The sequence below is a fragment of the Gopherus evgoodei genome, chromosome 4 (assembly GCF_007399415.2).
Source record: "Gopherus evgoodei ecotype Sinaloan lineage chromosome 4, rGopEvg1_v1.p, whole genome shotgun sequence".
NCBI classification, from domain to species: domain Eukaryota; kingdom Metazoa; phylum Chordata; order Testudines; family Testudinidae; genus Gopherus; species Gopherus evgoodei.
The window spans coordinates 31,114,644-31,236,539 of NC_044325.1; the positions used below are offsets into that span (position 1 = coordinate 31,114,644).

General features: G+C 42.0%; 1 protein-coding gene across 2 annotated transcripts; it reads left to right on the plus strand.

The window, feature by feature from the left end:
• The first annotated feature begins 25,509 nt into the window (after positions 1 to 25,509).
• Positions 25,510 to 105,762, plus strand: PRIMA1 (proline rich membrane anchor 1). Of its 2 annotated transcripts, none has more exons than XM_030558856.1 (5): positions 25,510 to 26,277; positions 26,616 to 26,744; positions 35,940 to 36,090; positions 72,903 to 73,032; positions 101,194 to 105,762. In XM_030558856.1, exons 2-5 carry the CDS (start codon positions 26,652 to 26,654, stop codon positions 101,288 to 101,290), a joined length of 471 nt encoding a protein of 156 aa, XP_030414716.1. In that variant the 5' UTR covers positions 25,510 to 26,277; positions 26,616 to 26,651; the 3' UTR covers positions 101,291 to 105,762. The 2 variants fall into 2 exon arrangements, with proteins under 2 accessions (XP_030414716.1, XP_030414717.1); XM_030558857.1 differs by lacking the exon at positions 101,194 to 105,762 and adding an exon at positions 83,672 to 83,758.
• Positions 105,763 to 121,896: the final 16,134 nt, after the last annotated feature.

Genomic DNA, 121,896 nt, shown 5'->3' on the forward strand with positions numbered 1-121,896 from the left:
CCCTCTGCAGGTCGGTGATCCACCTGTCCTCTGGCCCCCGTGTCCCTCCCTGGACCTGGTGCCCTTTTACCTGGGTGCTGCCCTTGGCAGTAACCCCTCAGTCTTAGGATCTCCCCTCCCTGGGGGACTCCCCACCATCTATCCCCATCTTTCCTCAGTATATGGCTACTGCCAGTCATTGTCTAGCCCCTATGCCCTGGGGCAGATTGCAGTATCTGCCTACTCATCACTGGCAAGGAGGGTTTGGACCTGCTGCCTTGGCCTACCCTCTGCAAGCCCCAGTACCTATTAGCCCAACGCTAGGCCGCAGCCTGGGGCTTTCCAAGCTGGAGCTCCCCAGCTCCTCTGCTGCTCCCCAGCACTGCTTCACTCAGGTACCTTATGTCCAGCTCCCTGCAGCCAGGCCCATCTCCTTCTATAGCTAGAGAGAGACTGCTTGGGCTTCTGGCTCACAGCTTCTTATAGGGGCCAGTGGGGCCTGATTGGGGCATGGCCACAGCTAAGCCTACTTTCCCCAATCAGCCCAGGCTTCTTGCCCCAGCCACAGCCCTCTCCTGTGCTGTTTTAAGCCCTTCAGTGCAAGAGCCGGGGACCACCGTGCTACAAGGACATAAAGGATATCCTAAAAGAATGTTATGTAGGGTTTAATGAACTAAGATGCATGAAGGATAATACCTGACCTGATATAGGTCCCATTAGCTTCAATGAGACTACTCATAATGCATCAAATTAAGCATGTGTGTAAGTTTTTCAGGACTGGGGCCTTAAATATTACCTCTACATCAAGACATACATCCAGCAGTGGTGGTGGTGGAGTTTTACCACATCCATCCACATAGAACATGCAAAGAATCCTGTGGCACTGAACAAAGACTGTGAATGGCTTGCCAATTACAGAACCAGTTTCTCCTCTCTTGGTTTTCACACCTCAACTGCTAGAACAGGGCCTCATCCTCCCTGATTGAATTGACCTCGTTATCTCTAGCTTGCTTGCTAGCACACATATATATACCTGCCCCTGGATATTTCCATTACATGCATCTGAGGAAATGGGTATTCACCCACGAAAGCTCATGCTCCAAAACGTCTGTTAGTCTATAAGGTGCCACAGGATTCTTTGCTGCTTTTATAGACTAACAGACGTTTTGGAGCATGAGCTTTCGTGGGTGAATACCCACTTCGTCAGATGCATGGCATGGAAATTTTCAGGTGCAGGTATATATATGCAAGCAAGCTAGAGATAATGAGGTTAGTTCAATCAGGGAGGATGAGGCCCTGTTCTAGCAGTTGAGGTGTGAAAACCAAGGGAGGAGAAACTGGTTTTGTAATTGGCAAGCCATTCACAGTCTTTGTTTAATCCTGAGCTGATGGTGTCAAATTTGCAGATGAACTGAAGCTCAGCAGTTTCTATTTGAAATCTGGTCCTGAAGTTTTTTGCTGCAGGATGGCCAGCTTAAGATCTGCTATAATGTGGCCAGGGAGGTTGAAGTGTTTTCCTATGGGTTTTTGTATATTGCCATTCCTAATATCTGATTTGTGTCCATTTCCGTAGAGACTGTCCAGTTTGGCCGATGTACATAGCAGAGGGGCATTGCTGGCATATGATGGTGTATATTACATTGGTGGACGTGCAGGTGAATGAACCGGTGATGGTGTGGCTGATCTGGTTAGGTCCTGTGATGGTGTCGCTGGGGTAGATATGTGGGCAGAGTTGGCATCGAGGTTTGTTGCATAGATTGGTTCCTGAGCTAGAGTTACCATGGTGTGGTGTGCAGTTACTGGTGAAAATATGGTTTCAGGTTGGCAGGTTATCTGTAGGCGAGGACTGGCCTGCCACCCAAGCCCTGTGAAAGTGTGGGATCATTGTCCGGGATGGGTTGTAGATCCCTGATGATGCATTGGAGGGGTTTTAGCTGGGGACTGTATGTGATGACCAGTGGAGTCCTGTTGGTTTCTTTCTTGGGTTTGTCTTGCAGTAGGAGGCTTCTGGGTACACGTCTGGCTCTGTTGATCTGTTTCTTTATTTCCTCGTGCGGGTATTGTAGTTTTGAGAATGCTTGCTGGAAATTTTGTAGGTGTTGGTCTCTGTCTGAGGGGTTAGAGCAGATGCTGTTATACCTCAATGCTTGGCTGTAGACAATGGATCGTGTGATGTGCCCAGGAAGAAAGCTGGAGGCATGAAGGTAGGCATAGCGGTCGATAGGTTTTCGGTATACGGTGGTGTTAATGTGACCATCACTTATTTGCACCGTGGTGTCTAGGAAGTGGACCTCCCATGCAGATTGGTCCAGGCTGAGGTTGATAGTGGGGTGGAAGCTGTTGAAATCGTGGTGGAATTTTTCCAGAGACTCCTTCTCATGGGTCCAGATGATAAAGATGTCATCAATGTAGCATAGGTAGAGAAGGGGCATGAGCGGATGAGAGCTGAGGAAGCATTGTTCCAGGTTGGCCATAAAAATGTTGGCATATTGTGGGGCCATGCGGGTGCCCATAGAGGTGCCACTGATCTGGAGATATATACTGTCATCAAATTTGAAATAGTTGTGTGTGAGGATAAAGGCACAGAGCTCAGCAGCCAGTTGTGCTGTGGCATCATCAGGGATACTGTTCCTGACAGCTTGTATTCCATCTGTGTGTGGAATGTTTGTGTAGAGAGCCTCTACACCCATGGTGGCTAGGATGGTGTTTTCTGGAAGGTCACCAATGCATTGTAGTTTCCTCAGGAAATCAGTGGTGTCACAGAGATAGCTGGGACAGCTGGTGGCAGATGGTCTGAGTAGAGAGTCCACATATCCAGACAGTCCTTCAGTGAGAGTGCTAATGCTCGAGATGATGGGGCATCCAGGTTTTCCGGGTTTGTGGATCTTGGGTAGTAGATAGAATAACCCTGGATGGGGCTCTAAGGGTATGTTGATTTGTTCCGGTGTTAGTGTAGGGAGTGTCCTGAGTAGATGGTGAAGTTTCTTAGTGTATTCCTCAGTGGGATCTGAGGGAAGTGGCCTGTAGAATTTGGTATTGGAGAGTTGTCTGGCGGCCTCCTTTTGGTAGTCAGACCTGTTCATGATGACAACAGCACCTCCTTTATCAGCCTCTTTGATGATAATGTCAGGGTGGTTTCCTGAGGCTGTGGATGGCATTGCATTCTGCACGACTTAGGTTATGAGACAAGCGATGTTGTTTTTCCACAATTTCTGCCTGTGCACGTCGGCGGAAGCATTCAATGTATAGGTCCAGACTGTCATTTTGACTCTCGGGAGGAGTCCATGTGGAGTTCTTCTTCTTGTGCTGTTGGTAGGAGGGTACCTGTGTATCAATGTGCTGTTCAGTGTTGTCCTGAAAGTATTCTTTGAGTTGGAGACTGCGAAAGTAGGCTTCCAGATCACCGGAGAACTGTATCATGTTGGCTACCCCTCTGATACCTGACACATAGAACATGAGTGCCTGAGCATCTCTCATACTGTAAAGTTGAAGTGAATCATTTATTAACTTAAAAATAAGGGCTTGTCTACATTTACCAGGGGATCAATGTGCAGCGATCGATGCATCAGCGGTTGATTTAGCAGGTCTAGTGAAGACCTGCTAAATCGACCGCAGATCATGTCAACTCCTGTACTCCACCTGAACGAGAAGGGCAAGGGGAGTCGACAGGAGATGCTCCCATCGACATAGCATAGTGTGGACCCCGTGGTAAGTAGATTAAGTACATCAACTTCTGCTATATTATTCACATAGCTGAAGTTATGTAACTTAGATTGATCTCCCCCATAGTGTAGACAAGGCCTAAGTATTTGTATTAAAGTCTTTTATAAAACTACATACTCCAAGAGCTTGTGTTTTGTGAGAACACAGTGGCATAAGGTAAAATTGCAGGAGCTTCAGAACAAATATATTATTACTAATGAAAAACAAAGGTAGTCCTAAATATTTGCATGCCATAGAGCATCCATTCACCTACTTATAAGTACCTCTGACTAGCCTGTTCTTGTGGTCTCCTAGGCACGAACACACACAGGCCATTTCCCTTTCATCCTGTGTGCTTTTAATCTTCATTTTCCAAGCACAAAAGAAAGAACCACACCCACACTTTTCTCTCTAATATCCTGGGACCAACAGAGCTACAAGACTGCAAAGAAGGAACCCTAGGTATACAGCAGACAGAGGCTTCCACACAACTCTCTCTCCTCTTCCCAGCTCACTCTCTAAGACCACTCTTTACCTCCCTGTTCCTCCCAGTTATTGAGCCAATTGCCTCATTAGCCCAGCAATCGACACCCAAGGATCACTGATCCCAACAGAAACTGATTATTTGACTTCTTTTAAACCTACAAACTTCCCAGTGCTGCAGCAACCATAGATAGCCCCCTGTCACATGGCATTTTGAAACTGTCATAACTGTGCTATAGGTCTAGTTATGTGTTCAGAATTATATTTTCTAGCTTCAACTATGCAGATTACACACAGGACATAAAATGTCAAGTAAAATTCTATACAGATAGGCTAAGATTTTCCCAAGTGACTACTGTTTTTGGGTTCCTCCATTTTTGGGTTCTCAAACTGAGCCTAATTTTCAAAGGGCAGGTTCTCCACGCTTTCTGAAAATCAGGCATTTTTAAGTTGTCTCAGGTTGGGCACTCAAAAATTGAGGAACCCCAAATCACTAGTTGCTTTTGAAAAAATTGGCCGTAATGTATCACACACAGACATGTGAAAGATCAGTCTTAGAGCAGTGTGACCAGTATTCCAAATTTCTTACAGTAGAGAACTGTAGCCATTCTGTGTTTACCCTGTTGATCCTGCTCGGAAAGGCTTAAGTTGTTTCTGCTGACTCACTGGCATAAGTGATTTATTACCATATCTTGATATAGGGGAGGTGAAGTGGCTTTCTGTGGAGAGAAGATTTTAGGTGTGGGGTGAGCAGTCCTAAAGGAGGACCTGAAGGAGCAAGCAGGCTTGGGGAGAACTTTAAACTGTTTCTTATATTATCTTATTGTTGTTCTCCTTTGTAGTGATGCCAAACCTCAGGAAAATAACCTCAGTGATTTTGAACTTGACATATTGTGACAGTGGTTGCAGAGCATGTTGGGCAAGGTACCTGCTTACACATACCTACCCTTCCACTTAAAATGTTGGTGACGTTGAATGAAAATGTGCACAAGACCGAGCACAGATATAAGCTTCATTTGTTAATAATGGCCTTGGATTCTGAAATGAAAATCAGTAGGTGAGGAGACTGCATGACCATGATTCTGGGGATATCACATCTCTACACACTGTGCTCAATGCACTTTACTTTTTAAGTCCTAGCTTTACAGGAATTGATGCTAGGCAGAGACTAAAAGTTAACTTCTTAAGTGTTTAGACAAACTTAATGAACCCAGAGCAAGCAGTAGGACATTTTGTTTCAAAAAGATTTATCTCTGCTGCGTTGCTAGAGCAATAAATATCCTGCAAATGAACTTCATATTCACTTATAAAATAAAATCCACATTAATCTCAACTACTGGAGACAACAATAAATTGAACAAAAGTGAATCAAGCTGAGAGATTTTGAAAACAACCACTCCATCACAAAGGACATGCACCTGGCCAACTGTCACAACAATGTTGTTCATGTTCAGAAATTAAAAAGCCCTGGAGAATATTCACAGTTAGGTCACATTTATCTGGTAGCATAAAAACTTCAGGGTTCTTGCTGGCAGTGCTTGCCTGGAAGCAACTGTGGAGAACAACTATCACCATCTTCCACTTTGAGGAGATTTGTAGCAAAACTCAACCCTTTTGTCACCATGGGGCAAAAAAGTATGTCACTGCAGGGAGGGGAGTGGAACATGGAGAAAGGAGCAGCAGATTTATCGTAAGGTCTTACAGTTCAATAAAATCCAGTGCGTTCATCCACTGTCTGCTGTATGAGTCATAGATATGTTTATGGTATGTGTGAGTTATGCTAGCTCTAGCTTTATGCATCCAGCCTTTTTGGAGAATTACATTATTTAAGTCTTCTATAAATAACAGGCACTAAGTCTCCTTTGTTGGGTAAAAGGTCAATATTGTTCAGCTGACAATGAATCTTCAGTTTAGTCCGAAGAACCTCCAGCATAGCTAGATGGGTAGGGCTTAATTTGAATTTCTTTAAAACAGGCACAGCCCCAATGTAGTTGATAGATTTGCATTAGTATAAGCAAAAGCTGAATATAGCTCTAAGATTTAGGGAGGCAGTGGGGCAAAAGCAGGAAGGAGAAGGAACGGAGAATACACTGATATTTTAGAGCTCTTTAGTAATTATTTTTATATTAGATTATAAAACATGGTGACATCACTTTGCGGTTCTTAACACAAAAGTATTTATTGAAAGAGTCCCTATTTCAGCAAAGTACATAAGCACGTTGTGACCCTAAGAGCATCCCTATGCCAGAAGACAAGGGGGTCCCTGGTATGTAGCAATGAGTTTGGGCTGGCCTGACCCACTCAGTGTACCCCAACTCACTATTGTTGTAATATGTTGTCATGGAGTGTGTGGGAGTCAGGGCACTGCAGCCACCACTTCCTGCGATTCACTGTCACTCTCAGCCAGCCAGTAAAACAGAAAGTTTATTAGACAACAGGAGCACACTCTAAAACAGAGCTTGTAGGTACAGAAAACAGGACCACTCAAGTCAGGTCCCTCCTGGGGGGAGAAGAGCCCAGACCCAGGTTCTGGACCTCCCCCACATATCCCCAGTCAGCTCCAAACTAAAACTCCCTCCAGCAGCCTCACCCAGCCACACACCCCTGCTCTTCCTCCAGCCTTTGTCCAGTTTCCCAAGGCAGAAGGTGTCACCTGGCCCCAACCTCCTCCTGGGCTCAAGTTACAAAGGGCAGCCGCCACCCTTTACGTGCTGGCCGTCAAATGTCATCCCTCAGTGAAGACATACTCTTATTTTCCATCACCATCTAGACAGTAAACTAGTAAAACTCCCATGTAACATTACCAGGTTAAAACTCCCTATTCCCTACTCTGTCACTTATGTGTCTAAAATGTGTCATATAATGTGTCATTGGAAAAATTATGGTGTGATGGATGTACAGTCAACCCACAAAGGAGTATGCAGTTGTGCTGAAATTATAACTAAAATGGAAACGTTGATAAACAGATTTTCTCCAGACAAAAGAAAGAGGCCAACACAATCAAATCAAGTGTGGCCAAATCCAGTGGGCTATTCATTTTTATTGGTGGTTGTGGGAAGCAACCCTTTGCACCCCCCAAGTGACATAAATTGCACTGACACTTACACTGTGTGGATAGCACCATGTTGGCAGGAGAGCTTCTCCTGCCACTATAGCTACCGCCCCTCGTTGGGGTGGATTAATTATGTTGATGGGAGAACGCTCTCCCCATTGACATAGAGCAGCTACACAACAGATCTTAAAGTGGTGGAGGTTGACATAAGAAATGTGCATTAAAGCATATTATTACAGAGGAATGAGATATAAGTTTTAAACACAAAAATTCCCCGTTTGGGAGATTGTATGAAATTCAAATTACTGACAGAAAAGATCTCTGCTATACAAATGATAGAGTGTAGGACCTCATGTCACAATGATAGAGATCTCCTTACACATTGGTGTAAATCTAGAGCAACTTAATTGAAGTCAGTGAAGTCATATAAGTGTAAAACTGGTGTAAGTTAGATGAGTAGGTTGAGTCCATTTTTAGGTGGTTATAGAAATGAGTTTAAAATGTGATGAACTGCTTAAATTAATCATTAAGGGAATGCAAAAACACCAGTCCTGCAAACACCTATACATAAATGTAACCTATCACACATGAATTACCTTATTGAAACCAGTGAATCATGATAATTAAAATACTTTTGAAGACTGGTGAGGGTTGAGGACTCTAGTGGCTAAATTTATCTCATCTGTAATCATGGTCCAAAAGCATAAAATGAAAGAACAAGATCTTTATACACAGAAATCAGTGCATCTCTCTCTCTGTCTATTCACCTCTCTTCCAGGACAAATAGGAAAGTGTAGTATTAACATGATATGGTTGGGCAGGAATAACATTCCTTCTGAACATTAGCGTCCTCTGAGTTTCTGAGCATATTTAGTGTGAAGTTGTGCCAACTCAAAACAACATAAAAATAGCATTTACAGAATTCAAGTGCGGGATGAGGGTACAGTAAAGACATTGGTGTTCTGGTAAGGACATCTCTGAGTTACTGTGATTATTTTATTCAGTTATATGCTCTGAAAGTAATCATCCACAAAGCAGGATATTAACCACTCTTTGACTGACTAAGGTCTCCCACAATGAAAATGAAGCACAGGGAATACTATGCATTAGAATGGCTGCTAGTCTGAGATACCAACCCAAAGGGAAGAGACCCTGAAAACAGCTCCACATGGCAGACCCAAGTATTTCCATGGAGTCCCACTGAAGGCAATGGGACTCTGCATGGGTGCAGGGGTCTGCCTTGGGAGAGTTCATCGAAAGATCAGGTCCCAGCTATGGTCAGGTTCACAGCTCTAGCTTAGAAAGGCATTCAGGGCATTTGTCTCCACTCCGTTATGCCAGATTTACAACAGTGGATTCATCCTATTGAAAAACTGGTGCAACAGTGGAGAATCAAGCCCAGGATTTCTAATATACTCAATAAAGTTTCTATAGGCATAAAGAAATACATTTATGTCAGTCATTTCAAAACCTAGATGCTGTGTTGCTGTCATTATCATCCTATTTACTTAATATGAACTGTAAAATAATTGCTAAGGTGATGGCTAGACAAGCAGCATAATCTCCGAGCCAAATTAGACTGATTTTTCCAAGGAAAGCTATTCTGACATGAGATTACTTATAGATCTTATTAATACTAATTACAGCTGGTATGTTATATGTCCTCCCCTATTGTCTGTCTTGTCTGTTTAGACCGTAGGCTCTTGGGGCAAAGGCTGTCTATTATTCTCTGTTTGTACAGTGCCAAGCAGAATGAGGCTCCAGTCTTGGTTGGTCCCTCAGTGCTACTGTAATAAACTCGGTTAACAATGTTAGAAGGGCACATAAAGTTCCCATGTTAACTCTGGATTCAGAGAGAGCAAATTGGAAGCATCTGTTTGCAAATGGGGAAAAATTAGCTTTGGTGAACATTTCCGTGCCTGCTTGCTAAAAATGACTAGGTGCCGTCCATGTCTATAGATGCCTCCATGTATATCCCAAAGATTCCTCCTCGCCAAGTACTCTTTAAACTAGTCCATAACGACTTCTATAATTTAGTTTTAGATTCCACTGCAGCAGCAAAAGTCAAAAGGATTAAACCAGAAGGAAGGTGTGTTGACTACAGAGAAATATTATATGCAAATATAGATTATTCATGGCTGAGTGTCATAACATTTCTTCCCAGATCTAGACCTTAGTGTCCAAAATATGGGTTTTAGCATGAAAACCTCCAAGCTTAGTTACCAGCTTGGACCTGGTAATTGCTGCCACCAGCCAGCAATTATACAGTGCCTAGCTCACTGTGGTCTCCCCAAAACCTTCCCAGGGGACCCCAAGACCCGGATTCCTTGAGTCTCACCACAAAGGGAAATAATCCACTTCCCTTCTCCCTCTTCCCCTACAGGTGTTCCCTCCCTGGGTTCCTGGAGAGATATACAGATTCAAGCTCTGTGAATCTAAACAAAGGGATTCCACCCTCCCTGCTTCAAGTCCTTGAAACACAAGTACCGAGAGATCTAACCTCTCTCCCCCCCTCACCCAGAGGGTATGCAAAGTAAGGCTTAGTAAATCTAACACAAAGAGACTCCCCCCCCCCTTCGTTTCTTAGCCTTAACCAGTGAAAAACACTCAAACAGGTCTGAAAAAGAAAGCTTTATATAAAAAAAAAGAAAAAGGACATAAAATGGTCTCTGTATTAAGGTGACAATATACAGGGTCAATTGCTTAAAAGAAAAAAATGAATAAACAGCCTTATCCAAAAAGAATACAATTTAACACATTCCAGCAACTACACACATGTAAATACAAAAAAACAATATAAACCTATTGTCTTATTATCCTTGTACTTACAACTTGGAAACAGAAGATTAGAAAACCTGGAGATAGAAAAATCACTCTCAGAGCCGAGAGGGCATAGACACAAGACAAAGAACAACGAACCCACACCCAAAACTTCCCTCCACCCAGATTTGAAAAAATCTTGTTTCCTGATTTGTCCTCTGGTCAGGTGTTTCAGGTTACTGTTTGTTAACCCTTTTATAGGTAAAAGAGACATTAACCCTTAGCTATCTGTTTATGACACTGAATCACAAAAACATGTATTCATGTTCCAAACCTGACAAATCTGTCATGATTTAAAGTGCTGATAATATCATGCTTTGCGTTTATTTAACACCTTTTCATCAGAGGCTCTCCAACTGCTTAGGATATACTGGGATGAATTCAGAATAATGGCAGTCTCAGAAGGGTGCGTCAAGGTGTATTGTACAGCATCAAACCTCAGATCAGCAGCTGAGGAGTGGGTAATACATCTGGGAATTAAAAGAAGAAATAATCTAAGGGGCATGATAAAAGAAAAGCTAGGTCTGGTGATCAATAAAATAAGATTGGTTTTTGAAAGATGGGAACAGATTAAACTCTCTGTGAGGGAAAGTCAGCAATATAACGATGAGCACTCTGCTAGATCATTATCTCTCTGCTAGAGAACATTCCAAAACTACACTTCAAAGTTTGTGTGCATTTGGGTGGCATATGTAAAATATAATGGATTGTCTTTAGTAAGGACCAGATTCTGCTGCTTTTACTCTCATTAAGTAGCACCTTAATCCCTGGGTAATTATAGGACCAGATTCTGCTACCTTTACCCTTCTTCTTCTTCTTCTTCTTCTTCTTCTATGTATTCATATCACAGTAACCTCTAGAGCTAGGCATTGTACAAACACATTGAGCTGGACTGTGAACTCTTTATGTTGATAAACAGTTATTCCTATGGGTAGTCCTGCTGACCTCAATGCAACTATTTCTGTCATGCTCAGCCCTGTGAACAAGGGGTCACAATCTGGCCCCGAGTAAAAGACAATCTTTGCCCAAAGAGCTTACAGTGTAAGCGCTAGATTCTGGCTCCTTCACTCACACTGAGTGAGCACCTTACTCCACAGGTAACCCGGTTGCTCTGCCTACCCACATCTTCAGTCTGAGTCTATAGCAAAGCGCAGCCCTGGCTCTCTGGATACTCCTCACTCTGAGCAAGTGGGCAGGTAGGTGTTAAAGTGGGTGAAGATGCCCATGTGTGAGGAGGGAAGGAAGCTGCAGCCTTTTAAGAGCTACAGTATTTGCCTTCCTCTCTTTCCCATAGTGTATAAGGAGGAACTGTGATTCTCTGAGGTGTCTGGCCCTGGGGTGGAGCAGTTACACACAACCACTTATTCGGGGCTGATCCAAAAAGCTCAGTCTGTCCCTATCTACGTTGTTACTCTCTTCTACCAAACATACTAGTTTGTTAAGATAGCACTGAGAAACGAACAGAGCAGGATCTGAACTTTTAAAAAATTAGTAACACAATAGGGAGCAGATTGAACTGCTTTAAAACGCTGAAGATGGGAGGCTTAGCTTCTTCAAGCAGAAGATATACTTTTAACATGCAAAAGACTCCAATGGCTGGTGTATGGATCAAAGCCAATGGTGTGTCAAAACTGTAGGACAGTGAATTCTCATTAATGGAGAGAGACTTGAAGTGGGAAGGTCCTAGTATTTACATACCTACTTCTCTGAGGTACAGCCCTGAAAGTGATTTTGAGCTACTGTGACAATGTGTGATACGAGTGATGTTTCAGTCTCTGTAATTTATGTCTTGGTGCATGAGAACATCCAAAGCAGGGACTCGTGTAAAGCATTTCAGTGTCTTTGCTTTTTTTCTTACACTTCTACTTTTCCAAACACACTGTTGTCAAGCCTTGTCGAGAATGTAATTGGTGATGGGCACACTGTATCCTGTGTACATGCACTGGGAAGTGCAAGTGCAATTGATCTGAAGGGTGAAAGATGAACCTAGATTCACTGAAAACTCCCTTAAAACTATATGAAACATCTGGCTTGAACAACAATAACAAAAGCAATGGAATCTTTATATAAGGTTGGCTGTTTGTCTTAACTTTCAGCCTCTGTGCCCATCTGTGAGCGTTAGCATAGAACTCACATATACGGCACTCACACACTATGAGCCTAATCCAAAGCAAGGTGAGTCTTTCCATTGAATTCAATGGGCTCTGGATCAGGCCCACTATGTGCTGGTTTATAAAACCAGTCTGGGGACCCAGATTGCTCAGGCATTTGGCAGTGGGAGAAAGAACCTTTCACTTCTCCACCACTAGTTAAATATTTATAGTATTTTATAACATAACAATGCTTTGAACTTCTGTAGCACATTTCATCCAGGGACCTCAATGTGCTTTACAAACACTGATGAAGGAAGTCACACCTGAGGTAGGTAATTATTTAGATCTATGTCACAGACAGTGAAATAGGGAAAAAGAGGTTAGGTGGCTCTGTGTGTGTGTGTGTGTGTCTGTGTCTGTGTCTGTGTGTGTGCACGCACATCATTTTACAGAAGTCATATTAGTCCATAAAGAATCTTATTCTGAAATGCTACTGGCATGACTTCCCCGAGTGAAGAAATAGAGATGGGGTTCTCACTACTAACAGAAATGTAATGGATTAGACAGCCAGGAAAGATAGTTTATGTACTGAGAGAAGGGGCAGGACAAGAGGGAAACACTGAGATATGGCCAAATATAGCCTTCTGTATGCTGGAAAATCTTTGGTATCTTTCTCCTTTCTCTTGAGATAAACACACAGACTCTGAGAAAATACCCTTGAAATGTTGATAATGGCCAATTGGATTGAAAAACATTCTGTTGTGTTGACATTGGCACTTTCAAACATATATCATGCAGTGACTTATAGAGAGGTAACACCTTGTGACAGCTTCCATTACTAGCAGCTGGAAAACAGATGGGTCTCCCTTCCCGAATGCAGACAGAACTCTGTAATATATTTTCTGAATGGAACAGAAGTGCTAGATATTTCTGAGACAAAAGAAATGCCAGCTTTAATGACCAATTCAGCCCGGCTGCAGCAAGTTGGCACAATTGCTGCTGAAATCAGTGAAAGTTGTGTCTGGTTACATGGGGCTGAATTTGATGCTAAGAGTTTGATAATGTCCGATTATAGAGAAATATCATCCCCTTCCACGCCAAAACTTGTGGAAGGGGAAAAAGTGACTCCGTAAACTCAGTGTGGTTCCAGATGCATTTATCTCCTTGAGGAAGGAACTAGCAGCTATGTGGATGAAGGAAGCAGAGCCGTAGGTAGGTTTATGGCTTTGGCCAGGGCCACCCAGAGGATTCAGGGAGTCTGGGGCAAAGCAATTTCGGGGGCCCCTTCAATAAAAAAGAAGTTGCAATACTACAGAATACTATATTCCCGTGGAGCGGGGCCTGGGGCAAATTGCCCCACTTGCCCCCCCCCCGCCCCCCCGTGCGGCCCTGGCTTTGGCCTGCTAACCACATACAGACCAAAAATACACAGGACAATCCCTTAGGATCTTGAGAGTTCCAAATATTGTGCTGGTCTCCTCCACATTACTCCCACCTCTACCACCTTACAGCACGGCTTGGTACTGAGCTGTGCTGCCAACAGTGGCCTAGCATTAGTTTTGTAATATCTTCCTGTTAGATATGCAGTAATAACAGATCAATAGTCTGTTATAAGCTTGTAATTACATATGACCCCAGCTATTTGGATATGTGGCTCTTAACTCTCACCCTGGGTCTATGTAAAGTATTAACCATAGTTCTAGCTGAGCGACAAGATCAAATTTGTATTTATTTTTCTGCCATTAACTAACATCAAGCTACAACACTATATATAATGTCACTGCTGACTACAACAGATGTAATTTTGGTTGCTCATGTTGTAATGGAAGCAACATAATGGGAGCTGATGCCACTGTCTAAACAAAAATACACTGTGGATTCTATGGCTATATGAAGAGAGACTAACTTAGGACTTGATTCTGCCACCCTTCCTCACAATGAATAGTACCTTACTCCGTGAGTAGTCCCATTGGAATCAGTGAGGATAGTTACAAAGTAAGATACTACTTGATATGGGTAAAAGTGGCAGAATTTGGCCTTTGATGTGTACATCTGGGCTAAGTGACAAATAAGGAAGTGATGGAGATGTGATAGTTGCCTACAGTAGTGTAGACACAAAGACTGTGTCTACTGTAGGCCGGTATTAACAACGGAAGGAACTATTTGATAACATTCCCTGTAAAGACAGGGCTACAGGCTCAATCTTCCTGCATAGCACCTTCCTCCATATTCAGTTCTAGTGAAGTCAGTGGGAATAATTGTTTCATAAGATACTTTTTAATAGGAGGAAGGATGGTAAAACTGAGTCTTAAGATGGAAGAGTCAGACTTGGGTAGTAACAGGAATGCGGTAATGGGATGAGAGTCAGTAAAGTAAAAACTAGAGTTAATGGCAGGACAAACATCTTGGCTGTGAGCTCTAATAGCCAGAATCCTTCACTTGAGACATTTAGAACTAAATGGGACACCGCACACAAGAATGCATTCGAGGAAACAACACTGCATTGGCAGGGGACGGACTTGATCCAATGGGTCTTTTCCATCCCTGGCTTCTAGGATTTATGAAAACAAAGTGTTTGTGTTGTTCTTAGTTCTCTCGTGCCTAACTTGGCAATTCTCTGAGGGTGATGTACGCCCTTCTCCCCCGCCATGTCCGCAATGTATTGTTATTTATATTGTAGTCATGCCTAGGGGCCCCATTCAAGGATCGGGGTCCCACTGGACTAGGAACAGTACACATACATAGTGCAATAATAGCTCCTGTCCCAAAGCACTTACACTAGAAGTATCAGATGAGAGACAACAGCTGGATACGACAAACTGGCAGAGGAGCACAAGGTAACAGAGATGGCCTTAGGACAGGGTTTGGGGTGAGAGAATCTGCATACAGCACAATTTAGCAGCAGGCCACAGGGCGTTAGCCCAGCACCTCCGCAACTGTCCCAGCCACTGTCCCTACCTGGAAAAGCAGCCTCTGCCCTCAGGCAAATCAAACAGCTCAGCTGGAGATTGTCTTAATCAGACACAGAGCACAGCCTAGCTCTCTGGTGCACAGGTGTGCAGCTCTCCTCTTCCTCCCTGCATCTGGCCATTTCTCTTGCAGCCCCACCACACTGGGTAGTTGTGGCAATTTTGCAGCATGGTGGCTTTTGTGCAGATCACCCAGAGATAAATGTCTCAGGCGCATGAGCTCTGGAAGAACTGCAGAAGACAGTGTACATACAATTGCAAGATGGGTGCAAAGCAATTTTGTACTCTTTTCTTTAATGGTAGTTAATATAGCGACACATTATTGCTCAGCAAATCTTAGGCCAGAGGTCCCCAAACTGTGGGGCACGACCCCCAGGGGGGCACGGAGGAACGTGCAGGGGGTTGTAGCATGGCCCAGGCCTTTCCCCACTGGGGGCAGGGTGGGAGCACCTCCCAGTTACACCCCACCCCCAGCTCTGCTCCAGTCAGTACCCCCAGCCCTGGCCCAAGCTCCCGGGCCAAGCCCCAGCCTCAGCCCCTGACTGCGGCCTGGCAGCAGCTTCTGCTCCTGACCCCAGCCCCACTCCCAGCCTCAGCCCTCAGCTGTGGCTCCGCTCCTGGCCCAGCCCCAGCTCAGGCCTACTCACCCCTGCCTGCACCCCCCTTTTTCCCCCCATGGGAGCCGTGACCCTGCTCCAGGCCCCAATTCCCATGGGAGAGGGGCACGGACAGGGGTAAGGGGGTCGTGATCGTGAAAAGTTTGGGGACCACTGTCTTAGGCTATGGCTACACTACAGCTTGAGTTGACATATGTCCCTCAGGGGTGTAAATTAGCCACCACCTTGCACCACATAACTTATGCCCCAATTTAAGTGCACCAATGCAGCTGTGCCGCTGTAAGCTCTCTAGTGCAGCCAGACTCAGAGCCTTACTGAACGCAACAGTCCTCACTTTCTTCCATCCTGTAGCAAATTACTTCCTCTTGAAGCAGTCCGCTTGGTTTGCCGGAAAAGATTTCAGTCGCTTTCTGCACACCTGTAACAGAAGTAACAATTCCCCAGCAATAAGTGGAGCCTTCCCATCTCGTCTCTAACACAGAGACACACAGAACTAGGCATCAAAATGGACGGATTGAAATTGTTCATTTCAAGCATGTGCTGTGAAATGAAACGAACGAAGAATGGTGAGAAATAATTTGCAAAGCTGCCTTTCAATCGAGTGTTTCTGATTACTTTTATTAATTATTGAATAATTTCATACATTATTCAAGCTTTTCCTGTAGTTTATAGTATCATCAAAAAAAACCTTACACAGTAGAATCAATCAGCCACCACAATGTGTTCCTGCCTCCTGTATAAATGGTGTGGATGTACGTACAAAGAAAGGGAGTCTTTTTGTGTGTTGAACCTCTATTCCACTGGCTATTATTTTTCTTGTTTATTTGTGTCTCGACCAGCTCTCTTTGAACAACTCTTCCTGGGTTATTCCCAGTAATTCTTCTAACTTTGCTTAGCAGGAGTATGGTATATAATTAAAAGCAGTATAAATCAGACATATATAGATACAAACCAGACCCCCTCCTCACTCTTTTACTGTGTATCTTTACAGGATTTTATTCCAGGACCCTCATCATTTTATCTGAGCACCCAGAGCCAAAGATCCCCCCACAGTTTGGAATCTGGCTATGAATCCAGATGTTTGGTTGGCCCCAATCACAATGATGGGCTGAACTATTTATCTCTAAACTTTGCAGAAGGGGAAGAGGGTATTTAAAATCTGGGTTCTAACCTTACAGGTTGGGCCCCTTCTCTAATAAAAATAGAAGTAACATGTAAAGAAGACATGGACAGAAAGGGAAAGAAATGAATTATGAAATAGATTGTCTTTAAAACATAGTAATGAGGAAATGTTATTCTGTTTCCTGGACATATATGACTGTGCAAGGGACAGATGAGATTAACATATTCTCCTTTTGCTTCCTCCATTGTCTTTAGAGGCAGCTCACCATGGAAGCTGCTACTCCTACTTTTACAGTGGCCATGGCCATTATTTCTGCAATACATCTGAAAAGTGATCAAGCCAAGTAATCTCCCCTCTAGCTAATGGCAAGAATATAAAGTACCAGGTAATTTGCTGTCTTTTGAGAGGACAGGGCATTACTTTCACTCTTTTCATCCAATGCATGTTGAGTTCCAGATGAGAGAGTCGGATCCTAAGGATCCTTAGGGCCTAAGCCACATTCCTTCAATAAGATTGGATTAGGCCCTCAGTGCTGCTGTCATGTCACATTAACAGGCTTTAGACCAAATTCTCCACTAGATTCTAGAACAATCACTCATAGCGATATGAAAGGAACCATCTCAAATAGCTCAATCATATACATGCTGGTGATAGAAATCCCCCTGGCTTGTTTTGGAGAGGATTCTGACTCCTAGGGGTTCACTGAAGAGACAGCCAGGAAAAGGATTTTATTGAAAAGTAAAACTAGAGACTTTCATTTCCTTTTAATGAGTTCTACACCTGTGGCATCCGCAATCAAATGTGCAGAGCTTCATGCGTGATGCGTGCAGGTGAAACTGAACAAAAAGGAGCCAGTGTTGCTGGGTCGTGTCGATCCTCAGAGAGACAAGGTGGGGGAGGTAATATCTTTTATTGGACCAACTTCTGTTGGTGAGAGAGAGAAGCTTTTGAGCTACACAGAGCCTCTTCCTCGGGTCTGGGAAAAGTACTCAGAGCATCACAGCTAAATACAAGGTCGAACCTTTCCCAGACCTGAGGAAGAGCTCAGTGTAGCTCAAAAGCTTCTCTCTCTCACCAACAGAAGTTGGTCCAATAAAAGATATTACCTCACCCACCTCGTGTCTCAAAAAGGAGCCACATAGATCATTATCTATTCCTTGGGGAAAGGTGATTCCCTGTTCATGCTCAATGTCTGGACAGTTCTATTTGCACTGTCACGTGATTAAGCTTACTCAGTCTTAGCCTTATCAGTTTCAATAATAATATAGCCAAGGACCATCCTGCTTTTATTTTTCATTTACAACAGCCTTAAATATAATAGACAAATGAAAGCTTTAACAGAGTGATGCAAAATAAGCAAATAGGTATTTCTACTTAGGGTTGGGAAAGATTTAACTAACTGATGTTTAGTAAGTTATATTAGCTAATTACGGCATGTTCATAGACGGAGGAATAAGTACAGGCCATTATGTACTATCAATTTTTAAAGCAGAAGTCTGCAATGTAATTAATTAGGAGTTCTGCCTGAAAATTAATTACATAATCAAGCCCTATGTTACTTTTATCTGATGTCAGATCTTAGAAAGGGAACTGCAGATAGAGTGTGGTGAGTGCAAGCAGTGTATATGTACAATCATTTACAAGTGCAAACGGTGGGTATTCAATCCTAGAAAGTAAAAAGAGGCGAAAGTTGGGCAAGAACTAACACACAGAAAAGAAAGACAGTATCACACTATACATGATCTGCTGGTTTGGAAGTAATTCAAGATATTGGGACTTCTTTGGGTGCTTTTAATAATTAATGGCACAATATTTTCCCTTTAATAAATAAAGAACAATGATGCTCTAATCGGATCCATTTGCTGAAGACAACAAATCGTGACAAACTACTGAAGGTGGACAAGCAGGATGCGTGTTTTTGCACTTAACCAAGCAACATTTCATAACAACAAATTGGAAAATGCAAGACCACACTAATTACATGCACTGTAGTCATAGCACAGTACATTTTTCACCATGAACATACACTTGCAGTGTCTTGTGATTTAACATGCACACAGAGAAAAGAACACACATATGAACACGAGCTATAGATTATGTCATGTAGCTTCATACATAGGTCTTGTTTTTATTCTCACTCAAACCAGTATAGTTTCATTGACTTTGATTTCTATTAACATCATGATGCTCCAGGACTTATGTAGGGGGAAACCCAAGAGAGGTTTAATTGAAACCCCTCATGTTAAAAATCACACTCCAGTTCAAATATTTTAATCAAGATCCTTACAACTTTGGGGATCTTATCCCTATATATTTGAACCAAGGGGAGCTACTGAATGCTCAGAACTTTTGAAAAAAACAGGCCATTTATTTAGCTGCCTAAATATGACTCAGGAGTCTCACTTTAGGCATCCTTTTTTATATATATATTTTGGACACAGGCAGTAAAATACTTTGAGATCCTCTAGGTGAAAGCCCAAAAGAACTACGATATTGTGGAGTTTGGAGACCTATAAATACCAAAGATAATTAGAATGATCGATCGATAGATAGATAGATCAAAAGAAATTTTTAAAAAGAATAGTAAGACCTTGTCTACACTAGACCTTACTTCGGTATAACTTATGTCGCTTAGGGATGTGAATAATCTACACCCCCGAATGATGTAAGTTATACTGACTTAAGCACTGGTGTAGACAGGGTTATGTCGGCAGGAGGCAGAGTGGTGTTATTAAGCTGAGGGGAGGGCTCTCTCACGTTAGCTTAACACGTCTTCACCAGAAGCACTACAGTGGCCCTCCTGTGCCACTGTAGTGCTTCTAGTGTCGATGTAGCCTAATGTGTTCCATATCATTGGAAAGTTAGAAATAACAAAGATAATGTTATATGTGAAGTTCTCCTGATAGCGTTGTTACGAGCTGGGTGAAACTGTGTTATGAGTTGAGTTAAAACCACATTGAGATTGGGTGTGAATGCACCCTTCAATTAACATAATGGTCATTATGAGTTAATCAGAAGGCCCGCATCTAAGATAAAAGAGGTTATGTATCCACACAGGAGTTTGGACAGAGAGAATGGAGGGCTTTTGCTGAGTATTAGGCAGGCGGGGGTGAGAGAGGTAGTGGTGCAAGTAGGGTGGTACAGTACGGTACATCGTACCACTACAATATTTATAGCCAGTACTCCATACCAGAAAGACACAGGAGGAGCAGAACGTGAGACCGCTGGGTGGCCCCACGCCGTCAGCTCCTCCGGTGCGGTTATACCACCCCTAGCCCCACCTCCAACTCTTCCACACAGCTGCACCTCCTGTCTGGGATCTGTACTGCAACCCCGCTGGAGGATGGGGTGAGGCTGGTGGCAGCACAGCTGTGCCAGGTGGCCCCACATTCTGCTCCTTTTGCCACCATGGTTCTAGAGAGAGCTGCAGTTCAGAAGTTTCCAGCACAGCAGGAGAAGGACAGGGCCTCTCCCCACCCAGGTAGTGTGGGATGGATCCTGGGGAGGGGACGGGGTGAGGGCAGGGTGGGGAGGAGTCACCGGGGGGGTCACGGGAGCGGTCACGTGCCCCCCCTTAGGTGGTGCCTCCCTTTGTGTACCTCCCATGAGTGCAGCATACCGGTAAGAAATGAATTCTACTTGCACCACTGGAGAGAGGGAAGACAGAACACCCAAATGCAAGCAACTGGAAGGAGCAGCTGACGGTATGGTGTCTGACTCTGGACAAAACTTGGGAAAAGGGTTTTGAGTCAGGGATTCAGGCTGCAAAAAATGAGAGTTCTTGGTGCTGTGAGCAAAGGAAGCTGTTCCTGCTATTTGATTCCATTGACTTTCAGAGACATGGGACTTTGTACATTCTTTGTAAATAAAATAAACTGTATCAAAGAAATGCCTGACTGTCCCCAATTTCTACTCCCAAATGGAACATCCCCAGGGCCCTAAACAGTGACTAGCTTCTTCGCTTGAAAGGGGGCGATGATATTCTTGAAAAAGGAGAGAGCTGTAAGACTGATGGAGAGACTATGCTATGGGGCATGACAAGGCTTTGAAATATCAATCATTATTTTCTTTGTTTGCTTGTGTATTCTTTAATTTTTTCCCCAGGTAGAAAATTAGGTATCTCAGTGGTTCAGGAAGAAGCTAACTAAATTCTTCTTGAGTTCACTGGCATATGTCCAGAAATATCATTAGCAAGCAGTAGAATGTTAAATGGCAGCTTCCAAGCCTTGACTGACCACGAAGCCCTTCCTTGGGATGTGGTAACCTTCATTTTCTTTGATTCAGTCTCCGCTCCAGCTAAAAGCCTGCTTGCTACATCAGAAGAGGTGGGGACAAAGTTACATGGGGGTAAATCCATAGTAACTTCATGATTTCCATTATATTACTCCAGATGTACAGCATTACAACTCTTGGCCCAGTCTCCAAAGCACTTTAATAATATCATAAAATCAGTCTATACTGAAAAAAATAAATTATTCTTATGGATCATCTTAACCAGGATGGCTACCTGGAATATAAGAATAACAATAATTATTCTGATTGCTAATCAGCGTTCCAGTTATTGTAATGTTCCCTGAATAGTCAGAAAAGCAGAATGTTACCATGACTGTATTGTTTATCACTAAATGTTTCTATAACCGAACAAAATAAACTAGTCTGATCAATGCTAATCAAACCAAGGACCTAAGTAAATATCCCACAAAACAGTCATTTGGGGTAACATTATTTTCTTACTCTGGTGTAAATCTGGAGTAACTGTCAGTTTACCTGAAGTTGTTGCCAATTTATTTGGGTATATCACAAGAGTAAAATATTGGTGTTGGTTTGTGGGTTACTTTTGCTAGATCATCTGAGTAATACAGTGCAAACAGCATTTTCCTGAAAGAGATTAAACTTTTTTCAAACAAATCTTGTTTAGAATTCAAACCACATTTCCATGACACTTTTCAGGCTCACTTTGCCAACACCGAGCCAGAATCTGGAGTGATGTTGATTTATAGGTTCATAATGCCCAACGTTGCATGGTGCTAAGCACACGTTGCAGGACAGGACTCATTAACTAATTCAACCTCAAACCACCACTTTCAGGTAGCTGCGTTTTACACTGCCATTTAACAGATAAGGAGACTGAGGCAGGGAGTTTAAGTTATTTGACCAAGGCCACAGAGGATGTTATTGTTAGACCAGAGATTACAATTCAAGAATTCTTGGTTACTGGTCCTGAGATCAAACCACTCAGCCTTGCCTGTCTCTCAGTGTACGCATAGTATCTCTATCACAGAAAATCACGCAGTCCTTAATTTTGGCTCTGATTCAACAAAACACTTAAATATGTGCTTAACATTAAACAAAAGGGTTTAATCATGTGCTTAAAATTAATTTAACTTAACTTTAAACCTGTGCTTTTGTCCTTTGATGAGGTCACAATTCAGAAAAGCACTTAAGCATGTACTTAACTTTACACACTTACAGTTAAACATTTTCTTAAGTTCTGCTAAATCAGGGTCTATAATTCTTTAATGACCCAATCATATCATTTATCTTTCTCACAGAGGTAAAATTCTGGGGTCCTATTCTCCCCATGCAGAAAACCACTAAGTCCCCCTGGAGTTAATGGAGGACACTGGTATCATATGTGGAGGAGAATAGGGTCCATACTCAGCACTTACACATGCTAAAATCCCATTTGCTTTAATGGGAGATTTGCCTGGGTAAAGAGTGCAGGATTTGACCCACAGTTCAACATCTGATTTAAAATATTTGCAGTCCAGTGGTTTCATTAATGCCAAATTACCACCCCAAAGCAGAAAATGTGCCAGTCAGGTAGGCCAAAATCAGCTCTTAAGGCCACGTCTACACTACCCACTGGATCGGCGGGTAGTAATCAATCTATCGGGGATCGATTTATCATGTCTCGTCTGGACGCGATAAATCAATCCGTGAATCAATGCCCGTACTCCACCTCGTCAGGAGGAGTAAGTGCAGCCGACGGGGGAGCCGCAGCAGTCGACTCGCCGCTGTGAGGATGGCCAGGTAAGTTGAACTAAGATACTTCGACTTCAGCTACGCGAATCAATCCCCGCCCCCCAGTGTGGACCAGCTCTTAGTTACACTAGTGCCGCAACACCAACTGTGGCTGCTCTCATGGAACTGGGAGTAGAGTTTGGTCCACTGTGCCCTTAGTTCCCTGGTGTGTCTTTGGGCCAAAGGAACAACACTTAGAGCTGGTATGGGGACAATTGCTAATGGCAGGAGAATCCACAGTTCTTTTGACATTAAGTCACTGTAAACATGGAAAGAAAAGAAATCTGTGTTGTATTTTTTGGTTTACAATGCCTTAAGCCTTATCTCTCATTCTGTCAGGAACCAAGAACTATGTATACAGATGGTGCAATTTATTATGTTCTGTATTGCTATCAAGTGCTGAAATACCTTCAGGAAATCACCAGAAAGCCTGAAAAGCTTGCAGTCTCTTGCGACTCCAGCTCGGAAAAACTATAATTGAACAAGGACAATATATTAAGTACTGTATGTTACGCAGTAGACCTACGGAAAAGGAGTGCAGCTTTTTCAGCATCATTACAGAAAATATATTTATTGTACAATTACTGACTGTATCCAAGGTCATCAGCTATGCATCGCTCTTTATTCTGCCCTCTCTCAAACACACATACACGCACGTTCATTTACAAATAAATGTGTAGTTCTATTGGGACAAATTCATCCTGGTCCATTAAGTTCAGCTGCATTGTGTACATTTATAAGACGTTGCTGAGCTTGATTCCCTAGTATAAATCAGGGTTAAGTTCACTGAAGTCAGTGGAGTTACACCAATGTAACAGTGGTGTAAGAGAAGAATTCTAGCCCTTATTTGCAATGGCGTTGACATATTTTTATTCTTGCTTCACAAAGTGGAGTTGTGAAACTGTAATTTTGCTTAACTATGCTGAATTTGTCCCAGAAACGTAGAGAGAAAAAATAATCTCGCATCCCTGCGCTCCCTCATTCAAACCTGTGTATAAAATACATAACTAGAGTTGGGCTTAAGACTTCACATCTGGAGCCCAAGCACTACAATATTTGAGATGTTCAGCTCCAGGATTTTGCTTTGGCCCATCATAAAGACAGCGACCAATTTGCAAAATTTGGATCTGGATCCACATTTGGATTTCAAACACCCCCACAGTCTGGGAGGTGTTCAGATGAGACATTTTGATTTAGGCCCATCTCTCTCCATAATTAGAAACAGAGTGTGACACTACAAATTGACTCAAGCTATCGACACAGCAAAAATGTTTATTAGCGTGTTGACATATGATAAATCTAACTTACGGAAACAGCCACTATTCACAGGCCCTCCCACAGCTCTGCTCATTATCAGGCTCACTAAAAAAACTAAACCCATTTTCATCTTTCCACTCCATTTCTTCTTTGTAAAGAGGCAAGACTGTGCCACCCTTACAATAAAGGATTCTTTATTCACTTCCCTGCACGCGCTCTTAAATGTTCCAATGTGCTTCATTATCACATAGAAACACAATAGAAACGAATGTCTCAAAGTGTCTTTCATTATTACATCTCACGAAACACCAAAAAAAAAAACACCATACAGCAAATAATTCCCTCACATGACAGGATAATCCCACACGCCAGGTTGAAAGAAATGTCGCTTCCCAGCAGAAGGCATCTGACTGACATTTGTACCCTTTGTGGCCCATCAAACCTTCAGGGCTTCAAGTCGCATGGCTGTCAGGGTGCTGACTATGTTTAAGGTTTGTGACTTTTTTGCTTGTTTTTGTTGCAATATTGGTTTTATTAATGTGCTTTAATCTCGGATAGGGAAGGCCCAGCCCTGGGAGTCAGGAAACTTGGGGGTCTACAACCACCATTGTCACACACTTGCTGTGGGACCATCAACATGCCACTTAAGACCTGACTTTCAGACGTGCTGAGCACCCAATCGCCCCCTTTGATTGCAATAGGAGCAGCAGGTGCTTAGCACCTTTGAAAATCCAGCCATTAACCACTCTCGTTCTGTTTCCCTCTCTTTAAAACGGGGATGATGATACTTTCCCGAACCTGCTGGGGCACACTGGGGCTAAATCCATTAATACTGTAAAGTGCTTTGGGATCCTCAAATGGCAGGTGCTGTAGAAACATTCATACTAATTGATTGTATTTTCTATAACTGTGTCTCCCACAGTAGCCACTTGTATAGAAATGAGTAAAACAACTAAACCTGCAAGCGTTCCTGGGCTTTACTTATTCCACTGAGGTGCCCCATGGGGGGGGGGTATTTTCAAAGTCACGCTCGCCTCCCAGAACGCTGCTAACTTGCCTCCAGCAGCAATGGGGGCGGGCGGGGGGGGAGGAGGAGGAGAGGGGAACCTTGTCAGTTTCCAACCTGCAATGATCTTGTAATGAGTGTGGGAGAAAACCCCTGAGCCTCCCAAGAAGAAATCCCCGATCGAGTGACATCAGCCGAGCCTAGGAGGGAAGAAAAAGCACCGAGCCAAGTGCCAAACCCACAATGGGCTCGCTAGATGGGTATGAAAAATCACTGCAGCAGCAGCAGGCAGGGGAGAGATTAAATTCACAGGCGAGCCAGGAGCCTCTGGCTTTGCTCTCATATTCCTCCCCCTTCCCTTTCCTTTTGCATGTGGAGCGCCTCTCCAGCCCTGTCGTCCGCTCTGCTCCCTCCCATGGGCTCTGCACAACCGACCTCTCTCTCTCTAGCCTGCTGTTTCTTGGGGCTCTGGTGATGGACAGCTGAGGATCTGGTACCCAAAGGAAGTGGCAAGGCACTAGACACCAACCCTACTACTTGCAGGAAGGGAGCTTTGTGCGGACGGGAGCAGTTGATCTCTTCGCTTTTGGAGAGGAGAGGGGCTAGAGGGAGCAGATTTCACAGCTGATTTCGCTTGGGCTCCTGGGCACCCTGTCTGGCACTTTTTCTTTGGGGAGCCTGCAGTTTTGTTGCAATTGCAGAGAGAGAAAGAGGTGGGGATTGCTCCGAGACTTGGACTATCCTCTGGGGCTTCGCATCCTACCTACAGCCATTGAGATCAAGTGGCGTTTTGCAGGCTGGAGCTCAGGTTCCTTTTCGGGCGGTGGGCTCCCTCCTCGGAGCCAGAGACACACACACAGGACTGGCCGGGCTGCTGCTGCTTCTTTTTGCTGGGCAAGCTCCTGTTCTGAGAAAGGAGCCCCTCACCTCCGCCCCTCCTCCCCCCGATGAGAGGCTGCTGGGCTCCAGGGATCCGGCTCAGCAGCGAGCGGAGGCAAAGCCAGGGGGGAACCAGGCGGCGCACCAGCTGCGACTGATCCTGCTGCAAACTTTTCTGCCTGCACCCAGTGCCCCGCCACAGCATGTAAAGGAAGCGCCAGCAGCGTCCTGCTTCACCTGAGACCCAGAGCCCAGCCCCCGGCCGCCCCCAGGGTAAGAAGGAAAACAGCAGCGATCTGGGTGCTTGCCCTGCGCGGCAGGAGCTGCGCTACGAGCATCACCAACACCCATTCTCTTGGGGAGAGGGTCCCCGCCGCTCGCATGCCCGAAGGGGAGGAGAGAGGGGGAAGCTGGGGCGTGGGGTGCACGTCTTGTTGACCCGGGAAGCCAGACTTGCTTGTAGCTGCGAAGCTTTCCAAAGGCCCCTCCCGCCCCCGCACCCCTTTAGAACTAAAGTTGGGAAGATCTCGGGGAGGGAGGCACAGTCCTCTGCGGGTGGGAGTGCGATCGGAAACGCCTTTGCTGTGCGCTCTCCCTGTTCGGTTACACAGGTCGTGAGCTGTCGAGCCCCTTTGCCCAGAGGAGTGATGCTGATCAGAGAGCTGCTGCTGCTCCTCCACTGCTACTGGCCTTCCCTGCTGCTGCACTGTGCCCTCCACCCCCTCTGGGGCTTCATTCAGGTAACTCCAACCTTGCCCCAGCCCCGGGCACCTTTAACTCAGAAGTTGGGTCGGAGGGGGCAGGCAGCACAGATGAACCTCTGGCGTTATTTACTGATGGCCTGTGACCGTAGCCCGGAGTGGGAGAAGGGAGAGGACTCTCCTGAGCTGGAAATAATCACTGCTGGTTGGGGTCCTGGATCCTGGGGCTTCCTGCCCCAATACTCTCCTGGTGGGGTTTGGGAATAAGTGGTGTCTGATAGCTTCAACTCCTAGATTAGGAGAGTGTTTAGAGACTGATACATGTTCCTGTTCTGTTAAAAACGATGAAACTGGAGATCACTGTCACCCAGAGCTGGAGAAAGAGACTCTAAGACTTCCTGTAAAATCCAAACTGCCATTTAGATCTCTGAATGCTGCACTCCCCAAACCTTTAAAGTCTGTCTATCGTCACTGCTGAAGATGGTTTTCAGTTTACAGGTCAAAATGGTGCATTTAGAACAACAACTAATTGCTTGGGTTTGACTCAAAAGTGTGCGGTTTTAAATGGCTTTTTATATTTTTGGCATCTCAGATATACCCCACTTTTAAATTGTTTCCTTATTTTCATATTCTTCTGAATATTTGAATGTGCTACGGAGAACTTCAGTGACCTCTCAAACAATTCAGCATGCACGTGGTGATATATACGAATGTTAAACAACAATACTAGAGAGACAAGGTGGGTGACGTAATCTCTTTTATTGGACCAACTTCTGTTGATGAGAGAGACAAGCTTTTGAGCTTACACAGAGCTCTTCTTCAGCTCACCTCACCGAAAGAAGTTGGTCCAATAGAAGATATTACCCTCACTCACCTTGTCTCTCTAATACCCTGGGACCAACAGGGCTACAACAAAAGTTCGAAAAACAATACTGTCATTCATTACTTACAGCAATTTGTAAACTCATCCAGGGACATACTTTGTGTCCATCTCTGTCTGCAAAGAAACAATCACACTTGGTGCTGTCTTAATAATAAATATTAAAATTATATACACATATATATATATAGAGAGAGAGAGATGGAATGCACATGTGCGTGTATTTTATATGATGAGTGAAATCCTGCCCCCAGTGAAGTCAATATGGACAACTCACACTCATTTCCATGGGGCCAGGATTTCTGCATGTATAAAATAGACTATGTATGTACACACAGAAAATTGTTCAGATTTTAATTTTTGCAAATTGTTGACTTTGGAAACTGATAGTCGTCCATGTAGCAGGGAGGAATAGCCCAATATATGTAGCTGTTGCTTGCCTAGTTATAATTCCAATTTCTTTCGATTACTGCTAATTACAGAGAGACATAGAGGCTTTTCTAGGGAGTCTTAAGTGATCAACACCCTAGAGAGCCTGGTGTCTGTAGAACTCAAGTTGTTCTTTCTGAGCAAGATGTGGTTGACCTTTTTAAACATGTTGACAGTGAGAGGGTTTAGAGCGTAATTACTATAGGTGGCAATATGTACAAAACAAGGAACACATTGGGGAAGTGCTGAAAGCCTCATTCTGGTAATTTTTGGCATGGTGTCTGAAGTGCCTCTGAACTGAGAATTCACTGGATAAAAGCTGAATCAGCTTTGTCCATTCGCAGCCTCTGACGGTTATGTGGTGTGACCTTGATTGTAATGTGGGGTGACCAGTGACCTTTCTGCAGATGGACTCGGAGAAAAAAGCAGACTAAAATGGACAGTGATCATCCAATTCAGGCAACCAGGAAACCAGCAAAACTAACTAAAACACATCCCTTTGATATTTTAGACTTTATTTATAATATATGTCTTCAAAGCAGTAATTGATGAGCTAGTCGAGTACTGTTTCAGCACAGAGCAACTGCAGTTTCTTTTTTGGCGAAAACATAGCAAAGACTTAATGTCCTTTACTCTCTGTTCTAAACTTAGTGGACTCTAAAAGATTACACTGAAATTTTTTTATTTGTTTTAACATTTGTCTCTTATAAGATTTGTGAGCTCTCCAACTGCAATAAATAATTTATTCATTCTGTTGACTGTTCTGCTCTAGAATTCAGATGGCTAAACTAGTTTCTGTAACTGAAAGTGTGTACAGTTAAGGAAAATACAATGATGTGAAAAGAGCCGCATTTTGAAAACCATCTCCTTCAAAAGATCAGGCAGTCACCAAAATTTGCATGAGCACCCTTCAAACAAGTCACTCAGGCCATTTAATTAAAAATAAATCAATAATATTTTAAATAGGTTGTGAAACAGGCAAACCAGAGTTGCCCAGCCTTCCTCTGCAATAATTTAGAAAGTCTACTGCCTGATTCTTGATTGATAACTGCAACATTTTTAGTGTTTCGTATGAGTCCAGTCAATCAATCTGCTCATATTAAAGTTTTTACTTGCCCACCCCACCCAATGATAAAAGTATTAGGCTCACATATGCATATAGTAATGCAAAGGTCATGCAAGGAATAGCCAAGAGTGTCCTTAATGAGGCTTGAGGTTTGCACATTCTTTGTATTAAACCTTAAACTGAGCCATGTGTTCTCAATATATAATCCTAGCTCTTTTACCAATATGAATTCCCTTCCATCACAGATTAGACTCAAAGGGAAAATTATCCCAGGTACAAGTTCTTATAAGTAAATGGGCCAAGATTTTGGGTCATATTCAACCCTGGTGTAACTTCATTTACTAAGAAGGGATGAATTCGATCCATAATCTTTAGCTAAATAAGCCAAGCCTCATAACTTTGCCCAGACTAACCAGAATAATTCTGTAGCAACTTTTCTGTTTTTCAGGAAATTAATGAAACACTCTCAGGAAAAAAAAGTAGGACATACCCAGAGAGACTGGGTTCCATGAGCAGGTTGTCAATACTGTTCCAGTTAGGTTACCCACACCTGAGGGAAGTGGAAGAGTTGTCAGAAATAGTGAATTGCAGTGGTGCAGGTCCAGTCCAAGTCCAAATTTTCCTCTATAGCATGTTCCAGACTTAACCTTTCCATGTGGTGCACACAGCTAAAAGTCTTTTCCAGGACCTCACTGTTCTCTCATTGTAATGCCCCCTTACTCTCTCTCTCTTCTGTGAATGATACCCATCTGACTTTCTCATTTATCTTCTGTTCCCACCACTCTCTTCGTTCTTCCTTGCATGCTGCTCCTCACACATGGACTACTTTACCTGAACTAATCTGTCAGGGTATTACCTCTTCTCATTCCCTCCCCAAGACCTATTTCAAAACATCCGCAAGAAATCAGCCAGATAAGGGTGGCTAGGTGAGGAGCAGTTGATGTTAATTTATTTAAAAAAAACAAACAAAATAAAACAAAAACCACCAAACCTCACAATACTATTAAATGATTTGGAAGCATCAAGTTGTACACTTTGCTGGCCCATCTATTTGTATGAATTATTACTGCTGCCCTGGTCCTCTCGCCCTTTAGCTTCCTGTTGTTTGCTTTGCTCAATTGTTGGGACTTGTTTTAAATTAGGTTATAAGCATGTCAGGGCAGTGACCATGTTGTTCAATTTATTTGTATAGAACCTAGCACCATTGGGCCCCAATTCTGCTTGAGGCCTTTGAGGGCCACCATAATAGAAATAATTGAAAATAATAAACGGGCATCAGAAATTATTGGGGAAAAAATCTTATCTCACTGACGTAAAATCTAGAGCAACTCTGTTGTGGCTTCAGTGGAGTTATTTGGGATCTACACCAATGGAAATGATATCAGACTGCTAGACAACTGTCATGACAGAAAGTTATTGTCACATCAAGTAGGCAGTAAGGGTTCTTGATTCTCTATTATTCGATAGCACTTTTTTTTTGGTCAGACTATCATCCTTGCACTCGATTCAGAATGTCTCTAGAGACCATCAGTTGGGGACTGCATTGTAATCCTCTATTCTCAAAGGTGGAATCCATCCTGCGTTACGTAGCGTGCAGATGAATTGCTGTGATCACGTACTGTCCCACTGAAGTCAGTGGGGCTCTGCACAGGTGCACCTTTGCACCCACGTGCTATGCAATGCAGAACTGGGGACAGACTTTCTGTAGAAAATCCTTAATTAAAAAGAAACAACCTCACAGACATGGACTTTATATAACTGACTATACAAGCAAGCAATTGCTTTCCAATTTGAATGTATTTAAACCACTTTTTGTTTGCTTTTCCATGCTTTTCCATGCAAACAGATTTTTATTTACCTGAGTATTAGGAAATGTCTGACCTTTATGCAAAATACATTCACTTAAATTGTTCAAACAATTATGAATAATGAAAACATTAATAAAAATCAGCTCTGTCTATAGGTAATTTGACAATGGAGAAAGGAGTAAATTCTTTGCCACTGATAGTTCACCTAGTTCTAAGTCCAGGCAACCTGAGAGGCCGACCTGACAAATTACTGACTGTGTTGAGAAAACCAGATTCAAAACAAAGAATTAATTTTTTTAGACAGGCCAATGAGACAAAACTTGTCAGCCATGTCCACCAATAGGAAGTGTCACTGAAAGCTCAAAGGACAAGGAAACAAATCCTGGTAAAAAAATATCTACAGACACTCGTGACCCCTTGCAAAGACAATCTTTGGGCAATAAATTGAATGGAAGCCATACTGATATTTGTCTGATAATTCCTTGTTTATGAAGTGTTTCTGAAGTTTTTCTGTGGCTAAATTAACATTTGACAAAATGAACAAACAGTAAAGTTTGAGACAGGTCTGTAATTAGCAGAATCTTCCATAAAAGGTCTAGACTTTTTCAACATACCTTTCACTCCTGTCATCTTCTGTAAAGGCAGCTGACCTTGAATTATACAGAAAAAGATCTATTAGGTCATGTGTTTCATCAGTCTCTGCCAGTGCAGGATTGTTCCCTACAGTACATTTCCTACATTTAGGTTTAAAAGACTCAAGCAATGGCCTTTCATCAGAAGACTAATAGACACCATCAGAAGTAAAGATTTTCCTGAGAATGAGCCAACATTTTTCATATTCTTTTTCTTAATTCTATCTCATTACTCCTAGTTAATCCCCTTGTAATAAAATTTAACTAATCCTCTCCTATTATAAGGCTTTCACTCCTCTCTGGTTAGTCCTCTTTCAGCTAACCTATACATCTTTAGAGTTTTTAAAGATCTTTCCCTTTAAGACAACCCCTTGAGTAAGGGTGAAATCTACAATGTTCATCATAATTACTGAAAATTTCCAGATGCTCTGCTGTGTGACAAAACAGCCAAGGGAGTGAAAGCCCACCCCTTTGAATCTCAGCCATTTGCTGAGAATAAATCAGTGTGAGGAAACATAGCCAATATGGACTAAGGCATCAAAAAATACCCCAAAAACTAAACAGAAATAGGATGCTCCACTGCAGTATGGCTGGACACATATAGGGTTAATCTTGTCTGCAAAATAATTGAGAAAAATGTCCACTGGCTTCTGAGGACATGCTATTACCAGTCCACAGTAAGACAGCCTCTGGGGATTTAAAAGGCAGTCAATAGTTCTAAAAATAGACAGAGCCTTTTGGCCTTGGCTGATACTAAATTAGAGTAATAAGTCAATCTAGCCTTCCCATACCATCACTATTATCGTATGTTTATACACAGAGCTTCTTCTAGGCAGTAAATGAACAGTTTGCTCCAAATCCCTCCAGTGTTATTCCATCCCATCACTAGTCACCTCCATTTTCCCTGGCTCCCAAGTAATTTTAGTGACCTAAAGTAAGCACCAAATTGAATACCAGGACAAGAGACTATATTGTTATGAATTGATAGCCTCCTTAGTTAGCTGACAGTGCGCATTGGAATGATATTGCCCCACAACCTCCCTGATGAGTATAAATTTTATCACTATCAACCAAAGCCATGAAAGACCGCAGGTCACAGCCCAGCACAGGTCACTAGAGTTCAGCATTGTAGCAAGCTAGTGTTTTGGCTATTGCTGAAACTATCAATACAAAGATATTATATATAAGCAGTGTAAGAATAATGAACATGACATATAGATTCTTCTGAGGCTTGTGAACTCTGGAAGCTCAATTTAGAGAGAAAAAGAAGCCTGCTTAGCAATCAGATTTATCACCAGCTTTGGAGGATTATACAGTTGAGTCACTTTGATTCATTAGAGTGTTCAAAGAGTCCATGTAAGTTCCTGGAAACTTTTTGGGATGGTCTATAACTGTCTCTTTATTACTTCCTGATTGTAAGGAAGACAGCTGGAAAGGATTTGTGATTAAATCTGGTTTTTCCTATATTTGGTAATAGATTTTGATAAGTTGTTTAAGGTACTGAATCTTCTGAGGCCTGCTATTCAGAGTCTCTCTCCAACTCATCACTTTTTCTTTTCCCTTTTGCACTCACTGCTGTTTGAGCTACAAAATACTATTTCCAAATAACCAAAGCCACAGGGTGTATTTAGGTATACAGTGTGCGTGAACTGTACTGTGTGCACCAGTGATACATTTGTTAAAACTGCAGTTTTTGTATATGGCCAGAAATATGAGTACAATGTATGTAACTTTAATGTGGCCAGAAGATGGCATAAACCACACTTCCCTTTGCAAGGATCAATGCATTTTATTATAATCAAATGGCAGTTAATCAAAAATTATTCAATAGACCATTACTAATATTACTTCCACACAGTATTCTCTATAAAACCCTGGTTCAGTAAAGCACTCCTATTCAAGACTGCACTTATGTACCTGCTTAAATACTTCACAGGGACTTAAATGCTCTCCTAAATCAAGGTCTAAAAATGCATTTTAGACATTTTTTCTTAACTTCTGAGTCTTATCTCCACAAAATAGGATCTTGCATAGATTCTTATTTTAAATATGAGTTTACATTAATTTCAAAAGAAGTTGACTTCGAGACTTCTATAACATTGGAAGTTATTGGGATGCTTGCATAATTTCACTTTTACCAGAGGTTCACCTCTCTTTCTTAATCTTTCTACATTTTCTGTGGTCTCAGATGAGTTATTTTAGGGTTTGTCTATATTTTAAAAGTTGATAATTGTATAAATATTATATTACTATTGCAATGCATTACAACTAGTTGTCCTGACTGTATCAAGATGCTGAGTATATTTTATACCAGGGGTCACCAAATTAAAAACATGAGGCAACTGATGCCTACAGGATCCCAAAATGGTCCATCGCCCCCTTTATCATTAGCACAGAGTGCATGTCACACAGGCTATAGGTCACAGCATGTGGTATTCCATCTTGATTGAAATGAGTGTGTGATTCATGTGGTCCTCAGATAGACAAAGTTTGGGCTGTCTTGTCTTATGTTTACAATAGCCAGAAGTGAAAGGACTAACACAATAGATTCTGGACATAAAGAAAAGGTTGTTTTCATAGTATAGAAAAGAGATCTAATTTGGCCCTCAGTTCTGCCATAAATCACCATCATCACCATCCTTGCAAATCCCAACAGGACTTGGCCTCCTTGCAAACTGAGCACCATCTGGGTCAATCTCTGGCAAAGTTGCCTAAGGTGGTGTGGTTAGGGTTAGCAAGTGTGAAAAATCGGGACAGGGAGTGGAGGGTAATGGGAGCCTATATAAGAAAAAGACCCAAAAATCAGGACTATCCTTATAAAATCGGGACATCTGGTCACCCTAGGTGTGGTTGTATACTCAATCTATGTCCACCGCTGGCAACATCTTGTCATGCCACTGAAGCTTTTGATGCCCACATGATTGCAGGGCTGTCCAGAGGATTCAGGGGGCCTGGGGTCCGCTGCTGAATTGCCGTCGAAGACCTGGCACTTTGGCGGTGGGTCTCGGGGCGGAAAGACCCCCCATTGCAGGTCTTCGGGGCACTTCGGTGGCGGGTCCTGGAGCGGAAGGACCCCCCGCTGCCGAATTGCCTCCGAAGACCCGGCACTGCGGCGGGGAGGGGTCCTTCCACCCTGGGACCCGCCACCGCGGGTCTTCAGGGCACTTCGGCAGTGGGTCCCGGAGCAGAAGGACCCCCCACTGCCAAATTGCAGCAGAAGATGCTCCGGGGGCCTGGGCCCCACAAGAGTTTTCCGGGGCCTCCGGAGCCGGTGAAGGACCCTGCTCCAGGGGCCCTGAAAAACTCTCATTGGGGCCCCTACGGGGCCCAGGGCAAATTGCCCCACTTGCCCCCCCCCCCCCCTTTTGGGCGGCCCTGCTTGATTGCTGGCTGTGTAGCAGCGTTCCTTGATATACACACTTAGGAATTCTTTGGTTTTCCATTCTTATAATATGTCCATACAGAGAAAGCTGCCAAAACTGAAACAGTACTGATGGAGGCAGTTGCTGGGTTTGGCTTGGAATAGCCTCATTTCTGATCTTGCCCAGCAACTTGATATGATGCAGCTGACAAAGACCATGAGAATAGAAAACCTCAAAACAGTGTTCATCAGCCTTCTCAGCACCCATATTTCACTTCTCTACCACAGAGGTGGTTCTACAGGTCCGCGGCACCATAGCTAGCTTGCTATCACGATGTATCCAGAGAGAAAACAGAAGGGCCCAAAACATGGCAGCAGCTGCTGATATGCAAGTGTCCAAATATTTCAAGCATCCTCTAGCACTGTCTGTGATGCTGCCCAAATATTTGACAGTTGCCATCTGTTCAATGTCCCACCTGAACAGTTAATACCGAGATGGTTGTAATCTGGAGATAGAGGCTGATTGATGGTAACAGCCAGGGAATTAGTTTTATCTGGATTAATAACCAACCAGATCAGCCATCAGCTGCAGTGATCTCACCAAACTAAGACAACAAGACAACTGAAGCAGAATGGCGATCAGCTCAATGCCACAGACAGCTGTCACCTCAAGCTTTCCATCAATCACTCGATATAAATATTGAACAACAATGGTGACAGACCACAGCCTTGCCAAACTCCCGAGGAGATAGGAAACCACGCCATGTGCATGCCATTGACTTGAATGCAGCTTTCCATTCCATTACAGAGCTCTTCTATCAATAACATTCTCTTCCCAAAGACGCCAAGTCACCTCATCAGATCTCACAAATTTGCTTGTACTTTTTTTTACCTACTTCTGCCATAAGGAAAAGGAACCTGATTCTGCCCACAGAAGCTAATGGGGTTGTATGTGTGTGCCTGAGGGCAGAATTTGGCCCTAGGCATCTTATAATGTTTATTAACTCTCTTTAGCTTGAGATACGTTTCCAGGAAATAATTCATATTTTTCTTTACAGATCATTCAAGGTGAACCCCAGAAGTCATGTTCCAAGTCTGGAGCAGAGAAGGTTACAGAGAGTTGCCAGCAAATCTGCCAGTGTAGACCACCTCCTCCATTACCACCACCCCCACCACCTCCACCACCTCCTAGGTTGATTGTGGTCCCAAGTAAGTAAAGATTGGTACTGCTGCCGTATGTCAGAGGGAGGAGTGGACAATGGGGGGCATTTGGACAGATGGAAAGTGAAAAAATGCAAGAGAGAGCACAATTAAACTTGGTTGTAATTTTTCACTTAGTGAATGGGGAAAAAAGTTCTTGGTAAAAGTAGAAATGTATTTTCTGATTAATTAATAATGTTCTGTTTTTGTAGAGGAGCCAGAGAAAATCCTTCCCCTCATTAAGCTTTGTGTTCCCTTGCACTAAATGACTCACTAATGACCTAGCCTCAGGGAATGTATTCCCCACCTTGTTTTCTATATTTTCCCTTCATTTGCATGATCATTTAAAAATATTTTATGACTCACTTGTTACTGGGTGTGCAGCTTAGAGATCTTTATGTAGCTTCCCTTACATAAACCACAAACAAATCAGTCTCCATGAATAAGCTAAAAGCCAAACAATATGACTGGAGTCGGTTTTTGCTCAATTGAAGTCAATAGAGCTATGCCAGTTTAAACCAGCTGTCAGCCTGGCCTGTTGTTCGTAACTTGATTATTTAAAAGTACAGTAACGGTGAGAGACATGTCAAGAATGAAAAGCCCAGGCAAGCAGACTGTGCTCTCAGCCGTATATATATGAAGTGCGGAGACACAAAATGCATATTCCCAGCCCCACCCAACTGGTGCATTCAAACTCCAAGTAAATGGGAGGAAATGGGTACATTTTACCAGGCCCCGGTCACAAGGCCATCACTCATGAGGGAAAAAAATCAGGCTAAATTGTAGATGTTTAAATTCGACTAAATGTTATTTATATAATCTCATATGTTTGTACCTTTTTCTCTATCTGTGTGGGTTGGGATGGAGGCTTCTGTTATGAGTTTGTCCTAGGCCCAGTGAAATGTTGCTCATGCACACTCATTATGCCATAGCTGTTACAAGCTATAGGCAGGAGTAGTAGTTGGAGGCCACTTCTCCCATCACATACAGGTTTATGGACCACTGGACCCATCCATGAAAGGATACAGTAGCTCAGCCCACCCACACCACATTGCTTCTGAGCTCCCACAGAGATTTTTCTAGAGTATGCAGTGTGAATCTCTTGAATGGTCTCTACAGCTTGCACCATAGTACAGTAGAAATGTGCTGTTTCCACTGTTTTGGGAGTCTTACATTGCCAGGAATAGGGTGGTCAGGCAGAGGGAATGAAAGCAATGTGGATCTCCAGCCAGGAGGTGTAAAAATGGAGAGTGCTGCCTCTGTGAACTCCTGATCTCCAGACAACATGAGGTTGAGTGAGAGCATAGGGCAGGTGATGGCATACCTAAGGCTGGGGCACAACGGGCCCCTACTAACCGTGCAAAGGTTCCACAATAATATTTAATAGGAACTGAATCTAACTTTTAACTGAGTTTAATTTTTACATGAATCATTTCTGTGCTGTGGAACTCCCCTCATACACTCTCATGTAACGTGTCATCGCTCAGCCTGATTACCTGAGAGCTCCACATCAATCAGCCAGAGCTCAGCCAATAGATGAAGGTCTAACCAGATGATCTCAAGGCCAGGGATACAGGCTTCCAATGAGAGCAGCCATTCCAAGTCTGCTCAACGTCGCTACCATCGAGCAGCTGCTTGGTGGCTCTGACAGACTGCCCCAGTCCCAGCTTGTGACTGCTCCTGCTCTAGCCTTGTTCCAGCCCATCTCTTGGTTCTTGATTTCTGCTCTGACCCCTGGCTCCATTCCAGAGACTGACCACTAGGCCTGACAGCTGCTGCTCCAACCACTAGACCTGATCGCTGTTGCCTCAACTACTAGATATGACCATCCACTTCTCAGTTTCTGATAGTTTGTGCAGACGACCTCCTTTTGTGCTGGCTCCAGCAACTGAGATGGAGACCCCTGGAATGTCCATCACCGAGACAGAAACATAGAAAATTAGGGTTGGAAGAGACCTCAGGAGGTCATGTAGTCCAACCTGCTGCTCAGAGCAGGACCAACCCCAGCTAAATCATCCCAGCCAGGGCTTTGTCAAGCCGGGCCTTAAAAACCTCTAAGGATGGAGATTCCACCACCTCCCTAGGTAACCCATTCCAGTGCTTCACCACCCTCCTAGCAAAATAGTTTTTCCTAATATCCAACCTAGACCTTCCCCCTGCAACTTGAGACCATTGCTCCTTGTTCTGTCATCTGCCACCACTGAAAACAGCCAAACTACATCCTCTTTGGAACCCCCCTTCAGGTAGCTGAAGGCTGCTATCAAATCCCCTCTCACGCATCTCATAAGTCTGTCCTCATAAGTCATGTGCCCAGCCCTCTAATCATTTTCATTGCCCTCTGCTGGACTCTCTCCAATTTGTTCACATCCCTTCTGTAGTGAGGGCCCCAAAACTGGATGCAATACTCCAGATGTGGCCTCACCAGTGCCGAATAGAGGGGAATAATCACTTCCCTAGATCTGCTGGCAATGCTCCAGAGATGACAGAGTTGGTCCAGAGCCTTTGGGATCAAGTTGCCCAGTTGCATCTGGAGAATGTCTCCCTCTGCTCATAGATCCTGGCAGCCACAGTAACCCTAATACTGCCAGCTACAGAATCTGAAGGTTCCATTGCCAGAAAGATTTGATTGAAACCACCAATAGTTCTGTGGTTTTCATAACCAGTGCTGCCTTTTGTTCCTGATGCATCCTCAGATCTATCCCACTGATCACACCAAGCTGGGGCTTATTATCAGTTTATTGACTGCTGAAACCCTGTGGGAGCCTCACTGCTGCTGGAACAGACCAATCTAGTCAACAAGCTCATCCAGGCCTTCTTTGTAATATTTGAGGATCCAAATCACACCTGTACCACCAAGCCCACCCTGTAGTTTCTCCAGCATGGCCATCAGCCCGTCTCAGCCTATCTGCCTGTTTTTAGCATCTGGTCCCCAATACAGAGTGGAATGAGGCAGCACAGATTTACTATTTCTGCCATGCTCTGAACTATGACATGAAAAGATTAATTGGCACAGGTTGAATCTCCCATTAGTTTGGACTCATATATTGAGCAGTACCTCCAGACTGACAGTTATTTGTTCCAGTGATGCCAAAAATAGAAGCGGTAATACGCACAACTCCAGCCTCGTCCTGTTTTGTTCCAGCCATCCCATCAAGCTATCCCAGAACTGGAGCCTATGCAGATTGATGTGACACAAAGATATCTCACAGATCAGGAGAAGGCATATCGACAGCAGAACCATCGTTGCCTGTATTTTGGGAGGCAGGGCCACTTTTCCATGAGTGCCTCCTTAAATCTAGACCTTTGGCAGACCTGGGGAAACGATCATGTCCAGCACCATTCGAGGTGGACATAACCTCAGAGTTGAGTCCTCCATGCAAGTACCCTCTTGGCAGCCATGAATTCTCATCCTCTAAACCATCAGGTCTTGCTCTGTCTCTGGGTCCCAGCTACATCTGGGGTGAATTTCACTCAACTTGAACTAGTGGATTCTGATGCATCTAGTAATTTCGTAGATGTTGGATTCACTAAGGCAACACAACTTCTGGTGAAATGGAAGCCCACTCTGGATCTAAATTGAAATCTGAGATCAGAGATTCTGCAGTTCAGATTATGTCACCTTGCTTTCTGATCATGCTTGGTATTCCTTAGTTCTCAGTGCATGATCCACACATCTCATGGAAGAAGCTCAAGATATGATTTGAGTTGAGCTACTACTGACAATCATGTCTAGGTGAGTCGAGGGCCAAGGAAACAAGAACCAGTGCTGGAAGCCTACTGCCTTCTGTGACCAGCAGATTCAAGGAGCCAACAGCTCATTAATCCCTGTGAAATATCAAGAGTTTGCTGACATATTTGATTAAAGGAATGCTGATATTTTGGCCCTGCACAGACCCTACAATTGTCCCATCCATCTCCACCCAGGGGCTAAAATTCCATTTGGCTGGATTTACTCCTTATCAGAGCCAGAATTCAGGGCCCTACAAGAATACCTTGACAAGAATCCTGCAAAGAACTTCATCCATCCAACCACATCTCCTGCTGAGGCCCCAGTTTTATTTGTGAAAAAGAAGGATGGTGCCTTGTACCTTTATATGGACAAGTAGGATTTGCCACTGATCAAAGAGCTGTTGGAAAGGATCTGTTTTACAACCGCATCTGCTCTAACCCCTCAGACAGAGACCAACACCTACAAAATCTCCACCAAGCATTCTCAAAACTACAATACCCGCATGAGGAAATAAGGAAACAGATTAACAGAGCCAGACGTGTACCCAGAAGCCTCCTACTGCAAGACAAACCCAAGAGAGAAACCAACAGGACTCCACTGGCCATCACATACAGCCCCCAGCTAAAACCCCTCCAACGCATCATCAAGGATCTACAACCCATCCTGGACAATGATCCCACACTTTCACAGGCCTTGGGTGGCAGGCCAATCCTTGCCCACAGACAACCTGCCAACCTGAAACATATTCTCACCCGTAACTGCACACCACACCATAATAACTCTAGCTCAGGAACCAATCCATGCAACAAACCTCGATGCCAACTCTGCCCACATATCTACACCAGCGACACCATCACAGGACCTAACCAGATCAGCCACACCATCACTGGTTCATTCACCTGCACATCCACCAATGTAATATACGCCATCATATGCCAGCAATGCCCCTCTGCTATGTACATCGGCCAAACTGGACAGTCTCTACGGAAAAGGATAAATGGACACAAATCAGACATTAGGAATGGCAATATACAAAAACCTGTAGGAGAGCACTTCAACCTCTCTGGCCACACTATAGCAGACCTTAAGGTGGCCATCCTGCAGCAAAAAAACTTCAGGACCAGACTTCAAAGAGAAACTGCTGAGCTTCAGTTCATCTGCAAATTTGACACCATCAGCTCAGGATTGAACAAAGACTGTGAATGGCTTGCCAATTACAGAACCAGTTTCTCCTCTCTTGGTTTTCACACCTCAACTGCTAGAACAGGGCCTCATCCTCCCTGATTGAACTGACCTCGTTATCTCTAGCCTGCTTGCTAGCACACATATATATATACCTGCCCCTGGATATTTCCATTACATGCATCTGAGGAAGTGGGTATTCACCCACGAAAGCTCATGCTCCAAAAGGTCTGTTAGTCTATAAGGTGCCACAGGATTCTTTGCTGCTTTTACAGATCCAGACTAACATGGCTACCCTCTGATACTGTTTCACCAAGGTATTTACCAAACTCAGTCTTCACGGGTTTACAACCTAGTCCATATCTGGGAGAGCAACAAATGAAAAACAGCATTTCGCACCCATTATGGACATTTTGAATATCTGATTATGCCTTTTGGTCTCTCCAATGCCATAGCCACATTCCAGCACTTTGTCAATGATATTTTCAGGGATGTTTTAGACCAGCTCATGGGGATGTACCTAGATGACCTCCTCATCTTCTTGGAAAGTCAAACCCTTCATGATCACTTCCAGATGTAAACTCGAATGTCTCCAAGTGTACAGCCTGAATGGAAAACCTAAGAACTGTGAGTCTGACAGCTCTTCTCTTGACTTCTCAGGCTGTGTCATTTCCTCTAATGGATTAGGTATGGACCCCTGCAGCATGTACACAGTTGTGGACTGGGCAGCCTCAAGGAATGTCTGTGATGTCCTGTGCTTCCTGGGGCTTGCCAATTTTTACCAAAAAATTATCAAGGACTTTTTGAAGGCGGTGACCCCAATTACCCTGGTGCTCCAGAAGAATACCACATTTACTTGGATTCAGGAGGCCCAATTTGCCTTTAATAGATCAAAGGAAGCATTTATATCAGCACCCATCTTGGTACATCTGGACCTGGCAAAATCCTTCATTGTTGGAGGAGACACCTCCAATTATGTGATCAGAGCAGTTTTGTCACAACAGCACAGGCACCAGAATGTACTCCTCTCTTGTGCATTTTATTCCCAGAAACTCATGGCCACGGAAGAAAACTATGAATTCTGTGACAAAGAACTAGTGGCCATCAAGGCTGCTTTTGAGGAATGGCATCATCAAGATTCACATTTCCTTGTCCAGATATATACAGATCATAAGAACTTGGACTACCCATGAACTTCAAGGGCTCTCAACCAGCATCCAGTGGTCCCTTTTTTTAATTCAGGTTCAGATTATCACTAACCTGTCATCCATATACCCAGAATGGTAAATCAGATATACTGGACTGCAAGAGTGAGTACCTGGATAAGAAAAATAAGAGTTCTGAACTTACCAGAGTACTGAAACCCTGCCGTTTCACCCATGTGATGGTGAACAATGACTTCCTTTCTTTTGTGAAGCCCTTCCTACTCCACAATCCATTTGTAGTAAATGTCAAGCTTATGTCAACCTGTACAGACTTAGCTCCTGACTCAAAATTCTCTTCCAAGAATAGGCTTCTCATATGTAGGGACTGAATCTATGTCCCTAATAGTGAACCACATCCAGCAATACTCCAGGTCTGCTACAATTTGCCCCTGGCTGGTCACTGGAAAATATTGAGGCTGTTCTCTCGATATTTCTGGTGGCCAAAACTACATCTGTATGTTAAGTCCTATATTGACTCCCATGATGTTTGTGCTCAGATGAAGATTCCCCCACACTAACATCTTGGTGCTCTGATTCCACTGCTGATTCACTCCTTCCCTTCACCAAATTCACATACAATAATTCTGATCACTGATCAACCTGCCAGAGTCCTTTTTATGACAAATATGGTTTCCACTCTCGGTTTCACCCATCTGTGCCACAAGCCTCCTAGGTACTTGCAGTTTCCAACCTTCTCAAAGACCTTCACTGCATCCAGGAAGAACTGAAAACCCACCTAGAGTTAGCCAAACGAGATTAGAAGCATTACATTGACCTTCATCAGTGGGCAAACCCTCAAATCACAGTTGGAGATAAAGTATGGCTCCAACACAATACCTTGACTCTACCCAGCCTTCAAGGAAGTTAGATTACTGATATCTTGTCCAATTCTGGGTGATCCAGCTGATCAGCCCTGTGGCCTTCAAACTCCAACTGCCTAGGGCGATGAAAATGCACCCAGTATTTTACATCTATTTGCTGAAAAATTACACTGACTGCTCCTCCCTCGGATGAGTACAACTGCCATCTCCACCCATCGTAGTCCAGGGGCCTGAGGAATATCTAGTGAAGCAGATCTAGGCCTCCAAAATTCTCTCAAGGAAAACCCATGTACTCTGTTGATTGGGAGGGTTATGGGAGCCAGCCAAATATATACATGCACCTGACCTGCTTCAAGAATTCTATTGGTCACACCGTGATAAACTTGGTTCAAAGACACCTGGTAGGCATCTTTTGAAGAGGGGGTAATTTAATGAGTCATTTTTGAGCCTAATGAGTGCTCTCTGAGCCTTAGCCTGATGAACCATCCCTGACTATGATTGCCTCGGGGCTCCACATCAATCAACTAGGGCTCAGCCAATCCACAGGCAAAGCTCTATCCAGGTGATCCCAAGGCTAGGGATATAGGGTCCCCATAAGAGCAGCCACACCAGTCTGCTCAATGTTGCTACCTCACCAGGAGTATCCCCTGCCACTTGGTGGTTCTGACAGACTGCTCCTGTTCCAGCCCCAGCTGCTTCCTGCTCCAGCCTCGTTCCAACCCTACTCTTGGTTCCTGATTCCTGCTCTGCCCCTGGCTCTGGTCCCTGGCCGAACCACTAGGCCTGAGCATCCACTTCTCAGTTCTGACACCAAGAAGTTCTGAGGCAGCACCCAGAAGCAGACTCTCCTTGCAGTGTAGTTCCTTGAAAGGTGGAACCCCACAAAACAGACACTATGTTGACTGGGCTAGGTGAACAATGTGAAGGAAAATCTCTTGTGGCATCCCCAAGCTCCTTCATGGGTTTTCTCCATATAAGGGCTGTTTTAGGGCCTTTGCAGCAATGTTTAGATTCTTCTCCTAGATGCTTTTAGTTCCTTCAGAAAGGAGTTCCATATTCCAGAGTATCTATCTAATTTGTCTATATTTTTGCAAATTAGTCTCTCCAAAAAGGCAACCTACACTATTAATTCCTACCATTGCCTTTAATAAACTCCATGGGAGGTCAGTATTGCAATGTACATCTATTACCCTTCAAGTTATTACCTGAAGGGAAATGTAACCATTTTGTTGTGTCTCTTGACTATTTATCACTCAATTTATCAGTCCCCAAAGGTTCTACTGGTGCCTTACTTCCCAAATCCCTCTTCTAATGCAAAGAAGACCAACTCTTGCACTTGGGGGTGAGAAGGCATTCACTGAACATGTGAAGAAGAGTATTTCATAAGTTTATTACTGCAGAGGAGAAAAGGAGCAGAATTTTCCAGTGTATCTTCAGTTAGGAGAGTGTCTTGTATCTCTGCATGCCACAGGAGTCTAAGGCAACAAAATAATAGTGCTTTGAACCCTTGGAAAATATACTGTCTACTGACAACTTGAAAAAGGGAGATCAAGGTTTTAAATATCAGGAGGAATCTTTGTCAGCATTTGAGAAGACACTGTGTACATTTATACTGACCCTGTTTCCCTGAGCGACCTAACCCCATATGACTAATTTTTTTAACAAGTTATTGTGTTTTAAATGTATCAAAAAAATAAATTGCACATCCCATTCCCTAGTACATTTTAGACTAGCAAAAGACTAAACCAAAACCTTAAGTGCCATGAATTAACATAAGTGTCCAGCAATCCCTCTATTGCAACAGTGTGAAAATATTCTTGTTAAATATCAGTGTTATGGATGTTTCCTCTGAACAACTGTAGTGCCCCCTCTCCACCTGGTTACCTTTTTTAATGCCGATCTGCTTACAGGTGTTGATGGACATGTCTGGGTTTTTCTGGATCCCACCACCCACTTAGCAGGTGGTGGGATCCATCTTTATTTTTTCCTGTGAATTTATTTGGCCATGCCTTCACCCCTCTCGCTCTTTGCTGGCAGGGTTACCAGGGCAGCTTGGGAGGAAACTTTTAATTACAGGTTAATTCTCACTTACTCGCCAGATAGTTGGAGACTTCCAAGAAATAACACAAACACATACAATATATTCACCACAATAATTATATTAAACAAGAGACAAATATAACATAACAGGGTAAAACACTATTTTTAGGGTCACCAGTGCCCATGCTGATAATACCCATGACTTTCCCCAGTCACATGACCTGATATAGCAAATATAAGATTAGTGTCCCATTGGCACACATGCTTTGTTGGGGTCCTTATTGATTTATGGCCACAAAATTCTTCTCCACAGCGGTCTAGCAGTGTGCTGACTGGGTTCAGTACAGCCCAAAGGATTCACAATAGGAGAAGGTGTAAGTCCCTTTATAGGTTTAATATGCAGCAGGTTATAAAATCCCCAAACCCTCACTCCCTGGCTTGAGGACATAGTTCAGGGAGTAGGGGGTCCCCAAAACAAGTTCCCTGACTGACTAACTAAAAGATGGTGCACTCACAAACTCCATGAATGATCCTCAGGTTCAGAGATGACTCTGGACTCCTCAGTCACTGAAGAGGGGCTGATCTCTACTGACAGGGATCCTTTTCAGACAGGAGTCAGGCTGCTTCTGGTCCCAGGATTTCCCCTCACCACAAAGGGGTGCGGGGCTCAAGGTGCAGATTACACAACTATACTAAAATCCAAACTGTAGTTTTCTAGCTCAGCATCCAGACACACTCACAGCAGGCAGCAGCCCTGGAGCAGCAGCCAGAGCAGAGTTGACCATGTGGTGACTGATTTCACCTAGGGAGCTGGAGGGCTAACTCAGCCTGGCTGGGGAAGTTTCCCAGTAAAACTCTACAAACTGGGAGTCATCAGAGGGAAAAGCCCAGCTGAGGGAGCTTGCTATCAGGTCCCTAGAGGCCAGTTCTCAGGGGGAACCCTGCATGCAGGCCTGGGACTCACCTGCTCCCCACACAGCCAGTCCAGCCTTGCCCTAGCTGGCTCCAGACTGACTCAAAAATGTCTTCTCCCCTTTCCTAATCTCCCTGGGAAGGGCATCTCACTCCCTGTTGGTTGCCAGGCAGACTCTGAGTCTGCCTTGACTCCCCCTCCCTACCAGGGACAGGGTGCCTCTCCCTGAGCGGCCAGCAGACAGAGCCCCAGGAATCTAAGTAATCTCCTTGGGGGTTACACAACATTCAGGGAGAGACCGGGCTGGCTCCAGGCCCCAGCGCGCCAAGCGCGTGCTTGGGGCGGTATGCCGCGGGGGGCGCTCTTCCGGTTGCCAGGAGGGCGGCGGGCGGCTCTGGTGGACCTCCCGCAGGCGTCCCTGCGGAGGGTCCGCTGGTCCCGCGGCTCCAATGGAGCATCCGCAGGCATGCCTGTGGGAGGTCCACCGGAGCCGCAGGACCGGCGAGCGGCAGAGCACCCCCTGCGGCATGCCGCCGTGCTTGGTTTGGCGAAATGGCTAGAGCCGGCCCTGGGGAGAGAGGACAGTATAGGAACAGGACAAGCTATTATTAAATGGTTGATGCTAGAATTGCACAGTGTGCAATCACTGTGAAATCATTAAAGTTGAAAGACTAGAGAGGCCTCAGCAAGAAGCATCAGCCCAGGGAGATTACAAGATCTTTATGTTTACAAGATAACGAGTCTGAACCCTCAGGCACTTTGAAAAGATTTAGGTCCTGATTCTTAAAGCTCTTTATCAAGCTTCCCACGCAAAGGCCACAAACTACTAGATACAGTTCTTAAAAGCACTTTGCAGTAGAATTATTAGTTGCTAGAGGTTTCAGTAACTCCCAAATCATTCTAAAATTGCTATTGTGGTTGGAGACCACTTGTGAAAGTTCAGTAAGTACTAAGTTCTTTATACATTCAGTTATTGTGGGCCTTGAATGTCCTTATTATGGTTAATGGTAGGAGTGTTTGAGGGGATGATAAAAGCAGCAAAGAATCCTGTGGCACCTTAAAGATTAACAGACGTTTTGGAGCATGAGCTTTCGTGGGTGAATACCCACTTCCTCAGATGCATGTAGTGGAAATTTCCAGGGGCAGGTATATATATGCTAGCAAGCAAGCTAGAGATAACGAGGTCAGTTCAATCAGGGAGGATGAGGCCCTGTTCTAGCTGTTGAGGTGTGAAAACCAAGAGAGGAGAAACTGGTTCTGTAGTTGGCAAGCCATTCACAGTCTTTGTTCAATCCTGAGCTGATGGTGTCAAATTTGCAGATGAACTGAAGTTCAGCAGTTTCTCTTTGAAGTCTAGTCCTGAAGTTTTTTTGCTGCAGGATGGCCACCTTAAGGTCTGCTATAGTGTGGCCAGGGAGGTTGAAGTGTTCTCTTACAGGTTTTTGTATATTGCCATTCCTAATGTCTGATTTGTGTCCATTTATCCTTTTCCGTAGAGACTGTCCAGTTTGGCCGATGTACATAGCAGAGGGGCATTGCTGGCATATGATGGCGTATATTACATTGGTGGATGTGCAGGTGAATGAACCAGTGATGGTGTGGCTGATCTGGTTAAGTCCTGTGATGGTGTCGCTGATGTAGATATGTGGGCAGAGTTGGCATCGAGGTTTGTTGCATGGATTGGTTCCTGAGCTAGAGTTATTATGGTGCGGTTTGCAGTTACTGGTGAGAATATGTTTCAGGTTGGCAGGTTGTCTGTGGGCAAGGACTGGGCTGCCACCCAAGGCCTGTGAAAGTGTGGGATCATTGTCCAGGATGGGTTGTAGATCCCTGATGATGCGTTGGAGGGGTTTTAGCTGGGGGCTGTATGTGATGGCCAATGGAGTCCTGTTGGTTTCTTTCTTGGGTTTGTCTTGCAGTAGGAGGCTTCTGGATACACGTCTGGCTCTGTTGATCTGTTTCCTTATTTCCTCGTGTGGGTGTTGTAGTTTTGAGAATGCTTGGTGGAGATTTTGTAGGTGTTGGTCTCTGTCTGAGGGGTTAGAGCAGATGCGGTTGTACCTCAGTGCTTGGCTGTAGACAATGGATCGTGTGATGTGTCCAGGATGGAAGCTGGAGGCATGAAGGTAGGCATAGCAGTCGGTAGGTTTTCGATATAGGGTGGTGTTAATGTGACCATCACTTATTTGCACCGTGGTGTCAAGAAAGTGGACCTCCCGTGTAGATTGGTCCAGGCTGAGGTTGATGGTGGGGTGGAAGCTGTTGAAATCATGGTGGAATTTTTCCAGGGTCTCCTTCCCATGGGTCCAGATGATGAAGATGTCATCAATGTAGCGTAGGTAGAGAAGGGGCGTGAGTGGACGAGAGCTGAGGAAGCGTTGTTCCAGGTCGGCCATAAAGATATTGGCATATTGTGGGGCCATGCGGGTGCCCATAGCAGTGCCACTGATCTGGAGATATATATTGTCATCAAATTTGAAATAGTTGTGTGTAAGGGGATTGTTTAGACATTTGGGTATCAGGTCAATGTGGCAAATGTTAAGCTCCGCCTACCATTTTCTGATTGAATAATTACATTAATTATAAGTTTTGTGCAGTCAGTTTGTAAACGTAGTGACCCAATATCAGACAAATGTTGTATTTTCTCTGATGGAGTAATGATCGGCTAATTCCCTCCACAGAAAATCAGGGCAAGGTTTCTAGCACAGCTTTACAGACCCAAAGAGTTAAGATATTTCAGATAATGTTCACCGAGCAGAAACTAAAACACACCTTTCGGCAGTCCTTGAATATTGTGGAAGCATGGGAGATTCTCAGTGATGCATTGCTGTAAAGATAACACTTCATTTGAGATATTGGGGGAAGAATTCACAAATTGAGGACCAAGGCTTTAAGTCCCAGCTGCTACAAAATGCTCACTGAAGTCAATGGGAGTTTTTCTTGAGTAAAACTGACTGAAAAACAAGGTTGTTGTAGTAATCAGGATTGTCCCAGGATATTAGAGAGACAAGGTGGGTGAGGAAATATCTTTTATTGGACCAACTTCTGTTGGTGAGAGAGAGAAGCTTTTGAGCTTACACAGAGCTCATGTTCATGTTTGGAGAAGAGCTCTGTGTAGCTCAGAAGCTTGTTTCTCTCACAACAGAAGTTGGTCCCATAAAAGACATCACCTCACTCACCTTGTCTCTCTAAAAAGCAAGGTTCACATTGTGATTGACTCCTGCAAGAATGTGCAAGGAAGAGAAAGGGGGCAAAAAGGCTCTTTGTTCTGTTTGCACCCCTTATTCAGCATCCGCAACATCTGCTGTCCCTCATCTAGCTACCCCCAAAAGGAGTGGCAAGGTGTCACCACCACACGTGCCCCAGTAGTAGAGCCAGACAGCCCTATAAGGGAGTGTGAGTGCATTGGTTTGGCTGACGTTCAGTTAGTTAAACACCCACTGGTTAACAATTAGCTGAAATAATTGCTAATGTGTGAGCTGAAGCCATGTATGCCAGTGAGTGATTTGTTGACACTTGCATGTGCATAAATGGTTAGCTCTTTAAAGCTCATGAACTCAGCAAAAGTCTGTCCCAAGCTCTCAGATGAGATAACCATACTATCAATTCAGTGCCCAAAGCCAAAATGAATTACATCATTGCAGGGGACTCCACATCTCTAGGCTGTAATTGTACTATTTTGTTTTTCAACGGGAAATCTCTTTTCTCTCTGGAACCCCTGGAGTTGAATTTCCAGCCACAATAATGGGCCTAATTTACTAATGAGTTGAGCTAGTGAAAATCCTATTTAAAAAAACAACCAACCACAAACCCTTTTAGAAATGGAGCAGCTTTTTCGCATCTGTGTCAGCCCAAACATATAGTTCAGTTTGTGAAAGCTTGCACAGTTCATTCAGTGGGCCTTTAGGAAGGCTAAATAGATTTGGCCACATCAGTACAGATTGTCACAATAGGCATTTGTAGCCCAGGTGGATCTGAAAGGCAACTCTTAGGCTGAACCCCCTCCAGTGTCAGAGGAAGTTTCAATGCAGAGTTCCAGCTAAATATTGTAGTTTGGGCTGCTCAGTCATTTATAGCATAATCCTTCTTACTAGTCATTTCCTGTAGAGAAAAACTGCAAGATGAAATCTAAATTACTGTGAGGCAAAAGACTGAGGAACAGTTTGGTTTATACTTTTCCACCTTCCTAGGCCTCTGATGTGAGAGAGTCCTCTCAGGGGTGGGAGGACAAGTTCAATCTCCTCCCTGCTGGAGGACCCAATGGGGACTCCTGCATCTGCAAAAGCAGGAGGTGCTGTGGAGGGAAAAGGCCTGCTTAGGGCAGTCAAGTAAGTAATGATCCAGCATATGCCCTGAGCAGCCATCTGCAGAGCCTTGACTTTTAACTAAAGCTTCCTTTCCCCAGTGAAACACCAAGGTCCCAGTGTCTGTCATCTCTTAGGGAGAATCCCTCTGGGGTGCAGGGGAATTCACCTCCCTACACAGCTTGGGTGAATCTGACTCCATAGTTATTCTGACCATAACTATATTGTTTTCAATAGTGTCATTAAAATATTAAACCCAGCCCAGCAAAATTCTGATTTTAATGAACAGTTTTGAGCTAGAGGCTAATTTGATATAAGAGCACGTATCAGGGAAATCTCAGATTTACACTTTAGCAGAGACTGGCCTCCAAAAGAATTTCAAGCAAATACATTGTTACTTTAATAGAGGAACGATGTTATTCTTTCACCTTGCACCCGGCATTGCAGGGATGAACACATCTACCACCTGATAAGATTTCTGAAGTGAGACTTAATGGTGCAGAACTGTGGCATGGTAGGAATGATGGGTGGGTCAACATAAACTCATGCTACTAGAAAGTCCCGGTAGCGATAATTAAATTGAGAGAATATATTTTGCCAAAGGCTGGTCTAACAAAAAGACCTAAACAGTGATTTTTAAGTGCAAGCAGAATGCTAAACCAAAAAAAGCCATTTCACTTTGGGTAACACAGCTGTGAATTATAGACTTATGTTGATGAGCGGTGTTCGTATTTTACAAAACAAAATTAACATCCTATTTTCTCCAGAATATATTTCCTTTACTCTGGGGATTGACAGCTCCAAGAAGTGGTAACAGGATTCAGAGAGTTTAACATGTAGAGCTAAAACCCAACCCAGGAAACAGTACTCACAGGGTATGGTGCAATTAGCTTGGTGACCTTAAACCATGAATCAGGTTTCCACATGACAGAAACCACCATCTCCATTGGCACTAAATTCTGCCCTTGCTGGCAGATCCAACAGAGACAATAAAGACTGAATAGGCAAAAAGGCCAAACTCCTTGTAACCACGTGTGGTTCTTACCCTATTCTAAACAGAATCTACACCCTCAGTATTTAGCCCAGACTGACCCCTCTTCCTGATGTTTGATATTATTGGCAACTCAGATTACAACCAAACATAAGTTTCATGCTAAGATTTATCCCCGTGCTTGTTTTTTTCCCCTGTGGTTTTCTGTACAAGACCTCTCTGTTCCAGACCTTACTTTTCTCTTCTGGGGGGTGGGGGGGTGGGAGGAGGGACTCTAGGCCTGTTGATATTCTGGTTGGAGCAAATAAGAGCCACCTACTAGTATAATTCAGCAGTTATTTCACTGCACCATCATGAAGTGTTCAATCACCTGCCATTAGGATGCCACAACAGGGGAGCCTTACTCCCTGTGTAAGGTCCAAGGGCCAGATTTGTAAAGGTATTAGCTCCTGAAAGATGCAAATAGCATGCAGTGAGATTTTCCAAAGCACCTAAGCAGGTTAGGGGCATAACTCCCATGAAAGCTATGGGAATTAGGTGCCTAACCTGCTTAAGCAGTTTTGGGGACCCTACTGGGCACCTAACTGCATCTGTTGTTACCTAATTAACTTTGAAAATCTGGCCCCTAGTCTCTGACTTCCTAGAGATGATCTCTCCAGCACATATTGACAAGGCACTTTGTGAGGAAACTTGCCTGTTATATCTGTTATGAGTGTGGAATACTTTGGTCTCCAGAGCTTTCAACCTGTCCGCTTCCGCCAGCACTGAATTCACTTAACACTGAATATTTTCTTTTGCAAACTATACTTCTAGCGAGAGATGGTCCAAGGTGATTGCATTGGCATCTGGTTCAAGTTTAGGCTAGTGACTGAAGTTTGGTTGACACATTATGATTCAGCTTTAGATTCAGTTGTGAGTTTGTCTACATGAACAATTAGTGTGCAAAAAGCTGGGGTGTAAATCCACCTTGCACTAGCCTGTCACACACTAACTGCCTGTGTGGACCCTCCTGCAATGCACTGAAGGTTCCCTAGTGTGCCTTGATCTACTTCTGTTGCAAAGCAGGGTAGGTCAAAGCACACTAGGGGAATTTCTAGTGCGTGGCAGCAGGATCCACGTGGACAGTTAGTGTACAGTAGGCTAGCACAGGGTAGGTTTATACCCCAGCTTCCCATGTATTGTTCGTATAGACAAGCCCTGGGACAAAAACTTGTCAAATTTTTTACTTGGGTGGAAAAATACATCATTATTTATTGCATTATTGATCTTAAGTGCATGGCAGATGATAGAAAAAGCAGAGAGTACAACTACATAATTTGAAAAAATCCCAGGTGAACAGTATTAAAAATATGGAGTGTGCCTTTAAAACAGCAAAGGATAGTGGGAATTCTTTTTCCATACAAAAAGCCCTCAAAAGGTTCAGATTCAAATTCTTCTCTCACTTACAGGGATGTGAATGCAGAATATCTTGTACTGGAATACACTCAGAATCACATCACTGAAGTTGGAGTAGATTTGGTGTGGATTTACACTGGTATAAACAGAGTGGAAATTTTTGTCTTCAGGCTTTGCTTTGGGTTAAGCCTAGAACTGGAAACACTAGGCTGAAAGCTGCTCTATACTGCAAACAGGTAGTGATACAGATCAGCTTATAGAAAGTCTGGTACAGAGGCCTGAGACTGTCAAGCAAAAATGACATATTAAATAAAACCTGAGCACCACCACGTATTTGGGTCTCGTGTGGTATAGAAAAAAAACTATTTTACAAGTGTTTTAGAATTTAAAAAAATGTTTTTAGCATCAAACTTTGGTATCTTTCCACCTGTAAAGGCAGGTGTCTTAATTATTATGAGTCCAACTGTATAGGATACAGAAGAAGTTATAAATAACTCTAAAGTTGACCCATAATGGCTTTTTCATACATAAAAATGCCATGCATTCCAAGTCCTTTATCTGAGGATCTTTGAGGGCTAGAAGTTGGGTCTCATTTGGAAGATGCAAAGTTTTCTCCTAGGTAGCATAAGGCTCCCTTTCTATCCTTGCAGGGCTATAAGATATTAGACATTTTATGTATAGAACAGCTGTCTCAGGCCCAGGACAGAACAGAATGCTGCTAATCCTCACCTCAGCAGGAGGAAATTCTGTATTTGGTGGGAAAAGAGGAAAGATTTCTCAGGCAGGTGGATTCAGAATAAAACGCAGCAGCTTGAACTGTTCAGGCCTTTGGGATTTTCTGCTGAATCCTAGGGAGATGGATTAGTGGACAGGCAGCAGATGAGGCCATGAAAGGTACATGACAATACATTTATCATGTGGTTCTGCAATTGATCATGTGGCTAACGTCTCTACATTTATGGGGTTTGTGTAACACTATCTCTCTATCTAAAAGCCTTGTTAGTTCATGTTGTTCATCACCTTCCCTGTTCAGGATTGTTCGGTACAGTAGATTTTGAAGTGTTTTGTCCAGTCCAGTTTATAATTAGTCAAGTGATACGTCGCCGCCTCCTTTACAGCTATTAGGCTCTTACAGATGATTTTTTAAAAAATCTTTGGTAGCAGCTAAATCCATATTCATAAAACTTATTTTATCTTGAAAATGCAACTTTTTATAAATTTTACATTATTTTGGAAGTAGGAACATAGGGCCTAATTGTGCACCGCTAAAGTTATGGGAGTTCTGTTATCAATGGCAGAAGGTGCAGTCTTCAACCATTTTCAGATTGAATAACCCTGACTGAAGGTGTATCGAGCATTAAACTGATTCTATACTGGAACTATACTCTTTCTGCTTTGAGGTATATATTTCAGTGACTTGGATCAAATGTCTATCTTTTTACTAAAGTTACTTGGCTAAGATGAAGATGTTTCTTCCCCTGTGTGAATGACAGTCCATTTGTTCACGCATTTCACTCTACTGATTAAGAAGTTAAAACTCTTCAGTGAAGTTATTGATGAGTAATCCCTAGGCTGTCTAACAAGGCCAGCAATGGAGTGCCTCATTTCGACAATTCAGGACATATTTCTTAATTGGCACAAATCCCTGTGGAAAAAGAAAGGAAGCATCTGCTCTGTTCACAAGACCCCCACTCCTGGAAAGCATTATTTAAAAAAAAAAATTGTAAAAAGCCTGTATTTAAAATAACTATATAAGGGTAATTTTTAAGCAGCTATCATAGAGCAGGGAAGCTCTGATAATAATATCAACATAATCTCTCCAATAGCAATTTTTCAAATAACAATAAATTTATGACAGTTACAATTATTGCTGTCACTAATAACTTCATAGTTATACTAGTAAATATCATGCTATAATTAAATATATATTCTGGCAAGTAATAATGAGCCATTAAACAATGCAGTATTTTACATCTCTGAAGTGCAGCTTTAAAATGGACTAGTGTTTCATCATTCCATGGGTTAGAATTGCTTTACACTGAATCTCTTCCTTGGAAAACACCCCAGTTAAGCAGGGCGTTTACCAGGGAGTCGGTGGAGCATATTCTATTGTACTGCCACTGGGGTTACATTGCACACCTTCCTTTCAGACTGGAAGCAGTATTTAATCTTATTTTATAGCCCATATTTAAGGAAATGACTTTATCAATGGAGCAAAGCAAAGGTCAGACTCTTAGTTTATCTTGGCAGGCTTTGGACACTGTACAATAGCTCAGCCTCTTAGGGCCTGATCCTGCAATGTGCTGATTCTCTTCAATTCCTGTTGATTTCAGTGGGAGGTAAGGGTGACCAGCACCTTTACAAAAGCTCTCAGATGCTTGAAGATGCTCTGGTTTTTAGATAAGAATGGTTGGTGGGAATCCTGGGGGTGTGCAGAGGTAGAGCAGTCACTGCCTATATTCTTTCTTCCACAGTCCTGGGCCTATGCAGTATCCAGTTTCTCGACCTTAAAATGTTCATGGAGATAGCTACTTTTAAATGGAAAATAAAGACTTTATATCGGGGCTTTTGGCATGGTGCAATGGCTTGAAATTTTAATATGATTCAGTTGCTGTTTTAACTATACTAGGTTTTATGGACTTGCATATGAAACCATTAGTAGATAGGTGCCATGGAAATACAATGTAATGCTATTAGGATTAATTACAGCTCTGGTTCATTGAACATTTCAGGTTTCACGTCCATTTCACTGTAGCTGGTTTGTCATTTAGCTGTATTTCTCTTAGCTAAAATACAGAAAATTTACTTTAGATGGTACCTGAATGCACTTTGGAAAAGTATCTTGAATGTGCTATGCATTAGCATTGTTAACTGGCCACTTTTAGAGATACTTTAAAGATGACAGATGTAGGCCTTACTTTCAGCAAATATTGAGCTAGTCTATTTTCAGAAGGTAAAGATAAATACTATTTAAAAGGACTATTTTTATGTAGTTGCTGTAAACTAACAGAGATAGATGCTACACAATTAACTGGCAATACTGTGAATTAGAGACATATTTCCTGATATATTATGTGTCAATTCTTGCTAAGCAATTTTAAGTACACAGATTTCCAGGTTTTTCTTTCCAAAATTAACATTTTAAAATTGCCTGTGATTATCAATGTAATCTATCTGCTATTTTATACTAAACTCATCACCCATAGTCTCTAAATGCCCCATAATCTAAACAATGCCTTTGCTAGAGATGCACCCAAACCAAAATCCTAGATCCAAGTATTCCTGAACGTTAGAAAGTTATGAGCTTCATGGCTAGTTCTTAGTTTACAGTTGGCTGAACCAAGTCCCAGATCTGAACACCCCTAAGCCCCTGACTTTGAGAAAAATTATATTTCAAACTTTGAAGCTTGGCTCATCTTTGGTAATAGCTGGGGATTCTGCATATTCCTGAAACAAGCTGTTAAATATCTCAGAGGTAACATCTTAATCAGGTGAGTATCATTGAGAGCCCTGGAATCCTCGCATTAAGTAGTCCCAGTGACTTTGATGGGACAATATATGTGAGTGTTACTCAACCTGAGTAAGGTTTACAAAATTGAGCCCTCAGTGTTTTTTATATTGAAAACTATCCCAACAAAATACATAGATGTCTGATTCAACAAGGCTGAACTCCTTTTAGGAGGGGATAATTAACCATTCAGTGCCAAAAGCTCTGAACATCAGAGTAGGAGTTTAGGGGCTCAGTGTAATTTTTAGTTGTTTCCCTTTAAGCCTATGTCACCCCTCTTTTGAAAGGCTATTGACTTCTCTACAGTTCTTTGCCAGAGCCCAAAGACTGATAGGCTTTCTAAATAATTCACTGTGATTTATTATGACTCATATAAAGGAGAGGCAGTGTAGTACACTAGGAGTCCGGAGACTTGGGTCCTCTATTTGGTTCTGCCACTGTCTTGCTGTATGATACTGGGCAAGTTATTTAACCTGTCTGTGACTGCTTTTCTATCTGTAAAACAGGGATATTTATCCACTTTTGTAAGGTTTTGTTCTGAGGCATATGGATGACAAGGACTAAGGATTGCTATTATAGGGGTCAATCCAGCGCTTTTGTCAAAAACAAGGAGTAGCTGGCACACAATGCACTAATTATTCAGTGCAGTATTTAGTATCAAAATGCAGGTCACGTAGACATGTAGCAAGAAAGAGGATGTGGCATTTGGATTTCCTGGGGGAGAAGACCTTAAGCTTGTGGTAATGGTCAGTTTCTTCCACATACGATGCGGAGACAGCCAATCACCTGCTGGTAGTTTGTATAGGAACACTTTGTACAGACAATTGCCTCTAGCAATAATGCTGTGTAGTGCCAAGGCAACCAGAGGTCACATCTTCCCATAGCACCTCGCAGGGAGAGGAGCGGGCATCAGAGGGCCTGGGGATTAGAAGATTGGAAAGGATGTCCCTGTATTTATCTAAGGTACTTATATAGCCCCAATTACCATAGTATTTGAGCATCTCACAATCTTTAATGTATTTTCCTTACAACAAGCCTGTGAGGTAGGAAAGTGCTATTCTTCCCATTTTACAGATGGGGAATTGAGGCCCAGAGAGACTAAGGCCAACTTTTAAAGGTATTTAGACACCTAACGTGCAAATAGTGGGATTTTCAAAGGGATTTTGAAACCAATGGGAGTGAGGATCTCGGTGCTTTTGAAAATCACACTAAATGCCTAACGGAATCTTTAGGCAAATAATACATTTAAAAGTTGGCCCTACATAATCTGTTCAAGGTCATACAGGAGGTCTGTGGCAACAGAGGGACTTGAACCAGGGTTTTCAAAGTTCCAGGCTGGTATGTAAACCACAGAACCCAGCAATGTGTTTTGGAAGTTGTTCATTACTGAGCAATGCCTATTACTGCTATTCAGAGTCTGGAGTAAGTGTTCTGGGCTGGAGCAGCCATTGTGCACACCTGATTGCATGACACAGGGAGCATGAGGCCTACTATCTTCACCCATGCCTTTTGATATCTGCACAGCAAAGCTGAGTTGCACCTGAGGAGTGAGTACAGAGCACCACTTCAGACCTTTCTGCTGTTTTGTTACAGTAAATTGTACACAAAGCCCCAGCGTCTTGGTTATGCAATTGCTTTTGCCTCATAATTGGGCTGAATTGGGTCCGTAGTGTGGGGTGCTGATTTCTGATACCACTATACAGTGTAAGAAAAACAAAGACGTCATTGAACTACAGCAAACAATGCAGGTCTCTAAAAACTTCCAAATCTCTAGTCCAGGGGTCGGCAACCTTTCAGAAGTGCTGTGCCGAGTCTTCATTTATTCCCTCTAATTTAAGATTTTGCGTGCCAGTAATACATTTTAACATTTTTAGAAGGTGTCTTTCTATAAGTCTGTAATATATAACTAAACTATTGTTGTATGTAAAGTAAATAAAGTTTTTAAAATGTTTAAGAAGCTTCACTTAAAATTAAACTAAAATGCAGAGCCCCCTGAACCGGTGGCCAGGACCCAGGCAGTGTGAGTGCCACTGAAAATCAGCTCATGTGCTGCCTTTGGCACACGTGCCGTAGGTTGCCTAGCCCTGCTCTAGTCAATGTATAGATGCAACTGGATATGTGGGGGGTAATATGGATACATGCTGAAGTGGGAAAGATCTCTAGGAAAGCTCCGCTCCTGTCAGCAGTGATCTCTAATTTGGTGATGAACCTCTGTCTCTTCCATTATTGTTCTTATTCTTTCATATTTGTTAAGTGCCACGGTGTCTAGTGCTGTGCAGAAAACAGAGACGCTTCCCCAGGGAGCTTACCTGCAGTCTAAAAATATGTGTCCACACAATGATTTGTATCAAGAAGCCTACTTCTAAAAAGCCACTTCCTGTCTTAAAATTGTTCCTGTCTATAATGAGTCGTGTGAGGTCTCAGTCCAATTCACAGTGGACAGGTGGCATGCCATGGAAACCACCAAAACAGCTGGCACTCATTTTTACCCTTGTTAGCAATCTCATCAGAGCGGCCCAGGACTGAAAATAGCAGGGAGACTGAACTATCCTCTCACAGAGATGATCCCCAAGCAGAGCCTGGGCGCACTGTCAGGACAACGTAGGGAAACTTGAACTACAGTTACCCATGCAGTACTGGTTCTGTGAACAGTGAGGATCAGCCTCCAAGGCTGTCAGTCGGGCACCTTTCACATGCGTTTAATTTATCCTTTAAAAAATTGTGTGTGCACCTCCGTGTATCATTGTGTTTATTTTTAGATCCTGCCTAGGGGACTTGTGCTGACAAAAATAGAGCTGGGAAAATATATAAATACAACTGTTTGCTGAATAGTGACTTGTGGTAACACGTTAATACATTTTCAGGAAGCAGAGAACCAAAATTATAATTGCATGTTTAGTGAGAAGGTTTTAATGGCTCTTCTTCAGTATGCTCTTCTCACTTCTGTGGCGTGAACAATGCCCATAGTTCGATGGGATCACAGGATAATACCATCCATTGATTCTTAGTAGTGAAGAGGGGTATATGCATTTTCCTAGTATGTGACTTGCCATTTAAATGTGAGAATGTGTATACGTGCAATGGAGTGGATGGCACTGTATGTGCTACCTCATGTACTATATCTTAGTAGCTTTACTGTTCTAAAGCACTGAGAATTACTGTCCCTGGGTCAGCAATGTGTCACTGTTCTTTTGCATTAATACTGTTACCCAACTGTTGTGTTTATCTAATAGTTAAGTGCCAGGAACGTCAGAAAAATAAGGAAAAAAGAGTTTATTAAAAGTAATAATACTTAAACCAGGCAGGTACATAAATCAATAGAAAGCACTTACACAATGGGGTGAACATCATTTATCCTCATTTTACAAATGGGAAAAATAATAAGAATACCTACCTCTTTTATCGTGCCTTTGATCAGTAGCTCCATTGTGAAATTGCCGAAGATAAATGCCATAGCAGAATATAAACACAGAAGTACAATATTATGTGACCCTCCCTAAAAGTCACTTCTTCCATGAGGCCTATATTCCATAATACTTCCCCAAACAATTTGCTGGAAAATGGCCTTCACTCCACTCTCCCCACAAATCACCTCAAAACCAGCAAAATTACCCATCAAACCCCAGAACTGAAAACTAACAAGAGACGTGGTGCCATATTCAGCTACTCTTAAGTGCACTGAGTAACACCTTATTCCTCAACTAGTTCCCCTAATTTCAATCACTACCCAACATGAGTAAGGAAGGCAGAGTCTGACCCTTACATTGTAAGCTCCTCGGTACTATACTGTCCGTATTGTAATACATTCATAAGGACAAAAGATAATCTGAACGGAAATAAAATCTTACTCTCCAGTAATTCTAAAGCAGATTAAATAGTCACCATAATTGCCTAGCACCAGACCCACCGTACACCAGGCAAGGCAACACATTACTTCCTTCTGTCTGATCTAGGCATTTATATTGTGATCACTGTCATGCTATCAGAGTCCCTATTTGCATCTAAGCCCCAAGTCAGTAGAAGTTTTCTGCCTCCACGCCTGTAATGTAGTTATGAATAAATACAATGTTTGCATCTCAATGACAAGGGGAAGCCGTGAGGTTCAGAATATGGGACACTGGCTGTGAGTCAGAAGACATTGGATCTGTTTCTTTGTTTTGCTTCTAACCTGCTATATGACTTTGGGCAAGTCACTTCACCTCTCTGTGCCTCCGTTATCTCCTCTGTAAAATGGGGCTAATGATCCTTAACCTTTGTTTGTAGAGGGCTTTCAGATCTACAGATGAAAAGCGCTATACAACCATATATCACAACAATATGGGGGTTTACTGAAATGTGTGGTTAAACCTGAATTCAAACATCTTTGGGATTTGTCAACCTCTAGAATTCGGTTTTTACTAGTTTCCATGTCTCTCCACTCCCCCCGTTCAGGATACTACATGCATCTGCCACTCTTCACCCAACACTTACAGTCCCACTTCTTCCAATCTTATGCTGAACTATTCACCTCCTTCCTTGCTGTTTGCAATACTCCTGCAGAACCACTCCTTTCAGACCCCTCTTGCAAGCTCCACTTCCTGGAACTAAGCATGTTCCTCACTTGAAAATATTTTTAGAAAGAAAAAATAACAGCCAAAGAAAAAAGGGAAAACGGAGAGTGCAGAAAAACATCTACAGTTCAAAGTCATGGGGATAGGACTTTCTCAGGCATCATCCCCATGGGACAGGGGCAAGGCCCTTGGGGAAGAGGCGGGGAAAGGGTGGGGCATTGGGGGTCCAGTTACCAGCAATTAGAAAGGTGGCAACTCTAAGCACAGTGTAACAAACAGAAGTATCTTCTGCAAATTTCCCCCAGTTGTATTTAAACAAGCATTACCAGGACATTTCCTGGTCAAGAAATCAGGCTGTAAATCTCACCAGGATAGACTTTCTGGTGAACTTGTGACTATTTCCTGGCTATGGTTGGGTTGGATATATGGTATGAATAGTCTATCTCATGGGATTTCTGATTTGGCTTCAGTCCAAATCTACAGAAAGTTCCGAGGTGTGTGATAAAGTAAAGAGAGAAAAAAGAACTTTTTTGAATCTCACAAAAGTTTGGCTTTGGTTGGGTTCAAATTTTGAGATAAGTTTAGTCTGCTTCTTATTTTATCTGAACTTTGTTTGTTGCAAAGCTCACGCAGTAGCATCCATACCCCAGAAATGAGCACAGCTGGCAGGATGATGATGCATGGTGATATTTCCGATTTGCAGGATTCCTCTGGGCTTGCTGCTTCCCCAACTGCCATGTTCTTGATCATATAATCTTGGGGAGTGGGCTCAAGTGAAGCAGAGTTATGACACTATGATATTGAGGATTCACAATTGCCGAAATCCTTGCCATGATGTTTGGACATGGCTCAGTGGGTATGAACCTGTCTGGGTGAACTTCTATTTTATTGTCTTTTATTGACCCTTACATCCGAGCCTACTTTACATTCCTGTGCCAGGAGCATCAAATCAGTCCTTCATGTTAATGACAGACACTCTAGAATGGCTTTTTGTTTGAAATCTGTCTTTTGTCTGCACAACTTGCCCATCTCGCTGTATTGGGGATATTTTCTCATTTGATTCAGGGGAGCAGATTCTCTTGCAATCAAAGGTCTCAGAAATTTCATATTTTATTGAGCCCACTGACCTTGAGGCATCTCTTAATATTATTGTAGTGTTCAGAGCTCTCTTTTGCTGTGATTCTGTTTCTGTTACTGTTACTGTGAGAACAGTAATCTGAACACTAGGAACCGAAGAGATCAAATCCTGACTCTTGACACCCCATAGTTCTGACTTCCACTCACTCCCCTTTTGAACTTGGACTTTTTATTTAAATATCCCTTGCCTCAGTTTCCCCATCTGTAAAATGGGGATTGATAGTATCTGCCTCATACTGATACCATTAGGTTTAATTAGCTAGTGTTTTCAAAATGGTTTGAAGAGAAATACTATGGGTTATTATTGCCATTTGCAAGTTGTATCCAAGAGCAGTCGCCTGCCAGGCTGTGAAGAGGATTGGAATCTAAGAAACCTGACTGAGCACCTTGTGCCATTATTGGCATCACCTTTAGTATTCAGTCTGATGTGATTCTGCATGTCTCTCTTGGCAGATCAAGTGTCGCCTGATGTATTAGGGGGAAAGAACTGTGAAGTGAAGTTGATGAGGTGACACCCTGGACCTGCCAGAAAGACACTGAAGCACATCCATTAATATTGTATTACTCGTATCTTAAAAATGGATAATCTTAAACATACATTTAAATGCTTACATCTGAAATATTTTTCTTCAACTTTTCAGCCCACATAAAAACACTTCTGGCAAGAAAAGAAAAATAAAAAGGAGAAAGAGAAAGTACCTCTCAAATATACTGTAGGTAGGGGACACACACACACATACACACAAAATAGGGGAGGATTCCCCTCAATGAGCACACTTAACTCTAATATTAATAGACTTTTTATTTGTTTGTTGAGGGAACAATGGAGTCCACTCTGGTTGTGTGTGCTTGGAGGGGTTAGCCTTAAAACATATAGATATATATGTATATTTTGAAAAGTTTTAGCATTGTTTTCCATGGCTTGCTTTGGTTTGGAAGTGAATGTTTACCTGAGCTTTGATTTAGCCCAGTATAATCCTTTTTTGAAAGGACTGTGAGATATTATGAATTAAACAGTTTAGGCTCAGGGGTTCCAAAGCAAAACATGGGTAATATTCCTGCTGTCGCAAATTATTTTAAAAAGTAACACTTGTATTTGTAACAAATTTCATTCCAGTGCACTTTGCGAAAGGTTGTTTTCCCCTATGTTGGCTGTCTTTCTCTGGAAGAGCAAATTTGGATACATACTGCATGTTCTTATTACATGAATTTTCCAACCACATTTCTAAATGTTTCCATATAACGAAATACAATAAACAACTCAAGGACTCTTGAGCTAACATTGAGTCACAGAACGCATTATAACACTGCCATTATTACAAGAGGTTAAATAACCCCAAATAAAAAAACCTGAATCTGAACAGCCCAGATCTTTGAGGAGGTTCCGGTTTAGATCCAGAGCTGAATTTTGCAGCTTGGAACCAGTTCTGCAAATGTTTATACACCACCTATGGAAATATAAATTATTCTGGGCCTGATCCTCAGCTGATATAAGTCAGCATGGCTTAATGGAGCAATGCCAGTTTACATCAGCTGAGGATCAGGCCCTTTATTCTTAGACACTCAGGGCCTGACTCTCATTTATACCTAGGCCTACTTAAGGCTATTTTATACTGCTAGAGTGGTAGGCAGCAGTCTAAGACCTGGTCAACACTAGGAATTTACATCAGTATAATTACCTCTCTCAGGGAAGTGAGAGACATAGCTATACCAGCCTAACCCCAGTGTGGATAGTGCTAGCTGCCACCTTTCAGGGAGGTGGATTAGCAACACCAGCAGGAGAACCCCTCCTGTTGGCATAGGTAGTGTCTACAGGGAAGTACTACTGCAGCCAGAGATGACTGGTACCTGCCGATAGTGGCAGGGCACGCTTTAAAGGTTTGCCCCCCTCCCAACAGCTTGAGTCACACACTCCAGGCATAGAATATCAGGGTTGGAAGGGGCCTCAGGAGGTCATCTAGTCCAACCCCCTGCTCAATACAGGACCAATCCCCAGATAGATTTTTGCCCCATATCCCTAAATGGCCCCCTCAAGGATTGAACTCACAGCCCTGGGTTTAGTAGGCCAGTACTCAAACCACTGAGCTATCCCTCCCCTTACTCTCAGCAGTCCCTCCCTTTAGTTCCCAGCTGTTTGCTGTTGCCTCTCCCCGCCACCACAGCTTTCAGCTTGCCAGTTCCAGGAGCTGTCACACAGGGAAGGGGGCCACCCAGTAAACCTTGGCAGAAATCTGGGGAGGCACGTGACCCCTGCATGCCTCGCCCCACCTGTTGCCTCTGGAAGCAGTGTCTCTGTATTGCTTTATACTGTAAGTATAAATGAGAATCAGACTTGGTCCTGAATTTAGTTTTTTTAAGAGCCCTCGGGGAGTTCTTCTTCTCTTTTGTGCTTTCATACATCAACAAATTACACGTATAGGACCTAGATCCCAAAGGCCACTGAAGTCAATGGGAGTCTTTCCATTGTGCTCCATGGTTCAGGCTCTTACAATTTAATCCTGATCTCACCCCAGTTTTACTAAATATAACACCAAGACAAGTTATATTGTCGGTATTCATTCACACCAGCATACATCGGAGTAATCCCATTCATATAAACGGAATTGCAGCAGATGTGCAGTAAAAAAAACAAATTTAGCTCATGACTTCAGTAGAATTATTTCTGATTTACACCAGTATAACTGGGAGCAGAAATTTGGAAAGTGTGTCAGGAAACCATAGGATAAACACTATGGCTGACATTTTCCACTCTGGTTTCTGATTTCATGAGACCAGTTTTGTGTGTGCAACTATCATGCATGTCCTAACAGGACAGCGGGGCAGACAAATGAATAATTTGCATGCAAATATGTGAGATTTGCACACATGCAAAATGGTATGCACCCACTTGGTTGGTGCAGTCTGCTGCACATATACAAATGGGACCACCCAATCACCATGCAGCTGTTTGAGAGTGCAGCCCTATAAAATGATCAGCAATTGCACAGGTATAAACATTAGCAGATGTTGTTCCTTTAAACTAGTTTAAAATGTCAGCATGGCTTGAACATTTTGAAAGGTAATAGGAAGTGCAAATTAACAGAAAAGTGCAACACAGAGCAATTTAACAGAAAAGTATGGCATCCACTCATGAAATTATAAATAACCAATTGATTATAGTTTTATTGAGTATATAAGAGTGTATGATCAGAAGGCATAATTTATATGTGCTGGCCTGTATCAATTCAAGAATCTGAAAGTCAGTGTAAGTTCTTCCAGCCTGTTCAGGACTAAACTTTATAGGAAGCCAGCGTAAGAAGTTTAGAATGAGATTGATTCACTGAGCCAGCCTGGCATAGCTGTAAAGATACAGATTGCAGCATTCTAGGATAAACAGAATCCTTGAGCTAATTTGATCAGAAGACACACAAAGTAAAAAAATGACAGTAATTCAGACTTGAGAAGGTAAGGACACTCACTAGGGATTCTAAATCATTCTTACTGAGCAGCAGTGTCAGCCTGGCAATATTTTGTAAATTATGTAGAGAGCTGCATTAGTAATGGGACCACAATGCATATACATTAGTAAATCTGAGGTCAAGATGATACAGAGTTTAAGGCTTTGACCATGTACAGTATGGAATAAACTCATCATTGTATTTCAAGGGACAGGTATTGTATACACGTATACATATGGCTCATTTTGTCAGAATACAAGTTGTGCTATATAAATAACTCTCACAACTAGAGAGAAGTCTAAACTAGAACCCTGGACCCTTCATCCCTGACCACTTAAACTTCCCCAGACTTCAGATCTGAATGTTATGACTCTGTCATATCTTAAGTCCAAACACCCCTGTGGAGTAGGTGAATGCGGGTGGGGGGAAGCATGAGGAGCCTGAGCTAAATCTAAGGACACAAACTCCCTCCCCAAATTTTAGGTTGGGAAAGGGGGTTCTGAATTCAAACCAGGATTTCACTTTCATAGTTGTCCCCTTTCACTGTCATGAGATGAACCAACTCCCCTCCCCCTCCCAGAACAGTCTCGAATTTCAGTGTTCAAAATCCACCTTTCTGTACATCACTTCTCCTAGCATTCCTGTGATTTGACACAGGGCCATAGATTCTGATATGTCAGGATCTGTCAATTATATTTAACACTCCCTCAGTTATCACATTCATCAGTTATCTGACCTTCAGTCCATCACATTAAGACAATCCCTGTTGTAAGGTACTGTTTATCCCACGTCACAGACGGGATACCAAGAAACAGACAGATTATTTGAATTGATGAAGGCTATTTGAAAATACAGCAGTAAAACCAACAAGGGATTTCAAACTCCTGCTCTATATTGGCAATGAGGAAATACATAGCCTCCATCCCACAACAGATCCCTTTCAGTTCCAACCTGCCTAAGAAAACATTCCAGTTCCTTAGAGACAAATGAAAGTGCCTTTTAAACAAAATATACACAGTATAATTCAAAGCATATTAATTCAAAGCATATGGCCAAACCTGGCCATCCTTACTCAGATAATAGAAGTTCTGCAGGCATAAAGACCGCATGATTCAGCCCATAGTGAATGTACACTGCTAAAAACATGCACATTTTCCTTAGAGATGACTATTCTGGCATGCTTGACTTTTTTGTAAGAGCAAAATAAAAGCAAGAGTAAAACAACAATCAGTTCTGATTTATACTAAAAGCGTTCTTCCTCTTTAAGGCATGGAGTCATTTTTGTTGTAAAGAGGTGAGAGAGGCTACATTCGTCCTTTATACATCATGTCAGTGCACAACTGCCAGTTGTTTGGGTCTGATCCTGTAAAAAGACCCACATGCACGCACCTATAGTTCTGAGAGCTCATCTCATGAGACTCTGTGTGGGAATGATGTTAGTGCATGTGGATCTGTTTTCAGGATCAGACCCATCTTGTGTTTTATTGGGATAGCTGTGTCCTCAGAACATGAGCAATAGAACTGACAGGCAGAGAATAAGCAGTGTTCTGATTCATTGACTTCCTCCATTAGCCTTGCGTATGAGTAGACTGATGACAGTTGTACAGTGCTGGAATGTAGTACAGCTTCAAAGTCATATATTCCTCTGCATCACACTCACATGGAACATAGTATTCCTTCCTTCCTTAAAGTTTGATTACATTACATTCACATTTAGTGCACATTCCCACACTCAAACATAATTAGCTTACAGTCAGTGTTGTAACAGTGAATACAGTATAACCCTCATGCAAAACAAATAACAGGAGCATTAGAATTACAAAACCTAAGCATTATAAAGTAATAGTAATGACCAGTTAGGGTAATTTTTATAAATATTCAGTTAGCCTCACAACTACCTACATTCTATTAGGGACAGTATTAGCATGTGACAATTTAGTTTATACACAATGACTTTAACTCTGACCCAGAAGACAGGTCTAGAAACTGTTTCAATGCTGTGGTGGGATGTTCTGCTCCTAGCAGTTTAGCAAGGATTTGAGGATGTCATAAATCAGCTCTGAGATTTGTTAAGTGAAAATTGAAACTTCATTGTGATTCTGTGGAAATTTCCTTTCCTAAGATAACCTTCAACTTCTAATAATCACTGAAGAGTTTGAAACTGATCATTTACACTAACATTCTGTAGCTGGTTTAGTCTTCCATGGTGTGTTAATTTTTGATGGGAGCCAAATGAATACAAATACTCACTGGCTGGGAGTATAAAATTAGAACTGGAGCTGAGGCTTGGAACATTTCCTTGCAGTGTTCTACAAAAAGAGTTGCAAGGATAATTTGGTCAAGCAAAGAACTTGTGTGTGCTTTTTCTGACAGTGAACTATTTTGCGCAGTTCCTTTGATCTAATTGTACTTATTTTTATAAGCTTGTTTTCATGAGGCCAGATCCCGTTACACCAGTGTTAAATCTGAGGTAATACCACTGAGTCAGTGTGTTTACTTTGGATTTATGCTCCTGTAACTGAGAACAGAAGTTGGCCCAGGAAGAATAAACCTAATAATACTTTGTATTTCATATATTCATAGATTTAAAAGCCATAAGGGACCATTGTTATTGTGACGGGTTGGATCACAGACACCACCCTGGGAGCTGCCAACTGATGTGCCAAGACTATCTCTACTCCTGTCTTCCCTGCCAGCTGAGGACTTCAGCACCCTGTCTTGCTGAGCCAGACACACCCGTCAGCTTCAGCACAGACCCAGGGTCTGAATTACTTGCCCCAAAGCAGCAGGTTACCTAAAAGCAGCTAACAGAAGTGTGCTTGTCTTTAGCACTCAGATGCCCAACTCCTAATGGGGTCTAAACCCAAATAAATCAGTTTTACCCTGTATAAAGCTTATACAGGGTAAACTCATAAATTGTCTGCCCTCTATAACACTGATAGAGAGAGATGCACAGTTGTTTGCTCCCCCAGGTATTAATACATACTCTGAGTTAATTAATAAGTAAAAAGTGATTTTATTAAATACAGAAAGTAGGATTTAAGTGGTTCCAAGTAGTAACAGGTAGAACAAAGTAAGTCACCAAGCAAAATAAAATAAAAAGCTTAAATCTATGTCTAATCAAACTGAATACAGATAATCTCACCCTTAGAGATGCTTCAGTAAGTTTTTTCCTCAGACTGGACACCTTCCAGGCCTGGGCACAATTCTTCCAGGCCTGGGCTCTTGTTCCAGCTCAGGTGATAGCTAGGGGATTCTTCATGATGGCTCCTCTCTCTTCCCTTTCTTCTGTTCCACCCCTTTATATATCTTTTGCATAAGGCGGGAACCCTTTGTCCTTCTGGGTTTCTACCCCCCTTACTGGAAAAGCACCAGGTTAAAGATGGATTCCAGTTCAGGTGACATGATCACATGTCACTGCAAGACTTCATTACCCACTTTCCAGCACACACATATACAGGAAGACTTACAGGTAAAACAGAGCCATCTGCAGACAACGGTCCTGGTTAATGGGAGTCATCAAGATTCCAAACAACCATTAATGGCCCACACTTTGCATAATTACAATAGGCCCTCAGAGTTACATTTCATATTTCTGGTTTCAGATACAAGAGTGGTACATTTGTACAAATAGGACGATTACACTCAGTAGATTATAAGCTTTGTAATGATACCTTACAGGACACCTTTTGCATGAAGTATATCTCAGTTACATTATATTCACTTATTATAAAATTTTTATAAAACCATATAAACTGCACAATGTCACAGTTATCATCTACTGCAGAGGTGGCAAACTATGGCCCAGGTGCCACATCCGGCCCTTCAGATGTTTAAATCCGGCCCTTCAGCTCCCGCCAGGAAGCAGGGACTGGGGTTGGCCCTGCTCCAGCTGGGGAGCAGGATTGGGGTCTTGCCCCACTCCACACGTTTCCCGGAAGCAGTGGCACATCCTCTCCTCTGGCTCCTACACGTAGGGGTAGCCAGGGGGCTCTGCACACTTACCCCACCCCAAGTGCTGCCCTCGCAGCTCCCATTGGCTGGGAACTGCAGCCAATGGGAGCTGCAGGGGCAGTGCCTGCAGATAGGGCAGTGCGCAGAGCTGCCTGGCTGTGCCTCTGCATAGGAGCCAGAGGAGGGACATGCCACTGTTTCTGGGAGCTGCTTGAGGTAAGCACCACCTGGAGCCTGCCCTCTCCCTCCTTCCATGCCCCAGCCCCATGCCCAAGCCCTGATCCTCCTCTCACCCTCCGAACTCCTTGGTCCCAGCCCAGAGCATCCTCCTGCACCCCAACCCCTCATCCACAGCCCTACCCCAGAGCCCACACCCCCAGCCGGAGCCCTTCCACCCTCCCTCACCCCAACTCCCAAATTCATGAGCATTCATGGCCTGCCATACAATTTCCATACCCAGATGTGGTCCTCAGGCCAAAAAGTTTGCCCACCCTGGACTAGATGAACCGGTGGTCTTCTCCATTATGGCAGTTCCTATGGTTCTTATCATCAATAAATATATGAAGATGATGATTCACTCAGTGTTGGCAGTAATATTCACTATCTCATTTCATCTTCTGTATTTTTCCATATTAAAAAATAATACTATAGTGGAACCACTGAAATGTGTGGTGGATGGGCACTTGGCCAAGGCTTGTTGCCACATTTTCATATTTCATATTCCCTATTATTTGTTACCCTCACTCATCATGTCACGTCTAAAAGCCAAATCCTGCCCCTCTTTTTCATGTTGTGTAGCATTTACTGAGTTCTGTGGGACTACCCACATCAGCAAGTACTGCATAGTGGTGATAGAATGGGGCCCTTAGATTGTAAGCTCCTTCAGGCTGAGACCTTTCAATATCTTCTTTGAAATGCCCAGTTCCCTTTGGGGTGCAATAAAATAATAAATAATATTAAAAATAGTTTACAAATATTTGAAGTTGACTCCCGCCCCATCTCATGACACAACTCCCATGTTCACTGTTTAGTGAGAACTAGTTCCATAGAATTTATAGTAATAAAATAGAAATTCAGCTGCTGTGGATATGAGTTGAAAGATGCATGATATAGTAGACTCAGTGCAGGGCTGGCAGCTGGGAACCCTGGGCTCTTCAAGTTACTTAAACGGAGGAGAAAACTCTTGAGTTTTCTCTGCTGTTAAACAGAGTTGATATTTACCTATCTCACAGTTAATATTTGTGAAGTATTTTGAAGATGAAAGTGCTGTGCATTAATATTAATGGACAACTGTTGTCTGTGGTAAAGGTAGCACTTCCTCAATGGCACCAGTTGATGAACTGACCAGTAGAGTTACCAGCCGGCCAGAGGTGAAAGTAAGTTGGTACGGGCCAGTACGGCATACTGGTAAGAGCTGGTAGGCCGTGCTGGACTGGACTGGCTTCCCCAGGCTGGTGCTTTAAAGGGCTGCCCGAGCCCTGCTGCCTATGTGGGGGCTCAGGCAGCGGGGCTTGGGCAGCACTTTAAAGGGCCTGGGGTTCCTGCTGCTGCAGGGAGCCCCGGTCCCTTAAAGCACTGCCCACGCCCTGCCGCCGCTACCCCGGGGCTCAGGCAGTGGGGCTCGGGTGGCGCTTTAAAGGGCTGGTAGCTCCAGGGGTGATTTAAAGGCCTCAGGGCTCTCAGCCACATCCGGAGCCCTGGGGCCTTTAAATCTGGATTTAAAGGCCCCACCTCTTCCTGTTAAGGCCCCGCCTCTTCCAGGTGAGGCCACGCCCCTGCTCAGGACTGCGGCGTACTTGTAAGTCACTGTTACCCTTGCAGCCGGCTGACTTTATCATTTTGATTTCTTTGTTACACCTAGTGTCTTTTTTATGAATCTCTGTGCAGCCCTCTTAGGATGAATGTGCCCAGCTGTCCTACAGATCATGTCATTGCAAAAAATCTGATCACAACAATTTTGAGGGAAAGGTTTGATTCACATTTGTAAAATGTCAGTGACTGATATAATATTAGGCTCAGAGAGTGAAATGCACCAGATCAAATCAGCATGTTCAAAAGACATTAAGAAGTGTCTGGTGCTACGTTTTGTTGAGTTGTTTATTTAAATGAACAATGGAAGCCATTGCTAGTATTTATTTATGGAGACATGAATTATAATCTTGGTCAGATCACAAGTGCAATGGGTTCAATGGTCTTCCTAGTCCCAGCTGTGTTGGCACAGAGGATGTCATAGATACATAGCTTCCAAAGCTAGAAAGGACAATTGTCATCATCTTCTCTGACCTCCTGTATAGCACAGGCCATAGAACTTCCCCAAAATAATTTCTAACCCAGATCTTTTAGAAAACTATCCAATCCTGATTTCATAATTTGCTGCCCTATAGATAGTTGGAAGGATTACACTTTTATCAGTAGATGTCGGTAAACACAGATTTCACCATATCACCACCCGTTGGAAAAGTATTTCCATCGATAGTCAAAAATTTCAGATCAGAAAAATAAGGAAAAGGCTTTTTGGGAATTTAGAGTTTGTTTTAAGGATATTTACTTGCAATTTTGACATATGATGTTGACAATTTGTGTTTTAATGACCACAATGCTTTGATTTTTTGAATCTCAATGTCTACTATAATTAAACAGTTATTGTCTAACATGCCCATAATTTCCCACAACCGTGAACAACTGAAATTGATAAAAATCAGAAACAATGATTAAAACCCACAATTTTGTGCGATTGTGAAAATTTACATTGATAAAAATTGAAAAAAAATGCTTAAAAATAAACATTGATGCCTGTGAAAATCAATTAAAAAAAAATTCTGCCAAGCCTACCTATAGACCTTCAGCATATTTCTATCCTCTCAAGCCATAAGGGAAACAAATTTGCTGCAGAGGTTTATCTCTGAGTTAAATGTCTCCCATGATTACTTCTGGTCCAGTTTACTCCTTGCTGTGGGCAGTGCCTATGGGCACCATCTAGCCCTTAGAAATAAATACACTTTTCTTCTTTTAATTTATATTTTCATAAGCACTGCATAAATTAATGGATATTAATTAAATGCATTAAAAAAGTGACAGTACGGTAGAAAAAAGTTTTTTGAGTAAAGTCCTGTAAAAGCTATTAGTAACTGTAATACAATTCCTGCGTTCTTTTAAATTAATTCACCATCCTCCATCCAAGGTTATTATGATAGCAGCTCCATCCCTGATTGTAGGTACTGCTACTTCTCCCAGATAAACCTTTCCTAATTTTGTTTAAAAGCCTGAACTTATCAGCATGATGTTTCTCTGGAAAACTAAAACTGATCCTGCCGTAGATGGGCAATCACCAAGAGAAAAGACATTGCTCTCAGAAGCAGAGCTGTCTACCTTTCCCTTTGTATCTGAATGCAATGTGGTGGATGATGGAGCAACACAATGAACTGTGGCCAGCACTTGATGACTTGCTGCGTCACATGGTTCTCAAGCAATATCCATCCAGTACTCAGCAAGTAGAGTTTACTGCTCAGAAAACTGGTCCCAGATGTGAAATAACCTCTTTGTACATGTCTTAGGCCCTGGTGCAGTTCTATATTCAGGCTGAATGAAGCCTATCTGATTATAAACTACTTATCGGGAGGGACTCATGTATGTTTTTCACATTATCTTTTACAGCTCCCAAGTCTACCTTTTGCCCCACTGAAGAGACCTGGTGGCCAGGCCTGGTTATAATCATTGCGGTATGCTGCACCACACTAGTGTTCCTTTTTGTAGTTGTCATCATTTGCTACAAAGCCATAAAAAGGTAAGACTGGGGGCACCCTTATTGTGCCTAGGGCAGATCAACTCCTCAAAGTGCTTTTAGATATCTGGCTGCCATCTTGCATCCTGGTTTTCTTTCCCTAATGCAGCCTGTAACATCATTGCAGTTAATTGCCTGTCTGTGTTTTCATTATAAAGCCAGTTTTTATAACCTGACTCTCTTCCTGTGTAAAGGATGAATTTCAAAGCACAAATATTCAGTCCTGATGATGATTAAAATCTGTGAAATTCAGATTTGAATAGGTACTTCCTCCATAGTTTGGGTGCTGGGATATGTATCTAGGTTTTGGTCTGGCCCATCATAGAAGTAGGAGCCAGCTGTCATGTTCAGGTCTGGATCCAAGTCCAAGATTTTCCCCAGAATTCAAAGGTGTTCAGATTGGAGGTTACTGTCCACCACTAATAATAATAACAATCACTTAGACAGATACAGTACCCTGCAACCCAAACCCTAAGATACTTCATTTGGGGCTCTTAAACTATCCCTAATTCAGGGCTCCAAATTGTCACCCTGAAACCCAAATGCATAACTGGGTGTCCTCATTTAATTCCATGCACACACTGTGTGTAGCAGTCACTTCAGTTGCTACTAGTACAACCTGTCTCTGCCATGCCAGCTGCCACTGGTACAGACTAGATCTAGCTGGAAAACAAAAAAACCACCCCCTGCCCACTTGAAAAAAAATCACTTTTGTCTCATCTTCCAAGGAAAATGTGGAGTTTTTGGTGAAAAAATCAAAAGTTGAAAAATTTTGGCCAAAACCTTCTGGTTTAAAACCAAAAATTTAGATTCAGAAATGCCTTCATGGTGCCTCCCGCTCCTGCTTTTCTCTATGGGCTAGACTCCCAGGCTGGATTATGTTTCCCATGGTAAACCACAGTCTTCCCTCTTACTGAGCTATCACGGTGCCTCAGTGGAGTCACTGGCCGTGGACATATGATCTGGCTGGGAGACCCAGCCCATAGAGAAGAATGGGAGCATGAAGCATTACAGCAGCATTTCTGAATGGGATTTTTTTGTTTTTTTTGGCTGAAAACTGAACAAAAAGTTTTTATACTTTTTGACAAAAGTAGAAGTTTTCTGCAGAAAGAAAATACTTTTGTGAGATATTTCATTTAGTCAGAAACCCAATGTTCCACCAAAAACAGATGGAAAATCAGCCCAGGTACAGACATGTCAACGTTGGAACATTGTACATGTTTTAAGAGCATCCACAAAACCTATCCAGCGGATCAGGACAAGAAATGAAGAATAATGTAACCACTTGCAGCCAAAGGGAGGATGAGGATTCAGAGGGTGGAATGAAATGTTCTGTAGCTAACTTACTTTATTAGTGAGTAGACAGAAATCAACTTTTCTTTTTATAGTTTAGCCAAAACCTGTATTTTTATCAATTTCAAGGACTTTTAAAATTTCCAGCTTAAATAGCTGAACTGTTTTAAAATGAGAATTTGCAGAGGACTGGATGGCTAATGGAATTGATAATTGGTAAAAAGTTTTCCATCATTCTAAACCAACCTCAATAGTCTGAAAGCTATTAGTCTCTCATGACTGTTCAGTGGCTTCATGTGAAATGCATTGGTCGTCTCTGTTTAGTTCTAGTGGATAGGTGTCCATGTCACACAAACACCCATTGTATTGGGCTAGATAATGCTAAATATTCTGTTGGTTACTGGCAGAAAATCTGCAGTTGTAAAATACACTCAAGGCAGAAGCAACTCCTCAGTTCTACATTCACCAGGCAAGGGAGCTCTCTTCAGAGCAGTTATCTTCTGCTGGCTGGGAGGGTGTAGAAAATATGTTCATCAAACTGAGGGCTTGACTACACTTACAGTGCTGTTCTGGTGCAGCCACACCTCTGTAGTGCTTAGTGAAGATGCTACGTATGTCAGCTGGAGAGCTTCTCCATCAGTGTAGGTACTCCATCTCCCCGAGAGGGGTAGCTATGTCAATGGGAGAAGCCGTCCCAAACATAACACTGTCTACACTGTGGGCTAGGTCAGCATAACTGCATCACTCAGGGATGTGGATTTTCCATGCCCCTGAGTGACAGTTATACTGACGTAACTTGGTAGTGTAGACCAAGCCTGAGTTCAGAGCTGTTGCGTGCCTCCAGAAGGTCAGTGGAAAGCCTATGGAGCATCTTGTTGCAGGAAAGAACAATATAGCTACCAGATAAAGACAACTTAAGCAGGAAGAACTGACAGGCGTTTTCACTTCTCTGAGCCAAATGCTAGTTTAGCTGCTGAGTCTTATGTTGATGATTACATTATTGACAAACACTAAGCTGAGAACTGCTCAAAGGGGGATGAATGTCTATAAAAGAGAATCTCATTAACTGAAATTGGGTGTTTTTCAGAGTAACTAGAGGATTTGTCCTCTGCAATGAATCCTTTCAGTAAAGTTATGTTGAATGGATGCCCTAGAGCTGTTGGCAGTATTCCCCAAGAGTTGTTGCCTTGATCCTTTTTGAGGAATATTTATTGGTAAGCCCTAGGAAATGAGACAAAATATGACCTGAAGAGCTTTGTGGAGCTCAGAAGCTTGTCTCTTCCACCAACAGAAGTTGGTCCAGTAAAAGATATTACTTTCAACATGGAGAATCATCTGTTATGATTAAACAGCTTGTTTTTTGGAAAGTCTGAGAAATCCCCAACTGTATTTCTTGTTCCTGTTTCCATTACTCTCATCTGTCCAGACAGGAGAAACACAATATTTTGAGGTAGGCAAAAGGAAGTTAAGGGAATGAACCTAGGTGACCCTCTGAGGCAGGTTCCATTCTAATATGTTCTCTGTTCCTAGCAATGTCTTTTCAGTCCGTAGTGACACTTTGTAAATGTGTTTTGTCTTGGTCTTCGTGTCATGAAAAGCATGCTACTTGCCTTTCGAAAGCTGCTAGTCCCTCTAAGCTTCCCTCCTCGCTCTGTTTCATTATTCATCCCTTACTCTTCACTTGGCACCTTCTTTAACATCACACCCTATACCTGGAACTGAAGCCCACTTCTTGTGCACCAAGCAATCTCATTCCCATCCACACCTGTCTTCATGAAGCCTTCCAGCACTGGCGCAGCCTGCTTCCTTTCTCATTTGACCAATGTATGCTATATTTCTGTGGCTAAATTAGATTGTGAATTCATTGGGGCATGAACCTCCTCTCTTCAGATAGAGGCGCAGAAATCAGAACCACTCCAGTTCCAATCCTTGCTCTGACACTGACTTTCTCTGTAGGCTTGGATGAGCGACAAGAGGCTACTGGTGCCCTAGTCTCTCTGAGTTGAACGGGAGTGGCTGTGGAGTGGATGCACTGCAGCCAGGCATACCGGGAGAAGTTACCCCATGAGTTTCTAAGCAGTGCACGTCGGTGTGACCGCTACATGAGTGCTCTCCACTCCATGCCTGGCTGGTACAGAGGAAACCATGATCATGGCTCTCCCTCCTCATGCCAGTTCAGGCAGCTAGAGCCTATACTGGCACTAAGAGAGACATGGCCTTTGTTCCTTGTCATAGTGTAGCTGATCCCTCTACAGTCAAGTTGGAAAGAGCAGAGGCTCCTTGTACTATTTCTCCTTGTGAACCTGAGATGGGATTAGGAACACTCTCTCTGGCCCTTAACATCTCAGTTTCCTCATCTGTAGACAGGGCCGGCTTTAGGATGTGCAGGGCCCAATTTGAAAGAGCTGCTGCTGAAATGCCACCGAAGACAGTGAGCAGCCACCAAAGATAGCAGCGGCAATTCGGCGGCAGCTCAATCGGTTGCCGCTGTTTCCGGCGGCACTTCAGCAGAGGATGCGGGACCCCTCTTCCTGGGAATCGGGGGAATCACCCTAAAGCCAACCCTGTCTGTAGAACAGGCATAAGAAAATTTTCCTATTTCCCAGGTGTGTCATGGGGATGCATTACCTGACGCTTATTAATGTATTTGAAGGGTACAAGTGTCAAGTATTATTATAATTTCATATGTTCTTTAAAATCTTGCACATGCTTATGGCACTCTAGCATTCCTAGATTGTTAGCTCTTTGGCAGAGGGGTCATGTCTGTAAAACACCAGGAAGAGTAGAATCTTGGTCCTGATTGGGGCATCTAGGCATTATGGCAATATAAATATGGGGGTTGGCTACACTTGCAGATGTAGAGCGCTGGGAATTAAACCAGCCTTCGGAGACCGCAGCAGGGAAAACGCCGCCATGTGTTTACACTGTCAGCTGCAAGCGCACTGGTGTGGTCACATTAGCAGCTCTTGCAATGCCACAAAGATCAGTGCATTGTGGTAGCTATCCCAGTGTGCAAGTGACTGCGATGTGCTTTTCAAATGTGGGGGTGGAGTGTGACAGGGAGTGTGTTGTGTGTATGTGGGGGGAGAGACAATGTGTTTTGAGGGGCAGAGAGTGTGTCAGCATGCTGTCTCGTAAGTTCAGACAGCAGCAGACTCCCTCTCCCCCCGCCTCTCTCTCACACATACACTCACCGCATTCCACAATAATGGTTTGCTTTGTCCTGGCGCAGATAAGCATACGGCTGTCAGAAACAGAGCTTTGAAAGGGAATATCCACATGCCTGCAACCGAGTTCAAAACAATGACCAGAGTGGCCACTTGACTTCAGGGGGTTATGGGATGTTTCCAGAATCCAATCACAGCACAGTAATGCAACACTGACATCGTCCACACTGACACCCAGGCATTTCAGCCGGGGCACAGCAAGCTTTATGCTTCTCGTGGAGGTGGATTACTAGCTCTCCAGCTGCAGAGTCCAGGTGCTCTATGTGCCTTGCCAGTGTGGACACCTCAGAAGGTAGGACACCCGGGGCTGATTTAATGCGCTCTAACTTGCAAGTGTAGCCAAGCCCATGGACCACTGCTGCTATTATACACTAATAAGTCTTGCCATTGTAATGCCAACAGACCTTGGTTGTCGGCATGCGGGATCAAACCTCGACCTCTGGAGCTTAATGCATGAGCCTCTACGGCATAAGCTAAAAGCCAGTTAGTTGGCTGTTAGCTAAGGCTGTAGAGCAGACTCATTTAACTCTCTTTCTAAGTGGTTTGGGTGCCACTAGATGGGACAGAACACCACGCCCAGGAGGTGCGTGGGTTACACTATCACCATACATTCCTTGTTTTGTGCAATTAGCACAAAATTAAAAAATTCTAGCTAACCCATCAGTTACAGAAAAAAAGACAAAAGTCTACATAAAAAACATCACAGCAATTTAACCTCTGATTCCTTAAAAGACAAGCCTATCTGGCATGAGACCAGCCACCACAGTGCAGCCCAATATGAATTAAAAATACAGATATATATTTCCCTCAAAGTGTGAATAAGGGAAAAGTCAGTAGCAGACCCACTAGTGTCGCTGTGCCAGTGGACATTGTTCCAAGTAATCTTACTGGAAGAACCTTCTGGAAACTTAGGCTCACGTTTGGTTGGGCCCACAAGTGAAGTGAGTTGTACAGCCTTCACCATCAATGGTTGCTATGTCATGTTTGTCTGTACCATGCAGTTTGACATGGTTAGCAGTATTGGTGCTAAGAGGAAGCTGAGCAATGAAATAACAGAGGTCAGATGGGTCTCAGGTGCAGTAAGAGTTAAAAGTTATATGCAGGAAAGCTTGGACAGAGATTTATTTGCACAGCACTTGGTTCTACTGTATCAGTCCCTCACTTTCATAAGAATCAAATTTAAAGCAGAAAAAAGAAAAAAATTATGTTGTATTGAGACTTAAATCTCATTTGGTGGTTTCAAAGGGCCAGATTCAATCAAACTCAGTCTGGTGTCTGCATTTTCTGTGAGAAGAAGTGGGGGAGTGACCATTCTCAATGCAACAGTAACTCAACAACATGTTTACTGAATCTGGCTCAAAACTGCATCTCTTGCTTTTGTTTTATTTTTAATGCTGGAAGTTCATGAGAGTATCAGCTTTAACTTTACAATTCACGACATATAATACAGTGTATTAGTGCTTTTCATGTGAAAATTTATTGCCAGAGCCAAATCTACATGTTGCTGTCTCTTGGCTTCCATTAAAATCAGTGGAGTTGCACCAGTGTAAACTTGATGTAAGGAAGATTGTAATCAGTTCCTCTGTTTTCATTTCTAATAGCAAATTGTATCAATCAGCTTTAATGCTTAGAACACCAGCGAGATATGCCAGACAAATTATATGCTTAAAAAGACATGCTAGATCAATTATATGCTTAGAAGGACATATATGTGACAGATTTCCAAAGGGGCCTCAAAAATTGTGAGCGCAGATTGGATATCTTGCACATAGTTTTTCACAGCCTAGTTGTGCACCTGAGAAATTTATATTTGTGCATACAAATAGTATTTGTGCATGCAGATTGTTCAACACCTAATGACTGGCTGTCAGTACCCTATCTGTATATGCACGAATTCTTGGCATTCACTGAGCACCAGGAGAGCTCACACACTGATGTGTCATGCTTGTAATGCGGTTATATATTTTGTGGCAGCCCCCTCATATTTGAGACAGAAAGGACACCTCAGGAATGTAAAGTTGCTATTAGTTTCTTTTTATTTTCTTGCTGACAGAGTGGTAGATATTTTTTTTCATGAAAGATATTTATCATCTGAAATTATTCAATGGCACATGAAAATTATTTAAGAACTGGCCAAATTTAAAGACTGGCCCTTACGTACCAAGAGCAGCCATAATCTGCAAGATCTTTCATTCAGGAATTTCTAAGAAATGTACAGAACACTAGTTTGAATTCAGAACATGTTATTCTATGAGTTTTGCTGATGGGGAAACTGAGGCACAGAGCATTTAAGAGACTAGCTAGTCACACAGCCAATTATTATTAGTGATGTATTATAACAGCTATACCAGCATATCTGAGAAAATGAACAGTTCAAATTCAAAAACATTTGTAGTTATTTTTCTAGTATGTCTCTGTAAAGACCTGTCACTCCTTCCCTGTCCCTTGAATGGATGCGGGTGCATCCCGTTTAGTAAATGCAGATGAGTCAAGAAAAATCAGTAAATAGCTTAGGATGCAGGGAGAGGGAGAATGGACATTTGGGGCTCTCCTGGAATTACTCAAATTGCTGGTAGAATTCAAGATAATTCAATGTGAGCTTGTTGTCTAAACAGTACTATGTGGCCCACATCCTCAGTTGGTGTAAATCAATGTAATTTCAAAGATATTAAGTGGAGCTATGCCCATTTAAATCATCTGAGGCTCTTGTTGTCTCTTAAACTCATTTCTGTGTTCCCTTACAATGTAAATACCTAGATCATAGTACAACAGTGAGATTGGGGGAGGGGAGAATAGACAAGTAAGGAGGATTAGATGTTGTTTGGTAAGTAAACAGATGAGATGAGGGAGGGAAGGAGGGTGATGCATTACATAATCCTATTTCTGTAACTCACTAGTATGTCATTATCTTACTATAAGAGGACTAAGATATTTATATAAAAATAAAAAAAAATACTCCTGACTGCTGATGTAAAGTTAAGAGACAGCAGATGTCTCTTGAGACATGAAGGAAATAGTCAACCTGAACATCCCAAGTCTGTGCCATTGGATGCTCCAGGTATTAGACTTTCTAGAAGATTATTTCAGATTCTTTTTCTCTGTGTGAAAAGTCTGTATTAAAAATCTACAGCACATCCTCACTCTCTGAGATGACCTTTCAGCAGCCCATTTTTCCCAAGGAAGTGACTTCTCAGGTTTACTGGATTTGTGGTAGGATGAATAACTCTGTTCTCAATTGTATATCAAAGGGTTTGTGAACAAAAAATACTCTTGCTAAATCAGCAGGAAAAAGCAGGCCCCTATTGGTTAACAATTTCACATAACAGATGTTTTGCTCATTCTTGTAATTTTGCTAAGCTACAACAGTTACATATACGCTCCGTAGCACAGGGGAAAGATACCATAAATATTTACATATGCATTTCCTTAAATAACTAGCACATTCACCTTCAAATCATATTCTAATAGAAGAAAACACTATGTTGAAATAAAGTGACTGGTCAGATTTAAACCGACAAACAAGAAAATTCATAAATTAGGTATTCCAGAGGGTCTAATATCCAACATATGACATTAAATACCTTACATGCTGCAGTACCCAGGCACAGGGTGGCTTCAGGATGTACTAAATAATCAAGGGAACCTTGAACTGCCTTTCTACATTTAGCTAAATGAACCAGTGGTACTCACAGGAAAAGCACTGCTTATTATGAGTTGGACTGAGTAAATGACATAGCCTGGGGGCAGGATGTATTCTCTTGGTAGAGGCAGAATGTATGCTAAAGTGCAATGGAAAAAAATATGTATCATCTATTAGAATAGCTTTTAGTACGTTGATGAGAGGGTTAAAATTAATCAACAATGTGGCCAATGCAGGAATATCATTAGTCAAGGTGTGGAAGAAACTCAAGCTAAATCATCTAGCTAGAAGACTGGGACATAGGACTGTGATGATGGACATTGTGTAAGCAGAAGACAAAGCCTTTATGAAAGGAGCTTCAATATACACTGCCACCCAGAACCCTATTTCCAGGACCCAAAACCAGGTCCCTCCAACATGGAAGAGAGTCAGCCCATAGAAAATGCAGTTCCTCAAGGAGTGGTGCTTTGACTCAGAGATTAATTTGGAAGGAAAAGGAAGTGGAAAAGGAATTTGGAAGGATTTCGAAGTGGCCAGAAAATCAAAAAAACCAGTAAGTCCTAAAAAACATATAACCTGAGTACCTCAAGTTTTTCCACACCAAGTTCATCTATAATTTTATGGCCATCATAAATGGATTGGCTGAGTGCTCTGCCATCTTTAATCACAGCACAGAGGCCAATGAATGTGTTGCTTGGCTTGTATTTCTAAGCACACCACTGTGGAGTTAGTCTCCTCTTGTACCTGGTAGTGAGGTTTGTGGTAGACCCACTGATCACATACTAAATATTCTGAACAACTGGTCTTATTCTCAGCATGAAACTTCATGAAGTGTCATTTTTACCTGTGAAGAAATGTCAGAAAGACAAGGTAATTTTTGTAATATCTTTTATTGGACCAACTTCTACTGGCGGAGGGGACAAGCTTTCACGCTACTCAGAGCTCTTCCCCAGGTCACCTGTTGTGTTATTTCATTTTGACCAAAATTTACTGAACCTGAATTTAACCAAATTGAATTAAAATTGAGTATAGGCTAAAAAGAAAATTATCATTACTTCCAGCAATCCATGAAATTTGGCTATTAAAACATGTCGGACCCACATCTTTGCTAACCCAACCTACATTTATCATATTTCATGTGTAGACACATTCATTCCTCTGTGAATAAGAGTGGCGGAATCCAACTCTTAATTTACATAAAAGCTGTGTATGAAGGGGACTGGCTATCTCAGGGCATTGGGTAATGGTATAAATACCTTTTAGCTCTAAATTGTTAGTTCAGGTCCAGACTATGGGCTCTACTGTGCAATGGCTTCCATGAGATTACTTGCGAGAGTGTGTTGCATAACCCAGCACTAACGGCCTAATCTAAATCCCACTGGACACAATGAGACCCATTCCATTGACTTCAATGGGACAATGGTGTCTTAGTCTGCACATACTGAAAGTTGGTGCCATCTGATGGCTGTTTAATTGTCTATGTGACATGAGTTTGGTGGTCCTGGTAGATAAGTGACTGTCTCATCAAAAATCACTGCTACCACTTGTTAGCCGTTTCATTGGACAGATTAAGGACTGAATGGGCATAGCAAATTAAAAATGGTAGTTTGAAGCACATCAGCAGTCCTGTGTGGGAAAGTTGGCTCTGCTGCTGCCTGCACAGTATCTGTTCTGTGAATCAGCACTGGACTCTGTCCTCCAGGACTGTCAGTCTGGAATTTGTATAAACACTTCATTTGTGCATAGCTATTTGGGATGGGGGGAGGGGGAAGAAGTAGGCTACATCTTCTATTTGTCTCCTTTAAGAGTACACAAACTTACACAAACGTGGTTAAGGACAAAGAGTGCTGCCATAAAAAGGAAAATGTCACTTTTTTCCCCCATAACCCATTAAGTGGTATCCCACTTTCCAATTTGCACCTGTATAGTTAAGTGGAGACTCAGGATCATAGTAATGTTTTGAGGTTAATAGGGAGTGTTGCCAACTCTCATAATTTTACCTGGGGATCACAAATGGTGTTTTTCTTAAACCCCCAGCTCCTGGAATCATGTTAATACATGGTAATAGGGCTTTCTTTCTTTTTTTAAAGTAAGTTTGTAGCCCTCATGATGGTGGAGAAAACCTTGAAATCATGACATGAGTGTACCCTAAAGACTCCGAAATCAGAAGGCAAATAAGACCTCAATATGTTATTTTTGTAATAATCTCAGTTTTAAGCCAATCTCAGGTGTTTTGGGGGCCCGATGATTTTTGAACACTTGGGGTTGAGAGTACTGGCACAGCTGAGTGCCTGAGATACACTCAGCACAGTTTGTAGGAAAAGCCAAGATGGCATTTAACCTGATCTTTCCCTGATCCTGGGTTCAGTCCAGTCCCTGGTATGATTACAGAAAACTCAGAGCTACTCTTCATTACAGGCAGGATCCTGCTCCAGCAGTCAATGATCACTGAGATACTCTAGACATACTTTCTTTTTCCCAGGAATACTCCTTGACATGGGAAGAGCATGACACAGAATAATGACTTCGGTTGTCCACCACCCAGGGATTCCCTTCACACAAAGGAATCTTGAGAGAGCCATTTAAGCTGGTTTGATAGCTGGGTTTTTTGCCACTGAAGAGGTACAGAACATCTGGAATGGAGCCACTGGGGCCTGATTTCTCCAGGGCCTGAGCAACTGCAGCTCCCACTGGTTTCAGCTGAAGATGTGGATGCTTAGAACGTCTAAAAATCAGGACCACACTGTAGAATACCATGGGCCTGAATTGTCTCTCAATAATGCTGCTTTTACATCTGCGCAGGTCTGTTGACTACAGTGAGGTCCTGCACTTTTTACAAGGGCAGGAATACAGTCATATTTGCAAGGACACTAGGATCCTCTTAATTTACACATATCCCAGTTTAAACCAAAATGTGCTGATAAAGAGCCCAATGCCATTGTTTAGGGACAGTCCCTAGGAATGGGTGGTATGGAGCTGCACTACCCCAAGGGGAGCACAGCCTCTGCAGGCCTACTGTTACAGCCCTTTATAGGATCAACTTACTATACTCCCCACTATGCTGCTGACCAGTTATACTGGCCAGTGCATAAGGTGTGTGAAGCCAGAGTGTCACCTCATGCCCACTGTTCCTTTGGGAGCACCAAGAGAAAAGGAGCCCATGTGATCCCCAAAGCACAAAGGCTGCAGTTCTGCCTCGCCATTATATGGGTTGTGGGATTATGATGATTTGGAACCCACAACAACCATCAAATTGTACAGTAGCTACCTATGTAGCCACATGATCTTATTTTTGTTACCACATCTTCCTTCCCCTCTACAGTATGTACTCCTAACTATTTTACAGTGTTACTGTATTGCTAACAGCTGATAGTTCTCTCCTCAGGAGCGATCCTGCTGTATTGGCAGAATTGTGGGTGGCGGGAGCTTGAGCGTGTTAACATTTGCCATGATTCTCCATACACTTATATCAGTTTTACACTAGTATCACTCCACTGCATTACATATATTTATTCCCAATTTACATTGGTATATGCAACTGGAGAATCAACTCCATTTTGTCTGGCTCTGAGGAGCAGGGTATTAAATGCCCATGTCAAAAAGCATTTGTGGAGCTTCACTGTCCTTATAATATCACGCAACAGCCACACTTCACGCTAAATCCCTGTGATGGGATAAAGTGCTAACAAAAGGAGTAAAGACTCTGGAACTAACTGTGTGTTAGCCAGAAAAAAGGCAAGAATGGGAAAAAAAGGTCATTTCCCATTCTGGGCCTTTGCAATAAACTAATCATGTGAAATGGCTCAGATAGGGATATAATGGAGTTCCTCTCTTTGATGTCTGCTTTTTGAGGCAGCAGTATGAAGGATGGCCATTTTCTTAGGAAACAATAACAGAAAGCTAAGCTCAGCTTGCTGTTCATTAGCTGTGACATGAAGAACCCTGTGCCCCTCCCCACTTATATCCGTTCTAACAGCATCATGATTGAGTGCAGCCAAATTCTTCCACACACATTGTCTACTATGCTTGTCTATAAACATGTTAAGTGGGTTTAGTGCTGTTGAAAAATGCAGGTCTGGAATCCCTGAAAGACTGAAGCTCTCTCCAACCACAGAAACAGCCCAGCAGATTATAAATTCTTTGGGGCCACTACTGTTTTGTTGTGTGTTAGTACAGTGCTTAGCACACTGGAGCACCTGGGTGCTACACTATACAAATAAGCAATCAGTAACAATAATAAAGGGCATTAGAATTGCAGGGTTCACTACACTACCCTCTGCCTAACTGTTTTATTCATGATCTGAACAAACCAACGCTCTATGTGAGATGGAAGCAAAACCTCTGTGTTTATTCAGTCCTCTGCCTTTCTGCTTAGGCTGTCAGGAAGGGTTTAAGTAGAGAGAAAAGGTTTGAAGTAGACATATAAGCACTGAAAAGGCAACTCATTTATACAGACCCTCAAACAACTTCCAGCCCCAAACTCTTGATACCCATCTGGGCTGGATTCAGGTCAGTATCCTAGAAGTTCACAGATTGTCCAGCTGTTAATCTTTCAAATTCCCCATTATCTTTCTAGACTAGGGGCTACATTTTGCATTCAGTCACAGTGATATAAATCCACAGTTACACCACTGGCTCCAAAGAAGTTACTCCAGATTTACACCAGACTAGGTGAGAGCAGACTCTAGATTCACGGGCCCAGTTCTCTTCCAATACTGATGTAAATGAGAAGTAACTCATTTATATCAGACTGCCTACGGAGGTTGTGAAAGCGCCTTCACTGGAGGTTTTCAAAAGGAGTCTGGATAGCCATCTGTCTTGGATGGTTTAGACACAACAAATTCTGCATCTTGGCAAGATGACCCTTACGGTTCCTTCTAACCCTATGGTTCCATGATTCTAACTCCATGGAAGTCAATGGAGTTCCACTGTTATAAAGCTGGTATAAGAGTGAGTTTGCCCCCAAAATGCCAAGTATTCCTCCTGGTAGGAAAGGCTGACATATGTAACAAGCTTAAATTCTCTCCTTCCATGGTTTTTGGTTTGTTTTTTTTTAAGTTTCCTTGCAGATTGGCCCTGATTTGTACCAAGTCCTTCCTGAAGAAAACAATTGACTTCAGTGGGAATTTTTGCTTGAAGAAGGACTGAGTAAACCCTGAATAAGGGCTTCAGGATTTCGGCTACTGTCGTAGTGTTGCCATCAGTCCTGAATGGCCATGGGGATATAGAAAGAGCCTGCCCCTTTAGACAGCACTGGGATGGCAGCAGTTGGGGAAGGGAAAGTGTTACACTTTTTAAGATGCAGCAAGGTCTGATCCTTAGCTCACTCCTAACTGAGATTGTGGAAGCATTATGCCATAGGCAGGCACAGTACCTCCAGACAATGCCATTTGGTCACTGTACTTCCCATTCCCAGCACAACTGTGATCCTTGAGGTACAATCTAGTTCTGTATTTCTTAGAGATCTAGGCCTCTGGCTGCACATATGTAACTCCCATGGCATTCCATTGCCCACTGAGAAGGGACCAGACCCTGGGAAACGTAGGCAATAAGTTGATTGATGCATTTGGTCTATAAAGAGGAGCAAAGCTCCGAAACTTAAATACTAATGACTATTTTCTGTACAGAGTGACCACAAGTCTCTGTAGTTTTCACCCTTTCAAAAATAAAAATAAATCACTTTTTTTGAAAAAGAAAAGAACAACAAAGTGCTAATCCTGCTTATAAATAGCCTTTACTGTGCTTACTTTCACTGAGCAGAAAAAGCCTGTTCTCAACGCTTGTACAACCTACATTTTCATGTGCCCCACCCACATAAATCCAAGAAACGAGAAAGCACTAAGTAATACTGATAAGTTGTAATGGTCTGTGTAATGTTTATTTTTCAGATTTAATTAGTAAATGTTTGTGAAGCACTTTGAAGCTTAAAAGCACTGTATTATTACTAAATAATAAAGAACGGTAGCCGTCGTTCAATCTGTACTGCAGGAGGGAATGGGGCTGGAAAATGTTACAGGAACAGAATGAGAAGGGTTCTCATTTTTGGCTTCTAGCCACATTTTTGCATTTGCTTTATAATGCATAATGTAATGGAGTTTCCATATTACTGATACGTATGATGCAAATGCAAAATTATCAGTACCTTCAAGTTGACTTGTGTGTGTGCACCTATTGTTGTGCATACAACTGATCGCACCCACAAAACCTACGTTTGCCTGCAGAGATCAGGGAGTGTGAGTATGTGGCTGTGTGGGTATGAGTAAGAGGGTGGTCTGCCCTTCAAGGGCCAGGAAGTCTGGGGCCAGCCATCCCTGTTCAGTTATCAGCCTCAGTTTAGAAGGGGTCAGGTGATCCCTATTAAGGGCTACAAGAGCCCGGTGAGCAGAGCTGCAGGAGAGAGGTGGGTTCCAGCAGTATACCCTGGAGCAGGGCTGGTGTCTCCTCCTTCCAGCACCAAGATAAGCAAGGGAGAAAGCCTCTGGGAGCTGTAGCACAGGATTGGCAGAGGAACTGCTTTTATTTTGATGTTTCACCTCAGTTTTCATGAGTTAATGTTGATAAATGCAAAGTAATGCACACTGGAAAACATAATCCCAACTATACATATAAAATGATGGAGACTAAATTAGCTGTTACCTCTCAAGAAAGAGATCTTGGAGTCATTGTGGATAGTTCTCTGAAAACATCCACTCAATGTTCAGCGACAGTCAAAAAAGCAAACAGAATCCTGGAAATAATTAATAAAGGGATAGATAAAAGGACAGAAAATATCGTGTTGCCTCTATATAAATCCATGGTACACCCACATCTTGAATACTGCATGCAGATGTGGTTGCCCCATCTCAGAAAAGATATATTGGAATTAGTAAAAGTTCAGAAAAGGACAACAAAAATGATTAGGGGTATGAAACAGCTTCTGTATGAGGAGAGATTAATAAGACTGGGACTTTTCAACTTGGAAAAGAGACACCTAACGGGAGATATAATTGAGGTCTATAAAATCATGACTGTTGTAGAGAAAGTAGATAAGGAAGTGTTGTTTACTGCTTCTCATAACAAGAGAACTAGGGATCACCAAATGAAATTAATAGGCAGCAGGGGATGTTGTGAAGGCCAAGACCATAACAGAGTTCAAAAAAGAACTAGATAAATTCATGGAGGATAGGTCCATCAATGGCTATTAGCCAGGATGGGTAGGGATGGTATCCCTAGCCTCTGTTTGCCAGAAGCTGAGAATGAGCGACAGGGGATGGATCACTTGATGATTACCTTTTCTGTTCATTCCCTCTGGGGCACCTGGCACTGTCCACTGTCAGAAGACAGGATACTGGGATAGATGGACCTTTGGTCTGACCCAGTAGGGCCATTCTTACGTTCTTGTATTTGAAGAATCAAACTATGTCCAGAAACAGGCTTGGGCATGGCAATGAGTCCTCTGGCCACTAGTCCTGCCTGGTGCAAAACAGTGAGTACACACAATCAGAACCTGTGGTTGGGCTTGTTTTCTTGTAAAGCCTCTTCCACCACTACATGCACACCATGGCTCCGACTTTCATGAGCTCAGCTGTCAATGCTGCCTCCAGTATTGCAAATGAAATACCCAATTTGTGCTTCTCTGCCCCATGGGATTTTGCACATGGGGAACACCAAAAACTCTTTTCTGGGTATCACTTCTCTTCAACATGTATGCAAGACCACTAGGGGAGATGGTGCCTTCAGTATGCAGATGTCAGCCAGCTCTACATCTCTAGTTCATAAGATCCAAATAGTGCAGCTATGGGATTCATCCAATGTCTGGCTGAGATTAGGGATCGGATGAGGCCTAGGTAGCTGAGACTCAGCTTCATTAAGACTGAAGATATTACAGGGAGTTTTCTTCACTACATTCCTGCTCCAGTCAGACTTGCCACAAGTTATATTGCACCAGCATGAATGAAAACCTTCATCGCTAATTAATAGTTGAAGAAACTGAGTAAAGAATAAAGGATTTGAGAAGGAAGGATGAGCTTGTGGTTAAGGTACGACACTGAGACTCAGGAGATTTGGATAGAATTCTTCGCTTTACCACACGTTTCCTATCTACCTGGTGACAAGAACCTTAATCTCTCCATCCCTTCTTTATTAAATGTGGGACAACAATTCCCCCCATTCTTGGTCTGTCTTGTCTATTTGAATTGTCAGCTTTTAAGGGCAGGATCTGTCTTTTACTATGTTATGTCAAGTGCCTACCACATTGGGGTCCTGATCTCAGTGCTACCATACAGCGATAATACTGACTTGCCCATGATCACATCAGAAGTCTAGAGGAGAACTGGGAATAGAATCCAGGTCTCCTGTGCCCTAGTCACAATATCATCTTTCTTCCCAGTAATGGGTGGTTGTTTTGCCCAGCTTTTTCCAAAAGGATAAATAAAATTGCACAGTGTGGGATCTCTTTAGATTTCAGTGTTGTTTGTGAGGCTTACATTTCATTTCTGTTCCAGAGAGGCTGCCCTTCCTTAGGCACATAGTATAGCCTAATTCACTGCTCAAGCTTATTTGATTCAGATTCCCTTAGTAGAGAATGCTGATTTCTTTTATTTAGTGGCTTTTTACCATGTGGGACCGGTCAATAAACTGAGTTCATTTTTTACCTTAGGCCCATTCAGTTATTATCTACTGTCAAAAAAATCTATCAAAGATGTGTTCTGCTCTGGTAACAACTGAGGTATAATGCTATATATCAAATCTCTCTAGTCAGAATTACTTTCTAAGTTCTCTTTAGAGGTTGTTTTTTTTTAATTAGGAGGTGAAAGGGGTAGGGTGGGATTAGGTTGGGTTGCTATGAGTATTTTTTTTTATTAAATTAGCTTTATAAAGTAGTCCAGTATTACGATAATGCCGCCTTTCTTTCTAAAGGCTGGTATCCTGTGGACAATAAGCAAGGAACAGAAGTTAAATCAGTAGTTTTAAAGGAAGAATACTTAGTGGTAGTAAGAAATAGGATTGAATTATCTCTGGCTGTCTGGTCCAGATTGTGCTGTTACACCACGTTAAATTCTGATCAACTCCATTGAAGTCTGTGGAGTTGCTCATGCTTTACAATGGTGTAAGAATAAGCTCCCCAACCTTTTAATTTCTTTTAGGTTTCAGAAATGTTATTTGTAATCTAACCAGGCAAGATCTTCCCTTTGGGTGCACCTATTGATTTCAGTGGATTGAACTAGGTAGATCTGAGAAGGAAGAGCGTAGACAATCACATTTTAGACTCTCTAACACCTTTGAACACAAGGTTGGGGAACTTATAAATGCTGATGAACAGCTGATGAACTGCTCAGCTAAGAATATTTTGTCCCTGAGAGAGCCCCTGGGTGAAGGCAGCATATTCAGTCTTTGCACAGGAAGGGGAGATTTGGCCATTACTGAAGAGTGTGATGTATCCAAAAGTGGAAATAACCCACAAGCCTTCAGGGTCTGCTAAAATTTACCCTAGAAATTGGCCAGCTAAGAACATCCTTCAGAGAGAGCAGAGGTCAGTGTGAAATGCTGGCGATTTGAAAATGTGTGAACAAGGCTCTAAGGTTCAAAGAGAGTAGAAGCCTGACCTAAGAAATAAGGCAGGTGAGGACTAATCCAAAACCCACTGATGCCAGTGTGACTTGCAGTGGTATGAAAATGTGTTTCCTCACAGCCTAATAGAATAGGGGCATGCAATTCTTTTTTAATTTAATCTGTGAGAGATAGAAAAGATGTGGACACATAAAATGTGTGCTGCTTTTCCTCTGTAAAGCCGATCTGTCACATAAAGGCTTGGGCAAGGTCAGGGCAGCTGAAGTGAGATCTCTCTTTAACAATTTGGAAGATGGTTTTGAACAAGAATATCAGTTACTCACCAGACCTCTGTGAATGGGAAGTTTTGGGGCCAAGCAGGTGTATAACTGTAGCTCAAGCACAATATGCTAACATGACACACAGACCTAAATAAGGAAGATTCTGCATAACTATCTTCTAGATTTTTACACATAAATTTGCTTTTGGCTGAATGAATGAACCTTGAACAGAGAGTATTGTTGTCTTCAGAGGGCCTGATCTGCTCTGTTACTCTGCGGTAAATTGGGAATGAAGTTATAAATTAATGGAATTAAAGAAGAACCTCAATTTTATAAACCTCAATCTTATGAACAATCAGTTATATGAAGCATTTTGGGGGAAACAAAATGTCACATGGGAAAAGTGATGGCGAAGAACAAGTCAACGTCTTTTCACATTCTGATGTCTTTGGTGCATTAGAAATTGATTTGTCATGGTCTGAACAAAAATAAAGTGATGCCGCATACCATACTGTAATTTAGGCACTCTACCTATCATCATTATGACAGGTTTCAGAGTAGCAGCCATGTTAGTCTGTATCTGCAAAAAGAACAGATGTACTTGTGGCACCTTAGAGACTAACAAATTTATTTCAGCATAAGCTTTCATGGGCTACAGCCCATTTCATTGTATGCGTAGACTGGAACATACAGCAAGAAGATATTTATACATACAGAGAACATGAAAAGGTGGAAGTAGCCATACCAACTGTAAGAGGCCAATCAATTGAGATGAGCTATCATCAGCAGGAGAAAAAAAACTTTTGAAGTGATAATTGAGATGACCCATAGAAGGTGTGAGGATACTTAACATGGGGGAATAGATTCAATTAGTGTATCCCATTATGAGATATTCAATTTTATGAATTCCTTCATCCCCAATCAGTGTGTAAAATAGGGGTATTACTGTACACTGAAAAATTGAGATCAGAATCAGTGTAAATATTACCTACAAACTACCTGCTGGAATATAACGTGTATACCAGTTTTGATAACAGGTATTCACTAGTTAGGGTAAGAATGTGATCATCTTCCTTAAGATTCCATTGATGGAACTGATTCTCCTCTTACTTACAGCAGTGTAACTCTACTGACTTTAGTAAAGTCACTCCTGATTTCCACTGATATTACAGAAGAGAATCAGGCCAAATGTATCTTCATTAATGACTCAAGTGTGGTGAGCTCTGAAATCAGATTTAAACAAGATAAAATTTATAAAATTATAGACAAATTCACTTGTACACAAAGACCCCCTTTCACTATTCTGGCAGTTTAAAGGTGCCTTAAAGTGGATGTATATTACTTTTATGCCCCGTTTGAAAGCCTAATTTACACTGCCAGAGGATGTAAAGGGGCCTTAATATAAGTAATTCAGAACTCAAGCCGCATGGTCCAAAACAGAATGTAGTTGAAATGTACACCCATCTAAGTCATACAGGTAATGTCATAGAATCATAGAAGTTGTAGGACTGAAAAGGATCTCAGTAGGTCATCTAGTCCAGTCCCCTGCACTCTAGGCAGGACTATGTAGTAACTAGACCAGGGGTAGGCAGCCTATGGCACGTGTGCTGAAGGCGGCACACAAGCTGATTTTCAGTGGCACTCACACTGCCCAAGTCCTGGCCACCGGTCCAGGGGGCTCTGCATTTTAATTTAATTTTAAATGAAGCTTCTTAAACATTTTAAAAACCTTATTTACTTTACATACAACAATAGTTTAGTTATATATTATAGACTTATAGAAAGAGTCCTAAAAACAAAATGTATTACTGGCATGCGAAACCTTAAATTAGAGTGAATAAATGAAGACTCGGCACAGCACTTCTGAAAGGTTGCCAATCCCTGAACTAGACCATTCCTGACAGGTATGTGTCTAACCTGCTCTGTAAAATCTCCAATTATGGAAATTCCACAACCTCCCTAGGCAATTTTTTCTAGTGCTTCACTACCCGGAGAGTTAGTAAGTTTTGCTTAATGTCCAACCTAAACCTCCCTTGCTGCAATTTAAGCCCATTGCTTGTTGTCCTATCCTCAGAGATTAACAAGAACTTTTCTCACTCCTCCTTGTAACAACCTTTTATATACTTGAAAACTGTTCTCATGTCCCCTCAGTCTTCTCTTCTCCAGACTAAACAAACACAATTTTTTCAATCTTTCTTCATAGACCATCCATTCTTTTCTATTTTCATTCTAATTTGAGGGTAAACTAACAGGGTGATATATTGCAATGATAAATACTGGAACAACATTATATTTTAGGTATAGAAGCCTAAATCTCTAGAACATCTTGGCTAGCATAATTGGAAAACTGGACTGCTTGGAATATGTGCTTCTGAAACTTGCACAGCTATAGCTGCATTTTATGGCAATTGCAGAGCATTTTCTTTGAAAGTGGGAGGTGACTAAACCAGTAACGACTTCCTATGAGTAATTAATAGTAGGACTGTTACACCTTAAGAACTGAGTTGTTGATCTGTGAATGCATATTGTTGGCACTTAATTGGTCATTAACTATAACATTTAATAAAAAGATCTTAGTATTTCATAAAATCTCCTTCCCACTTGGCTCGATTTCTCTCTAAAGACATTCACAAAGTCTGCAGTCTCATGTAACACAACCCTGTGTACATACAGCACAGTATTTTTACATGGTGGAATTGTTCATGTTCCAGAATTTCACAAATGCCGCATTAGTGCCAGACTTGTGTGTGTGCATCTGTCTCACTAATGTATAATTTTCTGCATCAAATACCCTATCCCCTTGCCACATCTACCTAATCACAAGCTTTTGGCATAAGACCTAGTATAACACCTCCGGGAGCGTTGTACAGAGCCTGCAGCATTGATGATGTCTTAGAGTCAGTAGAGAGGTGGTAAAGTTATAGTACATCTGCCCTTCTCCTTCCTTGGCATCAGCTGTTCCAAAGAGAAACTCCCTGTAATGCCACTGAATGCCTTAAACTCCAAGATCAAGACATTTATTGGAAAAGAAATACCAGCAACACAGATGAAATCTGACTCCCCAAAGCTTTCTAAGCTACCAAACATACAAGTAAGAGAACCAGTCCTGAAGACAATGAGATAATTTACCGAGAATCATGGTGGATTCTCCATCATTGGCAATATTTAAATAGAGATTGGATTTGGTTTTTTAGGAAAAGGAGTTAGTTGGGGGAAAGTCCCTGGCCTGTGTTATACAGGAGGTCAGATTAGATTATCACACTGGTCCCTTCTGGCCTTTGACTCTATGAAGTTCTCAGTAAAAGTAAGGTATTGGCTTTTGTGTATCCGCATGACTCTCCACTAGAAGGAATTCAAACCTGCTGTCATCTATGTGGTGGCTTTCCTCTAATGGCTGGAGGCCTAAAAAGCAAGTAAGTAAAAACACCTTTCCTCCCAGTTTTACTCCAGAGTCCCAGGTTTCCATATCCTGTCCCAAGAACTTCTAAAATATCCTGTTTTTTAAAAAAAATTTCTTCAACCAGAATGTTCAGTTTTTTTATAAACTACAAATTAATGATAGTACTGATGTAAAATGTTTTGTGCAGCCTCTTTTATGCTTATCACATAGCAAGTGTGTGTTTCACATCAACCATTATTCAAGGCCTAACCTCACACATTGCAATATGAGCATGGTGAGTTAGTGAGCCAGTCTGGTCAGTGCAAGCCTCCTGCTCTAGCCAGTTCTCTATCATCAGAACCATAGAGAGAAAGTGCAGCATGGGTGCAGGAGCTGAGGTCAAGCTTTTTTGGATCTGCTCTTTTGCTTCAGGTGGCGCTTTCTGACTCCCATGAAACAGATCAAAAGAAGAAGCCAGAATGCGGATCACTTGAGTATTTCATAATTTTGAAAAATATTGCCAGAAAAGTATCTTTAAAAAAAAATTGAAATATGGTTGCCCTACATGCAAGTCCTAATACTACTACAGCTTGCACAAGTTCCTTTAGCTGTAATGGAAGACATCTGAGATTTTTGCAGCTGAATATTCTGGGTCAGGGATCGGCAATCTTTGGCCCACGGCCCACCAAGGTAAGCACTCTGGCAGGCCGGGCCAGTTTGTTTACCTGCCACAGCTGCAGGTTCGGCCCATCGCGGCTCCCACTGGCCGTGGTTTGCCACTCCAGGCCAATGGGGGCTGCAGGAAGCCGTGGTCAGCAAATCTCTAGGCTCGCGTCACTTCCCGCAGCCCCCATTGGCCTGGAGCGGTGAGCCTGTGGAAGCAGCAGGTAAACAAATCAGCCCAGCCCACCAGGGCTTTCCCTGACGGACCGCGTGCCAAAGGTTGCCAATCCCTGTTCTAGGTTTTACTGTTGTCATAGAAAATAATTGTCTTTGGTGCAGTAAAGTTCTTTCATCAGCTGGTCCTGTAATTCACAGATCATTTTTATAAAGAAAATTCACTTCTCACCATCAGTCATTATCAGTTCATGCACATTGGATGATTGCTTTCACAGCCAGCACTCAAACTGTTTGTCTTTGCTGAAATTTAGTTGGCTTCCCTTTTGTTTTCTTTAAACTTACTATAACTGTACAGGTCACTGATATGTAATGAGAGAGATTGTCCAATAAAAGTAACATCATTAAATAATGGTATAATACTTATTCCTCCATTCCTGTCCTGCTTCTGCTAAATCAGGATGTTTTAAAGCAGGCCCATAACAAAATTGTCAGCTTGTCTAGACTTGCAGCATAGCAATCGAAGAAGTGAATGGCTTTATTTTGCATAATTCCAATGAAAGTCAATTATTTTTATTTTTTTCTCTCTAAATCAAAGCAAGAAGTTTTAATTCTTTGAAGTGCTTGTATATAAATGATCAGTTAATTTCCTGATATTGTCTCTTTCCTTACTTTTCCATTTGATGCCTGACAGATAACACAGAGATTCTGGTTAAAGAAAGAAAAGAAAAGAAAGAAAGAAAGGTGTAACTGGGAACACAGGAGAAACAGACAACCCAGAACTACAATTTCCAATTCTAGTTTATATGGGCTACCCGTAGAACCATTCTCTTCATACTTGTATTTGTCTACTCCATTTTCTTCCCTCTATGGCATATAATTTTATTTAAAGAGACCTGGCAAAATTTACAAATTATAGGCTTAATTATTTCCTTTATACCAATGTCTGTTGCTAGGAACTTCATCAAAGTTAGCAACTCCACCAGTGTAAAATTGCTGTGAGGAGAATTAAGTCCAGTGCACATTTCTGTGTTATTAAGAACACCTTTATTGTTAGTATTGAAAGAAAATGAAAAATTATGTGTGCTTTTCACTATTGGGGCTATTTGTTTACTTTTTCCATTCCATTCACTTTGGCCATTGATAGCAGGGTGGTTTTGGGGTCTATAGACTTCACTGTTCATTTGCTATGTGCTAGCACAATGCTCGTCTGTGCTTGGTTTTCTAACACTGCAGAGGAATGTTCAATCCCTTGGCCTTCTCTCCACTTGGGAGCAGTTTTCATGTAGGGCCTGATCCTCGAGTTCGCTCTGCCCCCTTTGTACAGCGCCAATGACAAAAAGGGATGGTGCTGACAGCTTGGGCTTCCACTGGCTAGGTTTACTCCACCAGTTCCTGGCCCAAAGCTCACATGGAGTTCGCTTTTCTCCAACTATCCTGGGCCAACAGAACAGTCCCTAAATGGGTCATTACTGAGGTTGCTTGAATTTGTTATATGGACTGAAATGACCCGCTAGCTGCCTCCAGGCTTGAGTGGCGGGGTGGAAGAAAGGTATAAAAAGCCACTTATGCTGGCTCTTACTTTTATCCACATCTCTCAAAGGAAAAAGAGATAATATTAAATAGTTTTTTAAGCAACCATATTTTGGAATTGTGGCACATTGAAATACTACTGCATTTTTTTATTCCTGTATGCTGAACTCAATAAAACTGGCTTTCATTTCACAGAGGCACTGAAAACTCCATTTCTGTGTTTCTATAGTAAAAATTTTTTTGAAGTATTAGGGGAATATTGAATTTTAGAGCCTGATCCTTTTAGCTGCTGTGAATTTCACACATGGAGCCTCTTCAGCACTGGGCCTGGAGATGCTTCAATGTACAAAGAGATACTAACTCGCATACAGGCTGCTGAGCATCACACAGGTTTGGGCCCTAAATTTGTAAATTACATGTTCCCATTCTGAATTAAACTTTTATACCCATTTCTAGCTGGTCCCAGCCTCCTGAAGTTTTAATAAACCTACTTGTGGCAAATGTAACAAAGCATGATAATCTCTTGTTTAAAATAATTATCCACTGATCTTTTATTATTTTTGTCCAGCAGGTCTTACACACCCATTCAAAGTCCTGTCACACTGAGATAAATAGGACCAGACCATCCACTGTGTAAAATCAAGATAGCTCTACTGAAGACAGTGAGTGGAGCTATGCCAAATGCACACCAGCTGAGGATCTGGCCTAAGGGGTTTTGTAAAACAGGCAAACTATTTTCACTGGTTTGCTGAGATCAAGTGCCCAAAATGCTTTTCCTTTAAGAAATTTGCTGAAGAAAGAACATAAAAAGGCCACTTGCATTGCATTGTTGTGGTTGCATTTCAGTGTTGCAGAGAGCTAGCAGAGAATAGGATGTATATTTATCTGACAAACATGATTTACCATTCAATGTTAAGCTTTTATTTAACATGAGGTTCTATAAACATGTGAAGTGTATCCATTAAATGGCTGTTCTGATGCTCTCTTGATTTTAGGATACATGCACATTAAAGCATACATGGTGGAGAGGTTATTATGGACTCTGATTTCGAAGCACCATTACACGCATGTACTGGGAGCCATAGTCACCTGCTTTAAGCTATGCAGAGCTGCATGTACATTTAATTTGAAACTGTTCTCTATGAAGAGTACACTGATCGATTTGCTATACATCAATGCTCTGTGTGTAGTAAATTGCACTTTAAAGAGATGCAAACCACTTGTTAGAGAACCGCCTGTTTCTTCTGCCACTGAGTGAGTATCATGGATGTGAAGAGTTCCTCACTTACATTCTCACTAATTCTGGAACACCTACCCCATGAAAAGTAGTACTGAGGTGGCAGTGTGTAAATAACAGTGCTATAGCACAGGGATACTCAGACTTCAGTGGTTCAGGAGCCAAATTAGCATCAACATTACCCAAAAGAGCCACAGTAGTGTGAATTCATGGCTTCAGTTACTATTTGTATATATTATTCTCATAACAAAATGACTGACCAAGTATTTTTTTATCAACTACAATTGGTTAATAACATAGCAAAAGCATCCTGATTGGTTAATAACTTAAATTGATTAATAATTAAAATCACACAGAGTTTTAATATCATGCGCTGCAAAGAGCTGCTGGAGACACATTAAAGAGCCAGTTGTGGCTCACAAGCCTCAGTCTGAATATCATTGGTTTAGAACATCATCTTAAAGGTGATTCAAAGAGTTTTATACAGAGCGAGGTGAGGAACAGACAATCTTATCAGACACTAAATGGGATAAAAGTATTCTCCCCATAGCGTACTATTTAAAAAAATGGAATTAAGCAAATAATGTCTAGAAAAACAAGAGCCCATGATCTTAGGCCTCATATATAATGGCAGTTTAAGTATTGTAGGAAAAGGATGATAGCATTTAACACACACAGGGTCAAATTCATCAATCTGGTCACTTCGTGTAACTCTATTAGGTCAATGGAATTACACTGATGTAATTAAGAGGAGAATTTGACCCATACAATTCATATACCTGCAATACATTTGAGAATGGTATGGTTTCCTGAATTTGTGAACCATACACCCTCCTCCATACCTGAACAAAAATATAATTCTGAAATGTATAGGTCTCAAATTGCTATATCATTGATATTCAATAATATAGCTGTTCTGCTTTACTAATGTTAATCCTAAAGGAGTGATGAGGCAAAATAGGATGCCATGACTGAAAAAGCCATCATGACTTTGATACCATCCCATTCCATTATTTTCAAGCTCTTAGCAACACAACGTTTAAGTGTGTGTTAAGGCCAGTCATAGAGCGTCTCTGTAGACCTCTCTATTCTACTGATGTTGGAGAGGCCTCACCCACTGGAAGGTAGGTCTTTCTGAATTTCCCAATGAAAGTTTTAAGACGGATAGGCCAGATCTATATAGGCTTCACGCTCAGTGAACATGAGATGGTAGTGAAGGAGGACAGAAAGCAAAAAGGGAGGAAAAGAGAAATAGGGAGATGATGAAAAGGAGGAAAGAGAATAGAGAGCCAAGAGAGTCTGAAAAAGAGAGCTTCAAAAAAGGAAGTAATGCAGAGAAAAAGAGAAACTAGATAGAAAACTAGAAGAAAAAGGCCCATGTAGAAGTGAAGAAAGACGCAGAAGGCGTAAAAAGAGAGAATTCAATCAGAGAAAAGTAGAAAGGTGTTAGACATAAAAAGATGAATGAAAGAAAAAGATGGGGAATAGATAAAATAGAAAGATGGTCAAAATTCCCCCATTTTTTCAACAACTATAGGGCTGAATTTCAGATTTTGACATTTTTTAAAAATTGAATATTGAAAAAATTAGGATTTAAAAATAATTCACAAAATTGTTCCTCTGTTTCTAATAAGAAGGAGAGAGGAAGAGCGAAAAGGTCTGGAACCATTCGGTTCTTCATTCCTCTTCTGAGAGAGATGGCAGATGGGTTGGGTGCTTTTTAATATAACTAAATATAGGTATAGAACCAGAGCAAATGTGTTTCAATTACAGACAAGTGTGCACATAATCACCAAAAAAGAGCTCAACAAAGCTTTGTAATTTTCCCTTCCAATACTATTGACTCTAACAGCTGGAACCACAATTAATATTAACAAGCCTTCACTCAGCAGCTAGGCAGTGCAAAAAGGTGCTGTGTACATTATTACTGGAACAAATTTGTTGTCTTGTAATCAGCCATCATAAACCCTTCAACTAACTTTTTTTTCTCCATTGAAACTGTATTGTATTGAATTGTCTTGGTATTAACAGTTTATTTCTGGTGCTTTACCTTGCAAAACCATCTCAAAACAATACCAGATATTTTAATGGTATATTATGTTTGCTCCTCTAGTCTTCTTGGTCATACAAAACAAGTAGAAGTGCCTTAAGCTAAAGGCCAACATCTTTATGAAAACCACTAGTGCTTTTGCCCTTGCGGTATGATGTACCTTTTACATTCACGTTTACATGAAGGGTATACCACTTTGGAGGAGAGGATTCATGGGGGAGGTAGGATGCATCACAGATGGTTATCCTACATTATGGGAAATGTTCAGGTATGAAACTTGTACTCAAGTCTATCTCTGCAGGGACCCTTTGAAATACAGAACAGCCATGTGTTTCCTCAGTTGTTTCAGTTATTGTTAGAGATTTCTACCCCTGAAGCACATTTCTGGAAGTGCACCACTACCAGAGCTTAAGGTTGTAGACTGTTACCAACTAATGACGCTGGCAAAAAGAGAGTGGTAGGTTCAACTGTTAACCTGACCGGATGAAATGGCTCACAGTACGCCCAGCTTTTCACCTTCAAGTCACTGGTTCAAATCTAACCCATTTTGTTACCAACTGAAAACTGTCACATTATGACTGTTCAATGGGTTATGTGAAATTAGTTGAAATTCAGTTCTTCATGGACCTGTTTCTCCATCATCAGAGTTTGCATTACTTGGTCCTTTCAAGAGAGAGGCCAAGGATTGAACAAGCATGGAGACAGAGCTACTTTCTCAACCCATGATGCGCTCTCTCCAGGACAAATTTGAAGCACTGTGGTGGTGGGGATGTGAGAAAACTTACAATGCCCCTACCCAGGATGTACTGCTTGCTAGCTAAATCATGAATTCTTTTTCCAAAGGCTGTATTTCCAGCAAGCAAATTTACTCACATATTTAGATACTGATTGGGACTGAAAAGCCAAAGAGTCTATGATACAACATAAGTAACTGAATCAACATGTTCTAGGGAGAGCAAAAGGATGGAGGAAAACAATTTCTGATTTGACCTGTATTCAGAAAGGGGTAAAATAAAACATTTTGTCATCTAGAAGACATTCTTATTATTAGCCTAGGACATTCTGAAACGTCCTTGTTTTCAGTCAATATTCATAATGAAGATGTTTCTTTGTCCTTTCTTCTTCCCTTCCCCTTCCCTTGAACTTGTCATCACCCAAGGAAACCACTGAGAAAAGAAGCGAATGGAACAAGTCGAGCTGAATATGCAATGACGTCCTCCCAGAACAACAAAACAGTTGATAATGCAGTGGTATAATCCCCGGGATCCCCACGGGACATGGGAGGTGGTAAACTTTAAAAGCACACACACAAAGTATGCAAGGTGGGTGAAATAAGGAAATGAAAGGAGCTCTGTGGCCATGGACTTCATTTCGGGAATAGTGCACGTATCAGTTATTCAGAGAAGAAAAGCAGACTGCTCTTCAGCCTTGCTGATTGTCAAAGGGAAGATAAACTTGCCAATTCGGGCTACCCAGAAAAAAGACCTCACAAAGGCATAATCACTGCATGCCACATCTGTTGAAAGCAACATCATGATGCCTCCAGCTTCTGTTTTTCCCCTCTCTCTTTATTTTTGATTGTCCACAAAGAGCTGCTTAAATAGGGTCCTTTGATGTGAAGGTGATAGTTCAGAGCTGCAGCAACTTATTATAAATGGGTCTGAGATTCAGAGGGTGGAAGTCTTCACCTGCATGCTTCTCCAGCTTGTGCAGTGTTTTCTTTTACAAACTAGAAGCTTCATAGTATTAATTAACTATTATGTTATTAGAAGGAAAAAGATTTCCATTAATCCACCAAGCAACCAAAAATTGCGTAAATTTGAGAGTTAACCCAGGAAATACAGCTGCAGTCTGGTGACTATGCAATTTCCATAGCTGAAGACTTTTCAAACAAAAGAAGTCAAGGTATGATTATTGGCAATTAGCATAGTTTATTAAATATGAGAATATTAAAAGGTGCTTTGAATACTGTTACTTCATAATCAACCTCTATTTCCCCCTACATATCCTTTATTTCCTAGCTTTAAACAAGTTCTAGATTTCTCCTCTGCGTGACGTTCTGCGCATTTACTGTATTTGCACCACACAGATCCATCAGAGAATCTCTCTAGAAAGGATTTTGTTTACAGTTTGGAGTGAATATTTGGTCTTGACCATGTTGAAAGGACTGGCAGGCTGGAAACTGAAGTCCTCCTTATCTATCCACTGATCAGCTTCTGGGGCAGAAAACAAGTGTCATTTCCTGAAGGTTTCTCATTTCCTGAGCTGGCCCACCAAGGACTTTATAGGCCTGACTTAGAGGACTATTTACTAGTGACTAGTAAATCAGTGTGCCCGTGTTAACTCAGTCCTCTGCATTTCCTGGGCAGAGACTGCCATTTGTGCCAAATTCTATGTGATAGCTTGTGTTGTACCTTTTTGTGACATGGATTGCAGATTATTAAAAGTGAAGTTGAATCCACCAGACTCATTTCACTTAGGATCTCAGGTTAGATTTAATCAGTAATCCCCTAGGGTAAAGGCCAGTGTTTAGTCTGCAGTATTACCCACCCCCACCCTTCTGACATAGGATGTTTGGAAATTTTATTTTTGTCATTCAGTCTGTATGTCTCCCTTTATCACTGTGCTGAAAGTAGCAATGCAGTGAAAAGAAAGTTATACCACACGCTGGCTTCTCATCTTGCTGTCAAGCTTCAATAATGCTTCGTCTCTGTGTCTTTGAAAAAACTCAAACAAGCCATTGCAGTCTCATTAACTAAATAACTGCATGTTGGCATTAAGCATGTCAGTACTGCAACATGTTAATATTTTCAATTTTACACAAGGATGGGCCTGAGTTGCAAAACTTGGATCTGAATTTCGAACACCCTGTTGTTGGAGGCTTTTCCATGTCTCATGGTTTAGTCTTTGGCCAGTTATATAGATATGGGGAAGCTGTGAAATTTGGATTCTGAAGCCCTTCCCCAGTAAAGTTCCGGGGTACTCAGGTCAAGAGTTTTGGTTCAGACACATCTCTAGTTTTCTATTACCTAATGAATGGATAGGGTATATGTAAATATATGTATCCTTTCACTGACAAAACAAAATGCTGCTATATACTGTTGTTGAGGAATCTATGGAGTTATGTGATTGTTTTTTCAGCCTGTCACCCCTATATTGCAATTTAGGTACATGAATATTATTTTTTAAATGTCAAGTCTTTCTTGAGGTGGAGTGAATGCAAATGCAACGTGTGAAAAGAAATAAGTAACCCTTCACCTCAAGAACATGATCATATATTTCCCTGCTGTATTTATATTGTATGCTTGCACAAAATACACCGGTATGTTTTTAGGTGGAATTAACAATAATAGAATTTACAAGTTGAATCCACTGTCGCAAATATTCATTGCCTAAGGCAATTACCCCCTAAATACTATAATAAAAACATGTTACTGTCTTTCCAGGGTTTCTCAATCCATAAGATTATTTTGGTGTAGTTATGTTTTGTCTTTTTTATTTTTTTTTGTATAACTGTGCCATAGTTTGACACTGGTTGCATGCATAGCTGAGAGTATATAGTACGATCATGGTCCAGACTCCCAATTAGCACCTTATCTTAATGTGCGCTGATTTTCTTTATTTCCTAGTAAAGCTTTAAAGACATGCTCTGTAAGGGCAAGATTACAAAGGGGTTTGCAGATCACTACATCTATTAAAATGTATGTTTTTGCAAAAAATCTAAGCACAGACCATACGGGCTTAATCCTAATCTCATTGATTTCAATGGAGAGAGACTCTGACCCATGACCTAAGAGATAATCAAAATTTAACCCAGGCTCCCTAAACTATTTACAGTGGAATGTGTGACCTAAACAGTGAACACAAAATGGGGAGGCAGCATGTGTCAATGGAAAGAGCACTGGAAAGGGACTCTGGAGACCTGGGTTTTTTGTCAGTTGTGCCATGCACCTGCTGTGTAATTTCTGGCAAGTCACTTTGCCTCTCTGTGCCTCCGTTTCCCCAGGGGAATAATGATACTTGCCTTCCTTACGACAGTGGCTTGAGATACAATGACAAGCACTAGAAAGGAGCTAAGTAGGAGCCAGATTTGTGGACAGTTTCTATAAGCATACTAAGGCACATGAATTGTAAATTGTTGTTCACCATAATATTGATCCCTTATTGCTGAATGCTTTTTAAATGCATTGAAGTGCACAAACAAATCTAAAATTTGTTTTTTGTTCGCTGGCCAAGTTAGGACAGCACCAGTTAAAATAAGCAATTTCTCCTCTCTGCTTTACCAAAGAGACTTTCCTCTGAACATTCACGGATCATGCTTTTGGAATAGGTAGAAAATTCTGCAGGGATAATTCTGCTTTTAGAATCCTGACTTCCCCACATGCAGTTGAATACATTGCTGCAAAATTTAAAGGGAACTTGAGAGGGGCACTGGGAGAAATATGCTGGAAGTGGATTCTAATCTTCAGAAAAGAGAGGCCAGTGAGGTAATGCCTTGGAGGACAACTTCTGAAGCTTTCTGATGAGTTCAGGGTTTTGTTTAAGACTGCAGAGCTTCAGTAAAAGAGGATTGTGTGCTCCCTTATTACACATTTAATTAAATATAAAAGGAACAGAGCAGTCTTGAGAGATAAGTGTTGAACTATAACAGTGACCGTGTGCAGCAGGAATTGGTGATTCAAAAGAGAAATTCACAGGATTTAAAGTGTATTTTTAGCTTCTAAAATGATAAAGTGTTGAAAGGCCCTGTACAGCTAGATACACCAGATGAGGATCTGGCTCATGATGTGAAGTCAGGGTGATTTACACTAGCTGAGGATCTGGCTCAGAGAGTTATGAGTTTCTAGATTTGCATTCCTCTGTTACCAAGACAAGACTTTACTTGATGATTATAGTTTTAACCTCCTAATCACGGTCAGACTTGCACATAAACTACCTGAATATTTTATGTTTGAGACAATGGATGAACTTATTTTTATTTTTAAATCTAATTTTAAATAAATATTTGCAATTAGAGGACTCATAGCTGAGACCAGCTCTAAAGGGTCTGATCCTGCAAGTGCTGAGCACCCAACCCTCACTGACATCAAGAGAGTTGAAGGTGCTTAGGCCCCTGCTAATTCAGACACAACAAACACATGAGTACCATAGAGTCCAGACCCTGCTTAGAAGCTGCAAAAACAGACTATAAAGGACAGACAGTTCTTCTAGGTTTAAGGTATAGATTATACATGTACAGACCTGATTCTCCACGGCCTTGCACTGTGTGTTGTCATTTACACTCTGCAACGTAGATAGAAACCTATTGTTCTGAGTTGGTGGCATTTTCCACTCACTTTGTAGAGGTATAAATTACTATACATAGTGTAAAGCAATGGAAAAAATCAGACCTATTATAAATATATATATTTACAATACTCCCTGCATCTGTACAAACAAAAATATGATTTTATACTGCAAAGATAATGTGTTAAAATTAATGCATGAATGTAAATATTCTGAGATCTGCCTTCTTGACTGTGTACCACATGTACAGACGAAAACAAATATTCTTTATGGGAAATCTGTATCAGTGGTAAATGACTAAAGAGAAAAAATCAGAATTAATGTTGTCATGTTTCTCAAACAAGCCATTAATGTATATTTAGAATTTAAGGATATTGCTCAATAAGTATGTTCTGTACCAAAAACTGTGTTGCATATAAAGATTGTGCAGTACCCTATTTAAAAAGGCACTATAATTAATTTTTATTTTAAATAAAAATGTACTTATAAAAGTTTACTGTGTCTTGTCATTTGAGTAGCTGAGAATCTATATGCATCAAAGGGAAATAGAAAAACAGAATGAAGTACATTTTTAAGGGCTTTTCTAATGTCACCTGTATTAACTACAATTGTTTCAAAATATAGTGCCTTGTGATTTCAAAACAAATTGTGGCTATTGTCCACATCCTGTATTTAGTGGAGTTCCAGTTATCTCTTGTTCATCAGTGCTTCCTAGTCATGGATACATGCACTGCATCAGCCAAAAATCTATTTGTAGTCCCGATACCAGATGCTTAGTACTGAAATCGCCCTCCCTTGCCTTAATGATGAACCCATAGTGCGACTTCTGTGCTGGACCTCACCTTTCAACTCTACACACTCTAATCCCCAACAGATCTTAGACTAGGAGGCTGCAGGATGCATACGAATGGGAACTAGGAACTTTGTACGTTTTTGGTTTCAGGGAAAAGTGGTGAAGTAGTAACTTTTTGGCAGAGCCAAGCAATGAAACTAGTAAAATGTTGCAGCTGCTCAAAAAGGGTTAAAAAAGCACCTGCCGTTTTCTATCTATTAGGCTCAATGGTATCATATATGGGGGAAAATATGAATACATTCAATTGAGTTTCTCTAACTTGCCTAATTAAAAAAAACAAGGAGTCCTTGTGGCACCTTAGAAACTAACATTTATTTGGGCATAAGCTTTCATTAGGCTCTAAGGTGCCACAAGGACACTTTTTTTTTTGCTGATACAAACTAACATGGCTACCACTGAAACTTGCCTAATAAAAATACTGCTTATCTTGAGAGTATGTTCTTTACCCATCACACCATTATCAATTTATATTTGTATTAGCATAACTTAACATTTTAGCACTCATAACAGTGAAAGGAAAAGTTCTGCCAAGTTTGGGCCAATGCTCCAATGGAACTACATCAACTTACCCCAGCTCAGAATCTGGCCCTTTGTATGGAAGCATAGGGACTTATCTTCAAATATATAAAGGTCTTGGTTGATTTTAATGCCCAAGAGAAGATTCTTGTGCAGTACAAAAACATATAATAGCAGGCTTACTTCACACTGAATAGCTTTCAATGGCTCTTTGAAGATGATTTCATACTCCAGTTTAATTAAAGAACTTTCTGAATTGAAAAAAAAAACAAATCCAATATGGATGCAAAATTCTTGATTGCAATTTAATAAGTTTAGCAATAAATCATATCGTATTATACAGTTGTGACTAAGCACCACTATTCGCACCCTATACTGCAGTAATCTTTGTACAAAATATGCCTTGTGAGGTAGCATTTGACAACTAATAACTCACTGATCAATAATATCGTGGTGAAATGTATGTAACAACTTTATATGTAAAGTTGTAAATTACCATTGTATGATGGTAGGGGAAAGAAAAGGGAAATATGTTAAAAATTACTTAAACAAGTTAGGTGACTTCAAGTCACCAGGGCCTGCTGAAATGTATCCTAGAATATTCAAGGAACTGACTGAGGAGATAGCTGAGCCAATAGTGATCATCTTCAAAAACTCATGGAAGACGGGACATATTCCAGAGGACTTGTAAGGGGGCAAATATGGAGATGCTGGGGGAGAAGTTGATCCACCAGGCTGCTGATGAGTGCCTGTGGCACACATACAGAATGGGAAATGACTCCCTAGGAGGGAGTACTGCAGAAAAGGAGGGTTATAGTGCATCACAAGCTAAACATGAGTCAACAATGGAACACTTGCGGGGGGAAAAAAAAAGCAAACATCATTGTAGGATGTATTAGCAGGAGTGTTGTAAGCAAGACATAAACAGTTGTTCCACTCTATTCTGCACTGCTTAGGCCTCAACTGGAGCACTGTGTCCACATTTCAGGAAAGCTATGAACAAATTGGAGAAAGTCCAGAGAAAAGAAAAATGGCAAAGGTCTAGAAAACGTGACCTATCAGGAAAGATTGAAAAAATTGCATTTGCTTACTCAGGAGAAAAGAAGACTGAGGGAAACATGAAAACAGTTTTTAAGTACATAAAAGCTTGTTACAAGGAGGGAGAAAAATTATTCTCCTTAACCTCTGAGGATAGGACAAGAAGCAATGGGCTTAAACTGCAGCAAGGGTGGTTTAGGTTGGACATTAGGAAAAATGTCCTGTTATGGAGATAAGCACTGGAACAAATTGCCTAGGGAAAATGTGGAACCTCCATCATTGGGGGGTTTTAAGAACAGCTTAGACAAACACCTGTCAGGGATGATCTAGTTATTACATAGTATTGCCATGAGTGCTGGGGACCGGAGTAGATGACCTCTTGAGGTCCTTTCCAGTCTTACACTTGTATGATTCTATGATGTTATTAGCACACCTTCACAAAAGTTGTTAAACAGGCCTATTCTAAACAAAGGAGTGTGTGTTGAAGTCAATAGGAGTTTTGCCATTTACTTCAATAGGGCCAGGACATCAACCAAAGAGTGTTAAACCACTTGTAGAGAGGAGGTGAAATCTCAGCTCTCATGACATTAAAGGCAAAATTCCCATTGACTTCAGTGAGGATGAGGAGATTTTGCCCCAGACCTATTAGAAATGAATACTCTAGGCATAAAACTGCATGAACTGTCTGATTAGGGCTTTCCTCTTTGATCATGCAAGTTTCCTAGCCACCCATCTCTCTGGTTTCTCCTTGCACATCACCTAGACCCATGTACCTCCTCTCTCCAACTCTCTCTCCCTGCCATTTTGCCTTGGGCCCGATCATCCTACAACACTTCCCCCACTTTATCGAGCTGTTCTAGCTTTCTTTAGCTTGCTGTTGCAATCCACTTGATTTCTTCTCCTTCCCAGATTTTTTTTAATTAAAATTCAAGGGTGATGAAGGGGCTAAAGTTACAATCTGATCTGAGGAAACTGGACAAACTGAAATCAGGAAATGCAGAGGTAAGCTTTCCTGAAAACAAGAGGAGAAAAAAAGAAGGAAAACAAATTGAGCAACTGACCAGAGCATAAAATAGAAACCCCTTGTGAACTAGTATGTTCATTGCTAGTTTTCACTAAGACACTGTCCTTGACAGCACACTGTACTCCCATACTTAGTATCTTACCTGCTGCTAACATATTTAAATGTGTCAATAATATGGAAAATAATGTTTTTTCTGGTATAAGACCCTGAGGATTGTGAAATGTGAAGCACTCAACTGAAAGCAAATTAGAGGACTGGCACCTCCCCCTCCGCTCAGGTGAGAAAGGAAGTGGCCTATATTGTGAAGAAGATACACATCCATGTCAGAAGCCTTTGCAGTCAAGGGGGATAAAGATGTGACTACAGGAGAGCCCCACTGCAGCTTCCAGAGGCAAAGAAAAGATCTGATACATTGCCAGTCTGTGTGGAAAAAAAAAATGGAGATAACCCTATCTCATAGAGCTGAAAGGGACCCTGAAAGGTCATTGAGTCCAGCCCCCTGCCTTCACTAGCAGGACCAAGTACTGATTTTGCCCCAGATGGCCCCCTCAAGGATTGAACTCAGCTCTGGGTTTAGCAGGCCAGTGCTCAAACCGAGGAGGAGAAGGAGAAGGAGAAGAAGAAGAAGGAACATTGATGCTGTAGTATTGAAGAGAAGCTTCTGGTATGAACAGGTGGTGATTCCAGAGAACAGTCACTAAAAAGGTAAGCCACAGTTATAGCGAAACTACAAAAAAGATTCATAACTTATGTCCATTTAAAATTCAAAAATTCATTATTCTTTAGTTTGCCTATGTTACTAAAAAAAATTCAATCCATAATTGTCACTCATTTGATCAATTGCCTAGACTTTTAATGATTTGGTCAAGTGTGCAAGCGAAATGATCATTTAACCAAAGGAGTGAAAATTTCAGTCTTCCAATAAAATTACTAGTAGACTAAAATGAGCCAAATCAATATATAGTATAAATATGCTTAGGTTACTGCAGAGGAGAATTTGACTCAATACTTGTAACAAAGTATAAACAAAGTTTGAGCATAACTGAAAGCATTATAAATAATAAAGGAAATGGCAAGTCAAAACATCTCCAGAAAGACTTGTGGTGTGCCTGTCCCTATCGGCCAGTCACTAGCTTTCTGTGTGATACCAATAGAGTAACCAGATTACTGGGTTTTAATGTTGTTCAGAGAGAAAGCGCGAGAAATAGAGAGCATTATAATGAACGATGTTGCAGTGTAGTATGTGATTTTGGTTCTCTCTGCATAATCATGATCAAGTGCATTTCAGTGGTTTCATTTGGAGACAAGTTCTGTTGAGGACCCCAGCATTTTAATGGAAGATGTCCACTACAATTACTTTTTAAACTACCACTTCCTTTGTGTCTGACAGATGCTTTAAAGTGGTCACACTTTGAAAGACAAGAGGACATGATCTAAAAAAAAAAAAAGGAATTATGAAGTATCAATAAATTGCTGGAATTCTTAGTTTAAACGTTCTTCTGACCACTAAAAATATTTCTCCCATACACACATCTAGTCTTTTATTTAACAAGCATCATATCTGGCATCTTAATATCCTTTCTATGGCTATAATGCCTTTAATAATTTTTATGGAACAAAAATGGCCATCTAATTCCAAACTAATACAATAGCTGCCCTTAAAGGTGACCCAAATCTAATTAACGGTCATGACAAATACTTAGGATTTTTTATATTTGTGTGTTACAAACTTTTTATTCTGTGTCATATTTAAAGAATAACATTCATTGTCAGATTTAGAAACCTCTCCCATCTCCTTAGAAAGCACCATGTCAAGTTCCTATTCTGAACCTCAGCACAGGTTGAAATAAAGATTAATGATTCTCTTTAGTGTTACAAATCAGACTCATTACATTAGCAAGAATGAGAGCACATCAGTCTGGTTTTGTGACACTGCCCTGCCATCATATGAAAATGGACAAGTCTTTACGTGGAGGCTGAGAACTCTGTGCTGGTACCACACTCAGGCTATGTCTACACCACAAACTTAAATCAACCTAATTTATGTTGATGATCATCCACCACTGTACATTAAACTGTTTTTGCACAGTGGAGAAGCAAGTGGCAAACGCTGTGTGGAAGCTGACAACTCCAGACTGCTACCGATCAGTCACCAACCAGTTTGGAATAGGGAACTCCACCATGGGAGTTGCAGTGATGCAAGCGTGCAGGATCATTGATCACCTCGTCCTACGAAGGACTGTGACTCTGAGCAATGTACACTCCCACTGTTCTATTGATGAAAGCTGCCTTTTGTCAACATGTCAAGGTTCCTTTCCCACTCTGAACTTTAAGGTACAGATGTGGGGACCTGCATGAACACCTCTAAGCTTAACTACCAGCTTAGATCTGGTTTTGCTGCCACCACTCCCAAATACTAACTCCCTTCCCTGGATAGTCTTGAGAGACTTCTTCACCAAGTTCCTGGCGAACACCGATCCAACACCTTGGATCTTAACACAAGAAGAATTTAAGCATCTCCCCTTCTTTCCCCCACCAATTCCTGGTGAGTCCAAATCCAGTCCCCTTGGATCTTAAAACAAGGGGAAAAAATCAATCAGGTTCTTAAAAAGAAGGCTTTTAATTAAAGAAATGTAATCATCTCTGTAAAATCAGGATGGAAAATAACTTTACAGGGTAATCAGATTCATAGAGCCCAGAGGAACCCCCTCTAGCCTTAGGTTCAAAGTTAAAGCAAACAGAGGTAATCCTCTTAGCAAACAGGAACATTTACAAGTTGAGAAAACAAAGTTAAACCTAACACACCTTGCCTGGCTGTTACTTACAAGTTTGAAATATGAGAGACTTGTTCAGAAAGATTTGGAGAGCATGGATTGATGTCCTATCCCTCTTAGTCCCAAGAGCGAACCACCCCTCAAAACAAAGACCACAAACAAAACCCTTCCCGCCACCAAGATTTGAAAGTATCTTGGCCCCTTATTGGTCCTTTGGGTCAGGTGTCAGCCAGGTTACCTGAGCTTCTTAACCCTTTACAGGTAAAAGGATTTTGGTGTCTCTGGCAAGGAGGGATTTTATAGCATTGTACACAGAAGGGCTGTTCCCTTGTAGACATGGCCTCAGTCTCAGGAGGGAAAGTGCCGGAGTATTTACTCCTCAGCCTTTTACTATTAACTGATTCATATACCACTTAACTGCAGCAGGAATTCCTTACATGATGAGCTAAATTATGGCTCATGGGAGCCAAAAGGTGTGTAACGGGGGAGAGGGCCAGCAGCACACAAAGATGGGGCAGGGAGGCAGTGTGTGAAAGGTGTGGCACTGGAGGGAAATGCATCTTAGGCCTAGTCTACATTAGAAAAGGTTTGCTGGTATAGCTATGCCAGCAAACCTCCTCCTGTAGACAGCTTCTGACAGCAAAAAATATGCTTTGGCTGTAAAGCTTATACCAGTTCTCTGGCTGAAATAAGCTCTCTCAGCAAAAGGATTTTGTTGGTATAACTGTTTATACAAGGGCTTTTGCCAATATACAAATATTACATATGTATGTTACCCCGACTGACATTTTTATCATGACAAAATTTTCTAGTTAGAACTCCCTTCAGTGCAGCCGGTGTGCAAGGGGAACAGGGTCATATTCATATCTAGGATTCATTTCCCCTGTCATTAGCAATTTAAAATGGAAACTGAGTCAGACTTTTAGCTTCTACAGCTGTGTATGAAATAGTAGTACTAGAATATACCAGTCCTGTTATGACTGACACATGCCACACCTTCTTTCCAGTCTGTTAGTTTCTTTAACCTTACACGCCTTTAGCGGGACTGGATAAGGGGCATTTATGAATGTCTGAATATACAATATATTATCTGTGACCTGTCTAGAGAAAGGAAGGCTAATTGTAAAAAGGAACTGGCTGGTTTGCTTTCACATTACCTGATAGAAGTATGATGAACTAGGTTTTGTACCTGGTAATAAGACTTAGAATGGAATTGTGGGTGCATTTCCCTTTAAATGGTAGAAGTTCAGCATCACTCCCTCCATCCCCCCCAGAAATGCTTTCAGTATTTAAGGTTTCATTTAACACAAACGTAGTCAGAAGCGACTAGAGAGTGAAAAGAAAAGCAGCAGTATGGCACACACGTCCAAGTGAATGAGCCTGTAAGCTAGAGACAGCCTTTCCCATTTGGGTTTGTAATTTGAGGATAATTCAATTAGACATTTCAAGCAATTTAAACATTCATGCATTGTCCAGTATCAAAGCATGAACTGTTTCAGCAGCAAACTAGACCTGACAGCATTAGCAGGCCAAGTAAAAATCCCAATGTTTAAAATCCCAGAAAAGCCCTTACTTAATCAATGCCTCCTGGGGAAAAAAATGCAAAGGACAGTGTGAAGTGTATATTCCAGTTAGTGGGTTCACACCTCATTTGCAGTCATCTGCTTAACAGAATACTTCAAGGGCTTGTATCTTCTCTTCAGAGGAAGATTAAAATACAAATTCACCTGACAGCCCATCTGTTATACCTCTTCTAATGATAGCCGAGAGGCAGGCATTTAGAAAAACAAAACAGAATGGACTTGTAGCAACTCATTAAAGGCCTGATTCTTCTTACTGTTATTGAGTGTTTTACCAAAGCACCTAAGAATTGAGATCAAGGCTCAATTGCGCTGTTCATACACATAGCAGGAGAAAGTCCCTGACCTGAAGAGCTTACAGTCTAAACAGAAAGAAAAGATGGAGGCGAGGAGGTATCATGCTCATTTTACAGGCAGGAAATTGAGGCAGAGATTAAGTGACTTGCTCAAGGTCACTCAGGAAGTCTCTAACAAAGCAAGCATTAAACCCAGAACTCCAAAATCCTAGTCTAGTGCTTGAGCCAAAGAAAACATCCTTCCTTTCTGCAAACCTCAGTCATATTGAGTAGCATTTCAGTGGAATTATTTGTACAGTAGAACCTCAGAGATATGAACACTGTGGAAATGGAGGTTGTTTGTAACTCTGAAATGTTTGTAACTCTGAACAAAGCATTATGGCTGTTCTTCAAAAGTTTACAACAGAACATTAATATATACAGCTTTGAAATTTTACTATGCAGAAGAACAATGCTGCTTTTAACCTTCTTAATTTAAATGAAAAACAGAAACAGATTCTTTACCTTGGCAAAAAAATTAAATGTAAACTACAAAACAAAAGTTAAACAGTACTGTACTTTAAAACTGTATATATTTAGTTTTGGTCTCTGCTGCTGCCTGATTGCGTACTTCTGGTTTCAAATGAAGCGCGTGGTTGACCAGTTTGTAATTCTGAGTTTCTACTGTCTGAATAATTCAACCTAAGAATTGCTGAATTCAAGACTTAAGTTGTTCACAGAAAGCAAAGATGGCAGCAGCTTGCACAATAACTTCTGCACATAAACGCTGAAAGAAGTCAAGCAACACACAACATGCGGTGTTACTGGCAAGATGGACAAGAGAGGTGCTTATTCTGAAATACCAAATCAATTACTGATCATTTGGCATGGTTGATGAAAAAACTGCATGTAAAATTTCCTTAATGAGTGTGGATGTTTTTGCCTATTCAACTATTACAAAGCACCATGCGCAACAAATCAATAATGTGACAGAATTAAAAGCCAGAAGGATCCGAATCCTTATTTTCTTAAAATATAGCATCGCCTACAACCTCTGAATTTAGCTGAAGAGAAGCTATTTGTCCCCTCCACAATACAGCTGTACTGGGAGCACAAGGTCATGTTAACCTACTGACTGGCTGGCTGCCAGGCAAAGTCCTCTTCTGGTGGACTCAACCTTTCACTGAACAAAGTCATTCATTTTGGCAAAGGTCATTTGGAGACAACGCTGATAAAAGCATCTTGGATTCTTAAGGCCCAATTCTTGGGTTGGCTATATCCCCTTTGAGTTGTTCCACTGATGAAAAAACAGGCTGCCAACCCAGCAGATCTTGCTAACTGGTAATTTCCCTAGCAGAGAAGGTACATGCAAAAACTTTCAAGGATGTACAATACTGGCACCCATTTTTATGCTGGGCCAAGTTAAGATGAATGATCAAGACATTAAACTAAATAAATTTTATTTATATGCCCAACACATTTCATTATAATACCATTTTCAGTTGTTTATTACTTTGCCAAAATTTAAACTGTTCGGGTGTCTGCCTCAGGCTGCTAAAATGAAGCAGCCATTTGTGAGAATGACACTGGGGAAAAATACATTGTTTTGCCCATGTTAAAATAATTCTTACAACCATTTCATTTAAAATTCTGTAAAATTTCATGCTTTAGAGAAGGGACTTGAAATTTGGCAGGCAGGTCAGCGGGGTGTCAGGGATGCCGTTTGCTGCCATGTGAAAAAAATATCCAAATCCGGCTACGTTGTAAACCTCTGAGAAGTTGCAGTTTGCATATCATAAGTAGACACTTGTAGGAATTTGGCAGCAAAGTTCTCTGAAGATTCCATCTGAAATGAGCATGCTCCATCCCCTCACCTCCTGAGACCAGACTGCCCATGCACCATCACTACAGCACCGCCTATCTAATGATCTCAAAGTGTTTTGCCAACCAGGGGTGGCTCCAGGCCCCAGCACGCTGAGCACGTGCTTGGGGCAGCAAGCCCCTGGAGGTGCTCTGCCAGTCGCTGCTAGGGCGGCAGGCAGGCTGCCTTTGGCGGCTTGCCTGCGGAGGGTCCGCTGGTCCCGCAGCTTCGTGCTTGGGGCAGCAAAATGCCTAGAGCCGCCCCTGTTGCCAACACAAGTGAAATATTACACAACTGGTGTTATGGGTACAAAAGTAACCCAATTTTTTAGATAGATAAGATTAAAGGCACTGAGGTTAGTGGCTTGTCCAAATTCAAATAGCACGTGTATATACAAACACAACGCAGGAACTGCAACCACAGCACCATTTATCTCAGTAACATTTGTCTTTCACTGACTAAAACAATGAGTGTAATGAAGTGTTGTTTACCTACTCCCTTTTAATGTATTACCTCAGCAATAGTGACTGATGCTAAAAGATTTATTGCTGCTGTCTTCTCCCTGTTGGTAAATTTTTGGGTGCACAGGCTATGATAAAAGGCAGTGAATATTTATAAAAAAACTATTTATCTTCCCTGTCCCCTAATCTTGACACAAGGAAATGCCAGCAGTGGTCCAGCGTGCACAGCAGCTACTCATTAACTATCCACTGCTCTGGGTTTTTATGAGCAACTGCTCTGACCAGCAGACCCCTTAACTCAATGCATCAATGGGCTTAAAATGAAGGAATTTTAAAAATTAAGCAGCATACAGGCTAACAAATGCTATTAATCATACATGTACATAGCATTTTTTTCATCTTGATGAAGTGGCCAGTTTTTGATCTGCTCCAGATGTGTGCAAGAGTGGACTGGACTCAAAACACCCCTCCCTTGCCTTGCCCCTCTGTGCAGCAGCTGTATATAATTACATTCCCGGTCTTGATATTTAAGCATAATCTTAGGCAGAGTACCATGTATATTACATATACTCATACATAGCAGAAATTCCACACTCCGTTGCAGACCTGCACAGATTCTTAGGAGTGGGAGGCAAGTATTTCTAAAATTCCGCAACATATAAGATATAATTTATATTATCTCAAATCTGTCAAAGCAAATCCCTTCCCATGCCCCTGATCACTATAGCAGAATCTTTCCTCATCTGGTTCTACTTTAAAAGTCGCTGTGTTAAAACAGCCTCTTAGGGCTCCATATTTGCCTATTACTGACTCCATAACAAATTTGTTCAGTTTACAAGATTTCCCCCCGCCTTGTAACTGCCAGACCCGCAAACCCAATCTGATCTCTGATAGAGAGAATTGCCCCAGTTGTGCAAAATTGAAGTGAACAAGGTTCTGCATTGGTGCAGGAGTCCACCTTTGAGATGCAAATTGCAGGATCAATCCCTCTGTTCTTTTCTTCTCACACATCAGCTGTAATACAGCTTCTGGGGACCAAAGTAGGCCCTCAGTTACACTTGTGCAACCCCAGTGTTTTGAGATTATGGCCTCTGTGACCTCTACGCATTCAATGAGTTTATCCAGGTAGAACTGATTGGAATTTAGTAAACAATTCCATAGCTGAGGCATGAGAAGGGACAGAATTAATATAGCTCTCATAGCTGTGTGGGCTCTGCTGGACTAAAAGTGGTAGGAAACAGCATAGGTTTATTTTATTGACTTTAGTGACTATGAATTCACTAAACATATTGGTGGAGTAAAATAGTGCCATTTTACAGTGTCACCTTTCAAAGTAAAGCCATACTTTTAAAACTTTAATTCACCACCAAAATCCTTCAATTACTTATCGCAGAAACAGTAAACACATCCACCATACATTTGAGGTGATGTTTGACTTCTAACATTTGCTTTGAAAAATAATTTTAATTTATTATAATGTCTTGTGACATAATCCCATTTATTTGTATGACAGTACACCTGGATGCTCTAACCAAGATCAGGGCCCACTGTGCTAGGCATGCCACACGACAGTTCCTGCCCTACAGAGCTTAATGTCTAAGTAGACAAGGGGCGAGAGACTGGAAGCACTAATATGCCTCTTTTACAGATGGAGTACTCAGGTACAGTATGGAGAAAGGAATGGTTTTCAGAATGTGTTTTTCTGCTATAACGAAAGCAGAATAACTGTGCTGAAAGAATGCATGCACGCCACTTTGCTTATGCCAGCTTAATATGCTTACCTTGTGAATCACTGCATCTAGCCAGCTTTGCATTTTTTTTTTAATGAACACAGGATCCTGGGCAGATAGCTCACGGCACCATGTTCTACCATTCTATGCATTCTGGAATTTTTTTTGGCAGTGCATTGTGTGATGCCTATCAGAACCTACTGGAATTCTAGGACTTGGGAGTTTTAGGTTGATCCCATGATTCCTATCCTTGTATCTCATTATTCATCTGGTTTTCACAAGTCCAGTGCCCTTAGCCAGCATAGTTTAGTGCCACAATTCTGATAGCCATTAATATGAACAGGATGTGCCACATGGATTGGTAGTCATACAGCTGGTTGACTTTGGATGGGTTGGGAGACAGGCACAGCAATGCCACACTGATACAGGGAGAGGAGAAGGAGGAGGAAATCAAGCAGTCACTTCTACAGGATGTTTTCCTGGAGTTACTTCACTGAGTGAAATGCTTCTGGGATTGGCAACTAGCACCGACTGGTGGGACAGGATAGTGAGGCAGATTGGGGATGATTAGCAGTGGAAACAGAACGTCAGGAGGCAGAAGGCACAATTCCTTGAGATCTGTGCAGAGCTCACCCTGGAACTGTGGTGGTGGAACAACAACATGAGAGTTCCCCTTGCCATCTGGAAGTTCAGCACCCCCAGTGGCATTCTGATGTTGGTAGATCATCTGACAAGGCTGCTGTCATGGACATCTGCATTGTTATTAAGAGATTGTTGCTGGGCCAAGTTGTAAAGTAGATAATTTATGGATTTGCATAGTTGCGGTTCCCAGACTGTAGAGGCCATTGATGAGATCCATGTGATTATTCTTTGCCCCAATACCAGGCAGAAAGTAGTATTTCTCCATCATGCTGCAAAACCTGGTTGATCACCTTGGAAGGTCCACCAATATTAATGTGACTGATCCAGGTGTGAAGCAATGCAGTGTGGGGAAAGCAGTGGATGACTGCTAGAAGAAAAATAGTTAATTCAAAATACAGATGCAACCACACAAACCTTATTTACCCACCCCCAAAAAACCCACCCTCATTCCTGAACAGGATTATTACACTTCAAAAGCACATTAATGTAGAATAGGATGCCAGATAATTCAAAAATAGAACTTTTATGTTTAGATACAAGGCAATTCATCTTAAAAAACCTCAACCGGGGTGGGGGACGGAAGCTTTCCCATGTAGACAAGGTCTTTATGATTTGTTCAAAATCATACAAGTAGTTTACACCTGAGCTGGGAGTTGAATCCAGAATTCTAGTCCAGTTCTTGATCCACAAGACCATCCTTCCTGTCTGTTAAACTGAGTACTTATAAATGAACATAGAATTATAAATATCATGAACAGACTTCTAAATCTGTACAGTGAAAATCCATTTTATTTTTGAGTGATAAGAGTCCTACAGTTGTAGGAAACTTTGCTTTCCAATATTTTTTTTGGAGCAGTTAGTCACATCATGCAGAATACTTTGAACCTATCTGCCTCAAAAGTAACCTAGTGTATCCTCTGTTCAAGTTGACTGGCCACATGCCATAGACAAGAATGACCTGGGATGCCTAAAAAGCAAACTCATCCATTCTGATGGCTGCAATCTGTCAATGTCTTCTGAGTTCAGTATGTTCTAGAGAGATATGCCTTTATCTATGGAAACTGAGCAGATGACAGACACTTGAAAGTACAGTGGTATTCAGCTACATTTTCTGGTGGGCTGGCTAAAGCAAATGTCCAAATCTTGGTTGGCCACAGGGCACTTTCTGGGGCCAAAGGGATTGTCAGGTGTTTGCTTTCTAATGAAAGCATATCAGTTACTGATCATTGTATATGCTGCATAAGCATCTGATTAAGCACCTGATTAAAAAAAAAGTTTACCACTGTGGGTTCAAATGTATCAGTCTAGTTCCAATGTGTTTAAATGTACATGAAAAGTTTCTGAATTAAAACACAGAAGTGCATTTATCTAAATGGCAAGATATCAGATAACTAGACATTTGGACAGAAGGAAGTGATATTTTTAGCTGCAATTTCACACTGAAATTTTGTTCAGCCACTGACCATGCTGACAGACCACCTTGGAGTGTTGAAGTTCTGTACCCAGCTGAAGTGGAAATGTACAATACTTTCATTCTATGCTCTTCCTTACTGCTGCATCATCTCCAATCTGACATTAAGCCCTCCTCACCACATCATTTTTGTTTGACTTTTTCAAACTTTTTTTTTGTTTTGCTGAATTTTGTGCCTGAATAAAGAGTTCTCTGTCATTTAATATAATACAAGCTTAATTCTTCCAGATAATTTATTAGACAAGTGGCAGCTAATAGAGAGAAAGTCCTTGTCTGTAATAATATTTACCTCTTGTTACCAGTGAGCAAGGTGGCACTTTTTGCTTTGCGCTAGCTTGTTAAAACCTGGCTTCAGTGAAGTGACTGCTACACAAAGGCAGCTCTCCAGAGGCTTGTTTTTCAGCATGTTTGAGCATCATTCTACGTGACTTTCATAACTACAAATTGGGATTTGCATGTATAAGTCTTGGGCTTGCATATGTGTGCCAATGATGTGCCCTTACCGAGACAGCACTGAGGAAAAAAAAAAGATCTTTATGGTTTGCAGAGGACTCAGCACCCAGCTCACAAAATAGTCTGTGCTGCAGACTTGAGGAGGCTCTGATTAAAATTATTATTTTCATCCTGGTCTCCGCACCTTTCAACTACCCAACTTGGCACACAGCACACTTTGGAGTATAACACAGTGCAACGTTTTTACTAATGGTTCTACTTTGGCCAGTCATGCCACAAGGCCCTCCCCATTTGTCCAGCATTTAAGGTACTCCATCTATTACTGGAAAGCAAGTCTTGCCTAGCTGTAGCCAGAGTTCCTGTTGCCTCAAACACTGCAGTGACTTTCTCAAATATGAGGAGGAAACAACAGAAAATGTGGAAATGGCAGAAGTGCTAAATGACTATTTTGTTTTTGTTTTTACCGAAAAGGTTAGTAGCGATTAGACATCTAACATAGTGAATGCCAGTGAAAATGAGGTAAGATCAGAGGCTAAAATAGGGAAAAAAAGTTAGATTACTTAGAGTATGGCTACACTTGCAGCTGTACAGCACTGGGAGTTAAAGCTGTCTTCATACAGCTGTGTAGGGAAAGCGCTGCAGTGTGGCCACACTGACAGCTACCAGTGCACTGTCATGGCCACATTTGCAGCGGTGTTGGGAGTGGTGCATTATGAGCAGCTATCCCAGCGTTCAAGTGACTGCAACGTGCTTTTCAAAAGAGGAGGGTGGGGTGTGAAAGGGAGTGTGGGGAAGGGGGAGAGAGAGAGAGAGAGAGAGAGAGTGGATTTTTGGAGCTGACACTGTATCAGCTCCCTGCCTTACAAGTTCTGACCCCTTCCCCCACCTCTCTCTCATTCATTAAATGCAAATAGCCTTGTTTTTTTCTTTACAGACCAGATAAGCAGCTGCTCCAAAACGGACCCGCCCCCCGCACGCCATGCTGCTTCTCTCCTCAAGCAAACACTAGCTGTGGACATTCCAAAGGGATCCCCCCTGCCTGCCTCATTCACAGCAAACAGTAGCTGTGTTTGTTTTTTAGCTAAGCATATCCGGGCGCCCCGAGTTCACAACAAAACAAAGAGAGGCATCACAACAAAACAAAGAGTGTTATCTTTACTTAAATGCATTATGGGAAGCTTCCGGAGGTCAGATACAGCATAGTAAGATTAATCACTGTTCACACTGGCACCCCAGCGCTGCAGCACAAGCGCTGTTCTCTTTATTCCTCTCGTCGAGGTGGAGTACATGCAGCGTTGTAGCCAGGGAGATACAGCGCTGTATGTGCCTTGCCAGTGTGGACAGGGAGTAAGTTACAGCGCTGGAAAGCCACCACCAGCGCTGTAACTCTCAAATGTAGCCAAGGCCTCAGACTAGTTAGATGTCTTCAAGTCACCAGGGCCTGACAAAATACATCCTAGAATACTCAAGGAGCTGACAGAGGAGAAATGAGCTATTAACGATTATCTTTGAAAAGTCATGGAAGACAAGAGAGATTCCAGAGGATTGGAAAAGGCAAATATAGTGCCAATGTATAAAAAAAGAAAATAAGGACAACCCAAGGAATTATACACCACTTGGTTTAACTTCTGTACCCGGAAAGATAACGGACCAAATAATTAAGCAATCAATTTGCAAACACCTAGAAGATAATAAGGTGATAAGTAACAGTCAGCATGGATTTGTCTGGAACAAACTGTCAAATATAATAGGTTTCTTCGACAGGGTAAGAAGCCTTATGGATGGGTGGGAAAGCAGTAGATGTGGTATATCTTGATTTCAGTAATGCTTTTGACACTGTCTCACGTGACCTTTTCATAAACAAACTAGAGAAATACAACCTAGATGGAGCTACTATA

What these genes read in the sequence shown, in the direction of transcription:
- PRIMA1 (XM_030558856.1), top strand. Translation starts at nt 26,652, where the DNA reads ATGCTGATCAGAGAGCTGCTGCTGCTCCTCCACTGCTACTGGCCTTCC. An exon ending in TAGGTTGATTGTGGTCCCAA is followed by an intron (nt 36,091 to 72,902) that starts GTAAGTAAAGAT and finishes TATCTTTTACAG; the next exon opens with CTCCCAAGTCTACCTTTTGC. An exon ending in TGCTACAAAGCCATAAAAAG is followed by an intron (nt 73,033 to 101,193) that starts GTAAGACTGGGG and finishes TCATCACCCAAG; the next exon opens with GAAACCACTGAGAAAAGAAG.